This window comes from Mytilus galloprovincialis, chromosome 5, assembly GCF_965363235.1.
Source record: "Mytilus galloprovincialis chromosome 5, xbMytGall1.hap1.1, whole genome shotgun sequence".
Lineage (NCBI taxonomy): Eukaryota > Metazoa > Mollusca > Bivalvia > Mytilida > Mytilidae > Mytilus > Mytilus galloprovincialis.
Window position 1 is genome coordinate 22,268,513 of NC_134842.1, and position 144,179 is coordinate 22,412,691.

A 144,179-nucleotide genomic window follows, 5' to 3' on the forward strand; every position below is an offset into this window, starting at 1 on the left:
GAGACTGTGTCTCCCTTGACACCATTTACGAGTATGGTCTTCGAAGGAATCGATTCTAGTCCGTCGGAAGGGGACGTTAAATGGCTGACCCATGTGAAGAGAGAGCCATATCTCTTGCACGTAAAAGAGACCCTTGTAGATTTTGAAAAAGAGTAGGCTAATGCCGTTACAAGACAGCACTCGCACCCGCAAAGTGGAAAGGGATTGATATAAATTGCAATAACTTGTTTTCCCAATTCCCTATAAACAAATATGTTTAAACTAAGACGGTGTCAGTGCGAATTTTACTACAAGTGTATCAAAATTTAAAGCGCAGATGTCCACAGGTAAAACAGGTTACAGGTAAAAAAGAAATGCGCAAACATCTTGTGCCCAACAAATTTACAACTTACCAATTAGTTCCTACAAAGAAAGATTTAAAAATGATTAAAATCAGTGGCGGATCCAGAGGGGGGGTTCCGGGGGTCCGCACCCCCCCTTTATTTTGGCCGATCAATGCATTTGAATCGGGACATATGTTTGCACCCCCCCTGCACCCCCCCCCCCCTTTGCCCTGGGCTAGCACCCCCCTTTCGAAAATTCCTGCATCCGCCACTGAAAATTGTAAACACAGATACAAATATTTTGTTTTAGGTTTCATAAAGCTAGAGATAAATCCTCACACAAAAACACTGAGTTCTGTGAAACTGACAATAATCATTACGATGCTTGATTTTTATTACTGACCACATTTTTGATACGTTTGGAGGGGGTGTTGCTAAACGGCGGAAACGGAAAACGGAACGGAAACGGAAACGGAAAGAAACTTTTATATAGACGGAATTTAAGAATTTAAGGGGGGAAATAAAGAATTATGAAAATCAATAGATCTTGTCTTGCTGGTAATTTTTGCTATTAAAGGTTAAATATATTTACCATATATTTCAATATAATAGGCGAACATGCAAGTGAGAAAATTCGTCATATAAGGTCGACAACTCATGTAAGAAGTCACTTGATTGTTTTTACGTCAATGAACATTAGGTAGAGCTCAACATTCTAATAAAATTGAGAATGAAAACAGGGAATATGTCAAAGAGACAACAACCCGACCAAAGAGCAGACAACATCCGAAGGCCACTAATGGGTGTTCAACATGATAATCCCGCACCCGGAGGTGGTATCAGCTGGCCCCTAAATAAAATTGTGTGCTACATGTAGTTCAGAGAAAATGGGCGTCAGTCAGTCACACTAAACTCCAAAACACATAAATGAGATTAAATCAAAAAAATATACAAGACTAACAAAGGCCAGAGGTTCCTGACTTGGGACAGGCGCAAAAATGCGGCGGGGTAAAACATGTTTTGTGAGATCCCAATTTTATTCTCCTACTATACCTCTAGCCAATGTAGAATAAAGAAACACATATGAAGCATACACACATTAAAACTCATTTTAATAGAAGTCCGAGTCCGATGTCCGATGTCAGATTATACACGTTTTTCACATCACGTTTTCGTTAAATTCATAGCGTTTTTTTCATAGACAGCACTTGCATTTTATCCCTATGTTTTAATTTAAGCCATGTTGGCTAACTTGGCTAACAGGAAGTGTTATCCAACACAGTTATTAAATTAGATACACCAATGGTAATTGTTGCAAAGTTTAACCAAAACTACCAGGCGACTCCCTAAAAAGACATATGTTCAATAACATTTGGCCCAATAGTTTCAGAGACTGAGAAATTTTGTAAAAGTTAACAAAGACGAAATCGGACGACGAACGCCAAGAGACGAGAAAGGCTCACTTAGCAGGGGCAGGTCAGATGAAAAAGAACTCTCGCAAAGTGTACCACTAAAGACTTAGTACCACTGAGCAAAAAACGACCATGACAGAGCAAAACATTGTATCAACTAAGAAAACATCAACTAAAGCCCCAGTCCCACTAGACCACAATCGCACTACGTTCACCGCGATCTAAAATAAATTCCGATCGTGGTGAGGTCGGGGTATGAGCGGCATGAACATGTAAATTTACGTTGCCTTCACGATGTACTACGTTCTCATTACGCTCCTACAACGATCCCGCTACGATTATAGGTACGTTCTCATCGCGCTTATTCTGCGACCTCACTACGCTTATCAAGATCGTTCTACGCTCATCACGTTCTCACTACGACCATACCACGAGTTATCCGATTGCAACACGATCTTACCACGCTTTTACTGCGATTATAGTACGTTCTTACCGTGATCTTACTACGTTATCAGTAATAACATTAACATCGTGTTCCATATCAATACAATTCCATTCCTTCTATTTCTGATTAATAAATAGATTTCTCGGAAACAATGCCACCAAAATCTTTTAGAACACGTGGGCGTGGTGGTAGAGGTTGATGTAGAGGCAGAAGGAGTTCTGATAGTAACGAATCCTGATTAAGCAGAGATTTCGGACCAACCAATGTAACCTAAATTACAACCGTTTGTTGGTCCATAAAGCTCAAATGACGACATTTTAGTGAACGATAGCAGAGATGACACCGATGTGTCAAATAGATTTAGGAAGATGTGGTATGAGTGCCAATTAGACAAATCTCCATCCAAGTAAAACATTATAAAAATAAACTATTATAGGCCAAGGTACGGCCTTCAACACGGAGCCTTGGCTCACACCGAACAGCAAGCTATAAAGGGTCTCAACAAAAAATAGTGTAAAACCATTCAAACGGGAAAACTAACGGTCTAATTTATATAAACGAGAAGCATGGTTGAGTCGTTAGAGAAAATGGACAAGAACTACATACAGACAAACAAAACTTGGAGATATATAATATATTTTATGTGAAAGGACATTGAGAATAATTGTCGTAGTATGAACGTAGTCAGGTCGTAACAAGAGCGAGGTGAGGACGACAAGAGCGTGTTAGAATTGTATATATGGTCTTGAACAGCGTGGAGTAAACGTGGTATAGTCGTAGTGGAAGCGTAGTTGGGTCGCGGTGAGAACGTTATGGTCGTAGTGAGGTCATAATAACGTCGCTGTGAGATCGTAGTGCAGTCTCTCCGAATAGAATCACGCTTTCGCTACGCTATCGCTACGATGGCACAGCGACCTTTGCGATCTTACTACAACCTTAGTGCGCTTTCACTACGCTTCTACTACGACCTGATTTCGCCACGACCGCACCGCGATTGTTTTGAACATGTTCAAAGTATTATCACGATCTTAAAGACCTCACCACGACCGTGATACGACCTTACAACGATCTACACGATCGTACTACGATCATCAACATTTGCATTTTTTTCACAGATCGTAGTACGATCGTGGCCTAGTGGGACTGTGGTATTAATATGTACCACTAAATAAACCGGTTACATCCAAAATGGAAAGACATAATAACATAAGTATGGGCGAGAACAAAATTAGAATATGGATTCAATACATAAAAAGTATGAAGGTCAGAAGAAATTATAGGCCATAGAATGTAAAAAAAAATATTATTCACCAATTTTTCAACAATCATCAACACCAGCTTGATACCTGATGAATGGACAACAGGAGACATTTATGCATTTCCGCAAATTAATATGTATCTCATAGACAATTGGATTTTGAAAACCTTAGGACATGACTACGACTAACTTGGTGAGAGCACTGTGCAAATCGTATATATCCATGTAGACCACTAATTGTTCGCCACTTTTTGCACATCAATTCGTAATTTTTTAATTTAAATTCTAGGAGCTAGGAGGTATAATGCTTTCCCTATGTAAATACCAAACAGCATACTTCAGTATTGCAAGGATTTACTAGTACTATACAAATTCTTGAGTATTGTAAAAGGATGAGAAAGGCTTTGTATAGTGAGAGATTTTGTCGATTTTTTTCTCATAAAAATAAAGTATAAAGGGGCCTTTTATAGCTGACTATGCGGTATGGGCTTTGCTCATTGTTGAAGGCCGTTCGGTGACCTATAGTTGTTAATGTCTGTGTCATTTTGGTCTTTTGTTGTCTCATTGGCAATCATACCACATCTTCTTTTTTAAAGTTTCTATTCTAGTTCCCTGGTTTCTATCTAGGATTTTTTTCCATACACCATTATCCTATTAGGTTTCTTTTACGTTTTCTTTCCATTATACAAGAACAGATACAACGAAAATCACCAATGCAGAACAACGCAACAAGATACACCACAACACTCATCTTGATTCAAGGCAATTAAAGAAGAAAAAATGATGCTAAGGATTTCCCCAAAAGTTTATTACATTACAACCTATTTATAGAATCGAGGCCGATGTCAATCTTTTTTAGGCCTATATAGATTTTTTTTGTGTTGTTGGGTTGCTATCTTATTGAAATTGATCAAACTTTTTTTTCAAAAAAAAAGTGAATTGACTATCCTGAATCGCAAGAACGAAGCACACATGAGTTTATTAAATATTTTAAAAATATAGTCTCATCATCTCCTGGTAATTATTTCAATACTTTGCTTTAAAAAATTTTCTTTTAAATTCATTCCTCTGGCTTTTTTCTTGTAAACATGTGTAATACTATATAAAACATGCCTATATAGATAAAATAACCAAAAAGAAAAGATGTTAACATGGTTAATTCTTTCTGTTTCCGTTTTCCGTTTCCGTTCCGTATTCCGTTCCGTTTTCCGTTTCTGCCGTTCAGCAACACCCCGTTTGGAGGACGTGTTTTCTGCCAGTTAGTCGGAATTTAAGTGGGAACCAATTGACTGAGGTCATTTTCTTCTGGATATGATCCATTATTTCATCTCACATTATAACGACGATCCTTCTCGCTGAATAATTCACAATTGATCCTTTCAAACTTGAAACAGACAAACCACATATACAGATAGGTCTAAGCCTGCCGTTGTGTACGTGATTTTCTCATAGTGTTGAAGATCTTTATAGGTGGCCTTGTGCTGTTTTCTGCTCTTTGGTAGGGTTGTTGTCTCTTTGACACATTCCCTATTTCCATTCTCAATTTTATACTATATGATAAAAACTTATACCTAGATATTCACAAAGAAGGTTCGCTTAGAGCTAAATTTAAGGCAAAGAAAATAATTTTAATTACTCCATTTTGAACTTTCTATGTTATGTAGCAAGCTACATTCCTGCAGGAATACATATCTTTAGCTTGCGTTTTACTTTATGATTTCTTCGATGGAGCATTATTGCTTACAAGGAATTCGAAGCTATTGGACCAAGGTTCCTAAATGTAAAAATGAAGTAATTCTTTTAGTGATGATTTAATAACGGACGCCATCATAATTTGATTTGCTGTATGGAATATATCTGTGATATAGATGACCACGGATATTCTTCACTTTTCGTGCCTAGAATCCCGACCCATTTTTCTTGATTGTGACATCAACAAATACTAGCTATCCATGATTTTACTAACTTAGTCTATGTGTTGGTTTTTAATGTTGTATTATGTTTGATATTTTTATTATGTCAATGGTGGGTTCATTTCAATCTGTCATGTCATATTCAATCAAATTCGTAGTTAAATAATTTATGTCAGTACAATAGGTTATGATTTCTTAGTGTTGGACAAGAGAAATCCGCCTATCCTCTAATTTATACTGCGAAGCTAATGGGTAAGAAGACTCTTTGTGTTATCTAAAAATAAGTTCTACCGCAGGATTGATAAGTCATATATTAACTGTAGAAGTTGAATACATTAATTCTGGGTTTTATAATCGACAAAGCAGTATTCGGTAGGGCTCGTGTTACCCTATCTTGAGTTTTCTGTGTAGTGTTTGTAGACTATTGTTTGTCTTTTCGTTGTTTTGTGTCGTGCTGTAATCTCTGTTTTCTTAAACATCTCAGTGGTATTTGTTGACTGTTGGTATCTTCTAGTCTTTTTTGTAAGAATATAATGATCTGTGTTTTGATACAGTATCTATCACTTAGTTTATTTATCGCAAAATTTCCTCCATTAATATAAAAAGAAAAAAAATGGCGTACCTGCATGTAAAAACAATTGTGCTATTTTGATACATTCTTTCTAGAAATTGATTTATACATCGCAAAGTATCATTAGTGGCAAGGTTTCGGTGCAAAATATAGTTGACATGCATTTTGTGTCCGGACACATGGACACAACGATAAATTACAAATATTGAATATGATAATTAAGTTTAAATGCTTGATTTAATATAAATGACCAAATGACAAATGAAAATTCAATCAGATTCAATTTTCTTTAATATAAGTTATACTGCAAATATCTTTTTGCATTGTGTTTAGGCCGCACCGGACACATCCATATAGAACACCAATGGCTTTACTAATATTTAATATTCAAATCATTCCTGGATAAAGGTGTGCAATATTCAAGATATAAGGTGAATTAATCGTCAATATAATACAATATTATACACTTATATGAAGTATGTAAAAGGACAAACTTGCGTTGACCAAATTGTTGGTGCTGAGCACTTGGCTTCAGTCAAACTACACGTCCATGATTAGTCAAAATGTCATTTTTATTACAATTTTACATCCCAATGAAGCTCAAATCAAATTTAACAGTGAATTTTAAAGAAAAAAAGGTAAAATATTTTTTTATTAAAAATCAAAAATTACACAAAATACCGAACTCCAAGGAAATTTTAATAATGTGGGTTCGTGGCCTAGTGGTTAAGACCGATGGCTACAGTGCTGAAGGTCCCGGGTTCGATCCTGGCTCAGGGCGCTGGAATTTCAGTACTATTAGTAGGGTGATTTTCACCCTCCCACACACATCTCTGGTACCTAGACCGGAGAATAAACTAGAATGGGTACTTTGGGGGCCTCGGTAGGTCAAAGTGGTCCCCGACTTTGACCTGGAGATCAATCTATAGATATCTCTTCGGTTTGTCTGTTCCCGCCGAGAAGCCCGGTGGTTTTCTCCGAGTTCTTCGGCTTCCTCCACCATAATAACAGACTTCCCTGTGTCTCCTAACACTCCCTCTGTGTTGGGTTGGGGATTGTCCTGGTGGTGGGTTGTATATATGTTAGTGACACATCTCCATTAATCCTGATAGGGAGTGTACACGGATTCCACTGTACCCTCGCAGCAATCGAGGGGTGTTCCGTTCACGGAGGGATCTTCGTACATACATACATACATACGCAAAGTCCCTTATAAAATGGCAAAATAAAAAGCTTAAACACATCAAACGAAAACAACTGTTATATTCCTGCCTTGGCTTGCACATTTTTGTCTACATGTTATTTTTTCCCATTATTTTCTATTCTTTTAATCCCACAAAGACCCTCATAATATTTGTATCAAACGGTCTTATAATTCCCGGAAATAGTTGTCTCTATTTTTTAAATTTTGTATATGGTAATAGGGCAGACCTAAAAAGTCTTTTCGGATTGATCGAACTTTTATGAAGAATTAGAGAGCTTCCGAGACGAACGTAAACAAACGTTGACAGTATCACATGTACAGCTGTACATTGAAGTATGTTATCTATTAGAGTTTGACCCGTTGAAAGTTTAATTATACATATGCACTGTTAACTTTATATTTCATACTCACATAACATGGCATCAAATGACCTTGAAAAGTTCCGAACTGAATGGAAAAACGAACTTCAGGGGAGTAATGTCATTCCAGATAAAAAAGGACAAAGTTCAATAGCTGTTGCTCCTACATTAGCAATCGATATTGTCCTCCCAGAAAGTATATCTAATACCTCGAATTCCAATCCAACAAATTGTTCTGAGTGCAGAGTTCACCCAGCTTTCAGGGAAAATAACAAGTGCCATACTTGTTTATTTGTCAATAATAAACAAAATAAAGAACATAAAACCAACACTCAGTTCTACCCATTCCAAATAGTTGATGGTCTTCTTAATTCAAAAGATAACATCAAACAAAGTTGTAGTCCTGAAAGAGAGTTATTATCAAATAATAAAGTGACAAGCACCTGTGAGAAGAAAAGAAAATATGATGCATTCAGAAAGGAAGACGCAAAAGACATCTTTTCCAATAAACAAGGTCGAAAGGAAGTTGATAAAGAGAGCTATTTAGACTTGTTTATTGCTGATTTGGTAAGATATTTTTTATAGAGTTAGTGAATATACAACATATGTCAGTGTTACATAATCTACATTTATATATATTTCCAATACTATGAATAATGCTGATACACCAATAGGATTTGATTTCCATTGGAGGAAATGTATTAGTTAACATTTTCCTATATATAAATCTTAGATATCAAAACAATGTAGAATTGACACCAAACATCAAAATTGATTGTCTTGCAAATTTCATCAAATAGCATTTTCATATTTTATATAAACATGCTTCTATGGTAAAGTGTCGGTTTTGATATGTATTTTGTCCTAACAGATTCCTCATTATTACCTTAGCATATTTTGCCGCGGCATTTGTTGGGCATCCGGCTGACCTTGTTCCATTTTATGTATATAGTTTTGCACTTTTTTATACTTTGAGGACTAATCGAATCAGATGAGTGTGTGAGTTTATTAGTATGTTTTATTTTATTGCATTATATTATGTTTGGGGAAGGTTAACTTTCTGGTAATAAGACCTGTCATGGCCTGGCTGGGGACTTGGGTAGGCAAATGCTCACAATAATCTGTACAAATACAGACTCCAAATGTCGTCCTTTATACGCCATATTTCATGGGTCCTAATTAAAGGAGACAAGAAGAAGGTAATAGAAAAAAATCAACAGTTTTTTTTGTCTTCTAACATGTCTGAACTGATTACCAAATTGGAGTTATAATAAAAATCAATTTGCTGTTGTTTTTTAATTTATTAATTTCTATTTTAGGATGAAATAAATGAAATTCCATTTTTTGATCTGACAGTCCCAAGGGAGGTTGCAATAAAAATATTTGAGCCTCTTGATCTCAAAGACTTGTGCAGATGTTCTCAGGTGAGTGCAATGAATGATATCATGTATATTTATATGTAGTTATTGTACATGTACATGTATGGTTGGCACCTGGTGTAAAATTTGAAATTAGAAAAATTTTCATCCTGATACTGTGGATTCATTATAATTTGTTGGACATTGTTGTGGACAATTTTCGTGGATTTCGTGGCAACAGATGAAACACGAAATTAAATGTTCAACGAATACCAAATTTTGTATCTCATTACTCAGTATGCTCATACTCGTAGCATCAACGAGCTTGTTTCACTGTTGCATCACATTTACTTCATGATTTATCCTACCATTTTCCTAAAATCGGTCAAGAGCAATTAAGGGAAGGCAACTGTTTAAAAATAAAATGATTTTATTGACTCAAAACGATAATTTTCTCTGTCATCGCTTATGTTTTTTTCGATTCTGAAGTCGATATTTAAACCAGATGTAATGCCACAATACTAAAACAAACAATTCCGGACTAATTTCCGGGAATAGTATTTTTTATCAAATTCACAGGAAATCATCAGCTTTTTAATATTTTACCTTTTAAAGTGTAAGAATATTAATGAAAATAGTTGCACTTGCTTTATTTAGCATAAAATCATTTACACTTTACAATTTAGTATGTAATCTGCGGAAGGGAATTTCAAGCAAGCATATTACATGGTAAACAAAGCACGTGTGTTAGTAGTGAAAAAATACTTTTTCAAAAAAATCATAATTGACAAATGTCTAAGCTGAAAAGTAATTAAATAATGAAGACAGTTGGTATGGAATTTTAATTTCTTTATAATATTAGTTCAGAGCTTGTGATTAATAGCCAGGTGTTAATTAAAAACACAGGTAAAGAGATTAGCAATCATTAGCCAATAGCTCCCTGAGGCATTAATATAGTTATTAGGAGGGCCCTCAGGATAATAACACTCTACTGGAGTGGCAGGTTAATTACATAAAATCGATAACAAAACAAAAACATGTTCAAAATGGTGATTTTGAAACTCGATCTCCAAGAAATGACCAAAATTATTTCTTTTGAAAAATAAAATTTGACCTAAATCCCAATTACACGTTTAGGACAAAATACTTTCAGTTTAGGCCACACCAATTTAATTTCTTGTTCTACGGATTTTTGGACTCCAAAATTTGGGGCGAGCGAGCGATTTGAAAATTTTAATAAAAAAATATTTAATTTGCAAATTTTTGAGGCGAAGCTTGAAAAGTAAAGGCGAGCGATTATAATTTTTTTTTGTAAACATAAAATAGTAGGTTTTGACAATATTAAAGCTTGATTTATCACTTGTACTTTGACATTTCTTTAATTTCTGAAGTATTTTTTCCCTGTTCACCAAGAAATAATTAAATCTGGGTTATGTATGTGTGACCGACAATGAGACAATTCTCCTTCCAAGTCATAATCAGTTTGGGGACAACCCCTTAATGTTATAAATATCCCTTTTACATGTTTTATGAGGGATCAATATAAGTTATAATATATTTGTTTGTACAAAAGGCTCATATTTTCTCAAAGAACTATATATCTATCTGGTATTAAATGGTCAAAACATGTCTAAGAATTTTGCAATATTCCTTGACTTTAAAACCATGTTAACACATTTACTTTAACAGTTTAATATTATTCAAAATAAGTGGACCTCTTTTAGAAAAGTTGTTTAAAATATGATGTAAGTCTCCTCTTTTTGAGTACAAAATTCTAAGTTTAAAAGGTTTTGTATAGACTATACAAAACCTTTTAAACTTAGAATTTTGTACTCAAAAAGAGGAGACTTTATTAGAAGAACTATACAAATCCTTGGTATTTCTATTTTCTTTTCTACATCAGTAAAATGACCCCTTGTCTGAGGGAGGGTTGTTCTCAACCTGATAATAATAAACACAGGTCAAAGTACGGCCTTTTACACAGGGCTTTGATACAGACCAAACAGCAGGCTATAAAGGACCCCAAAATTATTAGCGTACACAATTCGAAGAGGAAAACCAACGATCTAATTTATATATCATGTATATCCAAACGGGAAAATACCAATGAACAACATCAACAAACGATAACTGCTGAACGACAGGCCCCTGAATCAATCAGGACAGGTGCATAAACATGCAGCGGCTAAGGATAGTTTTGTTTCGCCAGCATACAATATAATTGCAGTTGAAGGCAAATCCTTCAGAAGTTCTTTGTACTTTATTCTTAAAACGAACATTTTTTAATAGGGAATATAAGTAAGGGGGAAAGTAACCAATTTTTTGCTCTTTTTATAATATTTACAAAAAAAAACGGTGCGGGAAATGGACATGATTACATTTCCGGATGCGGGAAGCGGGAATATAAAAAAAATTAAAAAAATCTGTTTTGAAAAAAATAGGTGCGGGCGGGTCCGTCGAACAAGGAATCAAATTGGTGTGGCCTTAGGACAAGATTGGCAAATATGACTATTTCTGGACCCTTGCTGTATATCATGTATACAATGTATAAACATGATAAACCTCTAATGATATTTTTGTTTTGTTTCAGATACAAATATATACTTTTGTTAAAACCAGGATGTTGATACATGGCTGATTTTGTTTTTGGTTTACTTCTGTGTTGATGTTTACTCTATATGTACATATCCTTTATTTATAAGACACATGACACACATTGATTATTTAATATTTTTTGTGTTGTCAATTTCCTTAATGACTTTAATAGTTTACACATGGTTGGTTATTTTAGGTTTCAAAGAGTTGGAAAAGTTTAGCAGATGATGAGTTGTTATGGAATAGAATTTGTCATAAGCTTGGTTATGAACAAGATACAGATGCTGTAGATAAATCCAAATGGAAGAATGTAGTTAGACATCATATTGAACAGGAAAGAACACTTGTATATAATTGGAAGGTACATTTAATATATATTATAAACTAAAGTTAGACGTAGAAAAAGCAATAAGTTAAGGTCAGTGTCATTGTTTTTTTCAGATACAAGCATTACAAATTTGACAGAAAATGGTTATCTCTATTATATACATTAAAAATTGGCACTTCTTTTTTCTTCAAACAATATGAAGTAATAACAAGAATTTTATAAGATGTTCATTTATGGCCTTTTAAACTATATGCAATGAAATTATAAAAAGAAAATTTGGTGGTTAGAATGCAATTTTTTTTTACATGGATAAGACCAGAGGATATTATCAAATATCTGACATGTATATAGTAAAAACTAGATGAGAGAACATCCTGTACAATTCAAATTTTATTTTAAAGAATTTTTAAGTCATGAAAATATATAATTGTGTGTTTTAGAACAGATTGGGAAGTTTTACACAGTTACAGCATATTCCAGGTGGAATATTGTGTGCAGTTAATTCTTCTGGTGATAATATTGTAGCTGGGTAACTATTTCCTCATTAAATAGAACATAAACATATTGGGATGTTAGACATGATAAAATTAGAATTTTATTTATTTTGTTTATAAAAATGTATATAGATTTGTTTAAGGTTGTCAGAAGGACATTGTCTTTTTTTTATAAAGTAGTATACAGAGCAATACACTTTTATAAAATTGAAAACAATCATATAACACCTTTTCTTGGCTTGGTGTTTTACTGTTTATGGTAATTTGAATATCTTTAAATTGGAATGATACTTTTTTGGTATAAATTATTTATAGTTTAATTTCTCGCTAGAGTCCGTAAGGCAAAAGTTAGAAAGCAATCAAGTTGAGATGACCAATGATTATCTGTTTATTACTATCTTACATATGGCGATGTTGTTGATTTCATTGATAAAGGCATGATTGCCCTTAGTTTCTAGCTATAATCTTTCATATCACTCTACTGTGATGAAAGGGAAATTATCAGTCAGTAAGATCAAAGGAAAATTTTGTAAAATAAAGATAATTGTACTTTATTCATGTTATTATTGGTATGTCTAATACCATATTAATTTAGCAAATAAATCCAATCCAATGAAATATATTTCTTTTTTCACCTCAACTGTTTTTCTCTTGTTGTAATATTTGATGTCCTTGCAGGTATGCCAATGGGGATGTTAAATTATGGAATGTTTCAGAACAGTTTGATTGTTTGTACCAACCATCTAACACCTCATTGGTCATTGATGAAAACACAGAAGGTGGAACTATTCCTAATCATGTGACTCATGTGGGCGTGTCCCCTACATTTGTTGTTGCTGCATACAGACATGGTAGGAACTAAAGTAATCACATGACTAGTGGACAAATGAAACAAAGTGCTTAGAAATTTTAATTTACTGTAAATTTAGAAATAGATGTTTGCATTTATAATTCATAATTGCAAACATTTTATGAAGAAAAATCACTACAAAAATTATGAATTCTTTTTTTATACGACCCCAAAAATTAAAATATTTTTGGTCGTTTATTGGTATCATGTTGTCATCCTCAGTGACATCCCAAGACAGATGATTTCAGGATAATAACTTTAGTATAATTAAATAGAAATCAATAAAATTTTGACAAAAGGTTTATAACCACTAAATGAAGGTTGGGATTTGTTTTGGGGGTTATGGTCCCAGCTGTTTAGGAATTAGGGGCCAAAAAAGGGGCCCCAAATATGCATTTTTATACAATCGCAAATAAAATTTTGTGGTCGTATATTGGTATGACGTTGGCTGCGTCGACCTCATCATCCGAAGACACATTGGTTTTTGCACTATAACTTTAGTTTAAGAAAATAGAAATCTATGAAATTTAAAACACAAGGTTTATGACCACAAAAGGAAGGTTGGGATTGACTTTGGGAGTTTTGGTCCAAACAGTTTAGGAATTATGGACCAAAAAAGGGCCCAAATAAGCATTTTTCTAGGTTTTCGCACAATAACTTTAGTATAAGCAAATAGAAATCTATGAAATTTAAACACAAGGTTTTATGAACACAAAAGGAAGGTTGGGATTGATTTTGGGAGTTTTGGTCCCAACAGTTTAGGAATTAGGGGCCCAAAGGGTCCAAAATTAAACTTGGTTTGATTTCATCAAAAATTGATTAATTGAGGTTTTTTGATATGCCGAATCTTACCGTGTATGTAGATTCTTAATTTTTTGGTCCCGTTTTCAAATTGATCTACATTAAGGTCCAAAGGGTCCAAAATTAAACTTGTTTGATTTTAACAAAGATTGAATTCTTGGGGTTCTTTGATATGCTGAATCTTAACATTTACTTAGAGTTTTGATTATGGGCCCAGTTTTCAAGTTGGTCCAAATCGGTGTTCAAAATTAAACTTTGATTTCAACAAAAATTGAATTCTTGGGGTTCTTTGATATGCTGAATCTTAACATTTACTTAGAGTTTTGATTATAGGCCCAGTTTTCAAGTTGGTCCAAAATTTAACTTTGTTTGAGTTCAACAAAAATTTAATCCTTGGGGTTCTTTGATATGCTGAATCTAAACATGTATTAAGATTTTTGCTTATAGGCCCAGTTTTCAAGTTGGTCCAAATCAGGGTCCAAAATTAAACTTTATTTGATTTCAACAAAAATTGAATTCTTGGGGTTCTTTGATATGCTGAATCTAAACATGTATTAAGATTTTTGATTATAGGCTCAGTTTTCAAGTGCGTCTAAATAGGGGTCCATAAGTAAACTTTGATTGATTTCAACAAAAATTGAATATGTGGGTTTTTTTGATATATGCTGAAAATAACCATGTATTTAGATTTTTGATATTTGGGCCCGGTTTTCAAATTGGTCCACATTGAGGTCTAAAGGGTCTAAAATTGAGAACTTTATCTGATTTCATCAACAATTGAATTCTTGGGGTTCTTTGATATGCTGAATCTAACCATATATTTAGATTTTGGATATTGGACCATACCCGGGTAATAGGTAAATGTCCAATTTAAAAATTTTTAAGTTTAAGTTCTTAGACAACATTCATTCTGTGTCAGACACCTATGTTGTGTCAACTATTTAACCACAATCCAAATTCAGTGCTGTATCAAGCTTGAATGTTGTGTCCATACTTTCTCCAACTGTTCAGGGTTCGACCTCTGCGGTCGTATAAAGCTGCGCCATGTGGAGCATCTGGTTTTAGTTTCCAGACAATAACTTGTGTTAAATTGTATGAATCTCTTTAAATTATGTCATCATTTTCCATTCTACAAAGGGATGATTAGGATTGACTTTGGGGAGGGGGGGGGGGGGGGTTATGGCTCAAACCATTTAGGAATTAGGGGCAAAATAGGGGGAAAACAAAGGTTTTTCTGGTTAAAGGACAATTGAGACAATTTAAAAGCAGTGTAAAGGAGATAATCCCAATCAATTTAAAGAACAATGTTTGATTACCTCCCTTACACTGCTTGTAATTATTAAGACATGATGATTGTCTTGAGGTGATTAGCTGTCAGTTTATTTTTAGCAGTTACTATTAATTAATATTAATTTTTGCCATGACTATGTATGTCATTTTATATTCTAAAAACTTTTATGATGTATTTAGATGGGTAATTATGGTTGCAAACTCCATTAGAAATTTGAATTGAGATACTGACCATATCTTGAGGGAAAGATTTTTTTTTGGAATAAGGGAAAGGGGGAGGTGAAAAAAAATGGAGGGGGACAAACAAAGCAAACAAACATGTAAAATGATTTTTTGTAAAGGGGGGGGGGGCAATTCGCAACAGCATAGTGTATTGCACAAAAGCAAAAAATTGAATATAAATTCAAATCATATAACCAATTTGAAGTTCCTTGAATACAGTTATTCTGTGTCAGAAATCTATTATGTGTTAAAGATTTTATTACAGTCCAAATTCAGACCTGTCATAGGAGTGAATATTGTGTCCATTTTTGCCCCAACTTTTCAGGGTTGGACATCTGAAGTCGTTTACAGCTGTTTATTGATCATAGCAATACTGATACTGTCACATTTTCTGCAATAATAAAAACATCGCAATAATTTCTGAAGTAGCAGTTCTACAAAGTTCAAGTACTATGTTTCGTGGATAATTCTCTGTGTTTTAACCAAAGTGACATTGGAGTTGTTTTGAATATGTATGTTTTTTTGCATGTTTTGACGATGTTGATAATACGATTCTTTTTTTTCAGGCAATGTTGACATCTGGAAAACAGATGGAGGAGATTGCACTGTACCTGTTCATGTGATAGAATGTAATGATAGACGTGGATTAAGAGCAGTGGGTGTCGCACAACATTCAGATTTAGTATATACAATCAGTGGTCCAAAAGATATCAGTTTTGTACATATCTGTCAGGAATGTACAGAACAAGGATTTACGAAGACAAGAGCTATCAATATTATGGATCATGTAAGTTGTATGCATATTGTGTGAAATAGGGTGTGGGAAATGTTTAATCTTTTATTTTAGTTTGATGCTAAATAAAATCACTTTCTGTATATGGATCAAATCACATGGCATTCAGTTTCATTAATAAAATCAGAAAACAAGTGACTTTTTGTGAAAAATGTATAGACCTTTTAGTCTTTAGATTAATTCATAATTTCATAGTTCATTCATGGGATGATTTTTTCTGTAGCTAACTTTTGTGTTCAGCAATAAAAATAAATTGTATAGTAGAATAAATTATCAGCTTCCACTACAAATTGAAACTGACCATCAATAAATAGTGCCTTAAAGTGGCATTACACACTAATCAAACAATCAATCTTTAATATACAGAGTTTATACAAAATTCTCAGAAATGATCCTGAATATGTTTAATTGTCATTTGTTCCATGTTTGCATTGTGTTCTGATTCTTTGTAAATATTTTTCGGGTAAATCTATTTCTGTTTGATGTGATGCTGTTCTAATCTTATTTTAATTGTCTGTTATTTATACTGTATCTTTTCTTTGGTAATCTGTTATGTAATAGGGAAATGTGTGTTAACACCTGAGCAAACATCCAACCTTATATCTTTTGCAAATTCTTTGACCTGACAATTAAACCATCCTGATGCAACTTTCTGCCCTATATTTCAATTTCGCTAATAAATGTGTCAGTGAACAAAATCCTCAAAGTCACACATAATGAGTTCATAGTAATTTCATAGTAATTTAAATAATTCAACTACCCCTGATTTCTTTCAGAACACACCATTTGAACTCATGATATGTAAAATTAAGGATTTAGTGCTCACTTTATTATCGACCTAATTTTTTCTGCTATAACCTATCTTGTAAATAAACACCTGGGAAATACTGTGTAGCAATGCCATTGGTATCCATGTTTGAATTAAACATAAATCATAATTTAATTACAACTTTTATTTTATATATATACATCACAATTATAATTTGGCCCTTGGGGAAACTACTCAGCTAAAAAATTTAATTTTTTGCTCCATGCCTAAACCAAGAGCCTAGCTATGTGCATACTGAAAGTAGCAAAGTATAGACCCCTGGCTTGACATCACACCAATCCAATTGGAACGATGGTTCAAAATAAATGCATGAGGCTATCAGGAAGCCTATGAGGCTATCATTCCTAGAGGCTATCATGCCTATGAGGCTATGAGGAAGCCTATAATGAGACAATGAGGAAGCCTATAAGGAGGCTATGAGGAAGCCTAGTAGTGTTGATGTTGAATTGGTGTTGGAATGAATTTGTATGAAATTTGACAGTTTATCCCCAGAAATTCTTGGGGGATGAGTGAAATTTTTGAAACAACCAGTGATAAAATTTCATAAATGTCCATAACACAGATGGTAACAGCTGAGTGTCCCCAAGGATTTGTGAGGTAAGGGAGGGGGTACCTTCAATAAAGCCATGAAAAGAAAAAAAAAATAATAATAAAAGTTATCACATAATAATAACACAATATCAAAATCAATTGTCAAACAAAAACAATATCATCCAGAAACTCTGTAAAAAACATGTGTATGGAACATTTGAAAATGAGCATGCCCTTAAAATCTACCTAACCTACTTTGAGCTGTTTTAATAGATGCTGGAGTTACCCTAATGTATCTGGTGTAACTATCTGAAGTCCAGCGCCCTAATGTTTTTATCAAGTGATCTTCTATTTTTGCCTTACCAGCACTAGTAGCTGCCCCAATTCTAAAACTATGACCATTATAATGACTTGAGTTGAAACCACATATATCCAGTACTTTTTTAATACAAGTGATGAAATATTGTCTTTCTAGAGGTTTCTTATCAATGGTTATGAAAAGTGGATCAGTTTGATTAGTAGGAGATAATTCTTTCCTTATTTGTATATATTCTAACAAAATTGTGTAAGGGCAGATAAGCTGACCTAATTTATGTAGCTGTATATTTATGCCTTTTCTAAAAGGATCTGTTTTTGATTGTTTTAATTTCAAAACTACTAAGTCTGTGTGAAATACAACATCTTCAATACATAAATTTATATGTGGATCAAATTGTGAGGCCTTTGACACTGTAAACTCGCCACATCTCAGAAATCCATAAAATGCGACAATGCATGCAGTTCTTAACATTAAATCAGTAAACTTGGAACAAAAACCTTTTCTCAAACAATTTACAATTTTTTCTAAAATTATGAAAGTTATTGGTAATCTTATGTGATTTTTTGTTTTTTGCAGTCTTTTTACAGAATTTAAAACATAATCAAGTCTGATTAAAGGTGTATTATGAGCAGATTGTAAGGGATCATTTTGATTACCCTGTACATATTTATACCTAATTCCACATAAATATAGTTTAATGGTAGAGTATTGTAAACTCAGAACTTTAAAGCAGTGGGCTATGAAATAAATTAAAATATCCTCAGAAATAGGAGGTAAACTAGAAAATTGAAAACCATTCAATAACATAAAAGTCTCAAATTTTCTGAACCCAGTATCATAAACAGTTCTTGTAGTATTAGCAATAGCACTGTTCCAAAGTTCATTCACTGCTTGATTTAGGACCACATTACATCTGAGCTGCTTGGGCACTTCATTGGATGTTGTGCTGCACTGGGAGCTAGTTTGCGGAATCTTTCTATCTGTAAACGAGATAGAGCATCACTTATATCATTCTGATATCCTGGAACATGTTTCGCACTAAAATGAAAGTTGTATTTACAAGCACACCATGTAAGTTTTCTCATTAATTTCATTATTTGTAAACACTTTGAACGTCCCTTTTTTACTATAGCTACTGTAGCTTCATTGTCACACCAGAAAAGAATGCGTTTTGTTGTCCACTGTGAGCCCCACAGTATTGCGGATACTACAATAGGGTATAATTCAAGAAAAGCCATTGAAAATGTTTTGTCAGGATAAGCAATGTTTGATGGCCATGATGAATAAAACCATTCTCCCTTGAAATATCCACCAAATCCTTTTGTTGATGAGGCATCAGTAAAAAGTTCCATATCATAACTTGAGTAAAATTGTCTACTGTAAAACATGTTCACACCATTCCAGCTGCTCAGAAAAAGTAACCAAAATTCTAAGTCAACACGGCATTCCTTATCTAATTTAACATAATGATGCAAATCATTGACAGTAGTGGACAGCCCTATGAGGTACGAAACAAAGGATCTACCAGGTAAAATGACACGTGAAGCAAAGTTTAAGTGGCCCAAAAGCTGCAACAATTCCCTTTTTGTACAAGATTTTTTCCTGCATAATTTTTTGATGAATTCACAAATGCGATCGACTTTATTAAGAGGTAGTCGAGCTTCCATTTTTTCAGAATCTAAAATAATACCCAAATATTCTAAACATTTAACAGGACCTATTGTCTTGTGTTTTGCTATAGGAATGTTCAGTTTTTTGAAAATCATCATCATTATAGCCATAGTCCTCTCACCATCAGCATCTGGTGGATCTATGGTTAGGAAATCATCCAATAAATGCAAAATGCTATTAACTTTGTAATTGTTTTCTGCAATATGACACAAAGCTTGGGATAAATGGTCAAAAATTTTGGGGCTTGAACGACATCCAAAAGTTAAACGGACATAAAAATAATACATTTTTTCCCATTTTATGCAGAAAAGAGGCCACTGACTTGGTATAATTGGACAATTTTTGAACGCGTCGGATATGTCGAACTTGCAAAGCCAGGAATTTCTTCCAAATTTCAAAATAACATCAATGGCGTCATCTATTCTTACATAAGACATTGAGCAATCCTGTTTGTCAATAAGATCATTAATACTTAGATGTTTGTCATCATTATGTGGTGAAGATAAGTCCAATATTAAGCGCTTTTTACCAGAATATTTCCCTTCTGCAATACAAATTGGGCTTACCCTATATTCTTGAAAAGGGGGATCCTTAAAAGGCCCATACAAGAAACCTTTAAAAACTTCTTTCTTTATCAACTCAGAAACCACATCTGGTTGTGTCCTAGCAGATAAACTATTCCTACATTCTTTTGTAGGTAAATCTGTTGTAGATACCATAGTATCAAACCCTTTCTCTAAGCCATTGCATAAATAGTTTACAAATTTTTTGTCAGGATGAGATATTAATTCTTTTGCAAGTTTAATAATATTAATTGGAGTAGTTGCCAGATATGGAAAATCATGTAGTCATTGACCTTGCTTATTTGTTGTTATTTTCTCAAACTTTTGTGAAGAGTTTACTGTATGTGGCTTAGATTGTACTTCAGTCCTACCTTGAGAGGGGAAAACTTTTTGACAAGATAATAGGGTATGACCAGCAACTTTACATCTACTACAGATATGTGAAAAATGACAAAAACTCCTGGTACAACCCCTACTGGTATTAAAATTATTGCACACCTCCCGCCCAGAATGATAAATCTTCTTTCTACCTAACTTATCAGTAGTGTCTACCTGCCTTGATACTTTATCTGGGTAGTCTTGATACGCCATGGAGGTTTGCATAGGACAAAAAGCAGTAGTGTGATCAACCAAATTACAAATTTTGCAAACATTTACATTCCCACCAGCAACTATTAATGAAAGAAGATCTCTATCTCTTTTGCTCCAGTCAACCTTAATCCTTCTCTCCCTTAAAAGAGCTGCTGATTTTGCAGAAAACAATTTATGGTAATCATAAAATCTGTCACCATAAAAATTACTAATATCTATTATCTCATCTTCATAAGCATCTAGCTCTGCTCTACGGTCAGGGTAAACTGATGACATGACCCTTTTAAACTTGCCAAATGCCTTAATGAATTCTTGAATTGTGAGTTTCCTATTAAGACGGGGATCTGGCTTCCCAGAAATATTTAATTCTAAGCCATTAGCTGCAACAGAGTGAACTTGGGGAGTTTCATAATTTGGGATAAGAAGAGATGCCAAATTAACATCCTTACCGTCAATGATTTGCTTTTGAATAGAAGAAGATATAATGTCCACATTAGAATATTCATCCGAACGCACTCCACATGAAACATTTCCAACTTGTGGTCCTGAGATGAAAGATGCATGCTCTTGTGTATTTCCATGTAAAACGGTGTTATTTCCTCTGTTAGAAGTTTCACTCCTATTTCCAATCCCTGCATGGTTGTACCACTGTTGAAGATTGAATTCGCGATCTCTACCTGCGTCATGAGTATAATTGTCTCTGTAAATTAGCTGTTTGAAGGTCTCTTGTAGTCCTGCAAAACACTGAGCTATGTTCCTGTCTGTTCCACCATTCTCATTTTCGCCATTTGAAACACTGCTTCTGTGTTGATGCACTGATTCTGCTAAGGTAATTGGAAGAGTGCTCTCTGGTGAGGAATCTGTGTTAATCTCATCACTAACGGTCTCTGTCTGTTGTGTCTCTAAAGGTGTTACTCCATCAAAACAATTCTCTAAATAAAGTTGTTTTAACACTTGTTTTGACATACCAGTAGGTGTTCTTATTCCCTTTTTGTTAAGTTCTTCTTTTAGTTTGTTTATTGTCCAGTTTGAAGGGTTATTAGAATCCCATTGGGTCTCATACGGAGAACTCCTAGTTTTCCTTCGCACACCTTTTCCTCTGCCAGACATTTTGTTGTCAGTAATTGTCCCAAAATAATGTTTATTTTTCAGGTTACAATAGTCTGAATTAAATTTAGTTGTTTAAAAACTGTAATATAGCTTTGGTAAAGTAATCCAAACACTGAATGTTCAATTTTTTAGCTAAAACACTATTAGAGCCAATATTATTTTTATAACTGCTTAATCTGCATTTAAATTTAGTTGTTTAAAAACTGTAATATAGCTTTGGTAAAGTAATCCAAACACTGAATGTTCAAGTTTTTAGCTAAAACACTATTAGAGCCAATATTATTCTTATAACTGCTTAATCTGCATTTAAATAAATGAATACTCAAGGCAGCATACACAGGTTTTTAATACACAACTTCTTAATGGGATACTCCTAAGTGGGAGGAGTTAAAACTGCACCCAGATTAATGTATCAAGAAACAAAGGACAAAGGAAGCCAAATGCCACAAGTGGTCACTAATTAACAAGACATGTATATTTGTATTGGAACTGATGTAATTAGACCTCCTGCTAAGAACATGTGATAAACTTCACATCTAACTGATTTACATATGATAATAAATCTGTTTCATCTCAACAGCAAAGAAAATACACATCCTGGGAAATCCTAAAATAATGACTACTGAGTAATTAAAATCAAACTATGTATAAACCTAACTTATATAACATATAAGTACCTATTTAAAATTTATAATAGAAAGCATTCTAAATCAGGACTCTTTTCCATAAATGTTTAACTTCAATCAATTAATTTTGAAGCAGATAAAAAATAAATGTCATATTTTAAGTGACACACATATATATGTACTGAAAAGGGAGCATTTTTCATAGATTATTTATTTTTATGTAATTTTTGTAGATTTCTGCATCAACAATTTTGGAGGAACCAAGTACTTATAGCAAACCACAACTTGTGATAGCCACAAAATTCCATGTGAATGTATATAAAACAGAAGACAGCAATGCTGATATTTTCAGTCATGTGACCAACATCCACAATGTGATTGGCTCACCTGTGACCTGTATGGATGTAAGGTCGTCACCATCACAAGTGGCTGTAGGATTAGGATCCTATGGAGGAGCAATAGATCCTTACAGGGTAAACATTTGAATTAATTTTATTTTGTGAAAATGTGATTGGTAAATCATTTTTCTAGAAAAAAAACCACCAACTTCTTCCATCTATATCATGCATATTTAAATTATTTCTGTTACAATATGGTGTATTAATTTATTTTAGTTGGTACACATTTTTTAAAGGCAGTGCTTTAAGGCCTGACTTTCAAGTCATGAGGTTCATCTTTCCTTACGCAAATCTTTGCTGGGGGTCAATTTGCAAGAAATAGATCCGGAAATGTTTAAATTTCTCCTCTACTTTTTGTGGTATGTATTGGTTTTTGTTCCTTTCATTTACATTGGGAAATAAAGAAACGATCAGTGTGTATTGTTCGTTTTAAAAATCTGTTTATTAATGTGTCTTTTGCATTATAAGCAGTCAATCTGATTACAAACTATCATTATTCGAATTCCGTGTGGAAAGAGGTCCGTTCAATTTCGAGTACTATTTGCGATCTAAAGATATTTTAATATCATTTCACTCGTTGATATAACATGATATTATAATTAAAAGTCGACTGAACGTGAATTATATTGCATAATATACAATTTAAAGTATTTCTGTACGTGAAGCCGTATGACGTTATAGTTATTTCGGTCTCAGTTATGTAAAATATGAAATTATCGTTCCTGAATAGGGTTCCACTAATTAAAGACAAGAAGCGTCAAAAAGTGATAAGAAGCGACAATAAAATTAAAATAGCGATAAGAAACGACAATATAATTAATTTAGCGAGAAGAAGCGTCAAGAAGACTATATAGCGACTATACATAAATAAAAAAAATGTCATTGCAACAACTTATTCCCCATAGATATTAAAAAAAACATGCATTATTTTTGTCGAGCCTTCGACTTTAGTCGAAAAAGCGAGACATAGCGATCCTACATTCCGTCGGCGTCGTCGGCGGCGTCCACAAATATTCACTCTGTGGTTAAAGTTTTTGAAATTTTAATAACTTTCTTAAACTATCCTTGAATTGTACGAAACTTTGACAGAAGCTTGTTTATGATCAGGAGATAGTATCCAGAAGTAAATTTTGTAAAAATAAAATTCCATTTTTTCCGTATTTTACTTATAAATGGACTTAGTTTTTTCTGCCAGGAAACATTACATTCACTCTGTGGTTAAAGTTTTTAAAATTTTAATAACTTTCTTAAACTATCCTGGAAATGTACAAAACTTGGCCAGAAGCTTGTTTATGATCAGGAGATAGTATCCAGAAGTAAATTTTGTAAAAATAAAATTCCATTTTTTCCGTATTTTACTTATAAATGGACTTAGTTTTTCTGCCAGGAAACATTACATTCACTCTGTGGTTAAAGTTTTTAAAATTTTAATAACTTTCTTAAACTATCCTGGAATTGTAAGAAACTTGGCCAGAAGCTTGTTTATGATCAGAAGATAGTATCCAGATGTAAATTTTGTAAAAATAAAATTCCATTTTTCCCGTATTTTACTTATAAATGGACTTAGTTTTTCTTCCAGTTAACATTACATACAGTCTGCAGTTAAAGTATTTAAAACATTTTTAAGATTCTTAAACTAGCCTGGATTTTTACCAAACTTGGACAGAAGCTTCTGACAATCAAAAGATAGTATCGAGAGGAATAATTTTATTGATTTTTTTCATTATTTTTGATGAGTGTGTGATTAACAGCAAAAGTAGGCGAGACACTGGGTTCCGCGGAACCCTTACAAATTTTTTATTACAGGGGCGGTTATAAAACATTTTTTATATTACTGTACATTGATAGATAAAAATATGTTTTTATTAAGAAGAAAGGAATTAGTTTTTATTAGATATAAAAAAAAATATATTTTATGCACACGCCAAAAATTGGCCATCAAAACAAAAAAAAATCAATTTCCTTTTAAAGAAGTTATTGAATCAAAACCATGCAATATCATTTCCTTTCTAACAGTAAAATTCTTCTTTTTCATAGGGACATATTTGATAGGTGTAGCTTCACCCTATCACATCAAATGAGAATAGCCTCGTGAGAGAATTACGATTCGCTTGTCCCTTGTTAGTTATTGTCGCTTCGTCACTAAATTAAACTTCTTGTCGCTGTTTGTCTCTAAAATTCTTCTTGTCTCTTATTAGTGAGACCAGTCAGTTCCGTCCTTAACTTCCGTTTTTGCACTGCAAAACAATCACACAATTAACGATGCCTAGTCCTTGTTGGTGTGTACCTGAGTGTCATTTAAGAGGAGGACTTGCATTTCTAAATGACTTAATAAGAAGGAAAAGTTGGATCAACGCCATGGCTCAAACGTAGATTGTCATGTGCGATGCAATCGTAGAACCCATATCAATCAGCTGTTGTTTGCAAGGCACATTTTACTGAAAACGACTACGTTCAGGAAACTATTCATGGTAAAACTTTATTTTCTTTAAGAAATATATACTGTTATTTATATAATCGCCATGCAAGTAAACCAAAGTCTGTTTGCAACCGCAATTATCGTTTTAGAATAAAAAGGGGGGTGAATTCAAGACGTCATAACTTTTGGGATTACGATTCAATATCATCTGTTTGACATTTTTTGGTTAATACTACAATTGTATGGGTTTTCTACAAGAGATATATTATACTGATAATTATTTAGCAGTAATTATGTAAATTTAGGTTGTAATGACAAGAATTCATGAGCTATGCCTTAGAGCTTATGTTTGTATTGTTTGTCAATATGCCGAATCCAAATAAAGTTTTTACTTTTTATGCCTCGGGCTTTCTTGAAAAATATCAATGACAATGTAAACAGGAACAAAACATTGACATGAATGATGCTCTCCACCTATGTTATAGTTATTTAGGTATGTGTGTTGCACAAGTCTTTCACAAGTTTCAAAAAAGCTAATGTTATAAAACTTTTTTCAGGGCACATACCCACTTTATAGAGACTTGTCTACTGCCATGCATTCCTATCCTATTTTCATGCACCATTTGTAAGCAAGAGACTGAATGGTTTACAAAATTAAAAATCAGGACGGTGTCCCGTTAAACCAAAAGAACTAAACTGGATGAATATTGTAGAAGAAATCTAGAGGAAAGTTTTGATTTGTGAAATTGGTTTTCCTGAACAGATGTACATTCATCCTGCAGGAAAGATTTATAACTGTCCACCACCAACTGACGAGCTAATGTTGAGCTTCACAGATGGAATTACTCAAACACCATAAATGCCTATGTTTTCAGCACAGATTTCACAAATCATGACACAGCTGTGCATTTTTATGCCCCACCTACGATAGTAGGGGGGCATTATGTTTTCTGGTCTGTGCGTCCGTTCGTCTGTTCGTCCGTTCGTCCGTCCGTCTGTCCCTCTTCAGGTTAAAGTTTTTGGTCAAGGTAGTTTTTGATGAAGTTGAAGTCCAATCGACTTCAAACTTGGTACACATGTTCCCTATGATATGATCTTTTTAATTTTAATGCCAAATTAGAGTTTTAACCCCAATGTCACCGTCCACTGAACATGGAAAATGATAGTGCGAGTGGGGCATTCGTGTACTGGGGACACATTCTTGTTTATACCTGTTAAGAGTCGAAAACTAAATATTATTTTTATATAAATAAACATAATTGTGTCATTTTAGAACTTATATTTTTCCAAAGGATGCATGAATGAAAGTAGTGAAATTCATTTTGCTTTGATATATAGATTTGAATTACAATTGTTCATGTTATTGTAATGCATATAAAAATAAGGAGATGTGGCACAATGTAAATATATGATATTCTGTGAGTTTATCAAACTAAAGGGGATAAGAAATGGGTATAAGCAGTTACAGGACTGTACTACTGTACAATCTCCAACAATGAGAAAAACTCATACTGTAAAGAGAATTTCATATTTACAAGTAAGTTTTGTTTTTGCATTGAATAATTTTCTTCTATTGTCTTAAAAGCAAATATGGGAAGTGGTTAAAATGCTAATGAGACAGCTTTAATGGCCACCAGATGTCATTGTTACCTTGATTAAAAACTCCTTTTTAGCTCACCTGACCTGACTCATCACTTGGTTTCGTCGTCCATAAACTTTTACAAAAAATCTTCTCTGAAACTACTGTGCCAAATTTAACCAAACTTAGCCAAAATCATCATTGCGGTATCTAATTTAAAAAATGTGTGGTTAGACCCGGTCAACCAACCGAGATGGCCACTATGGCCAAAAATAGAACATACAGGTAAAATGTAGATTTTGGCTTATAACTCTGAAACCAAAGCATTTAGAGCAAATCTGACATAGGGTGAAATTGTCTCTTCAGTGAAGATCTATCTGCCCAGGAAGTTTCAGACAAATCTGACAACCCGTTGATGGATTGCTGCCCCCAAATTAGTAATTTGAAGGAAATTTTGCAGAGTTTGGTTATTATCTTAAATATTATTATAGATAGAGATAAACTGTAAACAGCAATAATGTTCTGCAAAGTAAGATCTACAAATAAGTCAATATGACCAAAATTTTAAGTTGACCCATTAAAGAGTTATTGCCCTTTACAGTCAATTTTTAACAATTTTCATAAATTTTTGTATTTTTTGTTAATTGTTAAAAAATATTTTCAACTGTAAATACTGGGCCATGTTTATTATAGATAGAGATAATTGTAGCACCAAGAATGTTCAGTAAAGAAAGATCTACAAACACATCCCCATCATCAAAAACACAATTTTGTCATTTTATATGTGTCTGTTGTTTAATATGCACATAGACCGTCCAAGGTGAGCGACACAGGCTCTTGCGAGTCTCTAGGTCATTAATACAGGTAGATAACTTTATCATGTTTATACTGAAAAATAATTTTGCTTGGAGGGAGAATTTTAAAAAAGTTCTGTCTTCAAAAGAGTTGACATGTTACTATGTACATTAACCATTATGTTACCTGATGTTCTAGCAATACACACAGAACGGAGACTAGTCAATCTTTGTGAATTAGTTTTCATAGGATAGGAGTAATTGAATATGTGTATATAATCAATAATTAAAAATAGTTTTATTTACATTAAAAAGGAAAAGTTCTTATGTCTTAAAAATGCATTTCATGGCGAGGTACAGAAAATATACTGTAAACAGTAGACTATAGATATAGGTGAACTAGGTACAAGAGAACTCTAAATCTTAAATACTACAAACCACCTCTGTTCTATGGAAGATAATGATATAACTGGACTAGAAATACACACAACCTGTAATTAACTGCCTTTACAGCGCTTTCGCGCTTTGATTATGTATATTTTATTTTTTCGAAAATGTGTACTCTACAATGGAATTTGGCGTGCATGGTATCTTATAAATTACAGTTAAAGAGTAATTCAAAGAAGGTTAGGAACAGAAAAGATCTATGAAATTAAAAACAGAAATATGTAGATCAGACCTAAACTTGTTGTTCTCCAGATTTCTGAGTTATTCCTTTGAAAGGCAAAATTAATAATTGTATGATGACCTTTCCTTTTCAAGTTGTGTGAATCACTAAAAACTTTTTACCAGTTCCACTCTGGCTGATAAAGTTCAATTATAACACAAGCCAAAATGATAAATCTACTCATATTTGAATTAGTGAATCAATTATAATTCTGAAAATTACAAAATGCATAAAACTTGTTAATTTATTAGAAAAAAATGTACTTTGTTTCTCTCAGGTAAAAGTTTATGATGCTAACAGTGGTAAACTAGTGTCCACTCTATACAACCACACCTGGACAGTTACTTGTGTCAATATAGCAGACAGTCCAGACAATCTTCTGACCACTGGTAGTGGGGATAGAAGGTAATTAGAATACAGCTTTGTAAAGCTTTACATATTCTCGTCTCGACATACATGTAATATTTGCCACTGGATGTTTTTGGAGTTTTCTCTTTTCTCTTATGATAATTCCTATCAAAATGTATCATCTATTATTAACTTTTCAGTTTTGTTACTTGTTTGATTTTATATCTTTATCTTTATTGTCATAACTTCATTTTAGTTTACTGTTTTTACATCTTTTACGTTTCACTATCTATTTAAACTGGTTGTCAACATGTTTTGATATGAATAAAAACATGAAAATGAAAAGTTGTTGGGTTAAAGAAGTTTTTTGAGATTTCAATCTTCCACCTTTTTATATCCTTTAAAAAAAAACTTTAAAAAACTACATCATAAGGATTTCTGAAATTTGGTTTCAGGGTTTATATAAGTCAGCTATACCGTGTGATGCATATTTAGATTCATCACTCAACAACTTCCTGTTTACTATCAAGTATTTGGACGGTGGTATCATCTGTGAGCAGTAGCTTGCAGTTTCACTTGTTTATTCATAAACAGTCGATAAACAAAATGTACTATAAAAAACCCTATAGGAAAAGTAACGGTGAAATACTTAATATCCTTTGTTTTTCTATTAATGAAAACACAAAATAAATAACAAATTATACAGTATTAAAGAATGCTCACAGTTATTGAAAGCTTAAAGTACTTAACCTGCTGAAAAGAAATCATGGCAGCCTACACTTAATTTTGGTTCATACAGTAATGTCATATACAGTACAGGAACATATGACCATGTGCAATTTCAAAAACAAATTATATAGGAAAACAAAAGAAACGCTTGAGTGTTGCTCACCTGACCTAATTTTTACAGAGTACGGGTATTTGACTTGAGATCAGAGAATATGACCCACTTACTGTCTGGTCACTCTAGCCAGGTGAACACAGTACAGATGGATGACATTAAGGTTGTATCAGGTGGTGATGATGGATTTGTTAGAGTCTGGGATCTAAGGATGTCAAAGAAACTCTGGGAAATACATAACAGGTAATTTACTGTTAGTTTTCCTGTTAAAATTGTTTTACACTAGTCATTTTGGGGCCCTTTAAAGCTTGCTGTTTGGTGTGAGCGAAATCTCTGTGTTGAAGCTTAAGGCTGTACTTTGACCTATAATTGTTTATTGTTTACGCATTGTGACTTGGATTGAGAGTTGTTGCAATGGCACTCATACCACATCTTCTTATTTAAATAAATAGGATAGTTTAGAAACAATCTACAATTTTCAAAGGGGAAACAACTTGTGTTAAAAGTGGGTAATATATACCGTATAGCGGGTTATTTTCACGGGTGTAAAATTTCGTGATTTAGGGGCAACAAAGTATACGAAAAATTTTGGTGGTTTTTATTTTGGCGGATTCTTTTATCCCAATTAAATATTTTGGCGGATACTGAAATGGTTGCAGTTAAAAAGTTGTAAAAATTGACAAACAAGGGTCTATTGTCATGGTCAAATGATTGTTTTACCTGCATGACGTCTTATTTATTGATTATACATGTATTTTTATACAGTTAATCATTAGAATACCAGTACATAGTTATTTGTCACAGGTATACAGACTTCTTGTAAATGTTACGATGGATTAGTTACGAAATTGACGGGACCTTTGATGTACTAATTAGATTATAAAATTATCATGAGTGACCTGCAACTCTTATATAATTTGACAATAATTAATAAGAATAAAATACCTTACAGCGTACCTTACACTCCTATATTATTATTTATTTTATTATGTAATCAATACCCCCCAAGGGTGACTGGGAAATAGAAATATGGTCACTTGGTCTTCTCCCGACCGGCAGTAAAACGCTTGCTGAAGTGGGGCGTCCGTTTGGCTGTGCGGGATGTATTAAGTTCGCAGTCACGTCTGGTCAGAATGGGGACGTCAAATCCGATGTCTCGTGTAGAGTCTGTAGGTGGCCTGTTGCAAGGCAAAATTTCTGTCCCTATCCAATAAACCCTCATTTTCCAGTGGCAGTCCTAATTTTCCCGACCATCATCCCAGATGGCCTCTTTTATTTCAAGACCTACCTATAGTATTTATTGTGAACTTGTTCTCGTCCTGAATATGCATGAAATATTTGCCACTGGAGGTTAAGCAACCAACAATCAATCAATTAATGTAATCAATAACCTAATTAACACTTGACAGCCAGTGAACAATGGCCTGAAGTTTAAATTATCATAAACAGTTATTGATCTGTCAAACGGGAAAAAATAGATAGTTTACATAACGCTTTAGCTATTAGAAAGTATCGAACATATGCATAAATTTTCGCAGAGTTTATTTTCGCAGAGTTTATTTTCGCGATTTTTCTTGACCCGCCAAAATAAACGAAAATAAACACCCCGCGAAAATAACCGGCTATTCAGTAACAGAATCAAATTGGAAATTGGCAAATAAACTATGTTTGTTTGATGAGAATGAATTATATGTGCAGTGTAAACTTAGAATTACATGGTGGTTAGATTTATTAGTTATTGGTTAAAGAAACTGCAATGTCCAGGATGAACCATCTCTGATGAAAATTACAGTATCAACCAGACCAATAAATCAAATGCACTTTGCTATTTTTGCAAATGATTACACATGATGTTTAATAACTATCTAGACAACTGATCAATGGACACAATTGGTAGATATTTATTGCGATTTTAGGTAATGCTGCATAGAAATAATGCCATCAAAACTTAAATACAAGGTTATATTTTTGCAAAACGTTTTAACGTTGCAAATTTTCGCAATAATTAAAACATCAAAAATTTCTGAATTAACAATATTTAAGAAATATGTACGCAAGTGGCCAGTACATCAAAAACATTATTTTCTTACTTCAGTGTTTCCTTTTGAAATATGAACACAAATCATTAGAATGAGACAATTGGATCAATATCCCTAATGAGCCTCCAATTGAGGAACACAAAAGTTGTGTGTAAACAAAAAATCTCTGTGTAGTGATATTGGACATGTTTCAATTTTTAACAAGTGACTTAGCTTAACCATTTGTGTTGATCTGGAAAGTATAGGACCATAGAATAAATGTGTAAAACTATGGAGTTATTATATGTATTCAATTAGTATTAAATTTTCAAAGAAATTATTGTGTGAAAAAAGGGACTTTTTACCATGAAGAGCCGCATCACAAAAGGATTTTCGGGGTATGCTAATATACGGGAAAATGAATCACACTTCGTACCCGAAAATTTAACCACATATGTGAAAATGTCTCAGCTTCGAAACGATCCATCATACATACCCAAGTTTACAATATGGACTGAGCTACAGAAGAAAACTTTACCATTACCGCCTGTGCAGAAACAATTGCGCATATTGCCCCAATTATAGAAACAACAAAATAAAAGTTACATTCTTATTTTATGTAACTGTGCTTTTAGCAGTCAAACTAAATTGAACTTATAAATCTCAGCTTCTTTAGTTACTGACAGTCTTGTTTGCAATGTCAATGATTTTATCCATGATGTCATGACAGAATGCAGGTTCTCTGAAGTTCTACCTCATTAGCTCCAAATTCATAATTGTTGATTTTTAACCAAAATATTCATATTGAAAAGTGTAAAAGAGTTGCAGCCAATTTTTTGGGAAACCATGCATTGGCCTAAAACATTAATTTCATTCGAACTAGGCTCAAAACTTGATAGAAATGCTCCAAAAAGCCTTGATTTCTACCTGTTTCTATATTTTTTTTATTATAGCGTGTTTAAAACATCCCATTTTACTACAGCAAGTTTTTATAAGTTATTTAACTGTAAACCTACTAACTATTTTAGACATCCAGTGCAGCATTGTCATTTTACAAAAGACAGATTGATATTAGGGAATGTTCCAACCAGTAAGATGCCTTTTGTGGATGAATTTGAAAGTGTTACACACAGAAGGTAGGAGAAATATATGATTACTTGTAAATTTTGTTAATAGCCTCATTTTTTTAAAATATTGATAAAATTCAATACCTTACATTAGATAGGTGTAGAGATAGCTGACCAGTTTGGTTTTGACAGTCACAATGATAACCATACATTGCTAAACAACTGTCACAAGGCAAATAAGACATGCTAACAGAGTTTGAATGAAGATGTAAAGTCCTGAAAATGTATAGAATGGATATATAAATTATGGTCATGTTTTGACTGTCCCTTTGGTATCTTTCGTCCCTCTTTTAGATATATTTTATTTCTGTCATTTATAGCAAGCAGATTCTAATTTTGTTTTCCACTATAAAGGGTCAAATATAATGGAAAAATATTAATGTTGTGCAATATCAGAGCATTGTTTTGTCCTCTTTAAATTGCTCTTTTATTTTGTCTTATGTGCCCAAAAAGCATTTGCAAGCATGCATGTGTAAACATTTTACCATTTACATTTTAAATTGCTTAATTTGAAAACAACGTTAAATTGAAAAGATTTCACATATTATTAAGAGGATTTCCAGCATTTCAAGAAGACAAAAGCAATGTATTTTCAAATGTATTTCCAATCTTTCAAGTAAATGGAAACAATGTACTTTAGCATCATTAGAATAGTTGATCATAACATAAAACAATGATCTTCTAATTTTAGATACAGAGGTTCTATTCAGGTTTATGATTTCTCCGTGGACCAGACGACACAAGGAGTACCTGACATCTGTCACTCAACATATGATGAGCCAGAAGCTTCTCACTATAACATCAGTTTAGCCATGCCGTATGATAAATTATGAGAAAAAGAATTGTAGATTCTCTGTGTACATTGAGTGGATATGATAAAGGGACATAACTCTTTAGTCATAAGCGGCATAAGCCTAGTTTAGTATAGCTTCTGTATTACAGAGGAGTACCAGACATCTGTCACTCAAAATATGATGAACCAGAAGCTTCTCATTATAACATCACCTTATCCATGCTTTACGATAAATTATGAGAAGAATTGTAGATTCTCTGTGAACATTGAGTGGATATGATAAAGGGACATAACTCTTTTGTCATAAGAGGCATCACAGAACAATGTTAGCCTAGCTTAGTATAGCATCTGTATTAGAGGAGTACCAGACATCTGTCACTCAACATATAACGAACCAGAAGCTTCTCATTATAACATCACCTTATCCATGCTTTACGATAAATTATGAGAAGAAGAATTGTGGATACAAGCTAAGTCTCTGTGTACTTTGAGTGGATATGTCAAAAGGGACATAACTCTGTACTCATAAGAGGCATCAAAGAACTATTTCAGCCTCTTTTAGTATGACAACTGTATTAAGGTGAACAGATTTGCTAATTTTGGCAACTATATGAAATATTGTCACACAATGCTTGACCATTTTAAGATATTTACTGAGATAATTATATTCATCAAAACATAAAATTGTATGGAAATCAAGATTTTAAAAAGAAGCAGTGTTTTTTTCGTACTAATAGACCATGTTATTGTAATTTTTGTTATACATTGTACGAAATTTTTTTTTTAGTTTTGTATAGTACAAGTATACTGTAATGGAAATAAACATAATAAATGTGAAGTTAAAACTGGTTTCAATCTTGATCTGTTTTGGCTGACAGTCGGACCAAATATGTACATGCAGTACTTAATAGAATTATAAGCCAGGTACCTTAGGAACTTTGATGAGTTATTCATATATTTCTCTTATTGTGTACTGGTCTTAATATAAGATAATGGTAACAGGGGTTGTTCAGTTGAAACCAGCACCTGACAGGTACCTCGATCTTATGAATTGACTAGGATTTTCAATTTTTAAAACTTCAATTTGGATCATTTGGTGGTTCCTTCCTTGCACACTTCCTTGATCTACCAACAAAATCTGAATCCATTAGTCCTGAAAGTGGTGTTAAACCACTAATTAATCCAATCAAATCTTACTCATGATATATAAAATGGTAGCCATTTGGATTTCTTGTATTTTAATCAGTTTATTTGAAAACATGTATCAGTTTGACATAATAAGCAATAAACTATGTTTCATTTAGGAAATGTTGATTCATTCTACATTTTTGTCATAAAATATAGTATGTGTGGACCTTATGGTATAATTTTATGCCCTTGTCGTAGTGGAGGTTTTTTTTTTTTTAATTTAATTGCTGCAATTGCTATCTGTTGAAATTATGAAAAAAACAACAGTTGATTTTTATATCATTTATTAATGACGAAAATAAATAAAACATTCTTTGTACAAATACAATTATTTATATAAAACATAAATTTAGTTAAAAAATTACTTTTGCATGAAAATCTTTTTTATTTACATGTACATGTTTTGCTTATAAAAAAATGATACTCATTTTAAATACACACATACATTTCCATACTGAGACTTTTCATTCAATCACACAAAAAAGCCTTTTCAATTTTTTACAATTTTTTTCCCTGATATCAATTAATTGAATTATTGTCTTGATTCAATTTTATACATTTGTAATGCTATATCAAAACTCATTAATGCTGTGTTTATAAAGTTATAGAAGATCCTTGCATTCCATATTTTTAATTTCAATATTCAGTTTTATGTATAATGCATAACACTTCATGGGGTAAGGACCATTGTTTTTGTTAGACTCCATCATGTTCCCTTGTGTTAGATATTTTTTTTACAGAATTAAGGTTAAGGGGAGTTAATACAGTTTCAGGGGAGATAATTGTTACTATTTATTTTCAATCGTAACTACTCGGCCATTCTCGCTACGCAGTACAATAGCCTCGTATGCACTACGGAGAAATTCTTCTTAAATTGTTGGCCGGAATTGTAGTGATCCGCGACACAAAGAAGTTCTATCCTCCAGGTGGCGCTATAATTTGGTTACATATCACAGAGTAATCAAGAACTTTAACTCTGCCAAATATTTTGGCGCGAAAGAAGGAGCAAAGTAAATAAGTAACGGTAAAAAATTTGTACCATTCCAGTCGAAAAAATATAAAATTCAATCGGATCGGAAAATTTTCCGGACAGGAGCAAGTTAAATCAGTAGTGGTAAAAAAAATGTACCAGTCCAGTCGAAAAAATATAATTTTGAATCGAATCGGAAAATTTTCCTGACAATGATTCCTCCGCCTAATGCATACGAGGTTATTTCTTCGTGCAACCAGAAAGGCCGAGTTGTTCCGATTGTATTTATTTTAGGCAATACTCTCATTAATTTAACAGAATCTGAATTCTGAACTGTAAACCTTGAAAGTTAATAATTGGAAAAATAAACTTACTTGGTCAACTTTTGTGGTTTTTTTTTTAATTTAAAAAACCACAATGAAAGCCATCTCATATAATACTGAGTTTAAAACATATATAGAATAAAACATATATAGAATAAAACATATATAGAATAAAACATATATAGAATAAAACATAAAAATTAAGACAATTTAAATAATGCTGTTTGCTTATCTTATATAAGAACTTCATTAGATATAGATAAATATCTAGAAAATTAATAATGGATAATCTGTACGTCTATCTGAAGTAAGATGCAGATTTACATCAAAAAAAGAAAAAATAAATTAAAAGAGTAAAAGATGTTTAGATATAATGTTTGATTTCAGTTCAACTCACAACCATACACAATATCAAACACAATTTCATACATACACATACTTTAAAATACAACAGATCATCTTTTATTTTATTCTATATTTTAGTGTTTTTTTTATATCAAATGTAGCAAAGAATTTTCACAAGTTAATTTCTATTTGTTTATCATTATTTGACACATCAGATCAAATCCACATCATTTGGTCTCTGTTTGATCGTTGTAAAATTGGCTATTTATTATATATTGTAAACCAACTTATTTTCGTCTATACTTTACTTTGCCTTTAGTCCTTTATAATCCCAATTCGCAGCAATTTATTTTCTTGATTTTCAAATTTACTTTTTGTAAATAATATTTAACAGGAAAGATCCAAATTTTACACATCTGCAAAAAAATGTCTGAAGCTACAGTGGCAAAAGGACAAGTCAGTAATGTCAAATTTAAACATCTTTTATGTATCACTGAATTCATAAATCAAATAATGGTGAAATGTTGATTAATTACTTTTGACCTTGAAAACCTATAACCTTGAAAACATAATACCCACTTGGGCACACAAAATAATACTGATAATTGAGATCTCATTGAGCTGAAGAGAATAATATTTTTAAAGAAACTACTGCTTAAAAGAGAATAAAATATTGACAGTGTTTTGTGCTTTATTTAATAAAAATTGCAAAACAATATGAACTTAAAAATTGTCTTAACCCTTATTTCCAATTCAGTTTCTTGAACATATAAATATGTTACCAGAAACTTTTTTTGTAATGCACTAATTTTTCTGGACTTTGCATTTATAAAGATTAAGGTTTGACAATAAATGCAATCTCTTGAATTAGCCTCTAAATCTTATTTCAAGTCAGATTTTACAATAAATATAATAGAATGATTCTATATTCTGAAATTATTTGATTTTTACACATAGATATATTGCACACTACTAAATTTATCATGTAATACCTTCATAAACATATCTACACTTTTGGTATTAAATAAGATTTTTGTCTCCAAATGACCTTATATATGTCTCTGAATTACCTACTTGCAATTATTAATATAAAATTATGATGTCAAATATTTTGAATCGAAATGGACTATTGTACTGGAACTTGAGTGGTTTTAAGTAATGGCCGACTAATTTCACATAAATAGGTACTTTCATTTCTTAGGTAATTTGTATACTAAAATAATTGCAGAAAACTTCTCATAGTATAAATTAAGCATGACATATGACAATCTGTTACTTTTGTTCAAAATGTTCATTTTTCATTTCTACATAGTCATACACATTAGGATCTTCATCTTCTTTGTCTTTCTCATCAGATTTCTGGTTATTAGTGTTCATGTTTATATTTTGATAAGTCAGGTTACTAAAAGCAGACAGATCTTTGTCATTTGTTTCTTCTTCTGGTTGATCATATAAATAAGAGTCTTGGTCAGTATTATTCTTCCCGTTTAAGTCCTCAAACTCATTTATGGCATTTTCTTCTTTTGTATTTGAACAATCGCTTTCCCTCTTAGTCGTTTCATCTGATTCAATTCTTTGGGAATTTATAGTTACGTTTTCATATGAACCTCGATTTTGAACTTCACAAACTGCATCTTTCTGCTCAAATGATTCTCTTTTTTGATCATCGGACAATGAATGAATTTCAACTTTTTCTTTACTTTTTGTTGATGGAATGTCCATTGCACTCTCTGCTGACTCATCATCTTTCATTGTCTCATCTCCTTGTTTATGAGTCGGAAGTTCCTTGTCTAAATTTTCCTTTGCAATTGCTGGATTATGTTTAGAATCGTTGTTTGGATTATTTTGTACATCATCTTCATTGATATTTTCATTTTTTTCCAGTGTCATTTCCTTATTTGTTGAGGATTTTTCAGTTTCAATATCCAGTTCACCTTCCTTACAGTCAATACTTTGTGAACACATGTCCCTGTCTTCCAAATCTTTAGATTGTTCTTCCATTTTAATTTCTTCTTTGTTTTCTTCTTTTTCATTTGAATTGTCACTTACTTTATCCAGTGCTTGTTGATTTTCATCAGTTACAGTTTGAATTATAATTTGTGGTATATTTTCAAGGGGAAATAATCTTTCCTCCGTAGCACTGTTCTTTACATCTGAATTTTCAATAACGTTATCCAAGTTTTGTGTATTTATTTCTTCGTTAAACGTCTTAGATTTTGGAGATTTATTGTCATGGTTACCATTTTCTTCTTCATCGGACATGTCTAGTACATGTTCTCCATATTTTTCGTCTAACTGCTTTTTCGTCATGCCACGCTGTTTGTCTTGTTGGCGAGATTTTCTAAGAAAGTCGGTGGCACAAAAGGCACCAAGTCCACGGTGACTAATTAACGGTCTGTTGGTTGGCTGGATTGGTCTTGCTAGCCCAACATTAGGTTTCTTCCATAACTTGACCTTTTCCTCCATTTTTAGTCGTTCATTTTCTGCTTCCTGTAGTCTTTCAGTTGCTTTCTGTGAAAAAAAATATGTAAGTTGTATGAAAGTACACAAGGCCAAACAAATATATGTGTTTAAAGGTTACCAATTGAAGAACATTAGTAAAGATTTTGTGTTCAGGTTTACCTCCTTAGGAAAAATAAGATCAGTTGGTATAAAAAAAAATTGGGGTTTTGACATCATGACTCTTTTGCCTACAATCCATCATGGCTTATCACCAAATACAACTAATTAGGGATGTCAACGAGTACTCGAGTATTTGAGTATTGCACTGTGGTACCAAGTATCAATTACTAAAATCAATGTCTTGTTAGAATGTTGTTGCTTTCTTAAGCCTTAACACAAATTTCAAATATTTGCAACATAATATTATAGGAAAAAATAATGTTAGATCCATCTCTTTTCCATGAAAACTATCATCTATTAATGAAAGCATACACTGCTTTACTCCATGAACAGTTATTTCCAATCAAAAAGTAAATACACAATTGACCTCATCATACTTTTATCTGCAGCTTAATAAATATCCATGTGTATATTTTTTGAAGATAACTTACAATTTTTAAGATTCTAAAGGCATTTAATTTCCTTATAATTAAATCTAGAGAATTTATCTGTTTATAATAATTTTAGTTTGTTTTAGAACTTAAATAGTTATCTTAAATTTCATATGCACTTACATATGTAACTTGGAATTTGACTTTAAGAAAACAGTCTTACAGAGTCGATGGGGCTGACAGATATCTGGACAAAATATTGTGACTTATAGTCTGGAAATATATGTACTGTATTATCTTGCAACTGTCATCGCATCATCATAAATATATCATAGAGTCAAAGGGAAAAACATGTTAATGGGCTTCTGAATTTGTTTTGGTAGATTTTTTATAATCTTACTAACCTTCCTGTTTGAAACAATATGATTTTTTGATCCAGCTTTTTATAACTCATTATACATAACCATACCTCTAATTTCTCAGAAGCTTCAACCCTCTCATTTTCTAATTCTGACAGTTTTGCTTGAGCTTCTAGAAGAATTTGATCTTTTTCTTCCTTCTGATCTTCTAGTCCTTCCCTCATCTCTCGTTCATGTTTTAGTATTTGTTCTTGTTCTCTTTTCAATTTTTCCAATTCTTGTCTTTTTTCACTTTCCTCATCAAGTAATCTAGTTATCAAAAAGAATATATGTTCAATATATAAAGAAGATTACTAGAGATATTTGATTATATTTTTAGGCATTGATTTACTTTCTATAAAGTTGTGTTTAATTTGTCAATGTACATTTGTTCCTTCTATCAGATATTCCAATTGAAACTTTGTTATCAACAATTTTATAGTATCTTTTCAACAAACTCAAAGTTGCCAGTCTTATATTTTTAAGCACCAGACTTGGGTTTTGACTAATAAACAGTTAATGAATACCACTTTTAGCAGATAACTGTATCACAATTCTAAAGAAACTGACAGAAAACAGCGTCAAATCATTCATCTGGAATCTGTCATTAGTTGTCTGCACTTGGGCGTATGTCTTTATAGAAATTAATTGTGAATGTTGAATTGGTGAGCTTAACAATCATCATGTTGAATTAGAATTAATTTTAATATGTTTTGAATCTGAATGTCAGTATTCTTCATGTCATGCTTTATGTCCATTTGCATTCTTCCATAGCACATTAGATCACTATCAGTTTTTATGAGGTTTGTGTTGTTCAGTCTTTATTGTAGTGACTAGTGTTTTGAAGACTTGTTGTCAGATTCTATTGACAGGAGTTTTGAATGTCCCCTCTGTATCTTCAGCATCTTTTTAAACATGTGTCAGCTAAAAGAACAAATGTTTCACAATTCAAATGTACAGATAAGATCTCCATTAGGCCATCTTTTTAAAAGATCGATGGAAATTCATATCAAGCAATTCCTACATAATTGTTCCTTTTTATTTCAGCATTGTTCAAAGTACAACTGACTTTCCAAATTTAGTTGTGAGGTCAAGATTGTGTTTTCAATGTTTTGTAAGAAAAAGACTTTTGCTTTGTAGACAAAACAAAAGAAGAGTGTCAAACATGTATTAGAATATAAAATAAAATATATCCTTACTTTGCTTGAAGTCTTCTAACTGTCTCTTCATCTTTCTTTGCTTGTCTTTCTAATTCTAGTAGTTTTTCTAACTCTGATTTACTAGCCTCTAATTCCAGCAACCTCTGTCTCTCAGCTTCTCGTAGTGCCTCTTGTTCTCTAAGTTGTGCTTCTAATTGTTCTCTTCGCTGACAAGAGGAAAGGAAAAACATTTAAATTTTACATAAAGGACATGGCTTATAAACCAAAGTTATACTTTATGAATGATTATGTGTTTTTATGATCAGAGCCCTTTTATCTTAACAGTAACTGGCTGCCTAAACATTCCCAATTAGAGGCAACAATAGTATACCGCTGTTCAAATTCAAATTAAGAGAAATTTCTATCTTCATTATAATGTTTTCATTTTTACAAAAATGTTACTTTTGTATCGGACAAATATGAAGTTTCAGTAGTACCGATATTAAGATCTTTGATTTATTCAGATACTAGGTAACATCTGAAAGTTTCCTTTATGATTTCTTCTGACATGTAAAATTTCATTTATGGATGATTCAGACATACAAGTGGACCTGTCCAGATTTCCTTAATTTAAGAGTTTTGTTATCCACACTAATTGATATAAAAAATTAATGGTTTCTTCAGAAATGCTTATTTTTTACAAGTTAATACAGCCTTACTCTTTTTTCTTCCTCTAATTCCAAGTTCCTCTGTCTTAGCATCTCTTCATTCATCTGTTCTCTCTAAAAAAAAAAAAAAAGAAAAAGAAAATTACGATCAAGAGTTACACTCATTTGCTTAAGAATTTGACTTCATTTCAAAATCCTCCTCCCTGCTGAAAATCAAATGGTCATCCCCATATTCCTTGTTCTACATGTTAATTGTTTTATATTGTGTTCCAATCACTTACTGTTCTACATATTACTTATGTGGGGTTCCCATTACTAAATGTTCGAGTAATTGATTTTATATTGTGTTTCCATAACTTATTCTACCTGTTCTACCTACATGTTGATTATTTGGTGTTTCCAGTTTCCAATTGTTTCAGTGGATTTATGCTGATTTTTTTGTGGTAATATATTAAAAGTTTGTTTGGATATAAACTTGTAATCATTTATGCATTCACACTATCTATTACCTGTTTATATCCTTCTTCTGTCTGTCTATGTAAGTTTTCCTCCTCTTGTCTTTTTCTTTCCTCATTTTCTTTTTCCATCTTGATGATATTTCGTTTCTGTCTGCGATGTTTAGATAATTCTTTATGATGGTGATAGTGAGGGTTTTCACAGTTTTCTAAGGCTATTTGTATACCTGTAATACAAATTGAAATAACAGTTGTGAAAAAGGCCATTTGTACTATAAGAGGCAAGATGATAATCCATCTCTCTTTCTATCTCTTTCTCTCTTATACTAATTTAATTTTACTAATTTAATTTTATAGGATACACATTTCAAGTTTACATTTTGTTCAAGGTATTTCAAATCAAAGTCGATTTGACTAACACTACCAAGTCAGGAATGTGACAGTTGATATCCATTCATATGATGCGTTTTAGCTTTTGTTTTTGCCATTTGATGATTTTTTATTAGGGACTTTCCATTTTGAATTTTTCTCAGAGTTCGGTATTTTTGTTATTTTGTACATTTTACTGCTTTTCTGATGAAGTTGTCTTCTTTTTGGATCTACACATGTCAAGTGTGGGGAGGGGGCAGTGTTCCAGGCAGTGTATTTAGACTTTGCTATTTTATTTTAACCTTTTCATTATTCCATATCACTCATCTGTAATGGTACCACCTAGGTGGTTTGCTGATAGGAAGCTGCTTGCTTTGAGTACTGGAGGTTATAAACTAAATACATGAAAATTTATTATGCTCTGCTTCTCCACTAAACACAAGGCTTTTATGAGCTAAGAATAGAAACTGGTTGGCTACGAGTGAGACTTATAATGTTTGGTAGGGCTGCATCATGATGTCTTGCTGCAAACGTACCTAGTGTGTTAATCTAGAAAAAAACAGGGTTCAACTTCTTCATTATGAATAGCTTGTCATGAAATGCATGAAACATATGCCACTGGACATAAAATACCAAGCCATCATCTGTTATATATGATTTCAATAATGTACTAAACATTGATTGAAAAAAAAACCTGAACAGTTTCTTCTCCCTACTGTTTTCCACTATTATATACACTTACATGAAACCCATTCATTCCTAGTTTTTAAGTCTGTGGCACTCATCTCGTATGGTTTCTGTTGTGTATTAAGTACAAACAGATTACGTTTCCCACCTTTATCAGGTAATATCTGTAAATTAATGAAAGAGTTTAATTCATAGAATACATATATTTATTAAGAGCTTAAATTTTAAAACAAATTGAATTGAATGAAGTAAGATGAAACACGTTTTCATGTTTTCATTACTTTTTTTGGTTAATAGTTATTACACATCGTTTATGCATAAATATAAAAAGTTCCTTTTAGAATTGATTTGTAGTCATAAATAAGTCAATTTGGAGAGTTGAAAATAATAGCACACTTTTTATTTCTTAGGTTGCTTTTTTTTCAAACCATATATGGAAGTTCCCTTCGTTAGTTTGAAAATCAACTGACGTATTTCACAGAGTACAGTACTGTATGTTGTAAATCATTTACAAATCATACATAGGTATTACACATCAAAAAGAACAGTTCCCTTCATATGTTTCTGATTTATTGATGTTTAGATTTGCAGTTTCATTGATTAAATACTGACCTCTACAGTTTGAGATTTGTTGAATACGACTGTTCCTTTCTGGTGTTTTTGATGTGTTGAGGCATAATACTTTAGTTCTGTTGGGTTTAGTACCATGTATCGTTCTTTCCAATTCTTTACTTGGTGTCCACGCTTAAATAAGCTACCCTAGAAACATATATTTGTTTATAAATACAGACGAAATTATACAGTAACCTATATCTTCGGTTTTTTTGGAAAAAAAAGTTTGTTTCCAGGTTTTGGTGAAAAAAATAATTTGTTTTGGACCCTGAGAAAAAAAAATTGTTTGTTTCACCCTCAGCTCCCACTATATGTAATGCTAAAATTGAAAGAAAAAATTTGTTTTCGGTTTGTCGCTAAAAAAATAGATTGTTCTTCGCCAAAGGCGAAAAAAAAAGTTTGCACAGAAAAAAAAACCATAGCCCCCCCCCCCCCCCCCCAGAAAATCAAATGGTTGCTGCCTTAGGACTTTTATAGCCATTCGGCAGCTGTATTACAAGGATAACAACAAGAAAGAATATGGTATGGAATTATGTGCTCCATCATGGTCAAACCCAATCATTGAGAATTACCTCGGTGTTTGATGGGAGACATTAATTGCGGTCTTCAGAAATTTCCAAAACCGTTTTATTTATATGTTTTATACTTGCCTGGTGAACCCCATATATATATATAGAGAGAGATTAAAATTTTAGAAAATTCTCGTGTTTAGTATAAATTTTTTATTTATCATAACATACTAATTTTTTGCCGCAAATGGTTAGTGCTTCGGACTACTAACACAAAGGTTCCTGATTCGATTCCCGTTCTGGGATAAAAATTTCAGGAACTGAATTTTCGGCCCTCCCTTGACACTATTTGTTGATAATTCGTCGGAAGGGGACGATAAATGGCTGACCCGTGTTAAGAGAGAGCCATATCTCTTGCACGTTAAAGACACCCTTGTAGATTTCGAAAACGAACAGGCTAATTCCGCTACAAGGCAGCACTCGAAGCCGCAAAGTTGAAAGGGATTAATATAAGTTGCAAAACTTGTTTCCCAATCCACTGTAAATAAATATGTTAAGACTAACAAATCTTTCATGTCTAAAATGTCCGGGCCAACAATAATCTACAATGAATTAATGTTGGTCCATATGTAAGTATGTGTTAAGTACATTTAGTTAACTATATAAGGTGTTAAGTTTGCATAAACAGTTTTAAGAGATAAATTAGCCCCTCCTTGAATTTTTTCTTTAGTTTTGAAAGTCTTTTTTGGGGGAATTTCGATGAATTGTATATCCTAGATATATAAAATTCTCTACTTTGTTAACTTAAGACATATATAAGGAAGAAGGCTCTTGTGAATAGTACTTCCTGAAAAATGATCTGTTCATCAAGTAAAGAAAATAATATTAAAGGAAATAAATCCTTACAAGTAGAAGAGGAAGAGTATACAAAAGATTCGTGTCAAAGTAACCTTTATCTTCACTAGCTACGGATTACTATCCAGTCTCCCTTCACAGGAGACAAGGGTAGGTCGTAATGTTAGGCTAGCTAAGATGAGTAACCTTAATATTTAGAGATTGTTAAAAGAATATATATAATCCTTAATCCTAATTAACAACTTTCTTCTTGTCTAGAAGTGGTTATGGGTGCACCATTAAGGTATTAAGAACACAACAGAAATCACTAAAATTCGTTTGACATAAAAAAAAATCCTCATTATTTTTATCTTTTTTTACTAAACATTGACTTGACTTTATTACCTATTTACAATTTTACTGTTTGCTTCACGGATATTTACGACTAAAAGTCAAATTGTTTTATGTTACATATTAAATATACTAATCTTGATAACAAACACAAATATTGAATACAATTCGACAATAGCTTTTCCTTGTACGATAATAAATTTCATTTTTTATTGAATTAATTTATTTGCTTATCTATACACAGGATAGTTTTATGGCCATGAACTAAATAACAAAGACATACAAAAAACGACGTAAATATAGAAATGGAAATTCTACGTTTAGTAACAAACAGCTGGGAGTTTAGTCCCTTGTATATGATGATCGTGACGTGTGCTAGATTAGTGTTTTACCGTCAATGGCAATTATTACATAAAAGGACGAGAACATGTTAATAGGGTTTTGGACCCTGCTTAATATTTTCCAGACATGCTGGGTATGATTATGAACGTGCTATCTTTCACAATGTTATAGTTTGCGGTAAGAGATGTTACCCAATCCGGACACGTTTTGTTTCACGACCAACACGTCTTACTCCTTAATCTTACCCCTATATGCCGCGTGCTGATCTGAGAAGCAGCATGTACCAATGTCTAAGTCTTTGGTCGAACTTGGTCGGGGATTGAAACAACAACCTCCCGCGCTGGAGGCGATCACCTTTCAAGATTCAACACATCCAATTGTAAACATTTTAGACCCATTGAACGTGTTAAAAATTACAGACTGGTTGAATAAGGAATTGTAATTTTCAAAAAATCAAATGCAATTATAAATGTCTCCCTTAAAATAAGCAGTTTCCGATTCATGACTCCACAATTAATGCCAGGGGCGGATCCAGCCATTTTAAAAAGGGGGGAGGTTTCCTAACCCAGGACAAAGGGAGGGGGGGTTCCAATCACATGTTCCCATTCAAATACATTGATCGTCCAAAAAAAAGGCGGGGTCCAACCCCCGGAACCCCCCCCCCCCCTCTGGATCCGCGCCTGAATGCAGTTTATATAGCGTTTAATACCAATACATCACTATATTTGTGGGTACCAAAACTATCTTCAAAGCGTTAACTTCCTCCTTTGTTTAATAATCTTTTGAAAAAACGTCAACATAGCAGGAGTTTTAAAACGACAGTTGCGATCCCATTATTTAGTCTTAATATCAAATATTGTCATTTTTACTTCTAAACTTCGTATAATTAAAAAGGTTCATTGTTGATAAGACTTTTATAGAAAATGTTCTATAGAGCACCAACCTTTTTCAAGATGTCAATAACAAACTGTTCATGGACTGTATCTACAGATGATTTAAGTATTCCTTCTTTCACATGTTTAAAGATATGTACAAAGAATGTTGACAGATATTTCTGGTATGTCATGGGTTCATCACCAAAGTCATCAATAGCACTAGATAATAAATTGTGATTTCCAGTTTGTGTTAAAATGGCTTCAAAGATTGTAGATGCCTCTTCTGGGTCTAATTTGAGTGGAAATACAGGTTTATTCGAATCGTCTTCTTCTGAAAACAAATTATGCATCAGCCATAACTTAAATGCCATGTTTTCTGGGACATCGTCTGGTATCGTTTTCCCTTTTTGATTATTGTAAAATAAAACCCAACAGACTTGGTGCACGTGTTGATAGTCGATGCTTGATAAGTCCATGGTTTCATCTGAGACTTTGGATAATGGTTCAAACATTAATGACTCAAGAATAACAAAGTATGATTTAAAATCTAGTTCTGTTTGGTCTGTTTTGTCATGGAGTTCTTCGGATTTTTCGATTCCTAGAGCATTTCCTATACTGGCAGTTAATACCTATAAATGTACAAGTATGGAACATTGAATAGAAAACAATTCGAGATTGGTTTGACTTCTTTAATTTAAAGTTACATTATCATGTCTAACATGCATTTGTTCATGCTTTAAAAGTTCCTGATGGAGGCAAATCCAGAAATAGACGTTAGAGCGCAAATAATTCAGTTACATTTTTTTTTATCATTTTGTATACGGTAAGTAATATACGACGATGTAAAATGTAAAGATTAAATACTATAGTAGCTTGTATGTGTGAATTTGAACCTTAACTTTTATGTGTGAATTTGAACCTTACCTTAAATGTGTGATTTTGAACCTTTCTTTTAATGTGTGAATTTGAACCTTAAGTTTTATGTGTGAATTTGAACCTGACCTTAAATGTGTGAATTGGAACCTGATATGAATTTTAACCTTTCCTTCAATGTGTGAATTTGAACCTTACCTTTAATGTGTGAATAAGAACCTTATGTGAATTTCAACCTTACATTCACTTTATGAATTTGAACCTGACCTTTAATGTGTGAATTTGGACTTTACCTTTAATGTGTGAATTTGGACCTTACCTTTAATGTGTGAATTTGAACCATTTCGTTTTGTGGATCAATCAAAGTTTGGAAGGCGTACCATATACTTTTCATTGATTCAATCTTTAAAAGTTCAATCGAACTCGACCATCGTCCTCGTGACACTTTTGCTCCTCCGTGTCGATGAGGGTCTCTGATCGAAAATCCGGGCATTCTGCGTCGATGTCTGAAACTGTTACGAAAAGATGCATTATCAATATAAAGAATAGACGGTCGCCGAGTAGCCATCTTTACAAGACGGAAGTGACTATTTCAATAATATCTACTACCGGATAAATTGAATCATTTTAATACTTACAACTGAAGAGATTAAAGTATTTTTGTTGTAAATCGATGATTTAAAAAGCGTAATGTATTTTCCCTCAATAGCACATACACAAACGGAAGCTGAGTGTATCATTTGCCTTCAATGTATTGAAGACGAATTCTAGTTTATCTTAGTGTGTCCAAAATATATGGAACTTAGAGTAAAATGTATTTAATAGACATATTACTGGTCGTACGGGTAGGAAAAGTGTGTTTAAATTTACTGACACTTTGAGTTTAAATAACATCAGACAGATAACCAATTGAGAAAAGAACATCAAATAGTTAACCATTCAGGAAAGAACATCAAACAGTTAACCATTCAGAAGAAAACATCAAACAGTTAACCAATTCAGGAAAGAACATAAAAATTAACAGATAACCATTAAGGAAAGAATTTCAAACAGTTAACCATTCAGGAAAGAACATCAAACAGTTAACCATTCAGGAAAGAACATCAAACAGCTAACCATTCAGGAAAGAACATCAAACAGTTAACCATTCAGGAAAGAACATCAAACAGTTAACCATTCAGGAAAGAACATCAAACAGTAAACAAAATGCAATTCAGGAAAGAACATCAAACAGTTAACCATTCAGGAAAGAACATCAAACAGCTTTACCATTCGGGAAAGAACATCAAACAGTTAACCATTCAGGAAAGAACATCAAACAGTTAACCAAATCAGAAAAATACATGTCTACTGCATTTAAAATCAGAGACAATATTGTAACACGAACATTTTTAGCTCACATGGCCCGATCTAAGGGCCAAGTGAGCTTATGCCATCACTTGGTGTCCGTCCGTCGTCTGTCGTCGTCTGTCGTCGTAAACTATTTCAAGAATCTTCTTCTCTGAAACTACTAGGCCAAATACTTCCAAACTTTAACTGAATGTTCCTTAGGGTATCTAGTATCCGAAGTTTTGATCTATCAACAAACATGGTCGCCATTGCTAAAAATAGAACATAGGGGTTCAAATGCAGTTTTTGGCTTATAACTCAAAAACCAAAGCATTTAGAGCAAATCTGACATGGGGTAAAATTGATTATCAGGTCAAGATCTATCTGCCCTGAAATTTTCAGATGAATCGGACAACCCGTTGTTGGGTTGCTGCCCCTGAATTGGAAATTTTAAGGAAATTTTGCTGTTTTTGGTTATTATCATGAATATTATCATAGGCAAAGATAAACTGTAAACAGCAAAAATGTTCAGCAAAGTAAGACCTAAAAATAAGTCAAGATGACTGAAATGATCAGTTGACCCCTTTAGGAGTTATTGCCCTTTATAGTCAATTTTTAACCATTTTTCATAAATCTTAGTTATCTTTTACAAAAATCTTCTCCTCTGAAACTACTGGGCCAAATTAAACTAAACTTGGCCTCAATCATCATTGGGGTATCTAGTTTGAAAATTGTGTCCGGTGACCCGGCCAACCAACCAAAATGGCCGCCATGGCTAAAAATAGAACATAGGTGTAACATGCAGTTTTTGGCTTATAACTCAAAAACCAAAGCATTTAGAGCAAATCTGACATGGGTTAAATTGTTTATCAGGTTAAGATCTATCTGCCCTGAAATTTTCAGATGAATTAGACAACCCATTGTTGGGTTGCTGCCCCTGAATTGGTAATTTTAAGGATATTTTGCTGTTTTGGTTATTATCTTGAATATTATTATAGATAGAGATAAACTGTAAACAGCAATAATGTTCAGCAAAGTTAGATTTACAAATAAGTCAACATGACCGAAATGGTCAGTTGACCCCTTTAGGAGTTATTGCCCTTTATAGTCAATTTTAAACCATTTCTCGTAAATCTTAGTAATCTTTTACAAAAATCTTCTCCTCTGAAACTACTGGGCCAAATTAATCCAAACTTGGCCACAATCATCTTTTGGGTATCTAGTTTAAAAAATGTGTCCGGTGACCCGGCCATCCAAACAAGATGGCTGCCACGGCTAAAAGTAGAACATAGGGGTAAAATGTCAAAAACCAAAGCATTAAGATCAAATCTGACTGGTTGAATTGTTTATCAGGTCAAAATCTATCTGCCCTGAAATATTCAGATGGATCGGACGACACGTTGCTATGTTGCTGCCCCTGAATTGGTAATTTTCAGGAAATTTTGCAGTTTTCAGCTCACCTTTCCTAAAAGGAAATGTGAGCTTTTCTCATCACTTGGCGTCCGTCGTCGTCTGTCGTCGTTAACAATTTTTCAAACATCTTCTCCTCTGAAACTACAGAATGGATTTGGATGAAACTTAGTATGATTGTTCCCTAGATTATCCTGCACAACGTTTGTGCTTCGATTTTTGATCCGTCAAAAAACATGGCCGCCGTTACTTAAAATAGAACATAGGGGTCAAATGCAGTTTTTGGCTTATATCTCAAAAACTAAAGCATTTAAAGCAAATCTGACATGTGGTAAAAATGTTCATTAGGTCAAGATCTATCAGCCCTGAAATTTTCAGATGAATCAAACAACCCATTGTTGGGTTGCTGCCACTTAATTGGAAATTTTAAGGAAATTTTGCAGTTTTTTGTCATTATCTTGAATATTATTATAGATAAAGATAAACTGTAAACAGCAAAAATGATCAGCAAAGTAAGATCTACAAATAAGTTAATATGACCAAAATTGTCAATTGACCCCTTAAGGGGTTATTGTCCTTTAATGACAATTTTTCACAATTTGTTCATCATATTTGCTAACTTTAAAAAATCTTCTCCTCTAAAACTACTCAACCAAATTCAACCAAACTTCATTTGAATGATCAGTAGGGTGTATAAAATAAAGTTTGTGTTTTATTTTCTATTTCGTCAAAAAACATGGCCGAAGGCATTGTTTACCAGGTGAGCGATTCAGGCTCTTGAGAGCCTCTTGTTTATCTGATAACTTATTCTTTAGAGTTATGGATTGACACAGATGAACTGTGAAGTTCAAGGTAATGAAGAATTCGAAACTGAAGCTAATCGTTTGAAACTGGTACAACTACCGTCTGATAAGTATTCAACTATCAACAAAAAAGGAAAGACGGTTAATCAGTACCCCTACAACTTACAAAAAACTTAAAAGTATTCTAAACATCCGTAAAAGTAATGATTTCTAGGAAACATGTATGTAATAGTAATCACACCTTACCTTATCATTGCATAAAGTGGTATACAATATTGAAGATGACATGGAATTACCATACATGAATTATTATCTTAACATTTACTACATAAATGTCATAAATTTGAAATGCGGTTTAAATTTGTGTGTACTATTTAACGAACATGTTAGTTAATATATCAACTTGATTGTATTCCCATATTTAATTTGTTATTGCTCTTAAATATATATGTTCTGGACCATATGAGTATTTGGACCATACGCGTATGGTCATGACCGTATAGGTATAAACTCGTATGGTCCGACCATACGCGCATTAAAAATGACATTTTATTATATCTTAATAAAAAAAATAAGCAGTTTCACACAGCTAATTTTACTCAGTATGTGTAAGTACAATAAGAAGATGTCAAAATCAAATGCACATATTGTAAAAGGAAGTTTTGTTACTTTACGTATACCGGGTCTAGTGATTTACCACGTTTTTTTGTGTAAAGTAGGTGACATAACCGGCAAGGACCATTGTTTATTTAATTTGATCTGTGGAGATGGTGCACTAGCTGCAGTCATGATACGATATTGGAGATCTAGAGCTTCTATAAAACACCGTAGACACATCGTAATTGTCCAAGATCTCATTATCACTGCACGCAGCTGCAAAGCAAACTGGCTTTTCACTCGCAAATCAAAATGTGTAACTGAAAAGGTTCGTGAACAACCAAGACGTACAAATGCAGAAAAGCTATGGTACCGTGTGGAAGTAAATTTCATTCTCAGCATACATGCAAGAATACAATTAGCGATGAAACTAAGATCAACTGACAGTGGAATCTATATATAATATTTATGTAGCCTTTGAATTGTAGAATTAATACATTTTTATGTAACCATCTTTTTTTTAAGATAAAGTTTATAAGATAGTGTATTATTGAAACTTTTCTATTGCATATTTAAAAAAAATACCTATATGGTCCAAATACTCAAATGGTCCGGCCCGTTAATAACCAAACGAGTATAATACTCATATGGTCGGTCCGACCATATGAGTATACGTATGTGGTTATGACCATACGCGTATGGTCCAAATACTCATATGGTCCGGAACATATACAATCTGTCAATAACAGTAGTTATGCTTGTTGTCCTTTTTTTTGGCTTAAGAATAGAGGTTTGAGTTTGAGTTTGAGTTTTTTTATGTTTTATTTTATCGTCGGCTTGTAAAGGCAACTCGTAACTATGGAGGTCATTTTCCGTTATGATAATGCGATGTCTATGAGAGTTCTATGAGGTCATATTATATTCAAATTCAAATGGGGGGGGGGGAGTCGATATTTCACGTCATGTTTGCTTGTCACAACACTACATAGATACCTATTATATAGGTGTATCAAATTCTGTATCCCTCTTGCTTCAATTTCAGAAATTGATAACCCCCACCCCTTCTTTGTTATAAGACAATCGCAAATGTTTGTTAAATTATTTCAATATAATTGCGTTTAAAAAAATTAACAATGATTTATAATTATTTGTATCCTGTTCGTCTTATAAACGGAAAACTGTCCTTATAATATCTCTCGCCTCAGCTTCCGCTATCTATAGGATTGTTCAAGTATCCCAAGTTATTGTATTGCCCATAACAAAGTTATTATTAACATATTCAAAGGTGAAGTCTTGGTCATACCAATAAATAGGAAGAACATATCCTTAATCTAATCCTTTGCAACATTGAAGAGAGAGATTAAAATCTACTAGAAAGTCATATAAATATAGGATAGACAGGAACAGAAGAAAAAAAGGGAAATTTATTGTATTATTATTAGTCCAAATGCGTATCCGTTAAATGAATTGCATTGTGTTCATTCTTATACTCTCTATCGTCTTTGATTTGAAACATCTTTTTACATTATAACTGCTTGACTTAACTCTGATAAATCATTCGAGCTATAGCCTTGTAAGTCATGGCAATTGTGAACTCATTGCATCTGATAAATCATTCGAGCTATAGCCTTGTAAGTCATGGCAATTGTGAACTCATTGCATCTGATAAATCATTCGAGCTATAGCCTTGTAAGTCATGTGAACTCATTGCATTCATGATGTTTTGTTGTTGTTTTATGTATCAAACTATAAATATTTGTGTCATTAATTCATCTCATCTGAGGTAACAGGAACACTTGGAGTACTCAATGTTTAAATATAAAAAAAGAAGATGTGGTATGATTGCCAATGAGACAACTGTCCACAAGAGATCAATATGACACAGACATTAACAACTATAGGTCACCGTACGGCCTTCAACGATGAGCAAAGCCCATATCGCATAGTCAGCTATAAACGCTACGTCTACTTCCAAAATAATATTTCAGAAACTAATAAGTCATGATGGCTGGGACCATATCAAGTTACTTTACCAATAAGGTTAGCTCATTGTTGAAGGCAAGTAAGTGCCCTATTGTTGTAAACATCCTCATCCTTTGTTTCTGATGGATATTTGTCTCATTGGCAAACATATATATGGTGGTGTTTAACGACCTTGACTGGCTATACAGCCCTCGCACGGTCGGGTTGGCAAACATACCATATCTCCTTATTTTTATAGTCACACAAGATCCATATCATAAATAAATTAATCTTCGAGAGTTTTGCCATGTGTTATATAAGATGTAAGTCATATAATCTATATTTTGTAGTTGAGTGGCTTTGATTTTTAAATTTATTGCCTACATTATGTTTTACGCCCGAGTTCAGTTCACATATACTCTTATAACTGTATTTGTATGGATAAACTATATGGGGCAGCATCCTAAAACAAACAACTTGAGTGTAAGATCGAATTTATGTGAACATATCAGCATTTCACAAAAAGTAGTCCACTGCGACCTTAGTTTAAGCTTAATTGATTTAAGTTACGATTATTTATTTTTTGTGTACAGGTCTCAAATATGAAGTGACATATGATATATGACATGGTGAGATGTATATATTGCAGTCTATAAAATTCTCTCTTTGGATGTAGTTCATTGATTCACATTTGTGAGGCTTTTACGTTGAGTTCATTTTTCAGATAATAATTGATCTGTTGACATAGTTTATACCATCTTAGGCATTAATGAGGAAATTATGTCCTCAGATGAAAATTTCATTAGACGATCTTTTTAGTACTTGCATAGGCCATGGTCCATTATTTGACGTGTACTTTGCCCTAAATTGTTTCATGTAAAGTATAAAGTCGAAGTTCATTTCTAATATGATAAGAGACATATTAGTACTTTCACACTGTAGTAAATGTCGCTTCAGAATCCTGTCCGCTGTTAATACGTATATTATAAGAATTAGTAAGACAATTTGGGAACAAGTAGGAAGTAGCATATATGTTTATTTAATTATTGATATTAAACAAAAGTTTTCCATACTATGCATTCTCAATTCATGCAAGCATCGACCATGTCGACCATAGTGTTTTGGTAACCTCGTTTTTTAACAAAGATCAAGGCTGTTTATTTGTAACGCTATATTTAATACGTGCTACCTTTAATTTCTCCATTTTTTTTTCTTTGTCACTTATGCATATCATATTCAGAGGTGACACATAATACCGAATGAGCAAACTCTCGCAGAAAGTATTTAAAAGTGTAAAATATATTCTTTTAAACAAAATTTCTTAGTACAAAAATATCCTTACCTTTCTATTACGTCTTAATTCTGATATGTAAAATAACACTTAGTAAAATAATACAGTAATTTCCTGTTGATGTCTCAAAAAGGGGGTTACCGTCTACTTCCTGAATGTGTATTGGCTTACTGATACAACGAATGTGTATTACCTGTCGGTTTAAAACTTGTCAAACAAATGTTTTAAAATTTATCAATTGTGTACATATAGATGTATCATTTAAAATACAAGTTGAGTTTGTATACATACTCTGTTTGTATATTTTATGTCCCTGTTTTGTTATGTTTTGTATAAATATTGTGTTGATCGCCTTAAAAAGAATTCCCATCTAATTTCCTCATAATTTTGAGGAAACAGTTATACCATAAAGACTTCAATAATTACTGCATTATTATACACTGTCAGTGTTGTATTTTAAGATGCACACAGATATGAAAGCAGCATTAAAAGATATTTGCCTGTTGTGCTGCTTTTTTGTTTCATTTCCCCGAAAATATTTCACATCAGGGCCAGTTCCATCTATCTTTATCTTTAAAACGATCCATAGTATCACAGTCCCAAGTACTTCACCTTCTAACTACTTTTGTGAATTACAAAACTGAGAATGGAAATGGAAAATATACCAAAGAGACAACAACCCGACCAAACAGCAGACAACATTCCAATGGTCTTTCAATGCAGCGAGAAAATCCCGCATCTCGGTTGTGGGCCTAAGCTGGCCCCTTTATACAAATATGTACTAGTTCAGTGAAAATGGAAGTCACACTAAACTCCAAAACATATAATTGAACTGAAGTTAAAAAAAATACTAGACGTACTGTTTATGTATTATAAAATAGAGATAAGATGTCATATGTATGAGTGCAAATGAGACAATTCTCCATCCAAGTCCCATTGTGTAAAAAGTTAACAATTTAAGGTAAAACTACGACATGGAGTATTTTACAGATCTGTTTAAATTTGATAATAATAATCTTTATTTGTCATATAAGTAACATTATACTTGTGACATAAATGCATTAGCTAGAAAGATACACATGATCAGTTTGGATATTATTTTACATTGGTATGAAGGTTAATTGATGCGTGTTGTGTAAGGAAATTAAAGACTTTAAGGCAACACATTTAGCAAATATCAGATAGATTCTATTTGATCATTGAGGAAGTATAAGGTATTTTGCATGGTCTATGGAGGATATGGAAATGGACGTCTACACGAGAGGGTCATAAAACAAAAAGAAAGTACTAAAAATCTGACAACTATTTAATTTTGTTTCAGAATTAACAAAGGGACAAATGCGATTTTTGCCTGTTGTAAGATATCAGCTGTTACAAAGAGCTTGTCATACAAGTCGTAGCATCACTGATTTAATACCCAGTCATACAGAGTTATCCAGGGACCACCTTACACCAGAAATAGCCCTCCATCTTATAACACCACGATGTAAGCTGTGGAATAGCAAAGGAGATGATGTGCCATTTCCTGACCCTTACTGGGCATTTTATTGGCCTGGAGGACAGGCATTAACCAGGTAAGTTTACTTTAATGAATATGAGTATATAGTACTAATAGACTAGTATGTTGAAATGTAGTTTCATCGTTTATTAATTGAAATCACATTCGGATAAAGGAAGTTAGCAGTGTAACTGTCAATCACGGTTCAAATAAGCGGATGTAAGCAATTAAAGCAACCGTATGGTCTTCAAACAATGAGAAAAACTCATGTCTAATCTGAAAAAAAATCAGCGTTCGGTGGCCTAGTGGTACCTTTCTTGGTAAGTAGAATCTAGATTTGTAACAGTATTTCTATAGGAACTGCTTATCATAGACAGCGATATTTTCTATAAATTTATAAGACTATCTTTTCATCTCAGTTTGTTAACCATTTTGAGACTGTGTCCACTAGTTTATGGTCCAGCGACTTTGAATAGATTTCCAATGTTGCTGTCCATCAGATTGTCTTTTCCTGAATTTTATTCCGACAGGCTAGACATATCTCTGTGTCAGCAGTTTATCATAGTTTGTTCGTATGTTGCCCTGTTACACAGTTGTCCCGGGTGAAGGGATAGGATTGCCATTAGGAAACATGTTTAACACCTCTACATTCTATACATGTGCATGTCCCAAGTTAGGAGTCTATAATTCAGTGGTTGTCGTTTGTTGCTGTTTATCATGTTTCTTTTCATTTATTGTTTAGTATATAAATCAGGCCGTTGATTGTCGTATTTGTTTTACATTTGTCATTTCGGGTCGTTTTATAACTTATTGTGCGATATGGGTTTTGCTAATTGTTGAAGGTCGTACGGATGACCTATAGTCAAATACTTCTACGTAATTTGGTCACCTGTAGAGATTTGTCTCATAGGCAATCATACTACATCGTCTATTTAAATGAAAGAGCTATTTTGTTTAAGGTAACACGATACCGAATGGCATATCTCCCGATTTCCCAAATTTTTGGCATACGTGTTCTTTGAATCGAGTTACATCGGAATATGAAATAAAAAATGGGGGTCACCATTTTTGTTATTTTGTAATTTTCATAAGAAAACGTCAATTTTGGCGACAAATTTACTTAGGTATATAGGGGAAATGCCTTTTTTTCGGCTTACCTTTTTAGATTTTCGAATGGATGGCTATTTTCTTATATACGGAGAAAAACAAAAAACTAACATAATATCCAGGATTGCATAGTGAATCCATACACGTATAGAAACTCATATGTCACCATCCTTGTTTTTGAAATAAATGGCTTCAAAGTTGATCGATAGGCCTAGAATTTGACCAAAAACGTGTGACGTTATGGTGTACGGAATATAACGTTATTCCTTTTCAGAGAAATGGAGAAAAAAATATGTGTCGGGATCTGAATGAGTATATTTTATTTTCATTTCCCCTGTCGACTGTCGTAAAGTTCCTAGTAATGCAATATAAAATTCTACTGAATCAGATATAATTTTATTTCGTCCTGCACATGGAATTTCACTCATGAATTAATATCAATATCGTCTGATTTTCAGAACAAACGAGCATATACTTGAAACTTGCGTGAACAGGTTCCATGTGAATCGTATGATAATAGTTCATGCATAAATCACCGGAATTTTGTACACGTTAAATTTACGTAAATATTTGAAATAAAATTATTTAAATAATATCTTTGTTCTAAAATTTGATTAAAACCATAAAAAATTCCTTCAGATTTTTGTTAAGTTTACGTGAAAATTAAATGAAATATTTCACGTCGTAGATTCATCCGAATTACTGATTTTTAACTCCATCATATTAGACAATGGTGGTATCATCACTGCATCCCGTGATGCAGAAATATAGTATTTCAAAAAATTTGATTCATTTAACTGTTTTTGAATTGCTCGGTTTAGTGGCAAATAGTTCATGCATGTTCGGGACGATACAATACAATTTTGAAAACAGTTTATAAAAGACACATTTGATGTACCAGTCAAAAAAGATTAAACATTCTGTTATTAGTCAAAATTATGAGGAAAAATAATAATCATGATAAAATACACATTCCAAAAAATAGAATAACAAAGCTCCAAGAAAAATTCAAAACGAAAAAAATCCCTTTTCAAATGACGAAATCAAAAGCTGAAAAACATCAAAAGAATGATAAACAGCTGTCATATTCTTGACTTGGTACATACAATACATGTAGTATAGTGTACTCTGCGTGGTGTAAATGTGTTACTTGTTTGCTCAGCAAGTCAGACAAACCTTGCAAACTGTTAACCAGAATTAATTCAGTCGTTATATTCCGCTTACTACATTAAGTAAGTTGGAGAGATCGATTACGGGGAGGGACTGAATTATTCGGGTTAGCAAACTGTATGCAAAATTTCACAAATTTCAACATTCTGTCATTTGTGAAAAATTATTTACATAACAAATCTTGAAATCATATATGCATTCTTTATATAAGTAAAACAACTGGGAAATTTAAAAGTTCCAGCTTGAAATTCAACCTGTATCAGATGTAAGCTGGAGTCTGTACTCTGTGTGCCTTTGTATTTTATCAAAATGCCTAATCCAGCAACCTGTCATGAAACAAAAAAGAAACTCCAGACGATATGCGCACCTATAATATGAGTAGTAACAACAGGTACATAGTTTTAAAGCTGAAGCAAAAGTACTGTAGTCCTAAATAATTAGCCGAATTAACCCTATATATACTAAGTGCGGGATTAACGGTCGAACGGACAAATGTAAAACAATATGATTATACGTGCTCTATAAGTAATTTGGTGACAATGCATATTTTTGAATATGCAGTCATATAATGGAATGGTAATTTGGAGATCTGAAATGTAGTAGCAATGTAAGAAGGCTAGCATTTCCGTCATTTCGTCTTTGGTGGAAAGTTGATTAATTGGAAATTTTACCGCATCTCCTTATATTTCATAATGGTTTGAATTTTCTAGAGAAGAGCAAAAGTTTTAAAAGACTTAAACTAATATTAACCAAGAGACTGAAATGTTACTGTGACAATTATACTACACATACTTAAAATTTTCCAACTTTTACTAAAACTACAAATAAGAAGTGTAAAGATACTATTCCAATTAGCATTAGTTACGATTTTCTTGATGTCTTCATGGTGTTGATGTCAGTTAATAAATGCCCAGCTGTTGCTATCTTATAAATTGCATATCACATATCTCCATTTATCATTCTATCAGCCAACTTTTGTACAAATAACATGTACATGTACACACACACAAAAAAATATTTGTACTTGTACTTTTACAAATAAAGTCTCATGTTACACCACTTCCAAAATGAGCAAGCGGTAACGTAGATATTTAGTTTTGCGTAACTGTTCAATTTTGGTCTTCCTCGCGGTCTGCGTTTAAACTTTTTCGAATTTTTTGAAAAAAATAGAGGCAATGATTTAAATTTTAACAACTAAAGTTCCAAGTGACGGGTGTAAATTGTAGGATTGATTGCTTTGATTATTGGTTGGTTAACGTCCAGTGGAAAATATTTCATGCATGCTCAGGACGAGAACAAGTTAACAATAAATACAATTGGTAGGTTTTGCAATAGAGGCAGGGCATCCGCGATGATGGTCGGGAAAATTTTAACTGACGCTATACATGTATATATATCATACTTGTATACTCGTTCTAAAAATTAATTTTAAGAAAGATACTTTTCCGACGCCTAGTATGCGAGCAATATGGCCCCCAGAGCCCTAAAAGGTAACTTTGTTAATTTTCTTTCAGTCGTTTTGTCTCCCAACTTGTACATGTACATTATTTCCAACTCAAAACTAAAAAAACACCGAATACCCATGCAAGCGTAAATAAACACGAATATAAAATCTAAATGATTTCAAGATCTAGCTTTTTTACAGTCTCTTGCCGTTTGAATAATAAAAAGTCAGCCGTTTGCATGTAAATTTCGAGAAAAAATTTATAACGGAATCGGGGAACATGGAACCGGTCTGACTACAGCCAGCCCCAACTACCAACTTGCGTTTGTAGACGCAAGTGGATACTCGGGGCTGGCTTTATTCAGACTGTAACGGAACCTTAATTTTGTTATTTTATTTCTGCCGAATCAAGTGCCCATGTATTTCTCAGCCTTCGTTAACTTTCTAATGCTTCATTCCGATGTTGCTGTCCGTCCTGAGTAGACCACAGGTATTTGGGGCATGGACCTCCCTTTTTTGGACCTCACTAAAAAAATATATTTTTGGTGTTTTTTTTTATTTATTTACAATTTTCTACAATGTATAAACATATGTCAAGTCTCAACAATCCATTGCTAGTCGATTACAATAAATTTTTTACTATCCATACGAGCCCCAAGTGAAAAAAGAAGGGCTCGTATGGATAGTAAAATTTTTATTGTAATCGACTAGCAATGGATTTTTTAGACTTGATATATGTTTATACATTGTAGAAAATTGTAAATAAATAAAAAAAACACCAAACAGTTTTTTTTAGTGAGGTCCAAAAAAGGGGGGTCCATGCCCAAATACCTGTGCTATAAATTAGATTTCTACTTTCAAAACAAAATTTCATGGGGATACAGCGCGAATCATGAATAAGTACTTATTGCAAAAATAAACCAAGGTTTACTTTTATAAATTGTTATTTGGATAGAGAGTTGTCTCATTGGCACTCACACCACATCTTCCTATATCTATACCAAGAATAAAAATAAAGTGATAAAACTGTGTCTGTTATGCATAAGAACATATATAGATAAAGCGTGCAGATGCTTAAATATCAAAGAAACAGAATATTTAAAAAGTAAAGTAATACTTTTTAAAGATTAACAATGAGCAGAATGATTGCCGGAAAACGATAAAACAATCTATTTCAAATAACCGCTACGTATTGCATCAAAACTCTCGGCACTCTGCATCTAGGGAGAGTTACCGTTAGAAATGCCACACAAAACCCGCTGCATTGGCTTATATATGTGTGAACGTTATTCGATAATGTCAGGAACGATAACTCATGGCGTAACGTCATTCGGTATCGTGTTACCTTAATGATCTCAGCAGGCTTCCCAATGTCTAGCATTTGGACATAAACTATTGGTTTATTTTGGAAAAGATATCCTTTCTTATGATCAACACGCGCAAATTGTTAAACTAGTCTTTTAATTCATTGAGAGAACAAAAAGACTCATCATGGTATTATATCAACATGCATGTTGGTAAAACGCACATAATCATCATTATCATCATTCTCATCTCTGTCGTTCTTTCTTCACCCCCTTTACTTTTTTCAGTATACAGTTTAGTAATATTTATGTTATATTATTATAAAATGCATGCTCACGTATTAGTTGTGGTGTTATACATATTGTATTGAGGAGAAAACATCATAAGTAAGTTTTACTTGTATCTCACCCTAATTGCGTTGAGCGAATACAATATTTTCAAATTAAAAAAAAAATAAACCACATCTTTAAATATTTATGTTAATGATGAATTAATTTCCAATAGACCGTTCATAAACGACAAGCTATTACGCCGCAATAATTCACACCTTCATATGAAAATGTGTATGGGGTTTACATAATAGAGAATCATGACTGGGGACAAAGTATGGAATGAAGAGAAAAAAGTAAAAAGAATTGATGAAATAGGCCGGAAAAAATATCGAATATAAACGGTGGGGTAAAATATAATAAACTTATAAAGAATGGAGAATAATGCGAAAAAGTTATATAGAAAAGAAAGGGAAAAAAAAATAAAAAAAATAAGAACACATAAATGAATGACCCCCGTTCAGACCCTCTCAGATTAGTTGCACATTTCAATTTTCAGTTTATGAATTACATAACTGTTTTGTAACTATAACTAAGGTTAAAGATGCCACTTACAAAGATGACCCAGACGTCCTTGTCTGTTCTATTTTTGTCTTTTTGGTATCGACGCTCTTCCTGTTGTCTCTCGTACGCTTCTAAATTTTGTAGGAATGTTATTGAACATGAACTTTTGTACAAAGTTATAGATTACAAATCTTGTATCTTTATGTGTGGTTTTGGGTTTGCCAGGGAAACATATATATATCGTTTCTATGTGTGCTGGCGTTTGTTTTTGTTGCATTTCGGTGATCCTGTTGTTTCTTTCTTTTACTCTTATATTTGATGTGTTTCCCTCGGTTTTGGTTTGTAACCCGGATTTGTTTTATCTCAATCGATTTATGACTTTTAAACACCAGTATACTACTGTTGCCTGTATATAGAAATTGAAACTGAACAGGAAGCTATAGTTGGAAGAGTAATGCTCTACCCCTAAAAACGAAATTCAGCGGTATTCATGAATTAGTCTCTCTATTTGTCTCCATTCGATGGTCCTTCTCAACATGCAACATAGTAATTTGTCTATTTAAAAACCCAGCTTTATAAAATTACAGATTAAGATTTTCACCTTTGCAGCAATACGATTGTCTTTTATTCCATTTGTTGGGTTTTTTGTTTGTTTTGGAATTATGTCCCCCGAACTTTTATATTAATCACTATGCATTATTATGTTTTGTCGGTTTTAAAAGCTCTAGCGTCAGAGCTTATGTTTTACAATTGTATTGCATATACCGACTCTAAATAAAGCTTTATTATATGTCTTATGTCTTATTTCAAGATTCTTATATGAGGATCTTCATACTGGAATCAAGGACATGTTGGTTGTTTAGCTAATCACAGTGTTATCTCGATCTGTACTGCATTAACTTTACTCTTTTGTTTGTACTTTGTGGCTGCTGATCATCTAACATACCATCATTGCACATGTTCAATACCAATTCATTTAAATAAGTATTTTGGGCTTACAACATTTGAGATTAATTGCTCCTAAAAGAAATTTATAGAAGAAACACTAATGTAGCTCTCCGGATTACGACTTTTTTTTATTTGGATTTATAGAATGTTTTACAAGAGATTTTGATTTGACATGCTATTTCAGGTTCATATTAGACAATCAGTATATTTTTGCTGACAAAAACATAGTTGACATTGGAAGCGGATGCGGAGCCTCTGCCATTGCATGTAAAATGATTGGTGCCCGCAGTGTTATTGCTAATGACATTGATAAAGGTTAGTTTTACACTTTTAATCAGTGAATGTCGCAGTGCCTGTGTAATTAAGCATTGTTTGCTAGTAATGCTTCTTTTAGAGTTTTCGAATGCAAAATAATCTATTTTTTAATATTTTTTTGTTTTTGTTTTGCATGAAAGTATTTGTCTGACAAATCACAATGCAAAATTTTGTGTAGGTCAAATTATTCACACAAATAGTCGCCATCATTGTTATCATAAATGAAATAGTTGTTATTTCCAATTCTTTCTGTAAATGTTATAAATTATTATTTTTAGTTGCCATTGGTGCCATTAACTTGAATGCAGCAGCCAATCAAACAGAAGTATCGGTATCGTCAGAAAACCTGATTGGTTCTGTAGACTCTAACTGGAACATAGTACTGCTAGGCGATATGTTTTATGACCGCCACTTTGTAGACATGGTTAGTGACTGGATTCCGAAATTATCAAACAATAACATATCTGTATATGTAGGCGATCCAGGCAGACTTCCTCTAATCAATCATCCACTCAGTTCAAAATTAGAAATTGTGTTCAAGTGTGAATTACCTGAAGAATGTCTGAAGGGAAATAATGGAATGAATTCTGGCTATGTCTGGAAATATAAACCCTGATGTCTGAAATACCTTATTGTAATATGATTTTTGAGTAGCAATGACAATTTATAAATGAATATCACGTGGGTATGTGATCATTTATTACGATTTTTGTATATGTTATAGGCATTTTCTAAATTTAGGCATTTTGTAAAATGCCTGAAAATTTTAGGCATTTTCTAAAATGCTTGCAAGATTCAGTCATTATACATAATGACTAATTTTTCTAGGCATTTTACAAAATGCCTGGAAAAATAAAAAGGCATTTTACAAAATGCCTGAAATGGTTTTTATAGAATGAAATGTTAATAAAACAAAACAATTTAAAGATTTGAACACCGGAGCAGTTTTATACATGATAATTACTGAATTAAAAAAGAAGAGTTTTAATTATCAAGAACAAACTTTACTGAATTATTCCAAAAAACTATAGGAGATAAACTGTCAACAGCAATAACGTTCAGAAAATTACAATCTACAAATAAGACAATATGACCAAAATTGTCATAGACCCCTTATAGAGTTAATGCCCTTTATATTTAATTTTAAAAAAAGTGCAATCTTAAACCAAAACTTTCTCTACTTCATATTGTGGACCATATAAGTTTAAACGTAGCCGCAATTTGCAATAGGATATATTGATTGCAAAATGTATCCCATGACACTGCCAACCATGTATTTGCATCACAAAAAACCAGCCTTGTATGGCGAAACCCATATTGTAGAGGGGAGTTTGTTTCGATGTGGATGTACGAATTTAAAATTCTCATTATTTTTGAAAGGGAACATTCAATAAATTGCCATATTTTATTCAAATGCAAAACTTTTTGCACGTTAATAACTCTACAGCAATCAGTCAATTTAAAAAAATCTTTGTGTGTACAAATTTTTTCGCCCTACTGTTTTGAATCAAAAATTTCTAAAAATTCAATTGTTAATTTTGTTCTGTGGACAGAACAATTTGTCTTTCTACAATTTTGACAAAATAATCATTAATTCATTACTGGTATCTAAAATACAAAGTGAGAACGTACTTTACGTAGTTTCACTAAAAAGTATATATCATACGACAAACAAATCTTCCCAGATGGATTTTGGTATTTTTAGTCATTTTTTAAAATGTCTGTCAAGTTTAGGCATTTTATAAATTGCCTGAAAATTCAGTCATTTTACAAAATGCCTAAATTTAGAAAATGCCTGTAACATATATATAAATAATAGCCCTAGCAAACACCTTTTTCGAACATATCATGAGAGGTAACCAAAACAGCGTTATAGATTATCGTTAAATGATCGAAAATGTATCATCTCTAACACAGGAAAGAACTGCAAGGATAATCAACAAACTCAAAAATATTTGTAACGTCCTTCTAACTACCGTACGTTGATAGTTTAGCAACGCAAATTATTATGTCATCGGCTGTTTCGAAGTTTACCCGGAGTTCATGTAATGGAAAGGTTCCATTTAAACTCCTTTTAAAATATTTTTTCAAATTCATACATCTTTTTTTTTAAGGGGTATCAGGGGAAAATAAAGTTTGGCTTTACGGGATAAATAAATATATGTATGACACTAAGTAGAATAACATTTTATTGATCAGTTATCTGTTATTATATTTTTATTATATATTATTTTCTACTTATCGTATCATGTCATTTAACATTTATATACATATATACAAATAAATTTTCACATTATGGTACATGTATTATTCAACTTATTTTTCACCTAGCCTTTTTGAGATTTGGGTTTCGAACATTGGTCAGATAACTAACCTCCTGTGCATCCATTCGTCTCAACTCGATCAATTCCTAGGAGAATAGCGTTCTTCCTAAGGTTACCGATTACCATTGCACATTTACTACTAAACCTCTAGACTATCTTAACGATTTCTTTTATTCGTATCGTACTTATAAATTTCTAGTTTGCAATTAATGGCAATTAAATACAATAATAATATTTAATGCGTTAACAAATTTTAATGGATAACCTGAATTTCTAATAAACTGTTAAGTAAAGTTTTAATTAATGATAATAACAAATAGATTTTAATAATGGACAATAACGATGAATAAAGGCAACAGTAGAATACCGCTGTTCAAAACTCGTAAATCTATGGACAAAAAACAAAATCGGGGTAACAAACTTAAACTGAGGGAAACGCATTAAATATAAGAGAACTACCACACAACATTAAAATGTAACACACACAAAAACGGACTAAGCATTAGACAAAATCCGATGAGAATGACAAATGTAACATCAAAACCAAATACATGAATTTGGGATAGAGAAGTACCGTGACACGTCTTATAGTAATGTTAATTCACACTCAAATATAAGAGAAAACAAACGACACAACGGAAACACAACGTAAAAATGTTACACACACAGAAACGGACTATGATAAAACAATGGTCATTTTCCAGACTTGGTACATGACATTTTTAAAGAAAATAAATGGTGGGTTGAACCTGGTTATGTGGCATGCCAAAACTCGCACTTTAATGGCAATTTTAAATATAACATTACAATGACAACATAATATTACAGGACTACAATACAAATAAATAGGAGAACGTATTAGGCAAAGAAACACATGAATAATAGATAACAAAAGGCATCAGGTTTAAAATTCAATACGCCAAAAACGCGCCTCGTCCACACAAGACTTGCCAGTGACGCCCAGATATAAAAGTTCGAAAGTCAAAAAAAGTACAAAGTTGTACAGCACTGAGGATCAAAAGTTGAAAAAGGTTGTGCCAAATACGGCTTGGGTTTTCTGCTTGTGATAAGAACATCCTTATTATTTAGAACAATTTATGCTATTGCAAACAGTAAATTTTATCAAATGAATATAAAAGATATACATGATAAAACTGAAGTCTTAACTAATTAAAGAAAACAAAACCCGAATACATGATACAAAGACCAACACAGAAAATAGACACACCCGACTTAGTCCAGGCCTCAGCGCAAAAAGTAATAAAAATGACGTCACATACGAAGTGGTGAAAAGACACAAAAATTACGTCACATTTGAAAAACTATATCTCAAAAATAAGATAGAATTGGAATTGATGTAAGATTATAATAGAACTAAATACTGATATTAAATTTAAACACCATGCACATTGCAATACTTATTAATAGCAATTATCTATATTATATATATATATATATATATATATATATATATATATATATATATATATATATATATATATATATATATATGTCCGGTTTGTTTTGAATCTAACTTCAAACGTAAAACATCGTACAGATTACGTTGAACAAAATCAAATCTAATAAATAAAGGCGGGGATTAATTTTCTTTACCATAACACATGAATATAATAGAAAAGACGTCAACAAATTTGACAAAATCCGATGAGAATTACAAATATAACATCAAACTAAATACATGAATTTGGATAGATAAGTACCGTAACACGTCTTATAGTAATGGGAATTCACACTCAGCAAAACAGTCACAATCGGGAATAAGTCACGTTCGGTAATTAAAAGATTAGACGACGTAATGACAAACCACAATCTACCATGTGGTAAAAATGTCTTTAGCTAGTTTGGTCAAAGACACATTGTATGGATCAACTAATTCGTGATGGTGTCCATAAAATTTACGGAGTGTCAATTTTAATCTGTCCTATTCCAATATGTCTAAACCGATATAATGACTGTAATGCCTCTAAATATGAAAACGACAATTCATTTTTGCTCAAAAATAGCAGCTGGCTTTTTAATCGATGTGGGATGTAAGTGAGGCAACATCGGTGACGAAAATGGTTTTAATTAAGACATACAAACAAAGTATTAACAACAACACTGAACTTCAAGATGAACTAGAAAGGGCGAAGTCCATAACTCCTATCGAAACCAACCAACGGTACGGACATTTTCCCAAGAAAATGATGGTTTAAACCTGGATGTATTGTTTGTTTAACTTAACTTATTTGGTTAACGTATCAATGATTAAGGCCCAGGAGCCAAAATTCTGTTAACATTTATCACAGACATACAACACAATTGACTCAAACACCTAAGGTATTCTCTACTCAGTAATTGCCACCGAGTGTGGTATTGTAAAGAAATGCCAAAAGGTACAAGTTATGAATAAAACTAAGATGACACTAAATTGGAACAAAAAAATAAGATATGGAATCATAGATGATGCATAATTTACTATGATCTGCAATGAGCAACAGATTACAAAATGGAGATAATTATGCCAGATCCAAACTCCCCGGCAGTTCCAGTTCCGATCCGCATACGGGTCCGAATACTACTCTACACTAATTGATGGACTAAAGGAAAATAGTTCAGGAACGGAAACGATCACTGTATGGAGTTAGTGTCAGATCGTGTTATTTTAAGAAGACTATTAAAACCCAAGACTACTATATTCTCAAGCCGTAAAAAACCGTTTTCAGATAGTTAAAGAATTTGAGGAATAAAGGAAATGACAAAATCACAATGAATTTCAGTTCAAGAGGAAAAGGTGTAGGAAAAGTTATATTTTTTTTTATATATATATTTGAAATACTAGCAATATCCATTTACGAAAATAAACTTGGTTTGAGGTAGGAAAAAGAAAGCCTGGTATTGTTCTCTGACTAAATCAAGTAATAATCTAGCTGTTCAGGAAACATCATTTTTTATGAAGAGGGCAAACAATCAAAACTATAAGAAGCAGAAATATATAGTTGTTTGAAAATTTTGTTACAACCGATGTAGAGAAATGTGTTCGGAAATCTTCAACATAGAAAGGAAAAAAGACTTTGTGAAGAAATTGAAAATTTTGACATAGTTGGTCGAAATTTGGTAAACGAAAATGCAATCAACATTGCGTAGTAGAGGGAAGATAGGTATAAGGTAGTTTTTCTCCGAAGCATGAATACAGGGTATGTACCCCAATCAGATTGATCCATTCTTACTAAATATATTGGTAGTTGTATTGATAATGAGTTACATACATAATGCTTTCCTATTATATATAGTCTATCTTGTCTTTTGTTCAATCGATGATTCGATTGGCAATGACATCTTGAGAAGTCTACCTCAAATATATACTGCATTTTTTGAATGCGTAAACATTACCGATAATGGTATCTTTGAAAGATTTTATAAAGTACATAAAACTTACAAATTCTTTGGAGCAGACATCTTTCAATTATTATTATGAAATTAATCCTGTGAGAATAAAAAGTATTGAAAGGCTTTACTCAAGATTTTACACAAGGAAATTAAAACAAAAAATTATCCTTTTTTTTTTTTTTTTTTTTTTTTAGATAAAATTGGTTAAGATACTAGGTATAGCATATATTTGAGATAACAAGCTTCCAATGGAAACAGGTGGTTTCTTTATCATGAGAACGATTTCTGAGTGAAGTAAATACAACATTATGTAATAGACATTCCACAAAAACTCATTTATTGACAGTCAAAAAAAGAGGCTCAAAGTAGGCCCAGCTCATAGCCCTGCATTACGAAATTATATACATAATCTTTGGACTATCTGGTATACTTACTTTGGTTGAAAGAATATATTCTTTGACGTCACACAGCGTATTCGGGACTCCATTTATCATATTTATGACACTTGAATTAGCTACATCATACTAATGAATATAATTCACTATAAGAACAAAATGATCTTCAAATGGTAAAGAAACTCATACCAAGAGGCATTTTAACATGAGAAATATCAAACACCCAAACGGCTATACTATTTGCGTAACTTCTATAACAATCTTGTTAGAATTACATCATTCTTTGATTTTACTATGCTTATTTTCAACGAGTAATCGAACCAAGCTAGATCTGAATTGTTGACAAAAATTATAAACACACAGATTTTTAAAACAAACAGTGAAACGGAAAGTCCCTACGCAAATGGCAAAATTAAAAGCTCAAACACATCGTACGAATGACTCAACTATCCTTCAGCAATAAACTGGCAACCATTGTTTGCCAAAAAATAGCGACTTGCTTTTTATACGACCACAAAAATTGAAAATTTGTTGGTCGTATATTGATATGACATCGTCGTCGTCGTCGTCGTCGTCGTTGTCGTCGTCCGAAGACATTTGGTTTTCGCACTATAACTTTAGTACAAGTAAATAGAAATCTATGAAATTTAAACACAAGGTTTATGACCACAAAAGGAAGGTTGGGTTTGATTTTGGGAGTTTTGTTCCCAACAGTTTAGGAATTAGGGGCCAAAAAGAGCCCAAATAAGCATTTTTCTTGGTTTTCGTACAATAACTTTAGTATAAGTAAATAAAAATCTATGAAATTTCAACACAAGGTTTATGACCACAAAAGGAAGGTTGGGATTGATTTTGGGAGTTTTGGTCCCAACAGTTTAGGAATAAGGGGTCAAAAGGGTTCAAAATTAAACTTTGTTTGATTTCACAAAAAAGTGAATTATTGGGGTTCTTTGATATGCCAAATCTAACCGTGTATTTAGATTCTTAATTTTTGGTCCCGTTTTCAAATTGGTCTACATTAAGGTCCAAAGGGTCCAAAATTAAACTAAGTTTGATTTTAACAAAAATTTAATTCTTGGGGTTCTTTGATATGCTGAATCTATTCATGTACTTAGATTTTTTTATAAAGGGTCCAGTTTTCAAGTTGGTCCAAATCGGGGTCCAGAATTAAACTTTGTTTGATTTCAACAAAAATTGAATATATGGGGTTCTTCAATATGCTGAATCTAACCATGTATTTAGGTTTTTAATATTTGGGCCCGCTTATCAAATTGGTCCACATTGAGGTCTAAAGGGTCCAAAATTGAACATTATTTGATTTCATCAAAAATTGAATTCTTGGGGTTCTATGATATGCTGAATCTAACCATGTATTTATATTTTGGATATTGGACCATAATAAGTAAATGTCCAATTAAAATTTTTTTTTAAAGTTTTTATGTTTAAATTCTTATACCACATTCATTCTGTGTCAGAAACCTATGTTGTGTCAACTATTTAATCACAATCCAAGCTGTATCAAGCTTAAATGTTGTGTCCATACTTGCCCCAACTGATCAGGGTTCGACCTCTGCGGTCGTATAAAGCTGCGCCCTGCAGAGCATCTGGTTAAATATGCGTAAAGCTTAATAGTAAGAAGTTTTAGTTGGTACTTACATTGATTTTGTTTTTGAAAAATTAAAACATCACCAAATATACATTGTGCTACACCACTGTCCAATGGAATGCGAGGGTTTAGTGCTTCACCTATTTTCAAATCCGCAACAATCTGAATGTGCCTGTTCAAGTTAGACTCCTATAATTCAGCCCTAATGTTGATTCATGTCTGATTTTTGTTCTTCGTTAATTGTATTATCATAAATTTGGTCGTAAGATTTATCAATTGTACGGTGTAGATGTTCCTCACTGAGAAAGACCGTACGGTGACCTTTGATTGATTATATAAAAGTCAGTTGAACTCCGGAAGATGTTTGTCTCATAGGCAATCATGCCATATCTCCTTCTAGTTTTATTTTGAAAGCAAAGTAAAAAAAACTTGTCACACGATGAAAGTATTTTACTCAACATCCCATGATGTGACCACATGATGTAAATGTTTTACTCATCATCTCAGGATGTGATCCCCATGATGTGAACATTTTACTCGTCACATCAGTATGTGATCACATGATGTAAACATCTTACTCACCACATCAGGATCTGATCAATGATGTAAACATTTTACTCATTGCATCAGTATATGATCACATGATGTAAACATTTTCTCATCACATCAGTATGTGATCACATGGTGTTGACATTTTACTCATCACTTCTGAATGTGATCACATGATGTTAACATTTTACTCATCAAATCAGGATATGATTACATAATTTTGACATTTTACTCATTACTTCTAAGTGTGACCACATGATGTAAACATTTTACTCATCAAATCAGGATGTGATCACATGGTGTTGACATTTCCCTCATCACATCAAATAGTGATCACATGGTGTCGCCATAACATTTACTCGTCACATTAGGATGTGATCACACGAGTAAGAAGTCTTCTTTTATTTATTTAGTTATATTATAAGATGTCAGTGAAAACACAGAACAATTGGAAAATATATAAAAAAAAAAAACCAAAGAGTGTTGACACAGTAATTATTTTAAAATTAGGTGGACACAGTAAGTATTTGGACACGGTTAATGCATTTTATTTTATTTCTAGAAAGAGCTGAAAATGAGAAACATAATGCAAAAGACCCCATTCATCTCGGTTGGAAAATAGGTATGTTAAAAAAAACATGTAGCTATTTTCTTGCAGTGATAATGATTTTTGTGTACTAGTAAACATGCTCATTCAATGTAATACTATCAAATTGTGTATAGTAGAAAACTCCATAAGTTGGTAAATTTTGTATCTAGTCATATTTTAACAATTGATCAAATAAAATAGCCAAAACCCTAAATCATACTTCTTTATTATACATCGTTATAGCTTTATTCCGACCGTGCAAGACCCACAAAGGTAGTCAAGGTCGTTAAAAACCATCCTCAGCGTTGTTTTATACATGTAGAAACTGGAAGAAAAGATCTATTTCTCGTGTGGCTTGCAATCTCTTTCTATAATAGTATGTGGCTCCCAAGGGTAATAACCTCTGTGGTGAATGTTCTTGAGAATCTTGTAATTTTGCTAATAATGTTTCCGTCAATAATTTATAACAAATGTTGAATGATGGTAGTGCTTATCATTTAATCATATATAGATTAAAAATTAGTGTTGTCAACGGTTAACCGGTTAACCGGTCGAACGACCGAATACCGAATACCAAAAACGCTAACCGGTTAACCGGACTTTTTTCAATTTTGATAGATTTTATATAAATTTGAATTGAAATCATTAAAAAGTTAGGTTTTATTTTAAAAATGTCGTCGTGGTAATTAATTTGACAGATCAGTTGTCCAGTAAATTGATTGCTATTGTTAATCCTATAAACATAAAATTAATTAGAACTTGTCTCTCAGCTCGGGGCAGCCTGGATCTTAAAGAAACATAATTAGTATACATGTTTGTTTTAGCAGTAACTCTAAATCAGTAATGGGATTAAATTTTACGATTTACTTCATTATTTCGTTTTTGATCTAATATTGTGTAAACCTACATCTAAATGTGCAACCTCCGTCGTACAAGGCTTAGTCTTACTTTAAACGAAATGCTAACTCAAAAATTTTGAAATGCAAACCAATGTGAATGTACTCAGTGTATACGTGATAGTACGAGTAACATGCAAACAAAGTAAAGAAACGGGCCGTACAGCGACCTATAGTTGTTAATTTCTGTGTTATTTTGTTCTCTTGTGGAGAATTGTCTCATTGGCAATCATACCACATCTTCTTTTTTTATAATAAATCACTCAAAATGAAACACTTTCGGAGACAACAAGTGAAAAGGAAAGAATAATCAGTTTCAGACATATTCAATTCTACGAGATCAAGAAGTTTTTTTATATTATTTTTCAATCTGAAGTTGGTACAAACGCTATAGTTGATACGGTGTAGTTGATTATTAAAAGTCAAACTTCGCCAGGAAACCTCACAGACAAGCCTGATAATGCCAGAGGACAAACTCAAATTCTAAAAGCGTAAATTTATGACTTGGATGAAAGGTTGTCAAATTGACACTCATACCACATCTTATATCTATGTGTAGGGTACTATTGATAAGGCTTGCAAGCACCAACTCAAACTACCGGTTAACCGGTTAATCGGTCGAACGATTATCCGAGTAACCGGTTAGTCAAAAGTGTACGATTTGACAACACTATTAAAAATCATTACTTTACTGATATTCAAATATCATAAAATTCATACTTTACATTTAGTAAGTAACACTGTAAACTGATATTTGCTCGTGTGTGCATGTTCAACTATATTACTAGTATATTATTTAAGGACGTACTTGGGTGAGGTTAGGTAAAAATTAAGAAATTAAAATGAAAATTGGTATTATTAGCTGGTAGAGCATCAATTAAGGATAAAGATAAGCTAAATGTATTGATAGGTCATGGACCTCCTTTTCGAGATATTTGAGATTTAAAATATGGCGGGAAAAGGCTGACTCGGACTTTTACCTTATATTTGCATTGGTATAATTTGGGTCTCAAAACAAAAGAAAGAAAATCAAGAATCTTCTAAAATTTTGGTAAATGACCTTTCACGAGCTATTAAGTCTAATATGTAAAAATAAATGGGTGTTTTAAAAATATGTTTAAAATTAAAAAAAAATATAAATAAAAGCATTTAGAAGATATAAATCAAGGTCAAAACAGAAACAGAGGAAACAGCCAGAACTCTAAATGTAGCTAGACTAGCTATAAGTTACTATGCATGCATGAATCCGCCATTCGAATAAAAAATCAGGCATAATGTCCTTAGGGAGCTACCATTTGATTTTTAGGGGGGGCTAGGATGAAATTTGAATAAAATAGGCAGGACAGGAGTTTTGAGTAAAAAAAAAGGCAGGATGAGACACTTGCAAAAAAAAAAAGTCAGGACAATTTAGGTAAAAAAAAGTCAGGATAAACTAAAAAAAAAAATGCAGGACCGAACAGAGTGAAAAATAAAAAGGCAGGACAGAGATTACAGCTAAAAAAAATGCAGGACAAAATTTTTCATCCTAGCCCCCCCATAAAAATCACATTGTAGCTCCCTTATCCAGAATCAATCGGAAATACTCGGATGGATCCGATACTCTCCGTCTATGATAAAGGTACGGGATCAGTCGAGTTGTGACGAATGATCCAGAATAGAACACGATCAGTCAATTGACAGAGCAAACGACACTTCAGGTACACAAGGACCATATGTAAAAGAGGGGCGATAGATACCAGAGGGACAGTCAACCTCATAGATCGAAAATAAACTGACAACGCCATGACTAAAAATGAAAAAGACAAACAGACAAATAATAGTATACAAAACACAACATAGACAACTAAAGACTAAGCAACTTTACAAGATGTTTAGATAACATTTCACGAAAAAAATTATTAATTTAGAAACAGTGTTGAAATATATCTGTGTCAATATTGAGGAAGTACCAACATATTAAGCAGACTTTCTACTTTCAGTAATAATGTTAACTCATGTTCGCCAAGATATGTGAATGCAACCTTTATTGAAATGTATAGTATATCGTGACAGAACATCATTTATAATTATGAAAGTGATATAAATAAAGGCAACAGTAGTTTACCACTGTTCGAAAGTCATACATCGATTAAGAAAAAACAAATCCGGGTACCACAATGCAACACACACTAAAACGATCTATCATATACAATATGCCCTAAAGACTCGTTAACCACTTCAAATGTATAACATCAGAAATAATCTTGACATTGAAATATAAGCGGAGGTTTGGCTATCCACAATACCAGGTTCAACCCACACACTTTTTTTTTTTCAAAAAATGTCCAGTACCAAGTCAGACCTATGGCAGTTGTTATGAAATAGTTTGTTTTTGTGTATGTTGGCGTTTGTTTTTGTAGCAGTTTAGTATTTTTTTTTTCCCTCTTATGGTTGATAGGTTTACTTTGGTTTTAGTTTGTGACCCGGATTTGTTTTCCCTCAATCCATTTATGACTATTAGACATAGGTATACCACTGTATCCTTTATTTGACATCCCTATCATAGTAAGTGATAATTTTACAAAATTTCCATTTTGAAGGCGATGATTATACCCAGTAGATTTGAGTCCTTTTATTCATAAATATAAGTTATTGATCATTAGTTATTATCCGTTATAGTTATTGTGAATTTTAAAACCATTTTTCAATCATTTCAATAGTATTTGTCATTGTTATAGAGATGGATACCACAGGAAATGTTCTTCTCAATGTATCTGGTAAGCTATACCAAATACACAAGAACGTACAATGTAAATTGCCAAAATCTCAAAAATCACAGTTAATTTCATATAATGGAACCGACCAAGTGGAACATGTCTACTACAAAAACGGAGAATTGTTCGAAAGAGTTATTAATTATCTCGGAGGTTCCAGTCTGCACATACCAAACACAATGTGCCCTGTAGAATTTGAAGAAGAACTTGAGTTTTGGAAGATCGATACTAAAGAATTAAGTCCATGTTGTTATATTAAATACAAACAGCGTGAAAATGAAAGAGCGATGATAAAGAAATTTCTTACACACAGGAGAAAGAAGTTTGACAAAGATCAAAGCAGAATACAACTAAATAAACCTTATTTACATCAATTGCGGAATGCTGTTTGGGACATTATTGAATTCAATACTAAAAGTACGTTAAGCAAAGTGAGTAAAAAAATAAAAACACTAAAGTTAATTGTGCCCTCACATATTTTACTATATATGAATATCATCATAGTCATGCACAACTACTAGTATTATGTTAATATTGCTAATAACTTTTTTTGTTAAATATTGATTGTGCATAAATGTACAGATTTCAAGACAAAAATCGTAAATTAAAGATGGTTTCTTTTCGCATTCCTAGTGTAATAAAAACGCATACCATAATCTATAAGCCTGGTATCTTTTTTAGTTTTTGTCTTTTTACCAAAATGATTTTAATCTGCATAAAATAGAGATGAGTAAATTTTATGAATGCAGTCTTGATGATGATTTTAAGTTGCTCACATTAAAATAACAAAAATACCGAACTCCGAGAAAAATTAAAAAAGGAAGTCATTGATCAATTGTAGCTTCGTGTAACACTAACTGATACAAATACTGAGCATACGACAGTGTATCGATATATCTTATAGTCATCCTTATCTGCAGTACGTCAGTGCTTTGATTCATGTGGTTAAGGTTTTGTCTTTCCAGATGGTTATGCGTTAATGTTACATACTAGTAGTTGACTAAAACTTAATGTGAGAAATGCGCTAGTATTGCATTCAAGTCTATTGAGTATCATGCTATTTTATATAACGATACACGAAAGTAAAACACTGCACAAGTATCTGGATTATAACTTTTAATTATTGTATCTTTGATGAGTTTTATTTTTAGACAGTTTCTCAATCTAACGCATTTCATCTTAAAGTATATAACATTTTATACAACCTTTCAGGTATATCTTATTGTGTCAACATTCTTCATTTTGTCTGCCGTTTTCGGGATAGCTTTAAGCACCTTGCCAGTTTTCAGAGAAAAATCCAGGATTTTTTTTGGAAAGAATAAACTTCTTCATCAGTCAGCTAATTTAACAACACAAACAAATAAAAGTTTACTTTGGGTTTTAGATGAAATAACAACTCAAACTCATACGAAACTGCCTCAATCATTTCCGTTATCAGATAATAAGGAACAACTTCAAATATTAGATGATTCAACGACTCAAATAAATAAGGGAGGACTTCCGATATCAGAAGATTCAACCACTCAAACACATAAGAAAAGACGTCCGATATTTGATGGTTCACGCACTGACTCACACAAGAAAGGACTTCTATCATCAGACGATTCAGCCGCTCAAACAAAAAAGGGATTACCTCCAATATCAGTCGATTCAACCACTCAATTACATAAGGAAAAACGTCCGATATCAGACGATTTAAATACTAAAACATATAAGGGAGGACTTTTAATATCAGACGAGTCAACAACTAAAACACATACGAAAAGACTTCCGATATCAGATAATTCAACCACTCTAACAAATACGGGAATACTTCTGATACCAAATGATTCAACCAGTCAAACACATAACAGAGGACTTCTGATACCAGACGATTTAACAACTGAAAGACACAAGGGAAGACTTCCGGTATCAGACGAGTCAACCACTCAAACACATAAGAAAATAATTCCGATATCAAGCGAGTCAACCATTCAACCACATAGTGAAGGACTTCCGGTATCAGACAAGTCAACGACTCAAACTCATAAGGAAATAATTCCGATATCAAGCGAGTCAACCATTCAACCACATTATGAAGGACTTCCGGGATCAGACGAGTCAACCACTCAAACACATAAGAAAATAATTCCGATATCAAGCGAGTCAACCATTCAACCACATAATGAAGGACTTCCGGTATCAGACAAGTCAACGACTCAAACTCATAAGGAAATAATTCCGATATCAAGCGAGTCAACCATTCAGCCACATAATGAAGGACTTCCGGTATCAGACAAGTCAACGACTCAAACTCATAAGGAAAGACTTCCGATATCAGACGATTTTACAACTCAACTACATAAGAGAGGATTTCTGAAACCAGATGGTTTAACCACTCAAAAGCAAACTGAAAGATTTCCGATGCCAGATGATTCAACAACTCAAACATACATTACCGACGATTTTATTCCAAACAGAACGCTCGAATTAACACATGACATAGTACATCGATCATTTTTACCAGGACAGATTTCCAGCAAATTTCAAAGCTTTTACTCTAACACAGAAGAAAACGTCATTTCCGCTTTGTACTATATGACCAACTCTTTCTTTATTCTTGATGTTTTATGTCGTATCGTCTGCTCTCCAAATTTAAAAACAATCCTAACAGATATCTTGATTATGTTTGACATTTTCATAACATTATGCGCAATAGTATGGTATACTTTAAAGGTATACGACTACCATTTGGATTACTTGTTATACGTTCAAATATTTCGTGTACTTGGACTATTTCGGATTTTACAGCATATTCACGCGTTTAAAGTATTAGGATATACATTGAATTTCAGTAAACGAGATTTACTTGCGCTTATGATGTATGTGTGCGTGGTGATAATCATTATGTCTAACTTCTTGTATTTTGTGGAAAATACAAATGATTTTACAAGCATCCCAGAAACATGGTGGTATACAGTGGTTACCATGACAACCCTTGGATATGGGGATATGGTTCCAGCGACTGTTGTTGGAAAGATAATTGGCGCGCTTTCAGTAATTATAGGATTTTTACTCTTCTCATTGATAATACCTATTATGGCTACAAGGTTTATGACACTATACGACATAACAGATATTGATGACTTTAACCTTGCATGGTGAAAAGGAGGCAAAAGAAGAATGTGTTCAACTCAAAAGCGTATAAACGTTTGATAACTGTCAAGTGTGGTAACAGTATCAAGAAATATAATATTCTGCAGTTTTGCTATGAATTGTATGAAGTTTACCTTTAACGTTTGAATCACATGGCGAGCATATATTAATTGAAAAAAAAAGATAATCATATGTCAACGTTAAAGATTTTTCAAACTCATATTTTCTAGAAACTATCAGGACAGTCAACATTCTATAATAGAAATTAGGCCATGTTGAAGTTAATGGGCATGTCGGTACTTAGAGTAGCTTAATTAGTCCCTATTTGACACCAATAGGGTAATGGACTACGTTAATGCACAAGTGAGACCTATAGTGGTCACGCCTCCAAACAACATTAATGTGTTAATACCTCTGAGACCTAGGATTGAGTATTTGAATGTATTCTGTTTAAGGTAGCACAATACAAAGATTTTTCATCCCCAATCAGACATCTTTAAACTGGTGTAATTCCACTTTAAATTTTATAAATGAGGTACCAAAAGAAAGAAGAATGATGAATCTTTCAAATTGTGATAATTTTATTATGACATAATTATTACATAATTAATTGTTATGTAATTAGTTGTTATATTGTGTTGTCCATACTTGAATGAATTTAGCTTCTTTGTTATTCATAGTACCCTAAAATATTTTATGGATTCTTGCACAACACAGTTTGACCTCCAAAACCATGTCTCAGATTCTTCCTATTGTATTTCGTTCTCTCATAAATCTTCAATGAAGTTTGCAACATCAATTCATAAGAGATCACTAAATTCAATGTGGTATAAAATTTGTTCTATTGATGTTTTTGTAAATCTGAGACACAGTTTTGGAGGTCAAGCTGTGTTGTACAAGAATCTATCAAATATTTTGTGATGCTATGAAGAACAAATACGCTAAATTCATTCAAGTGTGGACATCACAATATAGCAACTAATTACATAACAATTGATTATGTAATAATTATGTCAAAATGAAATTATCACAATTTGAAAGATTAATCTTTCTTCTTTCTTTTGGTACCTCATTTATAAAATATAAAGAAGGATGAAATGAATTACATCAGTTTAAAGTTGTCTGATTGGGAGTGAACAAATCTTTGTATTGTGCTACCTTAAATCGTCATTACAAAATCACAAGGCTTTAAAAAATAGTTGTTTTGGACATCAAATTCAAACTGTGCATTTCCAGATATAGCCAGAGTTCATGCCATTTTCCCTTCGGACATTCTTCAGGTAATTCATACTTCAATAAAGTTTCGAATTTTGATTTATAAATATTTTAATATGAGCGTCATTGATGTCCATTGATGAGTCGTATGTAGACGAAACGCGCGGCTGGCGTACTAAATTATAATCCTGGTACCTTTGATAACTTTTTGAACAAATTGGAAGGTTGTTCAGAGTAAGTCTGCCTTGATCACCTTTAAACACTGATATTTGCAATTGTTTGGTAATTTTGAAATCCAGTCATCCTGACTATATGCCTACAAAGTGGCGGTCATAAACATATCGCCTAGTAGTACTATGTGGGTCTCATTGGGTTCTAAGCGTGACGCGGGGTTACCGAATTTTAGTAAGCGTGACTCGTGAAAGTCAAATTATTGTGCCGTGAAAACGGGAAATGAAGTCTATTGAGACACGGGAAATGACAAAAAAAAATGATAATTGCTTACGTACATAGTGTAAGCGGGATACGGGAATCTGACAAAACAGTAAGCGGGATCCGGGATCAGAATCCCACAATGAGACCTCCCCTACTATGTTCCAGGGCCAATCGATAGAACCAATCAGGTTTTATGACGATAACGATACTTCTATTTAATTGGCGATTGCATGCAAGTTACTTGAACCAATGGCAACTAAAAATAACAGTTTATAACATAGTATATAGAAAAAAGTCAAATCACAAAAATACTGAGCTCCGAGGAAAATTCAAAAAGGAAAGTCCCTAAAATCAAAAGCTCAGACACATCAAATTCAAAAAGGAAAGTCCCTAAAATCAAAAGCTCAGACACATCCAACGAATGGTCATATTCCTGACTTGGTAAAGGTATTTTCTTTTGTAGATAATGTTGGATTAAATCTGTAGAGATAAAACAACCAACGTGCCCTTCTAATTAAACATCCTCAAATAAGAATCTTGCAATGTACTTAGTCCCTATGTGTCACAAACACGTTAACAGACATATGGGACGGTTGACCTATGACAGAGTAGCCACGCCGCTAACCAACAATAACCCCCGCATTCTGAATGTGCCTGTCTCAAGTCTGTAATTCAGACGTTTTCGTTTACATAGCTGTCTATATCATGTATGTTTTGTGCGAAAATATATTATAATCATAAAATTGTCTTTCCTGGTCAGGTCATGAGAAACAATTGCCCTTTTGTATGCAATAAGAATTATACAACATAAATTTAAAATATTGAATCAATACCATAAAAGTTATTATTAAAATTTATATAATGCTCACAATATTTATTACTTTTATCAGGGACTTTCTGGTATAAAAAGTCTCTGCTTTTATATACGGCTCCTTAAGTCAACAATAATAGTTTCTAATATATCGATTTCGATCTTTGAAGTTATATATCATTTGGCAACCGTGTACTTTTTTCCTGTCGGCAAATTTGATTTTTTATCTGGCATATGTATGTACATAAAGACAGAATAAGACTAAGAAATGTTATTTTCTTGATTCATAGGTTTTTTTTTATTTTCGACTTCAACAGGTTGGGATCAGTCAACCAAATTGGTTTTAATAACACTTTTTTTTTAATATAATTTCCCAAATTGTTTATGAGATTCACCCCTCGACAGATGGCAGTTTTCAGATGGACCAATCAGCCTAATATATTCCTATCTGGAAATGTAGCGAACCAAAAATTGTTTGTATTTTTCTAAACAAATGCAATCTTCTATCTTTTCATTTAAATCAGAAATATTTATTTTTGTGCAATTACATTTGATTGTATTCTATAAATCATAACCATGATGAACGTTCCCAATCTGTTCAAGGGACCAAACACGTGACCTTAAATAGCTTATCCCTTATGATAGCGCGTATTTTTGTTTCAATGATTCAATAAGTAAATACGATGCCATTTCCTGTGCAAAGACATAAAACTCTGGAATAACATTCAAGTGGTACGTTTATACTCAAGATAAATATGTGGTGAAACAAACAAATAAAAGTATTTAACATCCATCATAAGTATACATCACTTGTTTTTTTCAAAATTAGAAAACCACTTATAAGTAAAAATCAGATGATGAGGAATAATTGCCAAAGAACTGAACAACTTGACTGCCTTTTACAATGAGAAAAACCAAAGACCAATGAAAACAATGAATATTCTGATTTGTACTACAATTAAAGAATTACAAATACCACAAAGTGCAGCATCAACAACAACAATCGTTGAAATGTAGGTTTCTGTCATGCACATAAAGCTTGTGGCAGTGTTTAACATGTTTGCGAGCGATCAAAATCCAAATAGCCTTGCCCAGTGGTATAAACAAGGGCAACAGTAGTATACCGATGTTCAAAACTCATAAATCGATAGAAAAAAAAACAAATCCAGGTCACAAACCAAAACCAAGGGAAACGCATTAAATATAAGAGGAGAATGACGACACAACATTAATATGTAACACACACAGAAACAAACTAAGCATTAAACAAAATCCAATGAGAAAAACAAATATAACATCAAAACTAAATACATGAATTTGGGATAGAAAAGTACTGTGACACGTCTTTTAATAATGTGAACTCACACTCAAATATAAGAGGAAACAAACGACACAAAAGAAACACAACGTTAAAATGTAACACACACATAAACGAACTATAATATAACAATGACCATATTCCTGACTTGGTACAGGACATTTTTTTAAAGAAAAAATGGTGGGTTGAACCTGGTGTAACAACACCACAGATGGACAAACAAAAACATCATTTGGAAAGAGCTTCACGCATCAGATCTAAACTATATAAGCACAATAAAGAATATAAAAAGACACTTTCGACCTCAGAGTTCTTACCTTTCTTGTTAACTAGTTCTAAGCCTAATATCATGTGGCCAATTGAGTATATTACGTTACCATGTGCACAATTAGTCTTAACTTAAAATACAATTCGAATGAAATACACATATTTTCAGTCAAAGTAAATACTTTTCACAACGTTAGTGATTTGGATGTCCAGGTTTTATCAGCATTTGTTAATTTCCAAATTATTTACAATGAATACAAATATGTTTATCCCTATGTAATCACATCAATGTGTTCCTTTATAGTATAAATACTGTTCACCTATAACTGCTACAAAGTTAGATAACAGTGTAGATAATATTTGCAATTGATGGATAGAAACTAGGGAGGGTTTAATAAAAGAAAACAAATGAGGATGCAAACAGTAATGTGTATGTTTTGGAGTATATGCATCAATCTGTGTCAAAACCTTAATTTAGCATTTAATCTACAAAGTTCACATATTATAATGAGTAGATGTTAAAAATTTCAAAATGATGTGACCATACATGACAACGTCATGGTAAACTACCGTAAACCAATTTTTGATGGACCGACTAACAAAAAGACTTAAAAACAATATATGACCTTCTATTGTCGGTGAGGGATAAAACTCAAGCATGACATAAGAATGTTTTTGATCTTATGTAGATACATTTTTAAAAATTGAGATATACAGAGGAAAGAATGAGACTGTTGTTTTAAGAAACATTTTATTCCTATATAAGCAAGGATTTGTATAGTAATCCTTGATATAAATAATAATAAATTTGCTGAATAATTATAAAAAAGCATGTATATATATGCTGAATCCCGCTGAGGGACGGACAAAAATTTGTCAGTATAAAATCTAACTCTAACACTGTTTGGTGTAATTTTCAGACTTATATATATACATGTATATATATATAAAAAATGGAAACATATTAAACATATTAATAAATTGTTTTTTTCTTCTTTGCAATCTTGGTTATATTGCATTAAAGGACAAAATATTTAAAGTACTCGAGTATAAACTATTTAAAATGTAAAAAGATAAATAACAAAAATACAGAACTCAGAGGAAAATTCTAAATTGAAAGTCCCTAAGCAAATTGCAAAGTCAATAGCTCAAACACATCAAATGAATAGATAACAACTGCCATATTCCAGACTTGTACAGGCATTTTCTTATATAGAAAATAGTGGATTGAACCTGGTTTTATACCTTTCTAAACCTTTCATTTGTATGACAGTTACATAAAATACCCCTATATTGACAACAATGTGTGAACAAAACAAACAGACATATGATAATAAGTAAGTAAAAATGTCAAAAATTATTGGTACAGCAGTCAACATTGTGTTATAATCTTAATCAACATAAAACAAACAAATATGCAACAAAAAATCACAAAAAAACATATAGACAGTGTACATTATCAAAAATGAAAGACAAGAATACAAAAATTTACAATAGCACAATACAAATGGTAGGCTGCATAAGTACAGAGGCACATAATTTGTATTAAAGAAACACATTGTTGAAGGTTGTACAGTGAACTATAGTTTCATTTAGTCTCAGGTGGTGAGTTGTCTCATTGGCCATCATACCCCATCTTCTTATTCTTATAATCCTTGTCAGTTAAGATCAGTGTATAGCAAAAGCAAAAGCAAATTTCTCTGAGCCCATTTGACAAATTTACCCATCAATAACCTCTAGAAAACATGTGTACAATTCTTATGATTCTCAACCAAAACATTCATTATTTTTTCTTTAAATTTCTCCACTCATTAATGGCACATGAATAAAAAAAAAGTGAAATCAACTTTGTGTTTACATACTGTGGATTTACTATTATTCGTTGGATACCAATTTTTGTGGATTTCGTGGGTGCAGGTTAACCATGAAATTAAATGTTCAACGAAGTACATATTTTAATAAGGGTTTATGAAGACTTTTACAAAAAAACATGAAATCAAATATCCATGAAAATGCAAGTTTTCTATAATCCACAAAAATTGGTACCCACGAAAATAAGTGAATCCACATTAGGTTACAAAAGTAATTCAGGAAACATGACAATTATAGTGCATGGTACCCTGAATGTAAAAGATCTACCTGACCATGATAGCTTTAGACTGTGACATGACTTTCTCTATATTATATGAACATATATACCTAACAATCTTCATCAGATAAATCAGACCTTACTATATAATGATATGCTATCTACTGTACATTCAGTGCTGTTAGTTAAATACATGTAGCACCTTGAAATTTTTTCTTCTAACTAACTTACAATTTTTCATTTTTTATAAAGAATTGACTAACCTACTTATTCTTATTCTATTTACTTTGATACCATATCTAATAACAATAATAACAATAATAACAATAAGTCAATAAATCTAATAATAATAATCCACATCAAAATCAAAATCAGCTATTTTCATAACACTTTAAAAGGCAAAATATATCATGAAAAGTATATTAAAAAACATGCAATTTAGCCTAAAACAGTTTTTCTTTTAAAAATTGTGACTTGGATGGAGAGTTGTCTCATTGGCACTTATACCACATCTTCATATATATAAAAATACATAAAAACATCTACAGAAATTGCCAAAAGTATTGATCAGTACAATAGACCACACTTTAATACCACTAAAAACTGAAGTCTCTGAAAAACTTGTAATAAAGTAGATTAGTTTATGGATGACACCACAACAGGTTTTTTATTATTACTATTAACCCTATAAAAGCTACATCAAATGTTTTTCATACATTAGATATGGAGATTCATAATAAAAATATATAGAAAAAAATGCACTAAAATCTGATAAAATAATTTGATACATTCAACTATACATCAAATCTTGTAAAAACACTGATATGGACAGTTTTGGTGCTATTTCATTAAAAAAAAAGTTAATGACAATTTCTCAAAATGTGACTATTTTGGCAGCTTTTGCTGTTTTGCAATAATTTTGAGAGGTTTAAAATTTGAATCCACTACTTTTTTTCATATTTTTTAAATAAAAAATCATACATAGAAAAGGTAAAAAAAAACAACACACTTATTGTTATATATAATTAAAAATAAGCTAAATGTGATAATACCATTTCATAAGAATATACTAAATAAATGGTGAAACAGAAAAATATACTTGTAGTGTGTGTACAGAGGGAAATATTGCTTTTGTTTAACATTATAATGATTGCATATATTTGGGTTTTAAAAAAAAAGCAGTTGTTCCCAATAAAAGGTATATTTACAGAGACACAACACAATCTTAATGTTTAGATTACAATTAGAACTCAAAAATATCCATATAAAATCATTTAAAAATCTCATATATAAAGTTTTTTATGGTATATATGGTATGAGTTAAGCAAATATATTAATATTTCACTGAATAATGTTCGGGATGATTAATCTTGTACCTTGGTTAGTTATCCATACTGATATTAACCTGCATACCGTTAAAAGGTGTGTATAGTCCACGGTTTTATTCTCCAAAATTGGACCTTCCAGACGGGGTGCAGACTATAGAGTACCAAGACATACAGAAAAGGTTCAATTTCGCCGGCGAGGTGGTTTGGTTACTTTCTGCCATCTTTGTTATTGATATTGTAGAGGGCGCTCTTATCATTTTCCAAACTAATAATCTTAACTCGTCCATATTAATAAGTTATTTCTATTCAATATCAAATAATTACTGATAAATTTAAAAACTAAACCCTTCATTACAAATTCAATGAATTTCTTGTAATAAACTGGTATCTGCATAATTGAAACGATACAAACATAGTAATCAAAGAGCAGAATGCTCTGAGGGATACGATTGCCATATAGTTTTCATTGACACATGTATAGCAGTTCTGCCAACTTTTCATTAAGCAAATTCGTGAGATTTGGACAAAATAGAAAAGATCAAAGAGGAAAAAATTGATCCAAGAATACTGCTCGAAAAAGCATGAACATGCGTGAGTCTCACACATTTTTGGCAGCCCTGGCCTTGAAGGCATAAAACTTTGCTCAGTGCTTGGAGCACAAAAATCATGCTCGAAACAAGAAATCAAGCAATTTCATTGGTTGATTTTCGAGTATGAGTACAAAAAAAACTGACTCGAAAGTGTTATGACCGCAAGGCCTGGTACAGCTGGATAGTATTATTTTCAAAACTAACTCAACTGCACATGCAAAGGTAATATAAATCTGAATAGTCACTCAACTTTAAAAATAGCTAATCCCGGATACAAGTGTACGAGCAATGTCCTTATTGTGTTTTATTTGTGTGCTATCAATTCCAAGTTTACTTTCCACAGCAGTCACTGAGAGAGAGAGAGAAGGTATTTCACTTCATAGTTCGAGATTACTCTGATGTCCGACGGCTGATTTGCCAGACAAGCTGGGCCCGTGGGGGACTTTTATGCTAGTATACTTAAATTACAAACTTAAATAGTCCCAGTCCCATATATTATATCAAGTATTATTGGATGCCGAATTGAATTTTAAATATATAGGTGCCGATTTGACTAGATGCCGATTTAACCAGGTGCCGATTTGACTTTTTCTATGGGTGCCGATTTGACTTGTACCCAGTAATCTCGGACTATTCACTTCGTATCTTATCACCGTTAATTCTAGGAGGAACCCCATTTCTAAATCTTTAATTATTAATTTCCTTTGGGTCAGTGGGCATGAATCCTTCCGTACACACTCCTCTGTTTAAATTGAGATCGTTATTAATATAATACGATAACGAGTTAATTTTTTAAAAAAATAGTGTCTGTCATCAGTGTATAGTAAAATATCATTTTTCTAAATGTTATTTATCTTGTACCTTGCATGGCTATATAACTGCATAAATCGAATGCAATACATTTTATTTCTATCCTCATCTTTCTGTCAATGTACTTGGCTCTTGAATCAAAGGTATTGTATGACCACTGATGATGTGTATTAAATGTTGCCTGAAATTTCTACATTGTTGGTATTTTACCCGTTTTGAATTCTATAATTTGGCATATGTTTGGTTAACTATATAACTAAAAAATGAAAAATTTGTAAAATCAATAAAATAAAGATGAGATTCATAATAAACTAAGGATATGATGTTTTATTGTCAAACTATCTAATACGAAATCAATTAAAGTACAGTTCAGTTTTTTGTCCATTTTTGCTTTATAAACAAAAATTATTCTCTTTTAGAAAACAAAAGACTAAAAAATATCCCAACAGTAACATCTATCATTTTTTTTGCTATTAAAAATAAAACAGCAACTAGCAATTTATAAAATATGAGTATAAGTGTATAGTAAGATACTATACATTTCCTTGGTTTTATGTATTTCCATAGTCCCATTTATTTTTAACAGTATAAGTATTTTGTACAAAAAGGACAAAAGGGAGATAATTCATAAAAAATATTGGAAGGAAATAAAATGAAATTCTTTGTTAACCAAAAAGCACTAAACATTAAGCAAATTTTCAGTAAATTGATCATTCCTGAGAATTGTCCAAATGTATGTCAATGCACATTGAGGTAAATACAAATGTTTATATATTGCATGTTATGACTTCTGTTTTATACCAATATTTTCGAACAAGAGATTCCATCCTCTCTTTGTGAGATGTACAACTTACATTGAGGTAAATACAAATGTTTTTATTATACTTCATGTCAAAATGCAAGATTTTGATTGGCTAATACGAGGGTGTCAATTTACTCTATTACCTTTCATGGAGACGCTTGATCAAGTGTGCGCTTTATTAAACACGACTCTATCCTATGACAAATACTCTATCACCCTTCACAGAGACGCTTGATCAAGTGTGCGCTTTATTAAATACGACTCTATCCTATGGCAAATACTCTATTACCCTTCACGTAGACGTTTGATCAAGTGTGCGCTTTATTAAATACGGATGGTTATGTACAAGATGTCATAGTTTATTACTTTGAATTTTAAATCTAATCGACAGTAATAACAGAACATTCAGTATAATAAATTAAATAACACATAGCTGAGAGGGTGATAGAGCAGATTGTTACCCCTCGAAAAGACATTAGACAATGTTTTCTCGGGGTAACAATCTTCTCTATCACCCTCTCAACTATGTGTTATTTATATAATGTATTGCATGTTATGACTTCTGTTTAATACCAGTATTTTCAAACAAGAGATTCCATCCTCTCTTTGTGAGATGTACAACTTACATTGAGGTAAATACAAATGTTTATATATTGCATGTTATGACTTCTGTTTAATACCAGTATTTTCAAACAAGAGATTCCATCCTCTCTTTGTTAAATACCTGTAACCAGCTCTCATCAGGTATTGTATTGTCTCAGCAGTGGTCTCAGCATATTTCTCGTGTAAATCTTCATAGATAATGTAACCGGGTTTGTACCCTAAATCTATAAACTGATGTAATATCTACAGAAAACAAAAAGAATACTTTAATATTAGTTATATTTAACAGATTTCAAAACGATGTTAAAAAAAAAAAAAAAAAAAAAAGAAGAAAAAAGACCAATTGCACATTCAAAACTCATACATAGATAAGGTGATCTCAGGTGTGTGATCTTTATTCTAAACTAGAAATTTAATGTGATAGCAATTGATAATTTATCATATGTTAGATGTCATTTTAAGTGATTTAAGATTTTTAATAAAAGCATTAATTTCTAGTATATTGTAAAATTTAGATGTCAAGGATACCATGCATTGCTTACTTCTGTGTCATTAGGTCTCTGGTGGATACATTATATTTGTCTCATTGGTAATCATATTAAGATAAAATTGTTTTGTTATAAATTATACTGTTAGTTTTTCTTCTTTTTCTTCAATCATGTGTTGTCTGGCCATATATAGATGACGGTTGTCTAAAATTGCTTACATCCACTTCATTTGAACTCTGGTTTTTATCTGTTTCATTGGCAGTCATACAACACAACTTAGATATAGGAAGATGTGGTGTGAGTGCCAATGAGACAACTCTCCATACAAATAACAATTTAAAAAGTAAACCATTATGGGTTAAAGTACGGCCTTCAACACGGAGCCTTGGCTCACACCGAACAACAAGCTATAAAGGGCCCCAAAATTACTAGTGTAAAACCATTCAAACGGGAAAACCAACGGTCTAATCTATATAAACAAAACGAGAAACGAGAAACACGTACAGTATATATTACATAAACAAACGACAACTACTGTACATCAGATTCCTGACTTAGGACAGGTGCAAACATTTGCAGCGGGATTAAACGTTTTAATGGATCCAAACCTTCTCCCTTTTTCTGAAACAATAGCATAACATCGCAACAAAGAAAAACATACGATAAAATATCAATTGGCAGACTTAACTCAATCAAAAAACGTATGATTAAACAATGAACGAATAAATTTGATCTGCGATATCTGAATACAAATGCACAGTTAATTAAATATTAGAGACAAACATTCATGACCAAAAAGCTAACAAACAAATTCAAACACAGGACATGACTGAGAAATATTTAACCAATCATTGTTCACTTTAGAAAAAAAACCGTTTTTTTTATAATCTTGAAGTTTATACAAATGTTGTAAGAATAAGTGAAAAATTGAAGATATTACAAATAATCAAAGCTGGTGTACAGAAAAGATCCATATAAATAAAAAATAACAAAAAAGCATTATAAACAGTATCAACAGGTCAAATTAACAAGAAAATACGATTTTAGAGTACTCGCAGTTACTGACAGCTAGTTAAAAGCCAAAACCAATTAATAATAAAAAATCATGCATCAGAGACTAAAATCGACTAAAACACATACTTGAATGACAAAAAGAAATGGACAGTACATGTACAAAACTAAACCAACAAAATTCACTATACCCTCTCCCCCTCCCCCCAACAAAAAGTAAATAAATCCAGACACACAAACAAAGACAAACAATTGTCAACAAATCTGCTCTGAGGCAATCTAGACCATATATAGGCCACCTACCAACAAAATGACCACTAATTTAAACAAGTAAATTAAGATAGAACATTATTTTGAAAGCAGGGGCAAAGTATTCTTTGGCTCAAGATCAGAGTTTGTTTCTCTCTGTCAACTTTAAATTGGTAGAGAAAGATACCAAAGGGGCACTCAAATTCATAAGTCGAAAAAATAAACTGAGAGGGCCATGGCAAAAAAAAAAGAAAAACCAAAAGACATAATTTAAAACAGTTCACAAAACACAACATAGACAACAAAAGCTTGTATTTACAATTAGGGTTGTTAGAACAAAGTTTTTCAAAAGATTTAATTTCCACACAAAATTATTAACTCAGTATTGGCTTTCTGGGGCTGGAACCCTCCCCTTTTTTTGAAGATTAATGCATTTGAAAGGGGAAATATAGCTGGAACACCTCCCCCCTCTTTATCCTGGTTTGGGAACCACCCTTTAAAAATTGTTGGATCTGCCCCTATTAGTAGTGTTTCTAATTAAAAACAAAATATACCTTGTTCCCTTGTCCCTCAGCATCTACAGACAGAATACCAAAGTTTTTAGGAATGTCATATTTCTTAACAAATCTACCAACAGATATCCCAGGCACTGTTCTCACTACTTTCTTAGTTCCATCATAATCATGTTCTCTAAGTACATGAGATTCCATTGAAACTAAATCAGGGGAGATAATTAGCTTGACTGTTCCATCTTCTGTTCCCAAGACAGCCTCTACGTATTTAACATATTGCTTCTTTTCATTGTATTCATCTATATATCTGAAAAATTATTTTATACAAAATATAAAAAGTACATAATTTAAAGCTATTGCTTAAAAAGTATGATGAAATGTATATTTTAAGTAAAGTAATATTCAAAGGATTTGTTTTAAATACTGTTTTAATGCAATAAAAAAATCCCATTTTATTATACATGTAGTAGCAATCAGTATATTGAAAAAGAAAATCATTTTGAAGCTATTGATTTAATTTTTCAGATCTTACTTAAAACTTATTGTCAACTTCAATATTAAGTTTAGCTTGTAAGTAGAGCCTTTCAAAGAAGTGAAACAGTTGATATATTTTGAGTTATTTCCCCTTAATATATAAAGATTATTTATCTTGTTCATGTTGTCTAGCTCTCATGCCATTGATGTTTGTTTTCTTTTGCATTTATGATTTTGCCAATTTGTTTGTATTCATTTTTAAATAGCTTTATAATTCTTTTAAAAGCCACAGATAGAAATTCGCCAAAAAATTTTGCTCTCTTCTTTATATAGATTAATTACAAAAAAAAAATCAACTGGTTGATGATTATTTTCTGGCGTAGCAGTATTCCCTGTTAATAATTAAAAATATATTCATTATTTCTAGAGTGGGGCGCTCATATTCGCCGTGGACACAATTTCGCCGTTTTATGATTTTGAGGTTTAAAAACTTCAAAGGATGGTTGAAATGGAAGAAATATGCCGTTAAATTATATTTTTATAACAAATATGATTATTTTTGAAAATGAGACTAAATTTCGGCACTTACGGCAAAGGACCGAAAAATGGACAACGATTTTCAGCCAATTTCCTGAATGAAAAAAACGATTTCAAAGAAGCATTCCTTAGTAATTCTTTGACTGATTGCCCTAAATTTCAGTTTTTTTACACCTTTCAAATGTCTGCTATTCGCCTATAATGAAATTTATTTGATAAATATTGTTTAAAGCTGCAGTTATTTGGTTTTAAATAGATATGTAAAAACGGCGAATATGTGTCCCCCGTTGACAAAAAAATAGAAAATTTCATACACCCTTTAATCCAACTTTTCAGATGATTTTACTCAAAACAAACACGTTTTCAAGCTAAGAATATTTTGCATTTGAAGTTATCTTCATATAGAAATATTTGTATACATTGTACTTCAAAAACATAAAGACCATAACATAATTGAAGAAAACATGGAAAGATATGGCGAAAATGATCACCCCACTATATAGGTCTGAATTTACATGTACACAGGCGAGGCAATAAGTCTACACTGAGATCACCAAAACCATTTTGTTAAATCCATATTAATACCTTGATAAATGATGTCTTGCAAGATGAAGCTGTTCTGACAGAGGTTCTACAAGAACAGCATTCCATCCATGTTGAATAAAGTTAAATGAGTTACTGGATAAGAAACCATCATTAGCACCAATATCAACTATCAATTCGGAATAAGGAAATCGACTTCTTGCAAGAATTTTTCGATAAAGATATAAAAACTCTCCCGAATGTGATGTGTCCAGTTTAAAGGTGGCCATTGATTTGTTGAGGTTTTCCTTGGGATATGTTATGTACACCCTTTCTACAGTGTCTTGTAAAATTGATGCCAAACCACCATATTTTGCTGAAAAAATAACACTTTTAGCAAATTTATTGCCTGTAATCTTTTCAATGAAAGTCCCTTTGCTAGAGTCATATAATGGAGTAAAACTTTTTTTAAACTGGACGTATGCATATATTACTATTCCATGAAATATGATTATTTCTAGAAAGAAGACTGCAGCAACTATGGCACATATGATTTTATAGGAACAGAATAATGGACTTGTAGAAAATTCAATATGTCTGCAAAATTTCATCCTCGGTATAATGATTGTGAGTCTGCTAAACTTCAATAAGTCACAACTTTATTTCATCCCAACATATTAGAAATATTTTTGGTCCGTTGTTGTCAAGTTTTTGCTGTGAAAGAAAATTTAGAAAATCTATGACCACGACTCACTAAAATGTAGTGCATACTGTTTTTTTGTTTAGTTAATGTACAAACTACAATATTTGCGTTTAGAAGTACAACTCATTTTTAAACGAAGGATTAATCATCATCTGCAGTAACATAAGCTGTTTGGTTTTCGCAACTTCCGTAAAAAAGTTTTGTAGACCTACCTACTGCAGTATAGATACATCAGAACTTGTTGCATCGAAACACAGTCGTTATGCTATACCTATTGATTTTATTAAAAAAAATTTGAAGGCACTCATTTTCCCTTCTTAAAACTGTTTGTTCTTTAAATATTTATAATTAAAAAAACAAATCACCATCAGCATCATGAAGTAAATTTTATACTGAGTATGGCAAAATTATTTTTAGATACAACTAATAACCAAGTCCAAAGTTCAAATTTGATAAAAAAAGTGGAGTGTCCTAAATATTAACCTGATATTTAGAGATATCTACAAAGAAAGGTACAAGATAAACCTCCCTATAAACCAACTCAAACAGATAACTCAACAGATATTGGCATCCCTACAACGGCTAATGAACCAAACCACCAGCACTCTACAACTACCATCAATAGAGAAAAACAAAAAGAGAAGCAAACCCAGGAGACAAATAAACACTCTACTGAACAGCATTTTTTAGGGGTAGGCAGAGCCTCAACAGTGGACTGGCTAACCAAAACGCCAACATCACAATAGGAACTCTAAACATCCAGAATATAAAAGGCAACTCCATTTACCTACAAACTATTTTGAAATCACTAGATATACTCTGTATCCAAGAACACTGGATCCTATCACTGGAAAAGAATATCATAAAAAATATCAACAAAGACTTTATATCTTACGTCAAATCCGTTGATGATGAAGATCCCATAATAGATCATAAAACAATCAGAGGGTATGGAGGAACGGCAATTTTTTGGAATAAAGATCTAGAGAAATCAATAAATATAATGCCTGATGGTAACAACCGCATCCAAGTAATCACAATCAACAGCAGTCCACTGAAAACATGTCTAGTTAATGCCTATATGCCATCCTTACAAGTAGCAGGAGATCTTGACTATAAAGACACATTAGATCAGATCTCAGAAATAATAGAAAAATACAAAGACTCTTACCAGACAATTATTTGTGGGGACATGAATGCTTCATTACACAGAGATAACAGAAGACGTGACCAAAATTTAAAGGAGTTCATGAGCAACAACAATCTATCTTTAGCCAACAGATATCCAAAGGCTCCAACATTTTTCCATCACAATGGGAAGTACACCTCCCAAATAGACTACATAATGTTCCCCGAAACTACAACTGGGATACTAAACTCCAATATAGTCATAGAGGACAGACATCCTACGAACACCTCAGATCACACTCTCGTGACGGCTAATATACCCATGAAGATCGACAAAACCTCAACTCAACTAGTCAAAATCTACACTAGACCAAATTGGGCAAAATGTGATAAGAACATATACACATCAACGTTAAAACAAGAGCTGGAATGCGAAAGCCGAGGAAAAGAAAGTAGTGTGGAGGAACGTATCAAACTTCTTGAAAAATCAATTCACAAGGCAGGAAAAAAATCCATACCCAAATATAGACAACTCAAAAGTCTAAAAACAGTAGGCAAGGGTATTTGGAACAGAAAAATAAGCGAAGCATCTAGAGACTCAAAGAATGCCCACACTGTATGGAAAAGGAAAATGAATAGTCATCAAAATGCTGACATGGAAAAAATCAATCTGACTATCAAAAAGCGAAAATTAAGGCAGCTACAAAGACAAGCCTACGCCTCCAAGAAAGAAAAATTTATCAACGATATCATGCAAGCCTCCCAGAAAGACAGCAAAACCTTTCATAAACTTGTGAAACAACAAAGATCTAAACATGATACCAACACAGATATACTATATATTGGAAACAAAGCGTTCGAAGGAGAAAAGATTCTATCAGCCTGGCAAACACATTTTGAAACACTGGGAACACCAAACTTTGATGAAAATATTTTTGACCTGGAGCGTTTAGAATTATCAAAATTACAAAATAACATCATACCGGAATTGGACATTCAAAAAGAAGAAATAACAAAAGCTACACCAACAGAAATTGAATCTGCAATTAGAAAATTAAATACAGGAAAAGCTTCCGATGAGAACGGCATCGTATCGGAACACTACATACATGCCATTGATGTAATCACTGATGAAATAACTGACATTATAAATGAAATTTTTGAAGAATTAGACGTACCTCAGAGTCTAAAAAATGGAATTTTGACACCTGTTTTGAAAAAGAAAAAAGATAAAACTATACCTGGAAACTACAGAGGTATTGTTGTCACTAGTATATTCTCCAAGATATTCGAAACAATCATAAAAGACAGACTAGAACCTGAGCTATTTCCATCACAAAATAATCTACAGAGGGGATTCACAGAAGGCGCATCAAGCCTATTTACAGCTTTTATAGTTCGAAACAACTATGCTATACAAGTTCCTAAAGATTGTACTAGAGCTATTAACATTAGACGCAGAAAAAGCTTTTGACACTGTTACCCATGAAATAATGCTGAACAAAATGTTCCATGATGGGATTAGAGGAGATATGTGGGTATTACTGAAAAACATCTATACCAATATGACACTGCAAGTTAAATGGGGAGACCAAACAACCCAACATGTCAACATACAACAAGGAATACGTCAAGGAGCTAAACTATCTACTCTCCTGTACAAAAGGTATAACAACACTATCCTAAATGCAATCACAGGCAGTCACCTTGGAGCAAAGATTGGTACCATCTGCGTAGCCTCACCAACCTGTGCGGACGACATCGCCTTACTAGGGGAACCGCATGATATACAAGCAATGCTCAATATTATTGAATTCCATACAAAGAGAGACATGGTGAAAATAAACCCAGAAAAATCAGAAGTCCTATGCACATCTAAAGGAAAGAATTACCAACAAAAAGCATACACCCTTGGTGAAAAACAAATCAACAGAGTAGACAAGCTAAAACATCTTGGTATTACAAGGAACGTCAAAAGCAAAGTAAACACAGATGAAAGGCTAAAAACTGGTAGACAAACCATATATGCACTTCTAGGATCTGGCCTACATGCACGTACAGGAATGTGCCCGTTAGTACTCTACAAAATCTGGAAAACATATGTAGTCCCAAGATATCTCTATGGTCTGGAAGTACAAATCTGCACAAAAGCTGATATATATGAGCTGGAAAAACTACAGAGGAAATTATTTAGACAATTTCTCAGTCTACCTGAAAGGACTGCATCCTCTGCCCTATATATTCTCCTAGGAGCTGAACCAGTTGAAACTGTACTAGACAGAAATATGCTTTCGTTATTCCTTACAATCTCTCGGCTAGATAATGCAATAGAAAAGAAAATCCTAAAATGGGAACTTGAAATCGGAAAGGACTTCACAGAATCCTTCATAAACAGAATAGACAAAATTTTAAATAAATACAGTCTTCCAAATCCAAAAGAAATTTTAGAAAACCCGCCATCAAAATACAAATGGAAAAACATGCTGAAAAAAGCCATAAATACATACTGGTCAAATATCTGGAAAGAGGAATGCTTGATAAAAACAACGATTAAGTACTTGACAATCCAGGAAAATCCTACTGAAAACCCACATAATATCTGGAAAGCTGCCAGAAACAATCAGAATGACATTCGAAAAGCAGAATTCAAAAGTAGACTAATAACTGGAACCTACATGCTACAAACAACTAAAGCAAAATTTAGCAAAAATCAAATTTCAGGAATATGTGAGCTATGTACCAAAGCTGAGGAGGACATTAAGCACTTTCTGCTGGATTGTGAGTCTCTGGAGAGTGTTCGTCTAAAACAGATGAACAAACTTTTATCTCTAACCGAGTTGAAAGGGGGAGGTGATAAAGCTATTTATAAAGAGGAGGATGTACTTCAAATTATAATGGACTGCTCGAAGCTATCAACAACTAGCCTATCCCACCTAAAAGCAATTGACCTGATAGAAATAGAAAAACAATCTCAAACTTTCTGTCACCAAATGCATAAGGAGCGCACCAAAATACAAACACGATGATACATGAAGTAGAGGCTGAAGTGAAACCGCTGAATCATCCAAGTACTTTTCTTCAAGACCCTCAGCAAAGTGAATTTACATTTAAACAACAACACTGTTATTGTATCCAGCTATATAAACTGCATATATATATATACAAAACGGAAAGATGGACCAAGCAGTCTGCATGGAATGCCAAGCTAACTGCCCCCATCTACGACTAGATTAGCTGCTTACATCTAATTATATGCTAAGACCTTGGCAGAAGTTCACCTTTTACTTAAATTTTACGATATATACGAAAGTTTTCAGTTTTTTGTTCTTTTACTAGCTAAAGATAATTTTTTTTATTTTTTAATTGGTTACCTTATCTATTAAAAGCAATTACCATACTGCCATATTTTTAATCCCATTTATATTCTTTTTTGTTTGAACTACTTATTTTTACCTTTTACCCTTTGATTTTATCATTTTTCTGTCACATTTAAATCTTTTAATTCCTTAAACATATGATAGTAACGTCTCATAAAAAGGGATCAAAACTGTTTTTAAAAATCATAAACTCTAACCTAGGTAGAATCATAAATGATGTAAATAGCACAAAATTTTAAACTATTGTTCTTAAAATTCACAGTTTTACCTGTATATAAGGTTTTTTAAAAACTTAAGCACCACACCTCACTGTAAATATCTGTAAATATTTTAAAACCATATATCCCCAAGTGGGAGTGCTCCGATATATAACGGAGGAATCTACCTGAACAGAAACAGAAACAGAAACAGATAGGTAATTTTTATCTAAATCCCTTTTCTTTGTATTATCAACATATTTATCCATTATTTCGATGTAAGTAATGTGTTTTTGCATGTGTACATACTTTATTATTTATGCAACTCAAACATGCATGCAGGTGCACATGTATTTCATGGTTATATTTGTAAGCCAAAAAAGTGTCCCATGAAATTATGTCTTCTTGACCTATATTTCCATATTATAAATGACATAGCAGAAGATGTAACATCAGAAATAAGACTGTGTATGCTATAGAGAAATACAAAATGAAGATGACTGTAAAGAACTTCAGAAAGATATAAATACCCTTGGTAAGGCAGCAACCATTTGATTTTCTGGGGGGGGGGGGGCTATGGTTTTTTTTTCTGTACAAACTTCTTTTTTCGCCTGTGGCGAAAAACAATCTATTTTTTTCCCGACAAGTCGAAAACAATTTTTTTCTTTCAATTTTAGCATAACATATAGTGGCAGCTGAGGGTGAAACAAACAATTTTTTTTTCTCAGAATCAAAAACAAATTATTTTTTTCTCCAAAAACTGGAAACAAACTTTTTTTTCCAAAAAAAACCATAGCCCCCCCCCCCAGAAAATCAAATGGTTGCTGCCTAACTGGGCGACATCATTGCCATGTTGGGGTATGAGATTCCAACTAGTTGAATGCAACATGATGACATTGAATCGAAAGAAGAAAATAACACCATTTAAATACACTTACACTTTAACAGCTATTAAATATCTAGGAGTTAATTACATCACAAATGACCTACAAAAAATTTGGGGAAAGCACATAGATGAGATATGCAACAAATCTTATAGGACATTAGGTTTATTAAAAAAAAACTTATCAGCATGTCCACTTGAAGTTAAACTCTAGGTATTTAAACGACTGATAGGACCTGTCCTAGAATATGCAAGCACCGACTGGGACCCACATCAAATATATCTTTAATTGAGAAAATTGGAAAATAAGACTGTCTATGCTATAGAGAAATACAAAATGAAGATGACTGTAAAGAACTTCAGAAAGATATAAATGTGTAAGACATAATAGTGTCCTATGAAAAAGTGTCCACATGGACACTTTTTCATTGAGATTTGGTATTTAATAATGTCCATTGCCATGGAATGGTGTCCCTCAAAAGGACAGATTTTTACTGCTAACACTATGAATTGTGTCCACTCACAGGACAAATTTTCATAGTAGTTGCTATTAAATTGTGTCCTCCAAGGGAAGTAATACAAAGGTCATTACAAAGTTTTATTATACTTGAATTTTAATTAAAATATGAAGGATTGATTAGAAATTGATCAATATACAAATGTAAACAAATAGATAATGGATGGAAGTAAATATAGATAAATTTAAATTCTAAGAAATTCCCAGTAAATGGTAATGACAGACAATGAAAGAATAACAATAAGAAGGAAGTGTAAAATCAAATATGAAGAACTTTATAATATTTATTATGTCGGATAAGAAGGCAATAGAAAATAAATAATGTCCATTGCCATGAAATATTTATTGTCTCCTATGTGGACAACATTTTACAGCGACAGTTATGAAATATGGTCCATCTGCAGAACTAATTTTCGTAGTGAATGTTATTTAATTGTGTCCTCAAAGGAAAATAAAATGGAACAGCATCTAACATGTATATAATTATATTTTAATTATATTTAAAAATATAGATATGAAGATAAGAATGGTATGAGTGCCAATGAGACAATTTTTATGTCAAAGTAACAATTAATTCAAGTTCGTAATTAAAGTTAAAATGTGTCCAGTAATAACAAGTAACAAGGCAACGGATATCATTTAATACTGTAATCATATCAAAAAATGCCCTGGCGGACACAATGTCCTGTGAAAAAATGTCCACCTAGACAATATTATGGTAGTGAATAATGTCCATGTTCATGGACACTTTTTCATACCTGAGGACATGTTTTCATAGGAAATTGTGTCCAGGACACATTTAAATAAGTAAATATTGTCAAAATGTGTCCAGTGGACATTTTTTCATGGAGGACATTTTTAAATCCTACAAATACCCTTGGTAACTGGGCGACACATTGCCATGTTGGGGTATGAGATTCCAACTAGTTAAATGCAACATGATGACATTGAATCGAAAGAAGAAAATAACACCATTTAAATACACTTACACTTTAACAGCTATTAAATATCTAGGAGTTAATTACATCACAAATGACCTACATTGGGGAAAGCACATAGATGAGATATGCAACAAATCTTATAGGACATTAGGTTTATTCAAAAGAAACTTATCAGCATGTCCACTTGAAGTTAAACTCTAGGTATTTAAACGACTGATACGAACTGTCCTAGAATATGCAAGCACCGACTGGGACCCACATCAAATATATCTTTAATTGAGATCAGCTCATGGAAATTAAAATGTACAGAAAAGAGCGGCTAGGTTCATAACATCTAATTACAACTATGAACCAGGAAGAATGACTTCAATTTTAGACCAACTACAATTACCATCATTAAATGACAGCTGAACACAAAACAGACTGATCCTCTTCTGTAAAACACAGCTCCAAGCAAATTTACAATCTGTCACCAACTGAAAAAACCATCAACGACAACAAAGAACATGCATAGTCAACATTTCCTCAGACTTCAAACGAAAACCAACACATTAAAATACAGTTTCATACCAAATACAATTAAAGACTGGAACCTACTACCACCAGATATTTTCACCAAATTTCAGACAGTAGAAGATGAGAAGAACCAGCTAAAACCTTTAGTGAAATTGTAAGGGGGCCCACTTTTAAGTAAATTACTTGAAGCACGCGGGTGTTTTGATATCCTTGGATGTATCACCGTATTCCTATCAAGATCAAGATTTTACAGTTCATCGCTTACAAAAAGTAGGCAATCCCGCATCATGCTTAGACCCCAATGAGACCCACTTCATGGATGTTTTATAAAAATATGTCACAAGGGACAATTTTTCATAGCGTAGCTATTTTTTTCTGTCCCTAAAGAAGGGAAATAATTTAGCAATCATTGAAATGTTTTAGTCAATTAGTTAAATCATAATTGAAATTTAAATCAAGACAACACAGATATAAACAAAAATGGAAAGTGGTGAATATAAAGAGCTATATAACTTTTTGTGTGATGGTCAATACCCTCCAAAGTTTAATAATAATGAAATAAGATCATTTAGTAGGAAGGCAAAGCCATTTGAAATTCAAAAAAATGAAATGTTTTATATACATATTGACATAATAAGAGTGGATGCCATCTTGGAGTTAATAAGACCTGTAATAAGATATCTGGAAAATATTTATGTTTAAAAACAAATGTCTTGTTATTTTTTGTAAATTAAATTATTTGTAATTAGACAAGACTTTTATGCAATGTGGACATGATTTCACTATGAAAAAATATCAAACAAAGATCAAAATAGAATATCTTTTCAAGGGACACTTTTACACAGAAGTGGACAATATTTTATAATAAAATTCTGTCCTGGACAAAATTTCATAGGTCATATCCATGAAATTTTGTCCATGGGACATCATTTCATGGGGGACACTATTTAATCCTGCATATTAACTTATTTGCAGATCTACCAATGAAAAAGGTAAAATATCAAAAATACTGAACTCCAAGGAAAATTCAAAACAGAAAGTCCCTAATCAAATGGCAAAATCTCCAGAAATATGAAAAACAGTGCACATATATACATAGTTTAAAAGTACATTAAAATATTTATAATTTATAGAACATGTTGTTACTAATTAACTTAACTTGAAAATTTGATGCAGGGCTACTATTATTTGTTTGCAGTGTGTAATATAGTATTTCAATATTGATCGAGAGATAGAATCGGAATATATTCATGTGCTATTTAGAATATTAATAGCCTTTTTCTATTTATGTTACTGATAAATTGACTTTAACTTAGTATTTAGCACTCATCATTACACTTTTATTTAAATAACAGTGATAGCAGACAAGACTCAGAGTTCTATGGAATCCTTTACAAATTTTTCATATCACATGTGCTCAATACCTATTAATTTTCTTGTAAACAAATTATTTACTTCATGAGTCAGAGACAATCTTCCCTTTGTAATGCAGGAGAACACCGTAATTGAATTTAAGTTTGTAATAAAAATGATTTCTATATTATTTTTTTTAATTGCTACTTGTAATTTTTTGTTATTTTCATTTTTATAAAAATACACAATTCTATGTAAATTCTTGTGTAAATTCTTATGCAAATTCTTACGAAAGTCTGTGACTAATTGCCAAATACATGAGCTTGACATTAATTTGATATTTATTGTTATGTTTAGTACTTTCTCTTTATCTCCAGAAATATGAAAAACAATGCACATATACACATAGTTTAATAGTACATTAAAATATTTATAATGTATAGAACATGTTGTTACTAATTATCTGAACTTTAAAATAAGATGCAGGGATACTATTATTTTGTTTGCAGTATGTTATTTCAAACATCTGATGTTTACTTTACAGATGGCAGAATGTTGAAATCATTTACTGCCCTCTCCAGACTTCAGCAGAGTAACAGAGTGTTATCAAAAAGAGTTATCCCCTCTTTGTTTTATTGTACACAGAAAACAAGCATGCCTGTCACTAAAGCAGTCATATTTGATCTAGGTGGTGTGATTGTACCCCAACCTATGATTGCTTTTCGAGGTAAGTTACCATTTAAGATGATGATAATGGTTGTTTAAATTTCACGAGCAAATAAAATGCAGATTCTGGACACGAACATGTTAATGTAATATGAATATTTACCCTGCTTTGTTCTAAACCAATACATTGACATATTTTAGGCTTGACTGATTTATCATGAAATATGGCTTTCTTCTGTGTGGTAGCTTTGCTCAAGTATCCTTTCAAGGAGATCATCTCTGACATACAGATACAAGAACTTTTGTTATTGAAGATATAGATGGACACTTTTTCATCTTTCAGAATTTGAGAAAAGTAAAGGTTTACCTGCAGGGCTGATTGGGAGAATGATAGTAAGAAATGGGGATGAAGGGGCGTGGTCAAAACTAGAAACAGGAGAATTAGCCTTTCCACAGTTTATGGAGGCTTTTAACAAGGAATGTTCGAAGGAGGTAAAAAATAAAATTAATAGAAACAATATTTTAAGACCTGAAAAATTGTTTTTATTAACCTAAGCTTTAAATTGCCTTGTAAGGAACTACAACAAATATTTAATGCATTTTTACTTTACAGGTTTGCTATCACAAATGAAGGCAGCTTTTGAAAATGTCAATTGAAGCTTAAAGTTAAAGAATAAGTTGTCAACAAAGGGACTGTATTATAAATTAAGTTATGGTTAGACCATGTATGCTGGAAAATCCTAAGTCTAGGGAACTCAAAAAAAAAAAAAAAAATATTGTTACACAACATGTACAGATATACAGTGGAGTCTACTGTGTCCTTGCAGCTGTTGACATTGTGTATCACCTCATTTGTCTTATCGACAATGTAACACAAACAGAATTTTCTAAAGAGTTGTAAACAGTCTGTATCATAACCATGAAATCAACAAGGATCCATAAAATTAAAATCTTTCCTAAATCTAAAAAAATGTATAAATTCATGCTTTTTCATTTTTCAGTATTTGTCTTAAATTTATGAAAGGGAAGTAATTCAGATTGAAATTTTTGTTTGTATTTTTGTTACAGATGGGCCAGGATGTTGACATGACAGACATGTTTGTTTCCCTACATGCTGCTCTTATAAATCCATTTCCACAGATTATAGATGCTATTAAGTGTATACGTGAAGAAGGCATGAAGACAGCAATCATCACAAATAACTGGAAACAACCAGGAAATGATTCAGGAATGTTATCAAAACTTAAACCTCTATTTGATGTGGTAAGGGGCTTTAAAACGGTAAACAGACAGAAAGTCACAGGACATAAAGTCACAAATTTGGTAGGACAAAAAAAGTCACAGGACAAAAAGTCACAAATAATATGTTGACAATTGTTTGAATATATAAGAGAAATACATGTATCTTGAAATATTTACTTTTTAATACATACATTCATATTAAAGTTTAGGAAATGTGTCATTATACTTGAAAAATGAAGATTTATTTAATTTTAATCATGCAAAAGAAAGATTTCTTTGCACCATGAAGCCATTTAAGTGCCAAGCCACTTTGACATTTTGTTTTTTTAACAATTATTTGATTTACTTTGATATTTTTTTGATAAATTTTGTTTACAAAGTTAGATTTTATACAATAGTTCAACAGAAATGCAAAAATATTTTTGTAGAAATAAGCGTTTTTTATTCAAAGAAAAATAGTCAGAAAAAATGAATTGTGACTTTTTGTCCTGTGACTTTTTGTCCGTGACTTTTTGTCTGTGACTTTTTGTCCTGTGACTTTCTGTCCTACATTCTTTAAAACAAACACCTTGTTTTCAGTGGAAGAGCCAGGGGTGTGGGGTTGTAGATATTAAACCTTCGTTAACTTGACCACCCAAAGTAATAATTATATTATAGATATAAGAAAATGTGGTATGAGTGTCAATGAAACTCTCCATTCAAGTCACAAATTGTAAAAGTAAACCATTATAGGTTAAAGTATGGCCTTCAACACAGAGTCTTTGATCACACCGAACAGCAAGGGCCCAAAAAATGACTAGTGTTAAACCATTCAAATAGGAAAACCAACAGTCTTATCTTTATTAAAAAAAACGAGAAACTAGAAACACTTATGAACAAACGACAATCACTGAACATCAGGTTCCTGACTTAGGACAGGTTCAAACAAATGCAGCAGAGTTAAACATTAAAATAGGCATCAACCATCACCTTAACCTGAAACAATAATGTGGATTCATTTATTTTCGTGGGTATCAATTTTTGTGGATTCCCAATTGCTGAAAACTTGCATATTAGTGGTTTTGCGAATCTCTGGATACAAAGCCTATTGAAAATATGATATTCGTTGAACTTTTGAATTCGTGGTTAACCTGTACCCACGAAATCCACAAAAATCCAACGAATAATAATGAATCCCCAGTAGTGTAACATTACAACATAGAAAGACACACAATAAAAATGGCCTAACTCAATCAAAAGACATACATGTATTACCAATAACAAGGGAAAATACTCTGAACGAAAAAATTTGATCTATGACTCAATTTTAATATAAAGTTAATTTAAAAAAAAGGAGTGAAATGTAAAACAATATTAGAAAGACAACCATAACCATAATCATAATGCTTTCATGGTTTATAATATTTTTTAAATAAAATCCTCCAAAGATTTATAATGTTTAATGGATTTATGCACCCATTACAAAATCTGGTATTCACCTTTGGATTTTATGTTTAATAGATTTTGTCAATGTTTCTTTGCTGTATAGTGTAACTTTTATCTTAAACTCTTGTTTCAAACTTGTAATTAAGTATATTGGAATGTTTCAGTACTGAAGCCGTTGAACCAATGAAGGGAGGGGATAAAATATACATTTGCTGATAAAAAATCATCCAAAATGTAGATTTGAAAAAAAATGTTAAATTTATGATATCCTTTCTGGGATTATGATTTATCATATTCATTATGACCAAAAATTCATCAAACATGATTATACCTTCATAATAGAGAGATATCTTTTATGTTATAGTTCTAAATTGATACCTCAGTCATCCTTTGTGCCAAAAATGATTGCAATGTTCTAATGAATTCTAGTATTTTATAATGAATTAAAGCAGCACTAAATTCTTTTTTAATGCTTTGAATTTTTACAGTTTTCAGACTTTTCAAATTATCTTCCCTTTGAATAAGATAGAGTAAATTGTCTTCTTTCTAAACAGGTACTCTTTTTACAATACATTAGGGAATGACACATTTAAAACAAAAATTGTGAAATGGAATTTAAAGTAACCATTAAATAGTTTCAGCTAAAATTTTGTTTTGTGAATAAAGTGCCAAAAGATACTGAAAAGACATTCCGACTTAAAAGTAGAAAAAATGGCTTTAAAAAAAAAAGTCAAACAACAGTACACAAAAAACCACAAAGAAAACTAAAGATTGGGCAAAACAAACCCCACCTGATCTCAGGTGCTCCAGAAGGGTACAAACTGGAATGAAAGGCATTAAGAAACATAGTATTCCAACCTGTTAAAGATCTGAATGACAATCTTCAATAATTTTGATTATTACATTGGTTGCAATAAATTACATTGATTTCCCATTTAAATAAAAACCGATAATTTCACATGTGAAATAAACGTGGTTATTTCACTCTCTAACATCATACAACAATAGGCGTTGTCAAGACGTCGATAACGTCCGATCAAAACAAATTGTAAATGCGTAGGAAAAACATATAGTCCCTTACATTTTCTACATTAATTTCATAAAAAAAGCCATTTGACAATGTAATAAAAAGTATAACTAATCGCCGTATCTGAATATCAAAAATAAGACAACTTGTGACCGAACGCCGCTATGGATTAAACTCGTGCTGCGCACTCGTTTAATCCATGCGTCGTTCGGTCACGCGTTGTCTTATTTTTTTATATTCAAATACGGCGATCAGTTATACTATAATTATCTGTATTGTAGATTATTGAATCATGTTTGTTGGGAATTAGAAAACCTGACCCCAGAATCTTTCATGCATGTCTAAAGGAACTTGACCTTCAACCTGAAGAAACAGTGTTTTTAGATGACCTTGGTGTAAACGTAAAATCAGCAAGACAATTAGGCATAAGAACAATTAAGGTTTGTACATAGATTACATGTAGATATAATCAGATACAAACAGAAATTTATTATAATTTGTTTATACACAACAAATATAAAACATTTTAGAAATACACTGACATATTTTGTCTGTCTGTCTGTCTGTCTGTCTGTCTGTAAAATGTGTATGAGATGTTATAACCTTAGATTTATGGTGTATTTTAGGTAACTGATCCAGATCAAGCCGTGCGAGATTTAGAGAAGGAATTAGGTGGACTGTGTATGAGATGTCATAAAGAGGATACCATTACTGTACCAAAACATCTGGAAATCAACATGGATAAACTGAAAAGCTACCTCAACGGGGCCCTGAAATTACATTCTAAAGGTCTGTTGAAATAAAGACTTATTGTTCCCATAAAAAAGTTTTTGGGATGTATAAAGGAATAACTCCTTTCTGTCTGTTTGTCTGCTTGTTTGTGCCTTGTAAGTGTATCGACACATAGCAGATTGGACAGAAATTAATAAAGCTTTTATCATACAGTTGTTAAATGTACTTACAGCAAAATAATCCTTATTCAATATTTTGATAGGGAGATAATCTAATAAGCTGGGCAGGGTTATCCTGTTGTGAGTTCAAATATATTATAATGATATAAATACTTTGGTATGTTTATTATGCCTCTAAAACTGTAGATGTTAAGCTTATTAGAAAAGAATTATTCTGAAAATATTTTTTGTGTAGTGAAATTGGTATTACATGTTTATATAATGTTCAGACTATTAGTCTTGAAATAGGGAAAAACCTGGTTGATAAATGAATAGATTAAGTGTTTTTTCCATGGCATTATGGTGACTTGAGTAACACCGGTATCACTCAGATTACAATTCTACCTTGACAGGTAAGTTTGTATTTAGCCTATGAAATACTTATTTAGCCTTGAGAATTGAAAGGTCAGTTTATCCCATTCATACAATAGGAGTTGATAAATTTGGCTTCATGCCATTTACCTTGTCCAAAATTAAGGTCACTTTATTGTTATTGTGATATTGTTAAAGTACAAAAGAACCCTATATTCTGACAAATACTTAAACTTTGTGCATCTTGATTTAATTGTTCAAAATCTGTTAAGGTTTATGTACCCTTGTGTTGATTCAATGCTAAACATATGGAAATTTTATAGAAAATCTACAGCCTTTATCCTTGTACTCTCATATTTGGCAATTTGATGACTGAAAGATATAGGATTATTGCATGCAGTGCTAGCATTGATTTCTTTAAAACAAGTTTATTAATGTAGTTATTGGTTAAAACAAATAAAAATATGGACCAAATCAAGTACACCTTTTAGGGTGCGCTCGACTTTAGTGACTCAGCACGAGGTATTTTGGAATTTACAGGTTGGTTAGAACTTTTTTCAAAAAATAAACACTAGCACATCATAGAAAAGCAAGTGAGTAATCTATGTTTCAAATTTTATAACAACAATCTCTTTATTAAAGACTGTGGATTTTCTATAAAAATCTTGGTTTATTTACCACAAAGTACTCTTTTTCTATTAAATGCAATGAAACAGTAAATAATAATGCTTTGCATCAAGTTTCCCCTTGGTGTATGTACAATATGGCCTATCTCTATTATTCGTTATATCTGAAGTTTTGATACAATTTAAGATTAAAAAAATCGTACAAAAATGGCTACAGAAGGGGTCATAAACGTTAATGTTGAATTTTTGGGGTTATTTTCGGCCCTTTAATTGCATATTTCTTTACATGGTAGTTTTTTATTCGGATATAAAAAAAAAATATCTGCTTGACATTATAGAAATAGACTATGCTTGCAGGTTTTCTATTACACTGTCTTGTTTTTTGTTTACACCAAAATCTGAAGGCTTATTATTTACCGGTAGTTGCAAAATATTTTAAATGAGAGCTGATTTTTTTTCTATCATTAAATGTGCATTAAAGGTTAAAATAATCATAATGTGAACCAGAATGAAGAAAACATCTTGGTCCCAAAAAAAAAACATCATCAACCAGGATATAAAATTCCAAATATTAATTCATTATACTAATATCAGTTCATATAGAATAAACTTTAAAAGATTATATTGATTCCTATTAAATTGAAATCTCAAGCTACTGTTTTGCATGTTTAGGTCATGCCCCAACAGAAAATCAATAAATATGACAGTACAATGTACTCTTAGCACAAACACATGTAAGGTCACTGTGAAATTGACATCTAGGCCAGGAGCAAGCAGTCAGTTATACCAAACCAGTTTGACTAGATGTCTAGTTTAAAACCAGTTTGACTAGATATCTAGTTTAGTTTTGGAATAGAAATGGTGTGTCCTACATTTTGACAATGTAATTGACATGAGGACCTGGATGGGTTTTTTTAATATCTGTATTCTTTAATTTGTAGGGCATTTTTCTTTAAATAGCCTTAAAAATAACTCTCATCCTGTAAAAGTCTCATGAAAATGATTTTACTATTTAGTCTTTCTGTAACAAGATTATTTATCAATTCTGTACCTTGATCATTATATTATCAGTATTGCATTACAGTTACCCAAGTTACCTTTTATTTTGCAAAGTTATTCTTTATACTTTTGCACCGCATTATTCTCTATTCTTTATTTTGTTGTTCATTTTCTCTATTCTCTATTTTTTTTTATTTTACTATTACATATATTCTCTATTCTGTAAACCCCATTCAGACCCTCATAGGTAAACTTCTATTGTATGAATGGGACAGACTGACCTTTCAATTTTCAAGGCTAAATAAGTATTTTATAGGCTAAATACAAACTTAGATGTCAAGGTAGAGTTGTAATCTGAGTGATACCGGTGTTACTCAAGTCACCATAACATTTTTATTATTCACAAAATCTCAAATTAAAACATTGAAATGTCAAAGATGCTATCATTGAATGAAAACACCTTCCTTCCAGTCTAAATGCCTCATATATTTCAAGGGATACATGTTATATACAATTATATATAATCTACAGTTTTGCTTGTTTTCTGTACAGATAATTCCTCTATTAATCTAAGGTATTGTATTTATTTTGTATCATCAAAATTTAACCAAGTATTAGGTCTCTAGTGGATAGTTCTCTAAAAGGCTATGATGGCACATCTTTATCATTTTATTTCTTCACATATAATTCACAGAAAAAAATCAAGAGAACTAGATTTTTTTTATAGGATACAGATTGAAAATACTTACTAGTTTATGATATTATATAACACAATGTTGGGAATGTTAAACTGAAAATGTTGTCAGACTCATTAATTAACAGATGAAATTCACATGGTAAAGAGAATCATAATAACTCTTTATAAAGTTTGGAACCCAAACCATGCATCAAACAAAAGATTTTACATAAGATACGGGTATACAAACCATGTATCAAACAAAAGATTTTACATAAGATACGGGTATACAAACCATGTATCAAACAAAAGATTTTACATAAGATACGGGTATACAAACCATGTATCAAACAAAAGATTTTACATAAGATACGGGTATACAAACCATGCATCAAACAAAAGATTTTACATAAGATACGGGTATACAAACCATGCATCAAACAAAAGATTTTACATAAGATACGGGTATACAAACCATGCATCAAACAAAAGATTTTACATAAGATACGGGTATACAAACCATGTATCAAATTTAAGATTATTACATTAGATAATAGATCATAAATGTTGACAACTACATATGCACTGTACCATATTTTACATTATTCATTCTATTTTTAGATCCTCCTGTTATAAGATGTTTCCGGCATGGTCAATCCAATCCTACATATTATGTCTTCTATGGAGGAAAACATCTTGTTCTAAGGAAGAAACCAGTAAGTAGGAAGCATGCAAGTTTTTTTTTCAAGTGTTTTTTTAATTGACAGGTCTGCGTATTTATACAACTGTCTGTGATAGAGCAAGGTGTATATGCATTAGGTGTCAATATTCCTTATCATTATTTGTCTGCCATAACTAGAGATCACGAAGTTCCCGTAAAGTTTGATGTCATAACAGGAAATAACTGATACCACAATTGAAAAATGATTGTGGTATTATGTCAATAGTTCAACCCACATAGATTCTTACATCAACTGGAGCAGATTTCCAAATAACGATAATTTGTATTATTTTGTTCCTCTGCATAGAGTTAGGACGTCTGTAACAGAGTGGTCATAGTAGATGATTTAATCACAAGTCTGTTTACTCTGAGATTGTGAGTTTAAACACCTTTCTTAATCAGGTGTTTAGGACTGTCCTCTTAATTGACAAGGATTGTCAGTTTTCCTGTCAAAGGTTGATTATTATCTCAGGATACACGCAACTGCAAAAGTAGCTGAAGATGAGGTAAATGCCAACTTCCAAACAAATAGATAGAGTACATCTTTTACAAGCTGTAGTGTTTGAAACCTATAATCATGATAAGCTAAACTTTGTTATCAAATTTCAAATGGATTTTAAAGATATTTTTACATGTAGATAAATCCAGTAATAATTTTTCAAAGCTTAAGGTATTTCATTTGATTATAAAAAAATAAACTACTTTAAAATCCAATTTCAGCCTGGTAAATTACTGCCTTCAGCACATGCTGTAGAGAGAGAGTTTAAAGTAATGAAAGCTGTAGGACAACATGGTGTACCTATACCTAAGATGTATGGTCTTTGTGAAGACAGCAGGTAGATCTGGTCTTAGTTATTCTCCCTGTTATGTCACGCAAATCTGTTGGTCATTATCATGTACTGATACCTGAGAAGTATTGTGTTTTTAAAACATAGCATTCATTTAGAAAATATTTTTTCTGCTGAAGAGAATATCTTAAAGTAATGAATGAGTTGGTCAATATACTGTAATTAACATGTTTAGAAGTTGTTTATGCTAAAACATGGACTGTGTGAAAACCTTCTCGGGTAATCAAGGTTGTTAAATAGCTCCCAGTAGTAGTATGCTTAAACTTTTTTCTAATGATGCCACATTTGATATGTTTTGCAAGTAGCAATTGGGAAACTTGAGTAACATCAATGCAACAATACACTATCCATATTGAAGCCATCAGATAATTATTTCTAAATATTTTAACATTTATATATTGTTAAAATAACAACACAAATTCTATATTTAACTTTACAATTTTATTTTCTAGTTTGATAGGAACACCATTTTACATCATGGAGTATGTAGATGGCAAAATCTTCAAAGATCGTGCTCTTGCTGGATTGACAAGACAGCAGCGTCGTGAGGTTTATTCTGAGATGATCAGTACTCTTGTAAAGATACATTCTGTGAATATATCAGCTGCTGGCCTGGATGATTATGGAAAGAAAGGTTTGTATACAGGAAATGTTTTATAATTTTTAGCTCACCTAGCTCATAGGACTAAGTGAGCTATTCTCATCACTTATTTTCGGATGACAAAGAATAATTGTATTGAAGAATGAGATTAATTTATTAATTGTTTCTTGCTTAACCCAGAGGGCAATTATTCCAAGCATATCAGGACAAGAGAAAAATAACAAGAAAAACAAGATAAAATTCAGTAAAGTGAGATAACTTGAATGAAAGGCAGGAAATTTGGACTGCTGCTTGAAGATAAGGGCATAGTGGATAGGGGCGAAAGTTTTGCATTAAGTTAAGTTTTACCTTTGCACTAGCTTTGAAAGAGGTAGAAAAACACACCTCACTACTGCTTCTTTAGAGTAGTAGAATAATATTAATTTCTATATTGCTGCTTGCTTTCCCTTAGGGACAATTATTTCAAGCATGCTAAGGACTACCCCAGTAGAGAAAAATCCTCATAGAAAGATGACATGGATGAAGGGCAGGAAATTTGGACTGCTGCTGTAAGATAAGGATATAGCAGATAGGGGTAGAAATTTTGCATTGCACCAGGTCATCTTCAACCCTTACATGAGGGATATTGTTCTTTAACATGCAGAGAGCAAGGCACTCATTCTAAATAAAGTAACGGACTCAACTTCCCCATTACAACCTGATGAGGCTTCCTGTGCAGTCAAAGGAACGCCTCACTTATAAGCAATGTTTTACTGCTGGAACGAGAGAAGTCTAGATGGCCATATTTTTATTCCTCAGTTTAGTTCAATCCATGTAATTACCTTCTAAACAGGTACTCATACCACACCTGTTTATATCTAGATAAACACAGATCTACTTATGCATCTTGATGAACAATTCTTCACATGATTAAATATTTTATATTCTTCACCTGGTAATGTTTGAAGAATGTGGAAACAGTTACTGTTCAGTGGTTGTCATTGGTTCTTGTCTGTCATACCAGTATTGTTTTTGCATAAATTGTTATATATATTATAAATTTAATTGTTTCATATTTTTCATGTGGGGCCCTTTAAAGCTGATGTTACAGTATGATTTTTCTCATTGTTGAAGGCCATACAGTTGCCTATAATTGATTACATCCACTTCATTTGAACTTTGGTGGACAGTTGTCTCATTGGCAATCATACCACATTTTCTTGTATACTGGATAAACCACACACATATAAAACAAAAAAACCATAGCCAGGATTGGTAAAAGTCAACAAAGAATAATAAGCAGTAGGTCCAGAAAACTTATTTTTAGCTCACCTGGCCCGAAGGGCCAAGTGAGCTTTTCCCATCACTTTGCGTCCGGCGTCCTCCGTCGTCGTCGTCCTGCGTCCGGCGTTAACTTTTACAAAAATCTTCTCCTCTGAAACTACAGGGCCAAATTATTCCAAACTTGGCCACAATCATCATTGGGGTATCTAGTTTACAAAATGTGTTCGGTGACCCGGCCAACCAACCAAGATGGCCGCCATGGCTAAAAATAGAACATAGGGGTAAAATGTAGTTGTTGGCTTATAACTCAAAAACCAAAGCATTTAGAGCAAATCTGACATGGGGTAAAATTGTTTATCAGGTCAAGATCTAGCTGCCCTGAAATTTTCAGATGAATCGGACAACCAGTTGTTGGATTGCTGCCCCTAAATTGGTAATTTAAAGGAAATTTTACTGTTTTTGGTTATTATCTTGAATATTATTATAGATAGAGATAAACTGTAAACAGCAATTATGTTCAGCAAAGTAAGATTTACAAATAAGTCAACATGACCGAAATGGTCAGTTGACCCTTTAAGGAGTTATTGCCCTTTATGGTCAATTTTTAACCATTTTTCGTAAATCTTAGTAATCTTTTACAAAAATCTTCTCCTCTGAAACTACTGGGCCAAATTAATCCAAACTTGGCCACAATCATCATTTGGGTATCTAGTTTAAAAAATGTGTTCGGTGACCCGGCCAACCAACCAAGATGACCGCCATGGCTAAAAATAGAACATAGGGGTAAAATGCAGTTTTTGGTTTATAACTAAAAAACCAAAGCATTAAGAGCAAATCTGACTGGGTGATATTGTTTATCAGGTCAAGATCTATCTGCCCTGAAATTTTCATATGAATCGGACAACCCGTTGTTGGGTTGCTGCCACTAAATTGGTAATTTTAAGGAAACTTTACTGTTTTGGGTTATAATCTTGAATATTATTATAGATAGAGATAAACTGTAAACAGCAATAATGTACAGCAAAGTAAGATTTACAAATAAGTCAACTTGACTGAAATGGTCAATTGACCCCCTAAGGAGTTATTGTCCTTAATAGTGAATTTTTAACAATTTTCATAAAATTTGTAAATTTTTACTAACATTTTCCACTGAAACTACTTGGCCAAGTTCATTATAGATAGAGATAATTGTAAGCAGCAAGAATGTTCAGCAAAGTAGGATGTACACACACATCACCATCACCAAAACACAATTTTGTCATGAATCCATCTGTGTCCTTTGTTTAATATTCACATAGACTAAGGTGAGCGACACAGGCTCTTTAGAGCCTCTAGTTTATGTTTTTGACGTCACAAAATTTCTATTTCTACTATATTTTAACATGTGTTGAATGGGTATTTATGTTTAATTTGAAACATGTTGAAGTACAGACAAAAGAATGTTTACATCTATGGTCGGGTTGTTGTCTCTTTGGCACATTCCCCATTTCCATTCTCAATTTTACATTACACACATTATTTTTCATTTATTTTTTTATTATTTAAAATTGGAAATTCCCTTTTAAAAGGTGGATATTTACAGAGGAACATAACCCGCTGGACTAGACAGTATGAAGCCAGTAAAACACATGAGATAGAAGCTATGGACAAACTTATCAAATGGTTACCAGAACATTTACCACAAGATGAACGTGTAACAGTTGTCCATGGAGACTTTAGGTTAGATTCTAGGATAAGTAGAAACAAATAGAATCTTGATACTTTCTTTTCCACATGTTATTGTAATATTTGGAACAATAGGAAATTATAACTAGGAAAGAAATCTCTTAACTTGAAAACAAATTTATGTTATGTAAGCTGGTGTAAATATAAAAGATCAAGATGCACTATTTCTGTCGTAGTATTCATAAAAATTAGAAGATGTGTTATGATTGCCAATGTGACATCTCTCCATTTAAGTCACAACTTTTTAAAAGTATACCAGTCAAGGTAAAACCGTCATCAACACAGAGCCTTGGCTGTCACTAAAATCTAAAGGGCCCCAAAAATGACTAGTGTATAACCATTCAAACAGGAAAACCAACGGTCTTATCTATATAAAAAAAGAAAAACACTTATGAACCACATTAACAAACTACAACCACTTAAATTGAATTTTTACCTAGATGTTGTTTGGTTTATGCTTCATTGAAATCAAATTGACCTTTCTTTTTTCATATATTGGTAAATGTAAATTCAGTTAATAATTATTTAATGTCATTGAATTTCTGAGTATATTTATTCAATTTTCATTCTGTAAATTCCTGTGCACTCATAACTAGAATACCTCAATCAGATAATTTATTTCAGAGTAGATAATATGATATACCATCCAACAAAACCTGTTGCCATAGGAGTTATTGACTGGGAACTCTCCACCATAGGAGATCCGTTAACTGATTTAGCTACCTGTTGTCTTGGTTACTACACACCATCAGCACTTGATGTCATACCTGGCAAGTATATTGTATTGTCAACTGTCAAGGCAAATCATATAAAAGGATATGAAATAATATATCTGTTTTTATGCAACAATAAATTTTTTATGTCCATTTTGTTCTTTATACCATACTGTTGCATGGATAGGGATCTCCAGGCTAATGATTTATAAAAAAAAGAAGGTGAGGTATGATTGCCAATGAGAACTCTCCTCGTGAGTCCATATGTCAGACACTATAATTAACAACTATATGTCACATATGGCCTTCAACAATGAGCAAAACCCATACCCACCACATTTAGTCCGAAATCCCCTAAAGGAGCAGCTCTTTAATAAAGATGTCTATTTTTTACAGCTCTGGGTGACTTGGACTTAAAAGAACTAGGAATACCTTCAGTAGAGGAAGTTGTTGCTGAATATTGTCAAAAAATAGGAATTGCCCCAATACATAACTGGGACTGGTACGTGGCTTTTGGACTATTCAGGATGGCAGCCATTATCCAAGGTGTATACAAGAGATCCCTTCAAGGTAAGTGGCTTTTAGACTTTACAGGATCACAGCCATTATCCAAGGTGTATACAAGAGATCCCTTCAAGGTAAGTGGCTTTTGGACTATTCAGGATGGCAGCCATTATCCAAGGTGTATACAAGAGATCTCTACAAGGTATGTGGCTTTTGGCTTATTCAGGATGGCAGCCATTATCCAAGGTTTATACAAGAGATCTCTACAAGGTAAGTGGCTTTTGGAATATTCAGGATGGCAGCCATTATCCAAGGTGTATACAAGAGATCTCTACAAGGTATGTGGCTTTTGGACTATTCAGGATGGCGGCCATTATCCAAGGTGTATACAAGAGATCTCTTCAAGGTAAGTGGCTTTTGGACTATTCAGGATTGCAGCCATTATCCAAGGTGTATACAAGAGATCTCTTCAAGGTAAGTGGCTTTTGGACTATTCAGGATTGCAGCCATTATCCAAGGTGTATACAAGAGATCCCTTCCAGGTAAGTGGTTTTGGACTATTCAGGATGGCAGCCATTATCCAAGGAGTATACAAGAGATCTCTTCAAGGTAAGTGGCTTTTGGACTATTCAGGAGGGCAGCCATTATCCAAGGAGTATACAAGAGATCCCTTCAAGGTAAGTGGCTTTTGGACTATTCAGGATGGCAGCCATTATCCAAGGAGTATACAAGAGATCCTTTCAAGGTAAGTGGCTTTTGGACTATTCAGGATGGCAGCCATTATCCAAGGGGTATACAAGATATCTCTTCAAGGTAAGTGGCTTTTGGACTATTCAGGAGGGCAGCCATTATCCAAGGTGTATACAAGAGATCCCTTCAAGGTAAGTGGCTTTTGGACTATTCAGGATGGCAGCCATTATCCAAGGGGTATACAAGAGATCCCTTCAAGGTAAGTGGCTTTTGGACTTTACAGGATGGCAGCCATTATCCAAGGGGTATACAAGAGATCCCTTCAAGGTAAGTGGCTTTTGGACTATTCAGGATGGCAGCCATTATCCAAGGTCTATACAAGAGATCCCTTCAAGGTAAGTGGCTTTTGGGATATTCAGGATTGCAGCCATTATCCAAGGGGTATACAAGAGATCTCTACAAGGTAAGTGGTTTATGACTATTCAGGATGTCAGCCATTATCCAAGGGGTATACAAGAGATCTCTACAAGGTAAGTGGTTTATGACTATTCAAGATGGCAGCCATTATCCAAGGGGTATACAAGAGATCTCTTCAAGGTAAGTGGTTTATGGACTATTCAGGATGGCAGCCATTATCCAAGGGGTATACAAGAGATCTCTACAAGGTATGTGGCTTTTGGACTTTTCAAGAGTTTGCTTCAAGGTAAGTTATTTTGGACTATTCAGGATGACAGCCATTATCTAAGTGGTTTGATTTGTACAAAAAATGCAAATAGATGGTCCAATTTGTTGCACATAGACTTTTCTGTTGAGTATCTTGTTGAAAAAGTGAAAGCTTTGTAAAGAATAATTGAAGATGTCAGAATCCCTAAGTATGGCAATGAATAATCATAGGCGGATCCAGGGGGCCCTTCTTTTGTGCAAAAAAATTGGTTGATTATAAAGAGAATTACTGAAGCATGGCTGGAGCTGCCACCTCCCCCTTTTAGGTCAGTCAGTGGGGCCCCCTTTCAAAAAGTTCTGGATCCGCCACTGACAATATATGAAATGCATTTTTTAAAAGCTTTGTAGATTTTTATAAAGCCATATAAAGATGACATACTTTTCATGGAATAAGGGTTCTTTGATATGTCCACAGATGACTGGGCTTTGAAAAGTTAGGTCACATATATTTTTCTTTAAAACTTGTATTGATTAACTTTATGCTTCCATGTTAATTCTAGACGAGTGTCTAATTTTTAAGATATTTAAAGGGTATACAATAAAACAAGATTTTTTCTACCAAACAGTTTATTCAAAAGCATGAAAATATTGAAAAGCAAATTTTAATAAACATTATTGTTAAAATTATAATTTGAAAAATTAGTTAGTAGTTGTAAATAAGTACAAAATAAAAAAAGTACAGAATTGTTACAGAAACAATATAGTTTTAATCTCTATGAGTGCTGGACCTAAAGTTTAGGAATGACAATAAAGACAAAATTAATTCCTCTGTTACATTAAAAAGTGTGATGTTTAATCTTTCAGCCATATGCATTTTCTTTTTTTCTTTTTTACATTATACAGATTTGAGGTTAAAAATCGCATTTAATGATATCAAAAAGAAATATTTTTGAAGTGATTATAGTAGGTTTCTCTGTATGAATAGGATTTTGAATAAAAAAAGCATTTTCATCTGGACAAATGTGATATTCAATGAGCTAAACGTCACACTCTTTTACATGTAGCGTATGGAATAAAACAATTACTGTCTTTTGTTTCTGTAAATATTTGGTTAAATTGACCGTAGAAAAACTGATATTCACTTCTGCCATCAACCTCAGTGAATATCAGTTTTTCTAAAGAAAATAAAACCACATATTTACCTCATCAATAGACAGTAATTGTATAAATTCATTTGATAAGCATTATTACATATTATTTCACATCTGATCCCTGCTATAAAAATGATTTTGAAACAAATGCAAAATGTACCAATGAAAATAAATTAGTGTTAAGGTTAAATGTAACATAAGAATTGGGATTTGTAAACAAATATAAAATGTGGTTTGTAAAATCTAATTCTACAATAGCATAATTTGTACAGCAATATTTACAAAACACAAATATTTTATAATCACGGTAACAAACAATAATTGAATTACTGTTCTTTTTTGTAATAGCATTGAAGTGGTAAACCGATAAAAAAGATAGTAATTGCCAAGTTTTTGAGTTACAAAAAAAAGCATAAAATAGTCAAATGGCTTGGTTGAGCAAAATGATTCTCGCACAATGGAGTTGCCTATACTGAAAATTTGAATTGTTATTATAAAAGAGAAAAGGGAACAACATCTTTAAAATATTCCAGAAAAGATGGTACTCAATTGTTAATAGTTTTGCAAATTCACTATGAGTTCCAAAGATCTGGGTTATAAAACAATTTAATACCATGTTTTTAATTTATTTTTTTAAGAAATGGCTCAAGTTCCCAATTTGGAAAAAGGGATAAAATTCTTTAACTCAACATGTATGCAATCTTTCTGTGAAGTTTCAGAGATCTTGGTTAAGACTGCACCATGAGTTGATAACTTGTTAAAATGATACCCTCCATACCCTCTTACCCATTTGCCCATACACAATATCCTCATTCTGTAAGCTTGTTTTGGACCTACTTGACTGTCCAATATTGAATTTATTTGAACATAATTTAAAAGAGTATGGTGAACATAGTATATTCAAAAACAATTTAGCATATATAGTATATTCAAAACATGGTGAAAACATAAAAAAATATACATTGTTTATTAAGAAGTATGTATGAAACTGTGATCAGTGAAAATATCATTAGGCCAGGGTTTTTTAATTTGTTGGTTTACGGATTTTACCAATGAAAAAGTCGGGTCGGTCGGTCGGCAAAAAAAAGAAAAAAAATATGCTATTTTGTCATCATTTCTTAGATTTTAGTTCGATGAAATCAGCTGTCATAAACATTGCATGACATTCTAATAATTTCCCGTAAACAAAAAGTGGACGGGGACTGCACGGATATCGTCATTTCACAAACATGAAAAACAGATTCGCGTAGCTCTTAATCAATTCCCGATAACTTGGTGGACTTGGTGATCTTCAAGCACGAAAACTGATAAAGAAGAAAAAATGTAAAAACGTCGTACGAAAATAAGTTCAACAAACGTAAACTGCAATCTCATTAAAATTAAGGAGGATAGCGTATCAGAACATCGGATTTTAATGAGATTGCGTAAACTGGAAGTTTTATTTTTTTCACTACAGAAAGTGTTATCAATTTTGAAAGTGATTAATGCATTTCATTTCATAAAAAAACGAGTATTTTAATTATTTTTCAGGGATAATGCATTTGTTACGGTCGGCGGGAATAAAAAAGCATGAAAAGTGAATTTTATTTTTATTCTGGAAATCGGCAAAATCGGATCGGCGGATCCGTAAACCAACAAATTAAAAAATTCTGGCCTTATGTTAATGGAACAAAACAAATACTCTACCAAAATAGGCTTTATTAAAAATTAATTATCTCATCACAGAAGTGAAACTATTTAAAAAAAAAAGAACATATTTCAAAATAACTTATTGAAAGAATTTTAAGCTTTAATCAATATATGGTTCCATCTGAAACAGAAACAGATATGATTGTCACCCCTTCAATAATGAACAACACAAAATATATATATATGTTAACAAATAATTATATATACAATGTATATCTGTATAAATCTATCCACATGTTTATTTACAATCTTTGTTAGAAATAACTTCTTTTCTCCTTTGAGAAATATTTATGTGTTATGCTTCTATCATATAAAGTATTGCCATGCTAATTGTCTTATTACAAAACAAAAAAAAACAAAAATATTGGTTCTATAAAACAAAAAAATATTACAAATGGAAATAAACATTACAATTTGTGTTTCTTCACTTAAAACACAGTTATTTTCAATGATCAGTACAAACTTTACACATTTTGATAACATGCATTTTGATAACACACAACTTGAAAGAAATCTTTAAGGAGAAAAGTAATAACTAATCTCTTGTACGTAGAAGAAAAAAGAATTACTACTAGCTATCATTCTATTCTACCATCCTATCCCAAATTAAATGAAAACAAATGTTGTTGTCATTGATTGATATCTGCCATTTTTGTATACTTTCGTTGTTGTAGTAAAAAGCAGGGAATTGGTTTCTGTTTTGAACAATTTCACACTTGGCATGCCTTTTTTAACTTTTAGGTTTTAGTTTTGCTCATTGTTATAGAAGGAGCCTCAATTGGTCTAAGTATTGCATCTGCTGTATCAATAGCCTGTCAAAACATTGAGGTTGTGAGTTCCTATCCCAACTGTTGGAGTGAGTTGGACTCTAATCTTAATTGACTTATATTGCCTGTTTCATGCTGGATGTCTTTGGTTCTTTGGTCTTTGTAGATTGTTGTCTCATTGGAATCATATTTTTTGTGTTCCCCACATAAAGAATTGCTTTTTGGTAAAATGTGTTTATCAAGTCAGTCTGTCTGTCATTAGTCATTATGTTTGTCATGTCAATGCCTTCATCTTAGTCAAATTCTCTTCAAATTTGAAACCTTGAATGACACATATAATTTTCAGAAAAATAGGAAATGGTTATCAACTTTTTTCAGGAGGGAGAACTTATATCTTATAATTCTATATTATATCTTGTCGTCTTGATAGAGCATTCATTTCTTATCAAATCTTTAATTTGTATGAAGGTTTCACTTCAAAACAATGGATGCAAATGATATTCAGAAAAACCTGAATTGGTAGACCAAATGATAAGGAGGGTGTCATATGAAAATATCTTGTAGTATTTGTTTTAGCCTGGATAGTGCCTATTTAATCAGATAGTCTTTAATTTGTACAAAGGCTTCTAGTTATCAAACCAGCTACACGTTTAATGATCAAGCAATCCGAAAAATGTTAAATAGTGGACCAATTTTGGGGTAGAAGAACTTGTGAAAATACCCAGAATGATTCATGTTTGGGCTTAATGTATGATAGCTTCCTCGCTTCATTCATTGATATTGATATTGTATAAAAACTTATGATAAACTTATATCATGTGCAATGCATAACAATTAAAGAGTATATATACAAAAATATTTTAATACTTTGATTTCACTATGAATTATGAATTGTCCTTTCAATTACCATGCCATAACTTTCTGGATGATTAATGTAAGTGAAGAACTATTATTATGTACCAGTAAAGTCTATGAGCCATTCATTAAATCAAATGTGTTGTTTGTATCATTACTGTCCAGTAATTTATCTATTATGGATTCAACATGATCTGGAAGTTCATCACTATAGTCTGAAGATCGGTCTGTTAAAGAGCATGTACTCAATTGCTGAAAGGGGAAAATATTACAGGTTGGTCATTGCATTTTAATAATTGTATTTTAATTAAGGCTAGTAATATTATTACTACATTGTTTTAAATTGCTTTTTTAGTGATAAATGACTTAATTAGTTTTTGTTTTTAGATTTGTGTATTGGGCATAATGGATACCGTTTGACAAAAATACATTTTCTGAATAATGAGATTCAAACACATCTTCTATACTATTAAACGAGAAGACCTCATTTTGGGTGTCGCATCTCTTCTTTCCACAATAAATTAATCTTCATGCCTCTATGTCCTATATGTACAGTGCATAATCGCATTTGTCATCCATTCATATGATTATCCAGATTGAGTTATTTTGGGAGAAAAACGAGAAAATAGGCGTCCAGATATGTCTCCGTCATTGGACGACATTTTAAGCCAGATTAGACTTCCGGTTTGCGTTTTCTGTATACTTTTAACATACATATATACTACCAATTAAGTGTATTTTCTGTCTGATGTCCGTCATTGGACGAAATTTTAAATCAGATTAGACCTCCAGCTTGGTTTTTTTGTATACTTTGAAACAAATATATACATGTATACTAGGAATAAAGTGTCTGATATCATTTTCAAGTTTACTAATGTAATAGATGTGCCTTGATGTGCCTAGGTTAATTCCCCTTAATTTGGACAAATTAACTATTTAGTATTTAAATAATTATTTTAAGTTTAATTTTATTTAAACACAGTAAGATAAAAGTAAGGATTGTTAATTTAACTGTTTTAGTATTTAACTTTCGATGTTTTTATAATGTTTTATGAATATTTATTTATTCAACTTTTCTTCAGTACCGTTTCAGTTAAAGTTACCCTGTTTATTAACAAGTTTAGAATATCCATTTGATATAGAATTGGAATCGCCCGGCCTTGCACAGGCCTCCAAATACTCGCCGGACTGTATCAATTCACTTTAGCTAACAGATAGCCACCACTTCGGTGCAGTTCGCCACAGTCAGTCACCCCTTTATGGTGCAAATTTCACCACTATAAAACACAACGCAAAGCAAATTTTCTTCAACTTCATTTTCATTTTACATTTGAAATTACTCTATTTTTAAACTTTAGATTTAATTAGAAAGTTTTCTGACTCCTGTTTATATCCGACTTTGTTTAATACATGCAATTATTGTACATTTGTGAATAAAATATAGTTTTGTTTGATTCATTGTCTGTTGTTCAGCCATAATCTGATATCAGATATCCCAATGGTCGAATAGGGGCGAAGTACTGGCCGCTACACGTCCTGGAAGGTGTCGTCACCGACCCCCTCCGTTACCCTATCCACGGCGGTCACAGAGTTTATTAAATAGAGAGTGTCTGTATGATATATATTTGACTGCCGTGCATCGATTATTAAACTAAAAAATTAATTTAAAACAAAATACACTTTATTTATAGTAATAAATGAAGCAGGACCTTTTCGGGACGTCGGGAATGGTAGTTTTAGGATTGAACAATTCAAATGAAAATACTAACAGCCTTATTTATTTACAAAAAATAAACGAAAAACAAATATAAAACACATAAACAAACGACAACCACTGAATTACAGGCCCCTGACTTGAATGTTCATAATATACTACATGTATGTTCATAATGAAATTAATAGAAAACAAAAAAATAGGAATTTTGGAAATAAAAAAGGAGGGTCAATAAAAAAACATTTTCCTGTCCCCAAGTACCTTTTACTTCTGATACTTTTCCTGAAATTCAAAAGTCAGTAAATCTTTTACAAAATACTTCCTACAACACTTACTAGTATTATTGAAAAGATCACTATCTTTTGAAAGCCATCATTCACATAAAGATTAGTGTGTCATGTGTACTATTATTTGTCTGTTTGTCTTTTTCATTTTTAGCCATTAGTTGTCCATTTGTTTTTGATCTGTGAGTTTGACTGTCCCTCTGGTATCTTTCCCACCTTTTTTAGGTAATGCAAATGTTGTTTTGTATCATATTGAATAGGTTAAGAATTTTTAAACATTTTTATTTCACTCATTTATCACACCCCTTTCAAAATGGTACTTGAAATATCTCATCATGCAAGAAATAGGTAACAAACCACAACCATAAGAGAAATAACAAAACGACTATAGAAAATACCAAACAAATGTATATAACAGTAGAACCAGTTGTTGAAACAATAATAAAACATTTTTACACAACACTCACGTGTGTCTCAAACGTATCTGAAATGTAATCTGGATCCAACTCCTCCAAAAGATTGATCATCACTTTTACATTAAAGTCTAGATCTGAAGTTGTTTGAATGTTTTTAACTGCATTGTCTATCTCTCCATTGCTGCTTCTATGTGAAGATGTTTGTCCTGACTGCAAAACAAAATATAGTTTAAAATGTATATAGTTTGAATATAAAGGTATTTATTGTAATACTAGCACTGATAATTTTGATTAAAATATTATACTAATTATTTGATCAAATATTTTCTTGTTTAGGCTAACTTTTTGAAACTGTAAGTCATTAACGTCTCAACAATTTTGAAGAAATTAAGGTAACAGCAGTGTTCAAAAGATACAAATCAAGGTAAGGAACAAAATGAGGGAATTACATGATCTCCAAAAAGTATCTTAGCTCAACAGGCTGTTATTGTACAAACATATCTAGGTGTTAAATATTGAATGTAAGCACAATGTTTTTTTTGTGGGAAAAGGACCTTACAATACTGTGAATCTTTACTTTTTTTTTTAAAGAAATGAAACCTTTCCCCTGAATCAGCTGGAATCTACCTGTCCAGGGACGGATCCAGCCATTTTAAAAGGGGGGGGGGGGGGGGTCCCAACCCAGGACAAAAGGGGGGGGGGGGGTTCCAACTATATGTCCCCATTCAAATGCATTAATCGACCAAAAAAAGGGGGGTCCCAACACCCGGAGCCCCCCCTCTAAAGTTCATTCAATGGGAACTTTACATTTCTCCATTAAAAAAACATTCATTCAGTGATTAAAATTGCTCTACAAAAAAATCCTAGTGATGAAAATACTGTAAAAAGCGATTTATTTCCGTGTCTTTTCTTTCAAAAGTGAAAATATATAAATCAAGATAGCATACTTACAAATTTGTGTTAACAATAGACTACTTAAGATCAAATGTTGGTTTTAGCAATAAATTTTGCCATTATTTCTTTCATGAAATCTTGTATGTAAAAATCTTTTATTGCAGTAGACATAAGATGGATTTGTAATATAAACAACATCATACACAGTTTGTATTATTCAGTATTAGTACACGTTTAATCAACACAAGGACTTTATTTTTTGAACATCCAATTAACCAATTAAGGACATACAATACAGTTTTGATCCCGTATTTACAGTTTGATGAAAATTTCCATAAAGGCTATTTTTTGCCGGATTAAATCAAATATGTAATAAAAAGTATACCTTCATGTGCTACTTTCTGAGTTTAATGAGGTAGAAATTTTGTATATTTGCTCAAAATTCAATTAGTGGCCGTATTTTCTCTTTCGAAAGAAAGCCATAACTTTTTTTGTTTTTCAAAGATAATCACAAATAGATTTTGTTAAATAATTTGTAATTCTGTATTTTATAAAAATCGAAAAAAATTATGCATTTTTTATTCAGAAATAACTCATATTTATCAAATAGTCATGGATTGAGAAAAAAAACATATTTTTTTGCTGTACATTTATTAAAATAAAAAAAATTGCACTATTTGCAGTTAAATAAAATTTGGTCTACATAATCTCCCTGCAAAATGAATCAAAATGTTGTTTTAAAAAATAGGGGTCCATGCACTCGTTTTTAAATTAAATCAGTTTGAATGATAAAAATCAGTCGAAAAATACATCTTTTCCCGATATGTCATAGTCTGACGTCACGAAAATAACATTTTACATTAGCAACATCATTACCTCCCCTGTAACTGTATCTTATGCCCTTAAATATTTAATAAAAAAAAATTCAAGGAGAAATTTTGTATTCCTCTAGATTGGATTCCATAGAGAGCTGTATTTATTCAATGGTCAATTGGATAGTTAATTTTACAAACATTTAAATGGACAGATAAATAAACTCATCATAGATACCAGCCCATTTCAATTATTAGTTTTGTTTTGTATCTGACTTGTACAACATTTTTTCTTTACTATTATTGCACTTACTGATGGTTCAACAGCAGTTGCACTGTAGTCTTGCTCTATCTCCTCCAAAAGATTAACAATATGATTTACCCATTGATCTGAAGTTGTCTCCCCTTTTTTATTTTCATTGTCTGCTTGTGTATATGAAGATGAATCAACTGGCTGCAAAACAAAAAAGTACAGTATTTTAATAGATATTAATTCAATATTAAAGTAGCTTAACAGTTAGCCAAGCTTTGATCTTTCTTATTCAGATGTTTTTGCTTATTATCAAATCAAGGAATTCTGATTCCTTATCCAAATTTTGCAATACTTTTTAAACCTTTTGGACTATATCAAGCTCTTTAACATTTGTACTAAGCTTAGAATATTTTGGACTATACATCAATTGTGAAAATGTGCATCTTTTGTTATCAAATTGTTAGGTTCAATGTTTATATTTCAAATATTTTTTCTCACTCCTATGGAAGATTGCTACTCAGTTTCAAATTAAAAAGCTTTTCATAACACTAGTAGATATTGATAGGGCAAAAATAAACAAAAAAAAAAGAGAAGAAAAAGATATCAAACATAGGTTTGTGTGCTTGATTTTCCAGATATTATCATTTGAAACTTTGGCGTGTAAATTTTCGCTCTGGATTCTATGTAGCTTTATCATTGACAAGTTTAAGGTCTCAATAACTATTTGAATAAGAAAAATAAAATATTTAAGACTTTTACAGATGGCTTTAAATTTTACACTCATACATTTATAAAAAGAAAAATGGGGATAAGGGGCATTTTTTTTTAATGCATTCAAAAGGATAAAACCAGAGGATTTCAATAATATTGACAAATTTCCAAACATGCATGACAAGCGAACATTCGTAACTATTTGAAAAGTAGAAAATAAGTCTTTGAGACTTCTTTTTAAAAGTGCCTTTACAAACTAAAATTTGAAGTGGCCAAAATACTGTTGCCGAGTTTATTATTATTCAAGAAGATTGATTGAGTGTTCGTGTTAAATGTTACTTTTAGTACTCTTGACTTCAACTCTTGTAGCAGTTTTTTTTAAATGAAATAATTTGCTGTTCCCAGAGATAACTACCAACTCTCAACAGAGAACTAGAGATCCTAGTCAGTTAAGAAGAAGACAGAGTTAAATATCTTGCCTTGCCATCTGATGTATCTGGTAATTTGTTGATCACCAGCTGATCTGTTTGCTTTCCTGAAGCTGGAAGGTTTGGTTTTGACTTTATTGAAATCGAATCATGTGATAAATGGTCAGTTGAAAAAGCAGTAATTTTGCAATCATTTGAGTTTCCTTTCGGTGAGGTGTTTCCTATGTCCTTGCCATTATCTGATGATGATGTCAACACTTGCAGAAACTATAAATGTAAACTTAAAATTGAATTCATGTGAATGATGGACTACTTATATTTGTAATGTATTGTTTCTTGTATTTTGAAATTTTGTCCAGCCTTTGACTTTTGTCGAAAAAAGCCAGACATAGCGATACATTTCATCGTCGGTGTTGTAGTGGCCGGCGGCAGCATCCACAAATAATGACTTTGTGGTTAAAGTTTTTGATCTTTGATGACTTTCTTAAACTATCCTTGATTTCTACCAAACTTGGATAGAAGATTGTTTATGATCATAAGATAGTGTCAAGATAAAAAAAAAAAAAAAAAAAAAAGAATCCTGTTTATCCATAGTGTAGTTCATGTAGTATACTCATAAATGGACTTAGGCCGTGTTCACATTGACCTAAACTTGATGTTGTGTTAGTGTAACTCACACGAAAACTACACACATTTATGTTCCCATTGATAAAACACAATGTTAACATGTAGTTAAAATCATGATTTGTCTACATACAGTCGATAGCCAATGTAGGTCTTGTGTAGGTCAAGTGTACACAAAACTAGGTATTTAGAACATTAATATTACCATGTATTATATATTTAAGGAATAAACAATTTGTTTTAATAAAAAATGATATTTAGAACAATTATCAATAAGGTTTCTTATTAAAATATTTGTTTTCACTTGATGTAAAAAAAACCATAACCACTCTTTGCCAAATACTTCTTAGAGAAGATATATGATTTGAGATAGAAATGTAGTGATCCTTAACATCTCAATCCTTTTTCTTCATCTGTAAGCACGCTGCTGCAGCCTACATTTTCTAATGCATAATCAAGACATCTTTAGTATCTTGAAGCTAATGCAAATCATCAAAATGGCTTTCATAAAGGAGCAACCACAACTTCAAAGATTCATAAAGGAGCAAGCTCTTAACTTCATAAAAAGGGGGGTATGTTTAGTTTTGTGTGTCAAAACTTATTTCATGGGGACGTTTTTTATTCAGTTTTTTTTTATTTTGGCAATCAAATAATTTGTTTTTCAATATTTAACACTATAATGTACAGGAACTCTGGATTCAGAATATTTTTTTATCATCTGTTTGACCAGAATAATTTTTTTTCTCAAATAAGGGATCAGAATATTTTTCAAGGAGAAATCCATCCCTATTTTTGAAGTCAAATGATCATTCCCTAAATGCTAGAAAAGTTAGTAGAAAAATTATATAAATATTTTATAGTATACCAAAGGGAGGTCTTCTTCAGATACATGCAGTCGCTTGGGCTCTGAACAACTCTCACCATTATTTTGTCTATGTCTTTTCTGAAGAAAAATGAAAGATAATATTAAAGATACTTATAGATTTTCCTTGATATGACCAAATAATTACATTAGATGTATATTTCATAATAAAACTTTATTTTGATTGGCTAACTGCACATCACGTGTTATTCCGTAGGCAATTGCATCACTCAATAACACTTTTCATTCCTGATAGCACGTGGTCCCACAATAAAGTGCACAGGTTAATAACATAAAAAATTGATAAAATTCGTGTTTTCATGGTCATAGCTAAAAAATGTAATTATAAGTATTGAATGCTTCTTTTTGTAACTTTATAGGGTTGTAAAAGCGTTGACCCTGCACACATTTATAGTATGAAGCGCTTTCGCGCTTCATACAAAATGTACTTTGGTCAACGCTTTTACACCCCAATAAATTTACAAAAAGAAGCATTCAATTCCTGATAATTACATTAGATGCATGTTTCATAATAATACTGTATTTTGATTGGCTAACTGCACATCACGTGTTATTCTGTAGGCATTTGCATCACTCAATAACACTTTTCATTCATGATAGCACGTGGTCCCACAATAAAGTGCACAGGCGAATAACATACAAAATTGATAAAATTCATGTTTTCATGGTCATAGCTAAAAAATGTAATTATAAGTATTGAATGCTTCTTTTTATAACTTTATAGGGTTGTAAAAGCGTTGACCGTGCGCACATTCTTAGTATGAAGCGCTTCCGCGCTTCATACAAAATGTACTTCGGTCAACGCTTTTACACCCCAATAAATTTACATAAAGAAGCATTCAATTCTTAAATGATAATGTGTTTTTCACTGTTCAACCTATGACATCATTGTTAATTTTCTTGACATCTGGCATGTGCGCCCTTAGTTTCTAGTGATAATTTTGCAAATTACTCTACTGTGCTGAATTATCAGTTAGTAAGATCAAAGAAAAAAATTGTAAAATAGCAATTATTTAGAATATACATTACCAGAAATGAATTAAGCATTAAATGGAGCAAATTATTGCTGTGATTTCTTGAGTGCAAAAACAGTCTCAGAAAACGCATAAATAGACAGCTTAAAATATATTTCAGTGTCCTAAATTTCTAAATGTTTTTTGGGGCAAGAAATTTTATAGTGTACTAACTTAAAATATGGTACATGTACTTTAAAACTATGCATATATAGTAGAGTAGTATAAGTCAGTGAATTTAAGAAATGACAAAAAAACGACAAAAAAAAATCATTGTATATTTCACATAAAGTTCAACTAATCAAATATGAAATAATTTACTTACTTTTGCAGTCTTTGAAATATTGTTGCTTTTTCTCTCTGGTTTTGATGTATCTTCATGAATGTAAACTGTGCTGGGGATTAGTTGCTCATTCAAATTTGATTCAGATGATATCAGTTGATATTTGGAATTAGAGAAGTTTACAGGTGATATTGGATGATGCTTGTCATCAGCTTCTGGTTGTGATCTTTGTGTTAAAATTGAAAAGCTGTCTTTACATGAGCTCACACAAGTATGTTTTGAAGATTGATTCCATTCATGGTCCAAATTAAATTTGGTGTCGCAAAGGTGATCATGTGCATGACTATCATAACAATATGAACTGTCACAAGCAGCATTCAGATTTGCATTTGTTGAATTTGTCAACTTCATCAGCTGATTGTCGTTGATGGTTGGAAAACTTAATACTTTTTGAGATGAGTTAGTTATGTTTTCTGTTGTGTTAACAGTGCAAGGGGAGCTGTGAGAAGAGTCACTGAAACTGGAATCCTGACTTTTATCATCATTGTCAGTGTAAGTAACTTTCTGGAGACTTGGACATTTCCAGTACTGTGTATCAAGTTTAATACCAATTTGTTGCAGACACTCCTGTACCTCTTTCTTATCCAATATTCCTTGTAGTTCAAGATATTTTAAGGAATGATTGATTATTGCTGTTTTTGACCAGATTATATAGTATTTGGTTATATCTGATGTATTTCTCTGCTTCCATGCTTTGACCAGAGGTTGAAGTTCTGGTGGAATTTTTATGTCCTCTTTAGATTCACAGTATGTCAGTAGATTATCCACTAGTTTTCTTCTATTTTTACTTTGATCAGGATATAAATGACTAGGATTCCATTTTGCAGGTTCTGTTATCCAGATACCAGGACTCTTTTCTAGATAATTTAACTTTTTAGCTATCCTACCGAATGTAGTGGCTATGTCTTTTACTATATCTGTATAACTTTTCTTACAGCCATTACTAACTTCTTCAGAAAAAAAGATTAGTTCATGAATGTTATAGAGATGTAGATGAAATTCAAGGTCCTTGCTGTATTTATGTAGACATCCTTTTGCTGCTATCAGTGTATCTAGTTCTTTTCTGATGATATCGGGTTCATACAGCTCAGTTTTTTTATTTTTCCATGCAATTATTTCCTTTTGATATTGCTTAACTTTCAATTTCGTATGTTCATCATCAAATTGGGTAGTTTCTTTAAAAACTTCTTCCCTATTACAGTGTTCTTCTAAGCATTCCAGCAGTTTCTTGTCTGTATCAATATTGTATCCTTGACCTTTAGGTTTGTTTCTTGGGTCATAAAAAAGGCAGTCAGTAGGCCAATGCAATGGTTTTTCTTTCCACATACCACCATTTTTATTATCAAAAGATTTATATTTAATAAGTGTAACTAGTATTGAGCACATGTCATAAATCCAATTCCTTTCTTTCACTGAATCTGGTACCTTTCTCAGTGTACTCAGAGTGGGTCCAGGGTTGATCTCCACATCACCCGAGCACCACAGTAGATACAAAATTGAGTCTCTGTACTCATATTTCAGTGACAGGTACTTCTTGAGTTCGGCAGATTTGTGATGTCCACCAGATGCAATCAAAAGTAATGTCAGCATCAGCAAAACGTTTGTCAAATTTTTCAATTTCTCCATTTCTTCTTCTACTTCCATTGTTGCAATGAAAGTATAGTGGTCCTTGTATTTTTCAATATTTGCATCTTTCTCATTTTTACTGCGATGCCTTACAGTGCAATAGCAATGGTAAATAACTCTCTTTATATCGTTGACTGTATCATCATTAAATTTTAGCCATACTTTTGTTATGCTTGATGTCAGTTTTTGTAGGAACTGGCCTTTTGAACATATCATATTGATATCCAAGATAAATTTAGATAGCATGCCATATTGCCTGTTGCATGAAATTATCAAATATTCAGTCAATCCTGATAATATTATATCTTGTATTTCTGGTTGTAAATCAAATGTACACAAAATCTTGATAATATCATATAATTTAAATTCATTGTGGTTATTTGTTCTTTTTATAATTTTCATAAAGAATAAAAAGGATAACTCTTCTAAACGTGCATCCTCCTTCATCTCCATCATGTCTTTTATTCTTTGAAGATATAGAGCTAATTCCTCTTTTCCCCATAAGATATTTTCATTAACTGAATCCAAAGTTACTAGGGGGTTGTTATTCGACAATATTATTCCTTTATTATTGTTTGAAAACAATCTTTGAAAACTTTCCACCCCGTTCTGTATCTGAAGATCATAGACAGGAACTACACCTCTAGGCATGCAGTTTTTTTTTTGTTCTCCCATAAAACAGTAACATGGGAATTGATATATAATTTCTATTGGGGAAAGTAAAGATACCCTAAACTCCAGAAGTCTCATTAACACCAGATTCATTTTGCAAGTTTCATGACAAGATACATAACTATCCAGTAAAATGAGCAGACTCATACAGTATTGATTTCTAGGGTAACATCCTATGTCTTTCAAATGTTCATTAGTAGTTAAACTTAATATAAGCTGAGAAAAACATTTGTTAAATTTCATTTTTTTGCTATAATGATTGGCTTGCATCAGTGTACTGCTGCATAAAATTAAAACTTTCGCACAATCTTTAGGATGTTTCTTCATTGCATGCTGTATAAGTTTAACTATATGTGGATCACCCAGTATTTCTTTATTGTCAATTGTCGGTATGTACTCATTAAATACAGAGTGCATAGAAAATTGTCTTGTATTGATCATTCTCAATATTATTGTTTCAACGGTTTTCACTTTTTCCATCATGTTTAATGATGCTTGGTGATGTAAAATATGTATCAATACATTAATAAACATGTTGTTGAATGAATAATCAAAAAATGGATGTTCTTTTATTAATTCAAAACTTTCTATAAAGTAATCAGCATGGTAATGAATCAGCTGTATAAGTGTTTTATAATCTTTGGCTCCCATCAAGTTTTCACAGTAGGCAAGTTTCAAACAAAATTCACTTATGGGATCTAATTTCCAGATAGTATGTATATTTGTAAAAATTTCATTTAGATTGTCTTTGTAGTACATGTCAAGGTAAAGTTGACAAAAAGTCATACAGTACTGTGATTTCAGTCTTCCTGGAAAACCTTTCATTACATTTAAAATCTGAATTATGTTTCTCCTTTCTGATGCAACCAGCACATGATAAGCAATTAAAAAGAAAAAACATATTGGATTACAGGTAATCATAAACTCCCCATCATTTTGGATTATAGTATGTAAATATTCCTGTAGTACATTTATATCTGTAGACTGAACAAAGTGTTCAATTTCTGATTTCATAACACTAAGCAATCCTTTTCTCTTTTCAATATTAAACATATTACTACACATTCTTGATATATGTTTCATGAATGTCAGAAAATCTTCCATATTCTGACAGTTTTCTGGTTCAACTGTTGACTTAGTCTCCAATGGGATGGACAACCCTCTATCACATGCATCATATTCAGCTATTGCCATATTTCCAATTTCTTTAGCAGTTTTAAGTATTCAGTTTTATTTCGCTTTTCCCTAGCAGTCTTCTCATTTATATATTGAGTCTATAATTAGGTACTAATCAACTTTTAATCTGACAGGAATCTAAGGTGGCTTTAGAATAATTATACCCATTGTAATATCTACAAGATAAAAAAAATAAATACCTGTATAATAAACTACATACTGTGGGTTCATTTATTTTCGTGGATAACCCAATTTAATTGGATTCCAATTTTCATAGATACAAGAAAAATTATATTTTTGGAGCATATTTAATTTTGTGGTTGTGTCAAAGTCTGCATACCAGACTATAGAAAATGTGAGTATTTTGTTGACCTTTACCCACTAATTCCACGACAATTGTTATCCCACAAATAATAATGAATCCACAGTATATAATTTCTTAATAAAATATATGTGTAGCTTAATTGGTGTGACCGCAGAGGTTGAATCCAGAACCAGTTTGGATAAGTATGGACACAACATTCTAGTTTGATACAGCTCTGAATTTGAATTGTGATTAAATATTTGACACAGATTGAGTGTGGTTAAAAACTTAGAAATTTGAAATTGGACATTTACCTTTTACAGTCCAATATTCAAAATTTAAATACATGGTTAGATTGAGCATTTTAATTTTGGACCCTTTGGACCTTAATTTGAACCAATTTAAGAACGGAGCCCAATATCAAAAATCTAAATAAAAGGTTAGATTCGCCATATCAAAGAACCCCTATAATTCGATTTTTGATGAAGTCAAACAAAGTTTTTGGACCCCGATTTGGACCAACTTAAAAACGGCACAAAATTCAAAATCTGAATACATGGTTAGATTCAGCATATCAAAGAACCCCATATACATGTATTCAATTTTTGTTGAAAACAAACAAAGTTTAATTTTGGCCCTTGATGTGGACCAACTTAAAAACTAGGCCCAAAATCAAAAATCTAATTATCTGTTTAGATTCAGCATATCTAAAAAAAAACTTTAATTCAATTTTTGTTAAAATCAAACTAAGTTTAATTTTGGACCCTTTGGACCTTAATGTGGATCAATTTGAAAATCGGGGCTTATAATCCAATATCTTAATACATAGTTAGAATCAGCATATTAAAGAACCTCAAGAATTCAAGATTGAATTAAACTCCATTGAAATTGTTCAACAAATAAGCAATTTATAGACAGTTTTAGAAAAGTATTGTTTTTGGCCTGTATTTCTTAACATTTATGGCCATAACCTCCAAAATCAATCCCAACCTTCCTTTTCAAGGTAAGGAACCTTGTTGGACAATTTCATAGAGATCCATAGACTTAATTATACTCAAGTTATTGTCTAGAAACAAGAAAACCCTAGTTTTTTGGTCCCTTTGGCAATTCATTAAATGTTAGCGCAAAACCCCAAAAAATCAATCCCAACCTTCCTTTTGATGTATGAAACCTTGTGGTACCATTTCATAGAGATCCATACACTTAATATACACAAGTTATTGTCTTGCAGCAAGAAAATATCTTGTTTTTGGCTCCTTTTTGGCCCCTAATTCCTAAACAGTTAGGCAGTTACCCCCAAAATTAATCCCAACCTACCTATTCTGGTATGGAACCATGTGTACAGTTTCATAGAAATCCATACACTTATACTTAAGTTATTGTCTGGAAACCAAATGTCTTCAGACGACGACAATGAGGTTGACAACGTCATAACAATTTATACAACTGCAAAAATTTTGTGGTCGTTTCAGTTAGAGTCGATATAAAAATGGCAACATGTACAGGAACAGATGGTAATGTTAATAAACATAGAAAAGTATTTTATCAATGCTTATTAGAGTTATTTCCCTTGAAATATTATACACATTTTTTGAAAAATTATATTCGAGAACCAGAAATTGTAGAGACATGGGACCTTCACCAATAACCTTAAGTTCATGTGACCTTTCATTTGCCAAGGTCAAAGGTCACAGAGAGCAAAAAATTTGTACACTTAAATTTCAAACATTTCGGAATCAACAACAGCTAGCCACCTGAAATTTTCAGAAATTAAAGAGTTTAATATGGTTATATATGTTTGACTAAATACCAAAAATATTTGATGAAAAACAGAGAAAAATAAGCAGTTTGAAATTTTAAGTTTTACATTGACTTTGTAAGTTCTATTTATAAAATTGATATTGCATCAGTTTTTGGAATTTGAACATTGAACATCTAAATGAGCTATATTCAAAAATAAAATTTTAAACCCCCTTTTCTGTCCTAAAGATAAGTGGGGTCATTAAGTGCAAAAATTCAAATCTCTAAAATGGTAAGGTTGTCGCATATCAAATGAATGTCAATAAAGCGTATATTTCAGATATAAAATTTCTGCCAACAAGGTGCAAATAAGAAACTGTCTTAGAAGGTAAGTTTGACATATATCAGATGAAAGTCGTAATGTGTACATTTCAACTATCAAATTCCTGTCTCCCCAAAAATAAATTGGATGGGGCTATTAAGTGCAAAAAAATCAAACTTCCTAGAAGATAGTGTTGTCACATATCAAATGAAAGGTCATCAAGTGTACATTACAAATATCTAATTTTCTATCACGAAAATTTAGGCGAATAGGGTCATTTAGTGAAAAAAGTGGAACTTTTTGTAATTTGGATTTACGCTATAGTATGTTATGAATCCAAAACGACAATTTAACTCAATTGGGTGCTTTTCTCATCACTTGTCATCCAGTGTCCATTGTCGCCGTCGTTAACTTTTACAAAAATCTTCTCTTCTGAACCCACTAGGCAAAATTTAACAAAACTTGGCCACAATCATCATAGGGGTATCTAGTTTAAATAAACTGTTATCACAGAGATATGTCTCGGCTTTTTATAATTTTGACTATGCAAATGTGGAAATTAAAATAGCAATACTTTAACATGTTACATAAGTTATGCAAATATTCAAAGTCAATGAACCATGACTGAGGTACATGGCTTAACAATCTCCATGTAAATGAGATGTGCCAATGCTAATACAACTGTATACTAAATACCATTGACTTATTATAAGTTGTTCCCTTAAACAAAACTAAACACAAACATTAACTTGTAAACTATTTAAAGTTTCAAAGTCAATGAACCATGAAGAGGGGGTGGGCCAATATAATGTCCATGGAAACGATTCTTGCAAATGCCAATACATTTGCATACCAAATATCATTGACTTAACATTAGCAGTTCATCTTAAACTGATCTAATCACAAACTAATACATGTGAACTAATCAAAAGTCGATAGACCACGACTGAGGGGGTTGGGCCAAATATTCTCCATGGAAATAAGATGTGCTAATGCTTATACAACTGAATACCAATTAACATTGGCCTACCACTAATGGTTCCCCTTGAACTGACCTAATCACAAACTAATACATGTTAACTTTTCAAAAGTCAATAGACCATGACCAAGGAGGCAGAGCCAAATTATCTCCATGGAAGTGAGATATGCCAATGCTTATACAACTGCATACCAAATAACATTGACCTACCACTAGTGGTTCCCCCATAAACTGACATAATCACAAACTAATACATGTAAAATAAGCAAAAGTTTCAAAAGTCAATAGACCATGAGGGGGAAGGGCCAAATAATCTCCATGGAAATGAGATGTGCCAATGCTAATGCAACTGCATACCAAATATGATTGACCTACCACTTGTGGTTCACCATAAACTAGACCTAATCACAAACTAATACATTGTTGACGCCGCCACCGGAAACAGCATACCTATGTTTCGCTTTTTGACTCCGTCAAGGCGAGACAAAAATGTGTCTGATGACCCCTGTTTTTTTAGATACTTTTTATCATATTTAGAGCCTATTTTATTGTGGTCTTTGACAGAAACTTATTTTGTATCAGGGGCAGATGCAGGAATTTTCCAAAGGGGGGTTGCTATCCCAGGGCAAAGGGGGGGGTGCAAAACATATGTCCCGATACAAATGCATTGATCGGCCAAAATAAAGGGGGGGTGCGAACCCCCGGAACCCCCCCTCTGGATCCGCCACTGTGTATGGATATATAACACAGACAAAAGATGATTCAAAATTTTTGAAGCCTTGTTAACTCAAAATAGAAACCTCCTCTGATTAGTATTATGTCCTGCCTATGGTAATAGGGGGCATTATGTTTTCTAGTTGTTCATTCATTGTCTGCCAAATAAAAATTTCTATAAATGTTGCAAAATAAAATCATACTTTATTTTTTGTTTGAATCGTAGCTATTATATATATATATATATATAAATAAGAAGATGTTGTATGATAGCCAAATAGACATCTCTCTACTAAAGACCAAATGATGTAGAAGTGAACTAAAATCACTGTACGCCCTTCAACAATGAGCAAAACCCATAACACATGGCTAGCTATAAAAGGCCCAAAATAGACAAATGTGAAACATTTCAAATGAAAAATCTATCAGCATGATTTATGTACAAAACAAAAAAATATGCCTCTTTATTAAAATAAGGTGGAAAATGCCAGGAACTCTATATTTTTTAAGTGGTCTCTCAATGCTTTTGATGCAAGCTAATTGACAACACATTGTTTTATGACGTCAGTTGAGTAAGAATACAGGATAAGTTTCACAAGTGGATTCCAGTTTCATTCTTACTAGGTCATGTTAGTTGAAGGCATTTAATACAGTTTCAAGGGAGTCAACTGTTGGCTGACATTAAGCTTTTGTTTTTCTGAAAACCGTCACTTTTTGGGGGATGGCATATGTATAATTTACCGTTTCATAAAATTTTGTCAAAGTATTTACTTTGACCCTTTAACAAAAATATAAAAATTTCAAATATTTTGAACCAACCGTTTTATCAGAAAAATTACACTGGTTATATAGCAGTTTGACAAACACTAATTTTGATCATTGAGAAGTTTTACATTCCCTTCACAACACAACGTAATTTAAACGTTTAGCTGATTTTACAGAGTTATCTCCCTGAAGTGTTAGGTACCACCTTAAAAATCCCCGCTTGAACGATATTTAGTATAAATGATACTCCATTTATGTTTCTCACACACGTCAACTTCTACCCCTCAAGATAACTGCATTTGATTCTCACATTTTGGGTACGGTATATATGTAGGACTTGCATATTGCGTGAAATGTGTGTCACAATTCAATATTTATGCAATTACATAAATATATTAAGATATGCCTTATTAATTCTGCATATGCATTTCTTTGGTAGGGGTGAGCAGCTGAGACATCAAATACCGCACCCTTTTCATATATTTTGTTTATCAAAAATATATACCCTGTCATATATCAATTAACGAAAAACAGACCTATAGATATATTTAGATATTTTTCATCGTCTGGAACATTAGTATAGCGATTATTACGTGAACCCCTCAGGGGGTTCATGCTTACATACGTATTGGCCAGTTTTTGATGTGTCTATGGGCCACTCTAGGCTAGGCTACCACGTGACATTGTAACAACAATCGAAGTAAATTGGAAAGTAAAACAATAAAGACTAAGTTGCAGACAATAAATCCTTTAAATTTTAGAACCTATTTGCCTTTTTATAAAATATATTTGTTTTTACTAATGTGGATGTTTATAAGCTCTTTGATGTGAAAGTTCCTAAACAAGTATAATGACAATGCAATATCAATAATGATAATATGAGGCAGGCATTACCTGTGAAAGGGGACGATGGTCTGTATGATTTTTTTTTTTTAATTCAAACTTCAAAATCTGTTAAAAAAAGAAACGGAAATACCGTAACGTTTCCGATTTTGGTTCTGTTGTTAGGGATTTTAGTTCAAGTTTTGACATTATTTAAGTAATGACGTCATATCCAATGTAAACAAAGAAACGCTATCATTAGGTAACGTTTTATTCATATCAAAGAAATATTAAAAATGAAATTGGTATTGTGTTCCTTCCTATATTTTACTAGACTGATAAATATATATTTGACTTACAGTTTCATGACAAACAAGACCGGAAAAAGGAAGTAGATTTCTGCACAAATTCAGGGGAAAAAAAAGTCTGGAAAAAAAATTTAACGATTTTGAGTTCATTAGTGGAATCATTTTTTTGCGGGAAATTTTCAAAATTAAAAAAAAATCTTGTTTGATTGTTCTACCGTAATAGGGAACTTTGTCCACTTAATATGAGGCAGGCATTACCTGTGAAAGGGGACGAAGTCTGTATGAATTATTTTTTTTTGGAACTTCAAAATCTGTTAAAAAAGGGTGCAATCAACAGTGTTTTTCTATGACGTTATATTTTAAAGACCATGCCTCAGTGACCCTTAGTGGTGGAATGGTTAATAAAGATACTTACAGGTATAAAACTAGACATCACTGGAATCAGAATTTTCTCTAGTTTATATTGAAATAAAAATATAGTGTACTTTCAATATAATAAAAAAAGTTCTTTCCAGAGAAAATGTGGAAAAAGTTGCCTAATCAACATAAAAAACCTGAAATCTGGTCATCTCGTTTCTCGTTTCTCCTTTTGTTAATAGAGATTAGACCGTTGGTTTTCCCGTTTGAATGGTTTTACACTAGTAATTTTGGGACCCTTTATAGCTTGTTGTTCGGTGTGAGCCAAGGCTCCTTGTTGAAGGCCGTACTTTAACCTATAATGGTTTACTTTTTAAATTGTTATTTGGATTGAGAGTTGTCTCATTGGCACTCACACCCCATCTTCCTATATCTATGTGCATATACCCATGTAAACATGATACAGGCACATTTCCCATAATCAAAACTGTATGAAATTCATAGGTTTTTACCTGGCCTTGAATAAAAATCTTGTTTCAGGGTACAGTTTCTTGCTTCAGAAAGAGCTACAGTGGCTGCAAATAAGTTTTCAACTTTCACTGCCAAAAAAACAGGATGTTTACAGTGTTGTCTCCCCTCAAAACATGTATATTTAATCTAATTTTTATACAACCGCAAAAAATTATGCGGTCCTATATTGGTATGACGTTGGCGTGGTCATCTGAAGACATTTGGTTTTCGCACTATAACTTAAGTTTAAGTTAATAGAAATCTATGAAATTTAAACACAGATTTATGACCACAAAAGGAAGGTTGAGATTGATTTTGGGAGTTTTGGTCCCAACAGTTTAGGAATAAGGCGCCAAAAAAGGGCCCAATAAGCATTTTTCTTGGTTTTTCGCACAATAACTTTAGTATAAGTAAATAGGAATCTATGAAATTTTAACACAAGGTTTATGACCACAAAAGGAAGGTTTGGATTGATTTTGGGAGTTTTGGTCCAAACAGTTTAGGTATTGGGGGCCAAAAAGGGCCAAAATTAAACTTTGTTTGTTTTCATCAAAAATTGAATTATTGCATGGGGTTCTTTGATATGCCCAATCGAACCATATATTTAGATTCTTAATTTTTGGTCCATTTTTCAAACTGGTCTACATTAAGGTCCAAAGGCTCCAAAATTAAACTCAGTTTGATTTTAACAAAAATTGAATTCTTGGGGTTCTTTGATATGTTGAATCTTAACCTGTACTTTTTTTTATTTTGGGCCCAGTTTTCAAGTTGGTCCAAATCAGGGTCCAAAATTAAACTTTTGTTTGATTTCAACAAAAATTGAATATATGGGGTTCTTCAATATGCTGAATCTAACCATGTTTTTAGATTTTTAGACAACCGCAAACGTTTTCTTCATATTGCTATCACGTATGCATTGTCTTCGTCCGAATACTTTTAGTTTTCGCACTCTAACTTTAGTAAAAGTGAATAGAAATCTATGAAATTTTAACACAAGGTTTATGACCACAAAAGTAAGGTTGGGATAGATTTTAGGAGTTTTTATCCCAACATTTTAGGAATTAGGGGCCAAAAAGGGCCCAAATAAGCATTTTCTTGGTTTTCGCACAATAACTTTAGTTTAAATAAATAGAAATCAATGACATTTAGACACAAAGTTTATGACCACAAAAGGAAGGTTGGTATTGATTTTGGGAGTTGAGGTCCCAACAGTTTAGGAATTAGGGGCCTAAAAAGGGCCCAAATAAGCATTTTTCTTGGTTATCGCACCATAACTTTAGTATAAGTAAATGGAAATCTATGAAATTTAAACACAAGGTTAAATATGACCATAAAAGGCAGGTTGGTATTGATTTTAGGAGTTTTGGTCCCAACAGTTTAGGAATAAGGGTCCAAAAGGGTCCAAATTAAACTTTGTTTGATTTCATCAAAAATTGAATAATTGGTGTTCTTTGATATGCAGAATCTAACTGTGTATGTAGATTCTTAATTTTTTGTCCTGTTTTCAAATTGGTCTACATTTAGGTCCAAAGGGTCCAAAATTAAACTTAGTTTGATTTTGACAAAAATTGAATCCTTGGGGTTCTTTGATATGCTGGATCTAAAAATGTACTTAGATTTTTTATTATTGGTCAAGTTTTTATGTTGGTCCAATTCGGGGTCCAAAATTAAACTTTGTTTGATTTCATCAAAAATTTAATAAATGGGGTTCTTTGATATGCCAAATCTAACTGTGTACATGGTGTATGTAGATTCTTAATTTTTGGCCCTGTTTTCAAATTGGTCTACATTAAAGTCCAAAGGGTCCAAAATTAAACTTAGTTTGATTTTAACAAAAATTGAATTTTTGGGGTTCTTTGATATGCTGAATCCAAACATGTACCTAGATTTCCAAAATAACTCCTAAAGGGGTCAATTGACCATTTCGGTCATGTTTACTTAGGGAGCTACCATTTGATTTTTATGGGGGGGCTAGGAGGTAAAAATTTTGTCCTGCATTTTTTTTTAGTTGTAATCTCTGTCCTGCCTTTTTGTTTTTCACTCTAACCGGTCCTGCTTTTTTTTTTTTTAGTTTATCCTGCCTTTTTTACATAAATTGTCATCCTGACTTTTTTTTTTGCAAGTGTCTCATCCTGCCTTTTTTTTTTAACTCAAAACTCCTTAATTTATTTTGAATTTGAAAGTACATTGACCCAGAAGTCTTTTACAGAAGATTTTAAAAGAAAAATTTATCGTCGAACATAAATTAGACACCCCAGCTACCTTACATTTTGTACGTACTACAATGAACTGGAATAGTAAAGTCACAGTAATTATAAGTGTGCAATACCTGTACTTTATTAACAATTTTTGCTATTTGACATTAAATTCAAATATTTAACTACTAATATGTAAGATTCTGTTGTTACTTTAAAACAATTGAAACTCTTACCGTTTCTTTAGCTTTAAGAAGTTATCAAGACAATGTTTTTATACGTCTAAATCTCTCCTCAGTCGGTCCTTTTGTGTGTAATTTATATCAGTGTATTATTCACATATTTCTTACCTGTGTGCAGTGAACAGATCATTGATTAGGGATAATTTGGGATAATTTTTTTTTATGTCAGTAGAATTAACCTTAAAATGGTGAAACATCAATATCATTCTATTTAGAATGTATAGTGTATTAATTTAACTTGAAGATTTAATATTTTGATCCAT

General features: G+C 32.3%; 6 protein-coding genes and 2 long non-coding RNA genes across 10 annotated transcripts in view; 3 read left to right on the plus strand and 5 right to left on the minus strand.

Annotated features, from left to right (window-relative positions):
* The first annotated feature begins 7,366 nt into the window (after positions 1-7,366).
* On the plus strand, positions 7,367-65,684 carry LOC143075413 (electron transfer flavoprotein beta subunit lysine methyltransferase-like). Of its 2 annotated transcripts, none has more exons than XM_076250812.1 (4): positions 7,367-7,459; positions 56,085-56,337; positions 63,253-63,383; positions 63,662-65,684. In XM_076250812.1, exons 2-4 carry the CDS (start codon positions 56,102-56,104, stop codon positions 63,997-63,999), a joined length of 705 nt encoding a protein of 234 aa, XP_076106927.1. In that variant the 5' UTR covers positions 7,367-7,459; positions 56,085-56,101; the 3' UTR covers positions 64,000-65,684. The 2 variants fall into 2 exon arrangements, with proteins under 2 accessions (XP_076106927.1, XP_076106926.1); XM_076250811.1 differs by lacking the exon at positions 7,367-7,459 and adding an exon at positions 45,664-45,756.
* LOC143075412 (F-box/WD repeat-containing protein 8-like) lies at positions 7,417-34,206 on the plus strand. The gene is made up of 11 exons (XM_076250810.1): positions 7,417-8,052; positions 8,805-8,909; positions 11,635-11,799; positions 12,207-12,295; positions 12,939-13,111; positions 15,990-16,210; positions 22,690-22,929; positions 28,591-28,718; positions 29,572-29,745; positions 32,549-32,656; positions 33,339-34,206. Exons 1-11 carry the CDS (start codon positions 7,543-7,545, stop codon positions 33,478-33,480), a joined length of 2,055 nt encoding a protein of 684 aa, XP_076106925.1. The 5' UTR covers positions 7,417-7,542; the 3' UTR covers positions 33,481-34,206.
* Positions 34,896-69,249, minus strand: LOC143075409 (uncharacterized). Of its 2 annotated transcripts, none has more exons than XM_076250805.1 (10): positions 69,147-69,249; positions 47,691-47,883; positions 46,567-47,127; positions 43,588-43,734; positions 43,031-43,139; positions 41,974-42,146; positions 41,516-41,578; positions 40,857-41,023; positions 39,729-39,927; positions 34,896-38,777 (listed from the first exon to the last, which is right to left on the minus strand). In XM_076250805.1, exons 1-10 carry the CDS (start codon positions 69,164-69,166, stop codon positions 37,539-37,541), a joined length of 2,871 nt encoding a protein of 956 aa, XP_076106920.1. In that variant the 5' UTR covers positions 69,167-69,249; the 3' UTR covers positions 34,896-37,538. The 2 variants fall into 2 exon arrangements, with proteins under 2 accessions (XP_076106920.1, XP_076106921.1); XM_076250806.1 differs by lacking the exon at positions 69,147-69,249 and adding an exon at positions 54,815-54,955.
* Positions 69,250-89,239: 19,990 nt separating this feature from the next.
* Positions 89,240-93,945, minus strand: LOC143074393 (uncharacterized). The gene is made up of 3 exons (XM_076249874.1): positions 93,145-93,945; positions 91,591-91,855; positions 89,240-89,531 (listed from the first exon to the last, which is right to left on the minus strand). Exons 1-3 carry the CDS (start codon positions 93,690-93,692, stop codon positions 89,346-89,348), a joined length of 999 nt encoding a protein of 332 aa, XP_076105989.1. The 5' UTR covers positions 93,693-93,945; the 3' UTR covers positions 89,240-89,345.
* Positions 93,946-98,710: 4,765 nt separating this feature from the next.
* Positions 98,711-144,179, plus strand: part of LOC143075411 (acyl-CoA dehydrogenase family member 10-like) — a 60,058-nt gene continuing 14,589 nt past the window's right edge. Inside the window, exons 1-12 of the mRNA XM_076250808.1 lie at positions 98,711-98,764; positions 103,241-103,423; positions 103,706-103,854; positions 104,431-104,625; positions 107,338-107,496; positions 107,683-107,845; positions 111,241-111,335; positions 112,061-112,176; positions 112,641-112,822; positions 115,621-115,771; positions 116,402-116,547; positions 116,887-117,060. Of these exons, the coding sequence (XP_076106923.1) occupies positions 103,249-103,423; positions 103,706-103,854; positions 104,431-104,625; positions 107,338-107,496; positions 107,683-107,845; positions 111,241-111,335; positions 112,061-112,176; positions 112,641-112,822; positions 115,621-115,771; positions 116,402-116,547; positions 116,887-117,060 (1,705 nt within the window). The 5' untranslated portion in view covers positions 98,711-98,764; positions 103,241-103,248. The remainder of the gene's footprint in view (positions 98,765-103,240; positions 103,424-103,705; positions 103,855-104,430; positions 104,626-107,337; positions 107,497-107,682; positions 107,846-111,240; positions 111,336-112,060; positions 112,177-112,640; positions 112,823-115,620; positions 115,772-116,401; positions 116,548-116,886; positions 117,061-144,179) is intronic.
* On the minus strand, positions 121,160-127,827 carry LOC143076871 (uncharacterized). The gene is made up of 4 exons (XM_076252762.1): positions 127,792-127,827; positions 127,243-127,383; positions 125,275-125,433; positions 121,160-123,061 (listed from the first exon to the last, which is right to left on the minus strand). The coding sequence occupies exons 1-4, from the start codon at positions 127,825-127,827 to the stop codon at positions 122,924-122,926; spliced, it is 474 nt and encodes a 157-aa protein (XP_076108877.1). The 3' UTR covers positions 121,160-122,923.
* Positions 128,376-133,399, minus strand: LOC143075414 (uncharacterized). Its single transcript, XR_012978304.1, has 3 exons — positions 131,167-133,399; positions 129,811-129,888; positions 128,376-128,588 (listed from the first exon to the last, which is right to left on the minus strand). It is a non-coding gene; the product is annotated as an uncharacterized LOC143075414 (long non-coding RNA).
* LOC143075415 (uncharacterized) lies at positions 133,922-144,030 on the minus strand. The gene is made up of 2 exons (XR_012978305.1): positions 143,911-144,030; positions 133,922-134,834 (listed from the first exon to the last, which is right to left on the minus strand). It is a non-coding gene; the product is annotated as an uncharacterized LOC143075415 (long non-coding RNA).

Coding starts and splice junctions, on each gene's coding strand:
- LOC143074393 (XM_076249874.1), bottom strand. CDS start 93,692: ATGAAATTTTGCAGACATATTGAATTTTCTACAAGTCCATTATTCTGT. Junction 91,856..93,144: donor GCAAGACATCATTTATCAAG/GTATTAATATGG, acceptor ATAATTTTTCAG/ATATATAGATGAATACAATG. Junction 89,532..91,590: donor CTGAGGGACAAGGGAACAAG/GTATATTTTGTT, acceptor TGTTTTCTGTAG/ATATTACATCAGTTTATAGA.
- LOC143075409 (XM_076250805.1), bottom strand. CDS start 69,166: ATGTCTGCTCCAAAGAATTT. Junction 43,140..43,587: donor ACAAATCTCAAACTGTAGAG/GTCAGTATTTAA, acceptor ATTAATTTACAG/ATATTACCTGATAAAGGTGG. Junction 41,024..41,515: donor AATTAGAGGAAGAAAAAAGA/GTAAGGCTGTAT, acceptor TCCTCTTGTCAG/CGAAGAGAACAATTAGAAGC.
- LOC143076871 (XM_076252762.1), bottom strand. CDS start 127,827: ATGATAATATCTGGAAAATCAAGCACACAAACCTAT. Junction 127,384..127,791: donor AATCAAGCACACAAACCTAT/GTTTGATATCTT, acceptor TTTGTTTTGCAG/CCAGTTGATTCATCTTCATA. Junction 125,434..127,242: donor CAACTGCTGTTGAACCATCA/GTAAGTGCAATA, acceptor TTTGTTTTGCAG/TCAGGACAAACATCTTCACA.
- LOC143075413 (XM_076250811.1), top strand. Junction 56,338..63,252: donor GGAGGACAGGCATTAACCAG/GTAAGTTTACTT, acceptor ATGCTATTTCAG/GTTCATATTAGACAATCAGT. Junction 63,384..63,661: donor TGCTAATGACATTGATAAAG/GTTAGTTTTACA, acceptor TATTATTTTTAG/TTGCCATTGGTGCCATTAAC.
- LOC143075412 (XM_076250810.1), top strand. CDS start 7,543: ATGGCATCAAATGACCTTGAAAAGTTCCGAACTGAATGGAAAAACGAA. Junction 22,930..28,590: donor GAGCAATAGATCCTTACAGG/GTAAACATTTGA, acceptor TGTTTCTCTCAG/GTAAAAGTTTATGATGCTAA. Junction 28,719..29,571: donor ACTGGTAGTGGGGATAGAAG/GTAATTAGAATA, acceptor TAATTTTTACAG/AGTACGGGTATTTGACTTGA.